Here is a 144179-nt window from a genome sequence, read left to right as displayed (position 1 = left end):
TTTGATTTGAAAGAATATTTAAAAAAATTATAAAGAAAATTATGGCAAATTTTAATATACATATATAAATATTTTTATTTTATTATTTTTATTCTTATTATCTATGTATTTTTAAATGATACATTGTGTTATTTTTATTTTTTATTCATTCTTATTTAATATGTATTTTTTTTAATTGATTTGATTTTAAATATTATATTAAAATATTTTGAATATTTGTATATTATATTTAAATTTAAATTTTGAATATTTTATTTAAAAGAATATAAGAAAAATTCATATAGAAAATTAAGATAAATTTTAGTAATTTATAAAAATTACTATATTTTAATTTTAGAATTTTTATTTTTATTTTGTATGCATTATTTTATTTATTTATTTTTATTTTTACTAATCAATTGTTATTTATTCTTACTCTATATATATATACATATTTTCTAATTAATTTTGTTCAGAATATAACTATTCTAACACGATTTTTTTTTGGAAATTTGAAATTATATTCAAATTTCGAGTCTTTTCTTTTTTTTATCTAATATGATTTGTTAATAAATATTTTAATCTAATTTATATTTGATTTCACTTGAAATATAAATTTTTTAATATATAATTTTTATTAGTTAATATTCTGCAATATTTGTTTTACTTTTGTTAGTGTATTTTTTTTTTTTTTGTTTAAAATTTCTTTTCAAACTAACGACAAAAGAAAAAATGCGATAAGAAAATATGAATTTATTTCAAAATTTATTATAGCGTTTCATTTAATAAGATTGTGAATAAATATTTTAAATCTAACTTATATTTGAATTTAAAATAGTATGTAAGTTTTATTTGATTTATAAATTACTTAATATTATTTGTTTGTTTTTCTTTCCGTTACTATATATATTATTTAGTATGTTGTTTGAACATTGTTCACTACTGAAAGCTAACAATCATATATATGACACAAATTTCTTTCAAATTTATTTTTATTTTTAATTTAAGATTGATTATGAATAATATTTTATCTCTATTATATTTCAGTTTAAATTGTAATATATATTTATGAAATTTTGATTCGTTTATTTATATTTTTATTTGATTTAATTACCGTATGTTTTTTTTATAATTTATTTTTTATATAAATTAATTTTGGCTACCTTCATATAAAATTTTATTATCAAAATAAAATTTATTATTTAAAATATAAAAATTAAATTAATATCAAAATTCCTATATATAATTATCCATGCATAACACGGTAATAGGCACTATATAGCCCACTTTGTATAATATTTTTTTTTTATTTTATTGTTTAACTATTTTATTGGTTTTTTTTACTAGTGATAAAAGTGAGACCATATACTTATTAGATTTAAAAATTAATGTTTATTTAATTAATAATTTAAAAAGATTTGAATTCTTTTAGGGTCAATTATAAAAGTTTTATCAATAAACAATTTCCGTCATCTTAAAAAATTATAGTACTTTTTGTTTGTCAATTTTACAATGTTGAAAAGTTAGACCATTTGAAGCTTAATCCAACAAATTCTTTTGTTGGACTCGGCCCAACTCTTTATATTTAAATTCATCCCCAACTCCAAACTTTTTTATTATTTTGGGTGTTTTTGTTAGGGAATTTGGATTTTGAGTTGGGATTTGAATAGTAAAAATTTTGAATTTGAATTATTGTATGATGTGATATAAATAGGTGTTGATACGATGTTTTGAATGTAAAATTGATTTTTAGTATAATATAAAAAGTAAATAGCTACAGGTCGACTCATGATCCTTCGAATAACATTATGCAGTCAATACAGGTCGACTGATGATCCTTCGAATAACTTCATCGTCAATTTTATTCTCATATGTATTTTCTTAAATACTGCTAAAATAATACTCCTTTTCTCCCAACTTACAGTACTCTTCTTACTATAAGTATTCATTTCTTATTATAGATAAAGTAAATGTATACTGATACTAAAATACATTTAACTTTTACCTAAATTACAAATATAATTATTTTATACTTGAAGTCAAAGAGCAAAAATATCAAAACCTCTTACATATTTCAGTAACTAATAAAATATTATTATTTTTTTATCTATTACAAATTGCTCGCTAATATAAAGGGGAGGGTGTAATTATAATTGAAGAGTAGAAAAAGACTCCTCAAATTTATTTTTTATTTTTGAAAAATAAAAATAGAAATGAAGCGCAAAAATCATATCTCATCATTTTTTATTTTTAAAATTAATAATTAGAATTGAGATACGGACACCCACGCCTCATTTTGATTTTGGAAGAGGATCGTGTGATGTTTATTAAATATTTAATTTTGTAAAATTATAATAAATAATCATTTTACGTTGAGATATAAGGTAAATATTTATTTATATCCAATTTCAATTTTAAATTCAAAATTCAATTATTATTTCATATATACTTCCTCCGTCCCGAGAGATGAGTGTTTTTGTTAAGGACACAGTATGTTAGGTAGCTTAGGTTATTAAGTTATTTATAATAAGTTATGATAATATTTTATTATTTTTTATATGTGGAGTGCTGTTGGTATTTTAAATATTTTTATAATTATATTTTAATAAAATATATTCAATATGGATATCATTTTATTGACCATAAAATTTTATGTAGTACAAATAAATAAAAAAATATATTTATTTATTTATTATTACCACAAATTAGTTTTATAAAAAATGAGGAGTTTTAAGTAGATAAAAATATTTATTAATCGAAGAGAATAAAAATAAAAGGATTTTGAGTAGACGTAGGTGTAAGATGTTAGAAGTTTAATTAAATTGATTTATATCTGTTAAGTATGTTTAAAATTGATAAACTTACCAAAAATAAAAAATGGTCATCTTTTGTTGGACATACCGAAAAGGAAATAGGGAAAATAGTCATCTTTTGTGGACATACTGAAAAGGAAATAGGAAATAGTCATCTCCGTGGAACACGGCATCCTCGTCGCTTTGCCGCGCATCACTTCCAAGCATACAGTGCAGCTCTCTTCCGAATCATTTGCCACCGCAGCCTCTTTCAACGACAACTCAATGGAAAACTCCGCAGCCGGAACCATGTTGCTTCCTCTTCCTGCAGGGAAGACTGCAGAAGCGCCAAATCAAATCCATATCCTCGCCTCCTTCTTCCACGAAATGGTTAAGAGTGACCCTAACAGGGCATTGCATCCAAATGTGGTCGTAATCATTCGAACTCAGAGGCCTCCATCTAAGGGAGGAAATTAAATTATCCACTGCGGATTTGATCACGATCGTGCGTCCCTCAGCATTAATAGGCCACTGCATGAGCTCAGTGTTGGCGATTTCCTGAAATTCTTCGATGAGTTGATCGACAGTGTTCGAGATTTCAGTTCGATCTCTAATGGTCGAGATCCCAATCGGCGGAATGGGCTGCTGGAGAATCCGACCCCTGTGCGTAGGTATGGCGTCAGATTCTTGGTTATTGGCCATCAAAATGTTTTGGTGGATAAAGCACTTGCAAGTGAATATAAAAGTAACGGTGAATTGCGTCGAGGGTATCATACAAAGCCGATAAAAGGCGTTGGAATCTGTTGTTTCGTCGAGGATTACGGATTCATGCTGGAAATTACTTCCCATGAGATTGTCGAGGGTTATTGGAACAAATGTTTTTGAAGTTATGGGATTTTGATAATTTCGGAGATAGTAAAAATTTAGTTATTTGATGGAATAGGGTGAAAACTTTTAAAAGTAAAAGTGTTTATGTAAATAGAGACTTGGGAATGAAAAGATTCGAAAATAAGTGATATATAATGAGTATGTGTAATTGAGTGAATATACGAATCTATATATAAGGATAAATTGGCGGGAAGATAGATAATTAAAACCTACAACAACCTAATTTTATATGATGATTTGGATTTGATTTGTTTTTAAAATTCAGATTTTTTTTTTTTCAAAAAATATATATATTTTTAAAATTATAATAAAAACTATTTACTTTAAAACTCATAAAATCAAATCAGCTGTAGTCGGTTTTAAGTTTCGTACTGCCGCCAATTAATTCTTATAAATATTCCTATATTCACCCAATTACTCATAGCAAACTTATTCTCAGTCTATGCCATCAAATACCTAAATTTCAACTTATCTTCGAAATTTTCAAAATCCCATAACTTCAAAAACCTCTGTTCGAAGAATCTTGACAATCTCATGGCGCAGTTGGTAAATTATTTCGAGCAGGAATCCGTAACCATGAACGAATTAACAAACTCCAACATCCTTTATGGTCGTTTTAGGATGCCCTCGACGCAACTCACCGTTCGTTTTGATTTCGCGTGCATGTGCTTTATCCACCAATCGATTTTGATGGCTAACCAAGAATCCGACGACGTGCCTGTGTACACGGATCGGATTATCGGGCCGCTCATTAAGACGATTAGAATAGAGATCGCTAGAGATAAAATGGAAATCTCCAACACCGGCAATGATCAACTCATCCAAGAACTTGTGCGAATTGTCAACACCGAGCTGACCAGGCATTTGCCTATTAACGCTGAGGGACGAACGCGTGTGATCCAGCCTGCAGTGAATTATTTACTTTCAGTCCTTAGATCGAGGCCTCTGAGTTCGAACGATGACTACGACAAAATTTGGATACACTGCCCTGTTAGGCTCAATTTTAACCATTTCGTGGAAGAAGGGCGCGAGGATTTGGATTTGGCGGCGTTTCTGCGGCGTGCTGAGGATATGGATTTGGCTCTTCTGCAGTCTGCTCAGGAAGCGAAGGCACACATGATTCCGGCTTCCGAGGATTCGATTGAGTCGTCATTGAATGAGGCTGCAGCGGCGGATGATTCAGAAGAGACTTGCACTGTATGCTTGGAAGTGATGCGCGGAAAAGCGACGAGGATGCCGTGCTCGCATTTGTTCCATGGAGATTGCATAAAGAAGTGGCTGAGGACGAGCCACTATTGCCCTCTTTGTCGCTTCGAGTTACCCACGGAAAATTAATCGAGAGATCGTGTTTATTGTTGCTGATCTGATCGACACTGTACCTACGTAATGAAACGAAGCTTCCTTGTTAAAAATTGTGTTTACTTGATGTCCCAACTTTCATCAGCATTATGTTCCTTTTTTTTTTTAATATTACATTACATCTGAAAAATAAAAAAAAGTTATCTCCTCGCGAATGTGTAATTATTATTTTTGCATTTTAATTTCTACTCTAGCAAAATATATCTTCAAGTATCACAATTTTTGTTATTTCAATACATTGAAAGCTAGTGAATTTCATATCTCGCCAAATCCACGTGTTGCTACCATTTCCGAAGCATCTTCCTTCAAAATTTCAAAACTATTTGAATTACCCTCGAAAATTCTGAGACTTACACAAATAGCCGCGAAAAATCAGTCTCAGAATTATTTCCAAGACTATGTCTGAAGCTAATGGGAAATAGGTTTGGAAACGTTCATTTTCCGAAACAATTTTTCGAGGCAAAACATACATTTTTTTGGTAGTGAATGTACAAGATATTTTTACGGAAATTGTGATATGTACTCCCTCCGTCCCTTTGTCCTTGTCCAAATGGGCCCTTTAGAGTTTTGTAGTAAATTAAGAAATAATAGTATTTTATTAGACAGTGGAAGTGTGTGAGAGGGTTTGACATATTTGTCCTTTGACTTTATGTAAAATATAATTGTATGAGTAATTGTATGTTGGTAATTTAGGTAAAAGTTAAAAGGGTATTTTGATATCAATGTATGATTACTTTTACTAAAAATATGAAAATTATACTTTGGAGTGAGACGGATGAAATGATAAAAATTGTACTTTGAGTAGCGGCAGAGTCAGTATATGATATTTTTATCAAAGAGGTGCAAGTCTATGAGACTCGGTCAGAAGACAAGAGTTTAAGTATAATATGTTTTTTTTAATTTCGTCATTGAATTCACTCAAAATTCTATATTTGTATCTGTTTTTAATAAATAAATATATTTACATATATTAAAATTTTATAATTCTTCGTAAAATTAATTTACCTTAATCATAAATAAAGGTTTTTATATTTCTTTCATTTATTTGCATTATAGAAAATATTATTATCTACAAAATAATATTCATATTATATACTATTTTTTTTATTAAAGTATGATGTTTTAAACAATTAAATAGAGTTTTCTTAATCATATATATATATATATAATAAATCAAATATTAATTAAATAAATCACTTTTAACTCAACTTCAAACTAAAAACTCAACATATAACCAAAGTGTGGAGAAAATTATAAAAATATATCCTCAATTATCACTTGTCTTATACTTATGTCATTGGTAAAATATTTTCTTATATTTCAAAATTTTGCGGTTTTTGTACCACGGGCATGCATGAACGGCCCATGCAGGCCGATCGCATGTGGCATATTCTTATTGATAGTTTCAAAATTTTGAATTTCTATTCTATAACATTTGTTTTTCTTTTATTTATTTATTTTATTTTTGCACTTTTTATATTAACTTTATATATATATATATATATATATTTTTACTACAATTAACTATCTCAAATCGATCACAAACACACTAGGCAATTTGAAGACGATGGATATAGAGGGAAGAAAAACCCATCGGAACGGGATCCGCAGCCTTTGTTTGATTATGCAGTCAATACAGGTGGACGACTGATGATCCTTCAAATAACATCATCGTCAATTTTATTCTCATATGTATTTTCTTAAATATTGCTAAAATAATACTCCTTTTCTCCCAACTTACAGTACTCTTCTTACTATAAGTATTCATTTCTTATTATAGATAAAATAAATGTACACTGATACTAAAATACATTCAACTTTTACCTAAATTACAAATATAATTATTTTATATTTGAAGTCAAAGAGCAAAAAATATCAAAACCTCTTACTATTTCAGTAACTAATAATATATTATTATTTTTTATCTATTACAAATTGCTCGCTAATATAGAGGGGAGGGTGTAATTATAATTGAAGAGTAGAAAAAGACTCCTCAAATTTATTTTTTATTTTTGAAAAATAAAAATAGAAATGAAGCACAAAAATCATATCTCATCCTTTTTTATTTTTAAAATTGATAATTAGAATTGAGATACGGACACCCACGCCTCATTGTGATTTTGGAAGAGGATCGTGTGCTGATGTGTAATTTTTATTTCAAAAATACTTTTAAATTTAAGCACTTTAATTTTTCATTCTTAAAAAAAATAATAATAATAATAATAAACAATTGTAGGAGCCAATTTTGGCATTTTTCTTTTTTTTGTTTTTTCTAAAATGACCATAGGCGCATCCATTTTTAATTAAAAGAGAAAATAGAAAATAAGACCACCAATATTTGCACCTTACCATTCAGAGCTTAAATGAAAAAATAATTTTAATATATAAATAAATAATAGCAAAAAAGAATATTTTATTAATATTAATACCATTAATTATCGGGCGACTTATATGCATCCGTGACACTTAGCTACACAACTTTCATGTCAATTCCTCCCTTTTCTCAATAGTGTATATTGTCTATCTATATAACGAACACTTTAAATATGTAATAATCATTGAAAGAAAATTAAGCATTTAAATAATTTTAACTTTAATTTATCATGATTAAATTTTAATAAAAATATAATATTTTTTCTCTCAAAATATTAATTAAAACAACATTGTATTTATATACAACAACTTCCATTCAAATATTATAAAATAATAATAATAATTATTATTATTGTAAAAATATAAAATAATTATATAAATTTTTATTATCTATCGTATTTACATATTTTTATGTTTTTTTCTTCTTATATACATCATCTTATTTTCGTTGAATTGAATATTCTTCGGTGGCCTTTTGTAACAATTAAATAATGAATAAATAAATAAATATGTATGCATATATAATGTTTTACATTAGCTTAGTTCTTACCCTTTGCTTTTTATTCGATTTGATCTTCGAATTTATCTCTCTACTTTTTTTTTCGTTCTCTTTTTTTACATGTGTTTATGAGATATTTATTTGATTTGTTGTATGTGTTGGATGATTCGTGTATAAAATTATATAAACCAATTAGCGAAAGCGAATTCGAATATCTTAGAATATAATAAACCGAAATTCTCTTATTTCAATCAAAAATTCGTACATATTTATAATGCGATATAAATCATTTAAATAATACAAGAATACTACAAATTTCTTAAATAAAATAACTATCATAAATATAATATATATTCTAAATACATTTTAACATGTCTCCCCAAACTCAAGATATGATCGAATAAATTTGAGTTTGTCAGGAGTGACAAAAAAAAAGATATAGTCGAGATCTTCCACAAACGAACTTGAATTTGCCAAGATTGGCCGAAAATGGTGTAGCCGTCCACGGGATTAGAGTCAGAATCAAAACTCAACACCGTTAGAGTTGGAAACATGACTCAATCGTTCACGGAACTAGAGTCGGAAACATGACTCGCTCGCTTACAACAGAGCTAGGGTCGGAAACATGACTCACTCACTCTCAATAGAGTTAAAGCAGAAAACAGGACTCTCAACAGCGTCAGAGTTGAAAGTAGAACTATGTCAGTGGAGATCGAAATAGTAGAGACGGAGACGGCATGAAAATAACAGAATGATCGTAGATAAAAGCAAATACATCAATAAAATATATAAAAATATATATGGGATATAATGGGTTATAGATATACCCAAAGATAATTTGACTATGATACGATGTTAGAATATAATAAATTGAAATTCTCTATTTCAATAATAAAATTCATATATATTTATATTTACAATGACGTGCAAATCATTTAAATAATAAAAGAATTCTACATATCTCCTGAATAAGATAATTATCATAAATATAATACTCCCTCCGTCCTATAACAATGTACCTTAGATGTTAGTCATCTTGAGCAAATAACTTTGATTATACGTTGTGTAAATATGTCAAATAGTATGATAAAAATTGAAGAATATTTTTTAGAGTTTTTAAAAGTAGATGATACAAGTGGGTTAGAACTTTTTAATGAAATAGTAAATACGCTTAAATCTCTTGATCTTGATATTGCTAATATTAGAGGCCAAAGTTATGATAATGGTTCTAATATGAAAGGTAAGCACCAAGGTGTTCAAAAACGATTACTTGATATCAATCATATGGCTTTTTATATGCCATGTGCTTGTCATAGTCTAAATCTTACTCTTTGTGATATGGCAAACTCTTGTGTGAAAGTCATATCATTTTTTGGAGTTATACAACGCATATATATACTATTTTCAAGTTCTACAAAAAGATGGAAATTTTTGCTTAACAATATATCTTGTTTAACGGTAAAATCCTTGTCAAATACTCGATGGAAAAGTAGAATTAAAAGTGTTAAAGCTATTAGATTTCAAACTCCTCAAATTTGATTAGCTTTAATGGATTTATATAATTCATGTAGTGATGCCAAGTCAAAAAGCGAAGCTGAAAGTTTATTAAATGCTCTCGAGTCCTATGAATTTTTACTTGGTATAGTAATTTAGTATGATATTTCATCTGTAATTAATATTGTAAATAAAACATTGTAATCTAAATTAGTTTGTGCTGATACTGCTGTCAAACAAATAGAAGATGTTATAAAATATTTTAAAAATTATAGAAATGTTGGATTTGACTCTAGTTTAGAGAAAGCTAAAGAAGTTGCTTTTAATATGGATGTTGAATGTAAATTTTCAAAAAAAAAAAAACGACATATTTATAGAAAAAAATAGTTTGATGAAAATGAAAATGAAGATGTAATACAATCTGATGAAGAACAATTTAAGATTAATTATTTTCTGGTTATTGTTGATATGGCTATTACATCCTTAAATGAGAGATTTGAACAATTAAGTAAGTATAATAGTATTTTTGGGTTTTTGTTTAATTCTAAAAAGTTTAAATCTTTGAATGATGATTGAACTTAGAAAATGGAGTGTTGTTTTTTTAAATAGTTTATCTCATAATGATTTATGTGATGTTGATTTAGAAAATTTTATTATTGAATTAAAAGTTTTACAAGTTACTTTACCGGATAACTTAAATTCGTCTATTGAAATTCTTGAATATCTTAGAGCTGCTGATTGTTATCCAAATGTTTCGATTGCTTATCGAATTTTATTAACAGTTCCTGTAACAGTAGCATCTGCTGAAAGAAGTTTTTTTAAATTAAAATTAAAAACTTATTTGAGATCATCTATGTCGCAAGAAAGATTGAATGGTTTAGCTATGTTATCTATTAAAAAAGAAATGTTAGAAACCATTGATGTTGATAATATTAGTAATGATTTTGCATCAAAAAATGCTAGGAGAAGTAATTTTATGTAATACTTATGTATTTTTATTTATATTCTGCAGACATACAATTAAAATAGCTCACACAAAATAGCAAACAAAATATGATAGCACGGCGGCGGCAATATGTATGAAGTTGGTGAAATAATCTAAAATATTAATAGTTTTGAGTTGTATTGTTTAATGTTTAATTTGTTTTGCATTAAACATATTTTGTAAAACTGAAATATTGCTATTTTTGATTTTTTAATAATAATTATTTTTTATTTTTAAAAAAAAATATTTGGTAGGTGCCTCATTTTTTAGTTTTGCCCCGGGCCTTTGATATGTTAGGAACGGGCCTGGGTGTGGTGAGAAAATTTGTAATCGTAAGGTGATGAGTTAAAACTCTGACGCCTATTCGTTTAGTACGATTTGTCTTGTCTAAGTCCAGTGCGAGTTCCCATTTATAAAAAAAAAACAAAAACAAAAAGAAAACCAATCTAATATTAAAAAATAAAATTAAAAAAAAATATATATATGCAAAGTCGTACGTATACTTCAAATAAATATATATAAACCTAATATTTAAAGATTAATGGTTTTTATTATAATTTTAAAAATATATATTTTTTGAGAAAAAAATATTTGAATTAAAAAAATATATATCAAATCCAAATCATAATATAAAATTAGGTTGTTGTAGATTTTAATTTTCTATCTTCCCGCCAATTTATCCTTATATATATACATATATATATATTCATATATTCACCCAACTGCGCATACTCATTATATGCATTCATTTATTTTCGAATATTTTCATTCCCAAATCTCTATTTACATAAACAATTTTACTTTTGAAAGTTCTCGCCCTGTTCCATCAAATACGTAAATTTTTACTATCTCTGAAATTATCAAAATCTCATAACTTTAAAAACCTTTTTTCTAATAACCCTAGACAATCTCATGGCGCAATTGGGAAGTAATTTCCAGCAGGAATCCGTAATCATCGACCAAACAACAGATTCCAACGCCTCTTATCGTCTTTCTACGATACCCTCGACGCAATTAACCGTTAGTTTTATATTCACTTGCAAGTGCTTTATCCACCAAAACATTTTCATGGCTAATAACCAAGTATCCGACACCATACCTACGCACAGGGGTCGGATTCTCCAGCAGCCCATTCCGCCAGTTGGGATCTTGACCATTACAGATCGAACTGAAATCTCCAACACTGTCGATGATCTCATCGAAGAATTTCAGGAAATCGCCAACACTGAGCTCATGCAGTGGCCTATTAACGCCGAGGGACGCACGATCGTGATCGAATCCGCAGTGGATAATTTAATTTCAGCTCTTAGATGGAGGCCTCTGGGTTCGAATGATTACGACCACATTTGGATGCAATGCCCTGTTAGGGTCACTCTTAACCATTCCGTGGAAGAAGGACGCGAGGATATGGATTTGGATTTGGCGCTTCTGCAGTCTTCCCTGCAGGAAGAGGAAACACACATGATTCCGGCTGCCGAGGATTCGATTGAGTCGTCACTGAATGATGCTGCAGCGGCGGATGATTCGGAAGAGACTTGCACTATATGCTTGGAAGTGATGCGCGAAAAAGCCACTAGGATGCCGTGCTCGCATTTGTTCCACGGAGATTGCGTAAGGAAGTGGCTGAGGACGAGCCACTATTGCCCTGTTTGTCGCTTCGAGTTACCGACGGAAAATTGATCAAGAGATCGTGTTTATTGTTTGATCGACATTGTACCTATTTAATGAAATGAAGCTTCCTTGTTAAAAATTGTGTTTACTTGATGTCCCAACTTTCATCAGCATTATGTTCCTTTTTTTTATAATATTATATTACATCTGAAAAATTACAAAAAGATATCTCGTACATAATGTTTAAATAATATTTGTATTTTAATTTTTACTTTAGCAAAATATATCTTAAAGTGTCGTAATTTTTGCTATTTCAATACATTGAAAGCTAGTGAATTTCATATCTTGCCAAATCCACGCGTTGCTATCATTTCCAAAGCATCTTTGTTCGGAAATTCCAAAACTATCCGAATTAGTCTCGGAAATTTTGAGACTACACAAATAGCCGTGAAAAATCAGTCTCGGAGCTGTTTCCAAGACTATGTCTAAGGCTAATGGGAAATAGGTTTGGAAATCGTTCATTTTTCGAAGCAATTTTTCGAAGCAAAACATACATTTTTTGGTAATGAATGTACAAAATATTTTTACCGAAATTGTGACATGTACTCTCTCCGTCCTGGTCTAAGTGGCTCTTCGGGGTTTTATGTAGTAGATTAAGAAATAATATTATTTTATTAGGTAGTGGAAGTACGTAAGAAGTTTTGACATTTTTGCCATTTGACTTTACGTAAAAAGTAACTGTACATGTAATGGTATGTTTGTAATTTAGGTAAAAATTAAGGTTATTTTGGTATTGATGTATAATTACTTTTACTAAAATAGGAAATTGATACTTTGGAGTGAGACGGGTTAAAATAGTAAAAATAGTACTTTGAGTTGGGAATGGGGAATATATGATATTTTTCTCATCTTTGAATTCACTCAAAATTCTTTATTTGTATCTCTTTTCAATAAATAAATATATTTACATATATTAAAATTTTATAATTCTTCATAAAATTAATTTACTTTAATTATAAAGAAAGATTTATATTTTTTTCATTTATTTGTATTATAAAAAATATTATTATCTACAAAATAATATTCATATTATATACTATTTTTTTTATTGAAGTATGAATTTTGAAACAATTAAATAGAATTTTTTTAATCATATATATATATAATAATAAATCAAATATTAATTAAATAAATCACTTTTAATTAAAACACGGCCTCTCAATTTGTCCATGTTGAAGTAAGCCTCGAACGACCTAAATTTTCAATATTGTAAAATTGATGAACATAAATACTATACGTTTTTAAGATTACGTAGATTGTATTGTTTGTTGATAATATCTTTTATAATTGACCCCGTCAAAAAATTCATACTGTTTTAAATTATTAAGTATATAAAAATTAAATTTAAACTTTAATGAGTATCCAGACTCACTTTTACAACCAATAAAAAAAAAAAAAAAAACCAATCAAGTATTTAAAAAATTAAATTGTAAAAAATAATACTACTTCTTTTGTCCCACGATGTCGAATTTTCTATTTTTGCATATCCTACATATTATGTAACTTTTATTTTTAAAAAAGTATTTTAAAGTTCAATTAAAGTTTTTTATAATTTATAATTTTAATTTTTATTAGATTAATCAGTTATCCTAATTTTAATTTATAGTTATTTACATTATAATTTATTAATAAATTCTTAATTATTGGCTAATTCTATCATCTCCTAAATCATTTCAGAGTAAATGTGTCTCCATATTAGGGATGGGAGAGTATTATACAAATTAAAGTGGACCCCATACACTTTAATTATATATATATATGAAATAATAATTGAGTTTTGAATTTTAAATTAAAATTGGATATAAATAAATATTTACTAATATTTGAATGTAAATAATTACTATTTATTACTCCCTCCGTCCCACCTACTATGTCCACGTTGCCGTTTCTGTCCGTCCCACATATCATGTCACTTTCTTTTTTTGGAAAATGATTACACACTTTAATATCATTTTAAACTTTTTAATTTTATTTTTTTAAATTTTAATTAAAGTAATTAGTTATCTTAATCTTAATTTATAATTATTTATACTATGGGATAATTATTTTCACTGATACATTCTTAATTATCTACTAATTACACATCTCCTGAAATACCGTGTCTACAATGTAGCAGACGCGGTATGTGCGACAAAGGGAGTATAATTTTAAAAAATTAAATACTTAAGTTAACCTTACTTTTTTTAAAAAAATCTCAATAAAAAAATCTAATCCAAATCATAACATCAAATCAGAGCTTAGTTGGTTTTAAGTTTCGTATTGCCGCGAATGTATTCTTATATATTCATATGTTCACCCAATTAATTACACGTACTCATTCTCATAAGTTAACCTTATTTAACCCGCATTATACGGTATACCCAAGTTTGTTGCGCCCAAGAGATGGCCGGCTTGGGCCTTTGGGCCTGGGCGACCGACGTGTTACAAATTGTATCAAGGTTTAGAGTTAAAATATTAAAAATGTGATGTTTTAGGAGAGAAAATAGTATATTTTTATTTTTAATTTTAAATTTGAAATTGTAGAAGATTAAGTGGATTGTTTCCTAATATTTTTATAATTTCTTAAATATTGAATTGAAATTAGATATAAATAAATATTAACCTAATATTTCAAAGTAAAATAATTTCTATTATAATTTTTAAAAATTGAGTATTTAATCTAATATATATATATTTTTTAAAAAATATCTGAATAAAAAAACAATCAAATCCAAATCAAAAAATAAAATCAGGCTAGGCTATAGTGTAATCTAATTTTCATGTACCAACCAATTTATCCTTATATATATTCACCCAATTACACATACTCATTCTCATTGTGTGCATTCATTTGATTGTCGACTGTATTTACATAAACACTTTTACTTTTAAAAGTTCTGATCTTATCGCATCAAATATCTAAATTTCTACTATTTCCGAAATTTTAAAAAATCTTTATCTACTCGAAACTTGTTCCAAGAATCTTGACAATCTCATGGCGCAATTGGTAAATTATTTCGAGCAGGAATCCGTAATCATGGGCCAAACAACAACCCCCGAGACCGTTTATGGTCGTTTTATTTTGGGCTCGACGCAACTCAACGTTGAATTTTCATTCACTTGCAGGTGCTTTATCGACCAATCAATTTTGATGGCTAACCAAGAATCCGACGCCGAGCCGATGTACACGGGTCGCTTTTTCCAGCAGCCCATCCCGTCGATTGGAATCTCGATCAATAGAAATAAAATTGAAATCTCCAACACTGCCGATCAACTCATCGAAGAATTTCGGCGAACTGCCAACACTGCCTTCATGCATTGGCCTATTAATGCCGAGGGACAAGCGTACGTGATCGAATCTGCAGTGGATCATCTAATTTCAGCCCTTAGATCGAGGCCTCTGAGTTCGAATAATGACTACGACAAAATTTGGATACACTGCCCGGTTACGATCACTCTTAACCATTTCGTGGAACAAGGGCGCGAGGATATGGATTTGGCGCTTCTGCAGTCTGCCCAGGAAGCGGAGGCACACATGGTTCCCGCTGCCGAGTTTTCCATTGAGTCATCGTTGAAAGAGGCTGCGGTGGCAAATGATTCTGAAGAGACTTGCACTATTTGCTTGGAAGTGATCCGTGGCAAAGCGACAAGGATGCCGTGCTCGCATTTGTTCCACGGATGTTGCATACAGAAGTGGCTGGGGACGAGCCATTATTGCCCTGTTTGTCGTTTCAAGTTACCGACGGAAATTTGATCAAGAGATCGTGCTTATTGTTGTTGATCTGATCGACATTGTAGCTATTCAATGAAACGAAGCTTCCTTGTTAAAAACTGCGAGACAAAAGTATAATTGCAATATATTTTATATAAATTTTTTATTTGTATCTCTCTTCAATAAATAAATATATTTACATATATTCAAATTTATAAATTTTTATAAATTAATTTATGTTAATCATAAATAAAAATTTATATTTTTTTATTTATTTGTATTATAGAAAATGTTACTCGCTCCGTTCCATAACAAAGAATCCATTTTTTCATTTTAGTCTCCTATAACAAAATATTTATTTCATTTTTAAAGTAACTGTACTATCTACCTAACATTACAAATACCCTTAAAACTTACAATATATTACATAAATGTCATTACCTTTATATGACACATACTAATAAGGTTTTTTTAGTCATTTGTATTTTATTTCTACTATATTCCAATATAATACTAATATTTCTAAAACTACGTGCAAAAAACAAATAGATATTTACTTACGGGACAGAAGGAGTATTATTTACAAAATAATATTCATATTATATATTTTTTATTTGGATATGTTTTTTAAAACAATTAAATAGAGTTTTTTAATCATTTATATGAAATAATAAATCAAATATTAATTATTTAAATCACTTTTAACTAAAACAAGATCTCTCAATTTCTCCTATTTGATTAAGCCTCGAACGATCTAAATTTTCAACGTTGTAAAATTGACGAACATCAATACTATAAATTTTGAAGATTACATAGATTGTATTGTTTGTTGATAATATCGTTTATAATTGGCCCCCAAAAAAGAATTCAAACAGTTTTAAGTTATTAATTAAATGAAAATTAAATTTAAACTTTAATAAGTATAGGGCCTCACTTTTACAACCAATAAAAAAAACCTATATTTAAAAAATTAAATATAAAAAAAATAACACTTCATTTGTCGGTCTTACCTACTATGTCAATTTCATTTTTTAGAAAAGTATTTTATATTTTAATTAAAATTATTTATAATTTTGATTTTTATTAAACTAATTAATTATTTTAAACTTAATTTATAATTATTTGTATTATATTGTAATTAATTTTACTAATAAATTCTTAATTATTTAATAGTTATACTTCTCTTAAATTATTTTACAGTAAATATGTCACTGACTCACCATATTAGAAAGAGGAGAATATTATACAAATTGGGTCATATACTTTAAATATATATATATATATGAAATAATAATTGAGTTTTGAATTTTAAATTGAAATTGGATATAAATAAATATTTACCTAGTATCTGAAAGTAAAAATAATTATTTATTATAGTTTTTTAAAATAAAATATTTAATTTAACATTTTTTTTTCTTTAAAAAAAAATCTGAATAAAAAAAATCAAATCAACCGTAGTTGGTTTTAAGATTCGGATTGCCGCCAATTTATTATTATATATTCATCCAATTACACGTACTCATTTTCATTCTCTTCGAAGTTTTCAGAATCTCATAACGTCAAAAACTTCTGTTCCAAGAATTCATCTTGACAATCTCATGGCGCAGTTGGGAAATAATTACCAGCAGGAATCCGTAACCATGGACGACATCACAACCGCCGACACCGTTTATAGTCGCTGTGCGATGGCCTCGGCGCAACTCACCGTTACTTTTGAATTCACTTGCAAGTGCTTTATCCACCAAGGGCTTTCGATGGCCGATAACGAAGAATCCGACTGGGATCAGATTATCCGGCAGCACATACCGCCTATTGAAATTTCGATCACTAAAAATCAAATTGAAATCTCCAACACTGGCGATCAACTCATCGAAGATTTTCTGCGAATAGCCGACACTGAGCTCAGGCGCTGGCCTATTAACCCCGAGGGACGAACGTACGTGATCGAATCCGCCGTGCTTTATTTAATTCAAGCCCTTAGATGGAAGCCTCCGAGTTCGAATGACTACAATAAAATTTGGATACACTGCCCTGTTACGGTCAATCTTAACCATTTTGTGGAAGAAGGGCGCGAGGATACGGATTTGGCGCTTCTGCAGCGTTCCGAGGATATGAATTTGGCGCTTCTGCAGTCTGCCCAGGAAGCGGAGGCACACATGGTTCCGGCTGCTGAGGGTTTGATTGAATCGTCGCTGAAAGAGGCTGCGGTGGCAAATGATTCGGAAGAGAGCTGCAGTATATGCTTGGAAGTGATGCGTGGAAAAGCGACCAGGATGCCGTGCTCGCATTTGTTCCACGGAGATTGCGTCAAGAAGTGGCTGAGGATGAGCAATTGTTGCCCTGTTTGTCGTTTCGAGTTAGCGACCGAAAATTGATCGAGAGGTCCTGTTTATTGTCGCTGTGCTGATCGAGAATTGTAGCTATTTACTGAAATGAAGTTTGCTCATTAAAAATTGTGTTTAGTTGCTGTCCCAACTTTCATCGGCATTATGTTCTTCCTTTTTTTCAAAAAAAAATATTAGGGTACATTCGCGAAAATTCAAAAAAAATATCTAGTATATATAAATGTACAAAATATTTTTGGCAAAATTGTAACCTGTATAGAATATATTTAGCAAAATTGTGACATGTACCATATATATTTTGCTAGGGTTTTCATGAAATGCAAGTTATTGCGACTAAATCGGATAGAAATTAATTCACGGCAGTTAATATACTAAAATAACAAAATTGTAACACATACAAAATATATTTTTTTAGGATGACAATTAGAAGACATTTTCTCCTTGGGACAGAAGGAATGTTTCCATTTTGTTCTTCCAACTCCCATAATTTGTGTCATCGAACAATGAAAGTCCTTTGAAATTGGTCAATTCCCTGAAGCGTGGTTAACTTACGGTTATAACAACTTATTTTCAACTAAAATACCAAAGTAATAAATGAGACATATTTTTAGCTCAATTTGGGTATAAACCAACCTACATCTAGGGGGTTTCAATACTCGAGTAGTTCAACTATAATCAATATTGAATATTGTACAAAAACAACCATAAACTCATTCAACCCATTTCTTCTACAATGGATAACTTTGGAACACCTTCACAGGCACTGGTTGTCACAAAGTCGTATTGACAACAGTTACAGAATAAGGCAACCCAAAGTTGATCGTCTTGTCTGGTTGAAACTCCGATAACTCTATCCTCCGGCAAATTTCAGTGTTAAACAAACATTCAAAAAATGAAGATAGCAAGGGACAAGGGTGAAAGCTTTAAGTACATATTTCTCTCTCTAAAATAATCCTCTCAAAGTGTTTTCACAACCAATTCCAGAATTGGCCTTGTGGGGAGTGATACCATTAATTTTCCTTTTGCCAAAAAATGGCATAAGGTGTACTTCAAAAAATCTGGCAACGTGTTGATCACCTTCATTCATCCAAATTGACGGACAGAAATACGATAAATTCTTAATTCGAAAATAATGTAGAAATTCTTAATTCGAAAATAATGTAGAAGACAAAGGAAATGAATCGAAATTAAGAAGCAATCCAAAGAAACACAAAAGAAAAATAGACTAAATTTCCTTTGTAATTCCAAACAAATAAACATGTCCTTGTCCCAAATTAGAATAAATAGCAGCGACAATAAAGTAATCACCATGACGAAAATGATTGATTTGGGTTTGTTACGTTGTAGTTTGAAACTAATTTGGAATAGATATTTATTTTAATTTTTGTTTAAATACTAGTCTCTCCTTCCCGGCTACGGTGTCCTTTTACTGTATACACGTGAATTTAGTAGGGGTATAATTAGTAAATGATTAAGAATGTATTAGTAAAAATAATAATAGTATAATAAAAAAATTAGATTAAGATTAAGATACTAATTAGTCTGGTTAAAATCTAAAAAAATAATAGATTAAAAAAATATTAAAATGAGAATGAAGTGTATATTTTTTTTTAAAAAAAAATTACCAAATAAGTGTAACAGACGAAAATGAAAAGATCTCCTTCTCAAGGAGCACTTCACTCTGGAATGTCCAGCCTCGCTTAGATATGCTCTTCCTTTGTCATGCCCTCAGCATGCTCCTCCCTGAAGAACTGTTCATCCGTCCGCTTCGTTCGTCACCACCGTCAAGATCGGCTATGGCAAACCTTGCTGGCGGTTGGTGAGCACAAAGGGGTACACGCAAAAGGGTCAATGGAGTGACGCTTGGACGTTGCCCAACGTGCAGGAATTAACGTCGGTGCACTCAAGTAGCGTCACGCGAGGGCATTTGCGACTTGGAGTGGGGAAGAGTGTCATGAACTGACATTTTTGCCCAGGTTCTCGGCTATAGTCCGTCCCATGTGTGCGAACCCCAATCCTATACAATTAATCAACGGCATATATCTTGATGCAAGTTCGCGTCCCGTCTTATTTAACCCGCATTATACGGTAATACCCAAGTTTGTTGTTGCGCCCAAGAGATGGCTGGCTTGGGCCTGGGCGACGGACTTGTTACAAATGGTATCAGGGTTTAGGGTTAAAATATTTAAAAAAATATGATGTTTTGGAAGAAAAATTATTATATTTTTATTTTTAATTTTAAATTTGAAATTGTAGAAGATTAAGTAGATTGTTTCCTAATATTTTTATAATTTATTAAAATATTGAATTGAAATTAGATATAAATAAATATTAACCTAATATTTCAAAGTAAAATAATTTCTATTATAATTTTTAAAAATTGAGTATTTAATCTAATATATATATATATTTTAAAAAATATCTGAATAAAAAAACAATCAAATCCAAATCAAAAAATAAAATCAGGCTATAGTGTAATCTAATTTTCATGTACCAACCAATTTATCCTTATATATATTCACCCAATTACACATACTCATTCTCATTGTATGCATTCATTTGATTGTCGACTGTATTTACATAAACACTTTTACTTTTAAAAGTTCTGATCTTATCGCATCAAATATCTAAATTTCTACTATTTCCGAAATTTTAAAAAATCTTTATCTACTCGAAACTTGTTCCAAGAATCTTGACAATCTCATGGCGCAATTGGTAAATTATTTCGAGCAGGAATCCGTAATCATGGGCCAAACAACAACCCCCGAGACCGTTTATGGTCGTTTTATTTTGGGCTCGACGCAACTCAACGTTGAATTTTCATTCACTTGCAGGTGCTTTATCGACCAATCAATTTTGATGGCTAACCAAGAATCCGACGCCGAGCCGATGTACACGGGTCGCTTTTTCCAGCAGCCCATCCCGTCGATTGGAATCTCGATCAATAGAAATAAAATTGAAATCTCCAACACTGCCGATCAACTCATTGAAGAATTTCGGCGAACTGCCAACACTGCCTTCATGCATTGGCCTATTAATGCTGAGGGACAAACGTACGTGATCGAATCTGCAGTGGATCATCTAATTTCAGCCCTTAGATCGAGGCCTCTGAGTTCGAATAATGACTACGACAAAATTTGGATACACTGCCCGGTTACGATCACTCTTAACCATTTCGTGGAAGAAGGGCGCGAGGATATGGATTTGGCGCTTCTGCAGTCTTCCCAGGAAGCGGAGGCACACATGGTTCCCGCTGCCGAGTTTTCCATTGAGTCGTCGTTGAAAGAGGCTGCGGTGGCAAATGATTCTGAAGAGACTTGCACTATTTGCTTGGAAGTGATCCGTGGCAAAGCGACAAGGATGCCGTGCTCGCATTTGTTCCACGGATGTTGCATACAGAAGTGGCTGGGGACGAGCCATTATTGCCCTCTTTGTCGTTTCAAGTTACCGACGGAAATTTGATCGGGAGGTTGTCTTTATTGTTGCTGATCTTGTAGCATGTTAAAAACTGTGTTTAGTTTTCCCAATTTCCGTCGACATTATGTTCTTTTTTTAATAGTACGTAACATTACCAAAAATTGCAAAAAAATATTTGGTACATATCTAATTATCAATTTTGTACTATAATTGTCATTTTAACAAATTAAAATATATTCTAAAGTATCATAATTTTGCTATTTTAATATATTAAATGCAAGTGAATTTCACATCTTGCCAAATCTACACATTGTTGACATTCAATGACACGTGACATAATATTTGATAATATAAAATTTGTATAAGATGTTTTTAGCGAAATTGTAAAATGAATAAAATATATTTTGTTAGGGTTTCCATAAAATGCAAGTCATTACGACTCGGTCAAATAGAAATTTATGAAGCCGTGATGTGGTGAAATAGTGAATTGTGACATACAAAATATATTTTGGTATTGTAATATTTAGAAGACTAATAATTCAGTATACTTCTTTTTCCTTTTTACCATTTTCTCATTCTTGAATTCACAAAATATTATTTATGTATATCTCATTTCAATAAATAAATATAGTTACATACATTCAAATTTTTACTATTTTTTTCATAAAATTAAGTTATATTAATCATAAATAAAGATTTATATATTTTTTTATGTTATATAAATTTTATTTTTTAAAAAATAATATTCATATATTTTTATATTTTATTACAATATAATATGTACATGTTTTAAATTTTTAATCGTATATATTATATTACCTATGTCCCATTAAAAGAACAATATTTGTTTTTTTACGTCATTGTACTTAACGTTGAAAACATCTTTATATTTGCATAATTTACTCCCCAAATGTCATTATAGTTGTATTATAAAAAACTAGGAAAAAAATCATTTTTTGTCTCAATATAACCAAAATTCATCAATTTTGGTCTCAATATAAAAGTTTTATTAATTTTGGTCTCAATATAACCAAAACTTATTATTTTTGGTCCTAATATAAAAATTTTATCAATTTTAGTCCCAATATAACCAAAACTTCCCAATATAATCAAACATTCTCTTTTTTTGTCTCAATATAATCAAACATTATTTTTTTTTGTCCCACACCGTCAACAAACCGACGGAATATGCTGACGTAAAAAGAAATCAAACTTTATATTTATATTTGAAGAAATTGCACAATCTTGCAGCATTTTCCGTCGGTTTGTTGACGGTGGGATAAAAAAAAATAAGTTTTGATTATATTGAGACCAAAAATGATGAGTTTTGGTTATATTGAGACTAAAATTGATAAAAAAAAATTATATTAGGACAAAAAATAATGAGTTTTGGTTATATTGAGATAAAATGATGAGTTTTGGTTATATTGGGATCAAAATTGATAATATTTTATATTGAAATCAAAATTGATGAATTTTAATTATATTGGAATAAAAAATGATTGTTTCCCAAAAAAACTAATAGAGGTATTTTTGCCGATTTTATTTATTTGGACTACGTATTGATATAATAATTAATATTTAAATATTAATATACAAAAAGCCGGTGTATTCTTCTTATGGGACGAAAGTAATATAATAAATCAAATATTAATTAAATAAATTCTTTTCAATTCAATTTTCAACTTAAAACTCAACTTACAACCAAACTATGTCTCGTACCTAATTTTGAAATTTGTTGTATGATCGACGCTCAAAAGGTGCATATATATATATATATATATATATGTGTGTGTGTGTGTGGGCGCGGCTGTATTTTGAACAAATAATTTTCTGAAACCAGACCAACTCCGTATCATACTTATGCTGCAAAATGAATGAAACCTCTTAACCGCAATTCTAAACAAAAAATCTACAAATCAATCGTCAATATAGTCTTAATTGGGTTGGGCACGGTATTTAAGAAATATTGATATTATATATATTGATAATCGGTAAAATGTATGGATAAAAGACTTTTTTGCCCTTGTGGTGTATTAGTGTAAAAAGTAGTGACAATTGTGTAATAAAAATGAAAAAGTATGAGTAATTTTACGTTGGTATGATTATTTATGGAAATAAAACTATTGTTTTGGGATGGACAAAAATGATAAATAAGACTATTATATTGAGACGGAGGGAGTATAAAATATAAAATAAAATAGAAACATCAGGAATGTAAAATTGAATAATATACATAAATTGTGAGACAAATTTTTGAAATTAGATTGAATGAAAATATTCTATTACTCCCTTTTTTGGCATATGAATTTTTTTTTTTACTTTTTTGTAACGTGGACACTTACCGCTACGCTCTGGATAAACCCTGTGCTAAAGTTTTGTATAATATAAATTTTAATTTTAAATAATTATTTAATATGATATATATAAATTTCAATGTGATATTTTAAATATAAAATTAATTTTTAAAATAATACTATTAAAAAAATAAAACAATGAGAATTTTATTTTATTTGGGAAAAAAAGTAAAATATAGTAAAAATATCTTTAAAAAACCTCCAACCAAACCGGTAGTAGATGATTTTCTTTAAAAGTGAAATTTTCTTCTACTAAATTTTTTTACTACTTATCAATTTCAAACAATAATAATAATAAATAAATAAATAAAACACTACAATATGTAGTTCTTTTAATAATTTATAATTTTACAACATTCTCAAAATATGATAACTTAATTAATAGAAGTTTGACAATAAAAAGATTGTATTATTTCAAAAATTTTAAAATCGAGCCCCCATTCTCATAAAATTATGGTTCCACCACTGTCTGGAGACGTCGAGATTTGAACTTATAACCTCACAATCACGATTCCATTCCCAAACTTTTATTCCGCAAAAGGTGTTGCATGGATTGCACAAATTCAACACAATTGTGCAGTCAAGAAGTGCAAAGAAGTGTAGGGTGGCTGCACTGTCAAATTTGTCCCTCCTTTCTGAGTCTTGAACAGACAAAATGCATGATTTGAGTAGTCAAAAAGGTATATGAGTTATCCTACTAAATGAATTGTATTTTTGTGGTCAACTCGGAGATTGATTAAGCAGCCAAGGAATGCAGAGTTGATCGAAGAGAAATTGGTTAGAGTTATTCTAGTAGTAGAAAGTAGGTTTCGTGCTTTCAACTTCATTCAACTCATTCTCTATATTTTGAAGTATAATTAGACGTTTAAAGTCGTTGGAGGAGGCACCGTAGATAGGAGAAATCGGATGATCAGTCGGAGATGTCAATCAACTTGTAGACGGTCTTAATCTCAGCTAGTGGAAACTGCTGGTGTTATTAGAAAGTAGTAACAATCAGTTACCTGTAATATAAGCAAGATGAATACGGTAACTTGGTGATAGGTTGATAGTGAAAATTTTCATTAGTTGGTATCCCGAGATGTAAGTTGATTATAATCAAATTGGATAAACAAATTTGTGTGCTATTTATTACCGGAGCTCGATGTTTCCGGTGTAATCTTCATTCACAACAGTTTGAAATTTATCACATTATTCTTGAATCCTATCCATAGCGTTGCACAATTTTAAGTTTTTGTAGTGTTTTTTTTCTTTCAATTAAGTAATATTAAGAGTGTGAAATATTTTATGAAAACTAAAAAATTGCATTATAATCATAAAGAGAACAGGGGACTACATTTATGCATTATAAAACAGATTCAATAAATTCAAATTTAAACAATCTAATTCTACCAAATATAAAACTAAATATCAAAAATATCTCACGTAAATAAAAACAATAGTTGATTGTCTGTCGTTTTCGAAACGACGAAGACTCTCTCACTGGAACCAGAAAAGACTGAAGTACACTCCACAAAGTCGGAAATAACGGGACTCTAAATAGAATTAGAAATGACGAGAGTCTCAATGTAATCAGACAAATAGCCCTAAAGAAATATGACAGATCGATCGCACGGACAAATACACAGACAGAACTCTCAAGTCTAAACGTAGACGGAAACCAAGAGTCTAAACATAAAAACTAACAACAAAATTTGTTTGTTTGTGGGTTTGGATTTTCGGATTTGGATTTTTGAATAATAAAAAGTTGAATTTAAATAATTGTTTGATTTAATATAAATAGATGTTGATGCTATGTTTTGAATATAAAATAAAAGTTGTAATATAATATAAAAAAAGTAATTGTTTGGTTTGATATTTTTTGAAGAAAAAAAAATGAATAGTAAAAACACGTGGTAAACCCACATAAAAACACAATCTCAAATTTTTCGTAGACCTTCGGGTATATCTAGTTGAATGTACCGGAGAAATGCGGATTGGTACATTGTATCTACTTGAGAAAAAATAAAATAAAATAAAATAACCCCTTATAGCATGTGCACATAAATTATGAAACTTAGAAAATTGCATTATTTTCATAATTAGGGCCTACCCTAAAATAAACATAAACTCAAATTTAAACAATCTAAATCTATCAAATTTAAAACTAAAAACCTATGTTGGGAAAGTGATTTATCTAACAAAATATGTTCGAACACTTTAAAGGGTCAACTCCCTAAGCATGGACGGTTCACAATTATAACAACGTTTTGACAACGAAAGACAATGCAGAATATAAAACAACAATGTGACAAGGTGTTTGTTGACTCGGTTCGATTACCAACAAATCTACATCCGGAGATACCAATCCATGAGGAATTCCACTAACCAGTGTTGACTAAGGACACAAACAACCACAGCTCATTTAACTCTAACGCTTGTCATGGTTAACCCAAGAAAATACCTGATTAGGTTCGCATTGCTACAACTTCGTACTAACAATGACCACACGACAAAGAAGTCCAAAGCTTGATAATTCCCTCTGGTTGGAACTCCATTAATTTCGAACACGTTCGACATCTCCGGTTGATATCAGTGTAGAACACATATTTAAAATATAAAGAGTTGAATTGGATGGGTGGTGAGAGTTTTTCTCAATAATCTCCTTTCTAAAATTTGCACACCAACTCTTACACCCATCTTTTTTCTTTGGTTTTATATATTCTACGCATCCTTGGAAAGAACACACTTTACATTAATTTCCCTTAGCATATAAATGGATGGCACTTTACATTAATTTCCCTTAGCATAGAAATGGATGGAGTGTTTTCCAATGTTTCTGCACGACTCAGACCATCCGCAAATACCAAGTTGACTCTTATAGATATTTAATGGATTAGACACAATGGATAATACAAAGCATACGAATTCAGACTACAATATGATTGCAGAGACAGTCTTACTGCAACCTACGAATGCTGAAAAAGAAAAGGTTGCTGCAGCATGAAGAAAGCCAGTTGAATCATATGCCAAAATAAACTTAGGAAGTGTTTATTCACAATCTATAACCATAGATTTTCTTTTATGTGAAATGATTTTATTACCAAAGAAAACTTGATTTCATGATATTTTAACCCATAAAATTAATCTCTTCCGCTGATTTGTAATATAATCCGACAGCTTGAATTCAATCTAACATAGATAGATTCGGCATCAAACCCTAATTCATATGCATAGATATCAATATAATATTTAAAAATAAGATTATCTTTTAATATAATATAAAAATATATATTTGATTTAATTTTAAAAAAATATATATATATATATAAATAAACAAATCAAATCCAAACATACAAGTAAAAGTAGGCTCTAAATTGTTCTATATTCGAGCCAATTTATCGTGTTATATATATATATATATATGTGATACAATACTCATACTCATTATATAGTCATTCGAATCCTTTCGTTCCATTAGATCCTCATTGTTTGAAAACTCTCAGTTTTCTTTTTCTCTAAAATTCAAGGCCTTAAGCAAACAATTTTGAAAGTTTTGACACTAATCATCAACAACCGCGTCATATCGAATACTAGTTTTAAGTACCTCTATTCAAACGAATTTTGGCAATCTGATGGCGCAATTGGACAATTATTTCGACCAAGTTTCGGTAACAATCGAGGAAACAACAACCTCCAGCATTGTTTATAGTCGTACGAAGGTCTCGACGGAACTCACCGTTTTCTTTGAACTCACGTGTAGGTGCTTTATTGACCTATGGCTTTTGGTGGTGGTCGATGACCAAGAATTAGACACCAGGCCAATGTACATAGGTCAGGTTATCCAGTCCATACCGTCGATCAAAATTTCGATTAGCAAAAATCACTTCGGCCTCAGCCCCGAAGAATTTCTGGAAATTTTTGAAATAAAACTCAAGCATTGGCCTATTAATTTCGAGGGACAAACACTCGTTATAGAATCCGCAGTCGATAATTTAATTTCAGTCTTTAGACGGAAGCCTCCGAATTCAAATGACTACAGAAAAATATGGATATACTGCCCCGTTAGGGTCCATCTTAAACAGACCATGAAAGAAAGGCTCGAGGCGGAGATGGATTTGGTGTTTCTGCAATCTGCCGAGGAAGAGGAGGAAGAGGAGGCACACATGATGTTTTCGGCTGCCAAGTTTTCTATTGAGTCGTCGTTAAATGAGGCTGTGATGACGGATGATTCGAAAGAGATTTGCATTATTTGCTTGGAAGTGATGCGACACGAAGCAACGTGGATGCCGTGCTTGCATTTGTTCCACGGAGATTGCGTAAAGAAGTGGCTGAGGACGAGCCATTGTTGCCCTGTTTGTCGTTTCGAGTTACCGATGGAAAATTGAGAGTTTTCATTGCCCTATTTTATAAAATTTGCTTCGAGTTACGGACGGAAAATTGAGAGTTTTCATTACCCTATTTTATAAAATTTGCGTTATTGTTATTACTATTACGATCATTTATATAACTTTTTTTGTTTCTATAAGAACTCTTGTTTTTTTATAATTTGGATGATTAAATAAATAGTGATCAAATATTTAACTTATATTTAAGACTAAATTTCGATAAGTAAGAAATAGATGAGTTTATTGAAAAAATATTTAGTTCATATCAATAAAATATAAGTTTTTAGGTTTTCATAAATTAGTTTTCATGTGGGCTATTTTTTTTCATGGAGCAAACACTTTATCCAACTTTAAATGGATCTGGAGGTGTCTGATTTAGCGACCCATGTAATTTTACGTTAGAAATTGTGTTAGAGATTGTGTCTGCATTCGAAAATAGGAGCTTTATTGAGAGTGGCGGCAACAATGTCAGATAAGCAATTGTTATGTGCAAAACAGAAGCTCAGTCAAAAGCAACAGCGGCAACGACGACAAAGCAATTGTTATTTGTGTTTTTGTGAGAGTTTTTGCTTGTATTCAAGAATATGAGCTTTGTTGAGAGCGGCGGAAGTAATATCAGACGAATAACTGTTAGGTACAAGAACAGGAGCAATTGTTATATGCGCTTGTGTTCAATTTTTTGTCAAACTATTTTAACGCTTTAACCCACACCCTCTTTAGAGTGAACAACTTGGCAGACCTAAAATTTAAGAAGGGTTCATATTTGAAAATTTTAACCTATTATTATTATATATATTAAATTTAAAATTTTATTTTATATATAATTCATAATTAATTAATTCAATTGTAATTGTAAAATTTAAATGTTAACCAGATATTTTTCAAATCTGTATCTCTTTTTTCTAACCATATCTACCTATTAATATTACTTATTTTTTCATGATGATAAATTCTGTACTCATGAGGCTGTTACTTGCCTTACAGGGTATTAGGTTCAGCTTATCCAGTGCACACAGTTTATCCAATGCGCATTTTTGGGTAGCGGCTGCGGATTCCTACGTCATAAAATAAATAAATAAATAAAATAATTTTCTCTTGTGAGATTTATTATTATATTATGATGATATTATTTTAAAAATATATTTATTATATGTTTATAGGGTCTATAATTTAATTTATACTCAGAGCTTGTAAAAATCCGTACCGGCCCTAAATTACGTTGTACAAATTAATTATACTATATTAATATATTTAGCTTAAAAAATAAGTAGAAGCCAAAATCAGATTCTATTTGATTTTGTATTTGGATCAATCATTATAAAATCATATTAAAAAAAAAAAAAAAAACTGTTTGGATGTATTTAAATTGTTAAAATTACTCAAAATGACATATTGTTAATGTAATTGTATTTTTCTATTAAAAATTTATAATTTATTTTTAAATTTTATTAATTATATTTAAATATTTTAAATTAAAGTATAAAAAAATTATTTATTTGTATTTTGAAAATTTAATTTAAGGATAATATATAAATTAAAAATAAAATTACAATCTAATATTAAATTATTTCTATTTTACAATTTATTTTATAATTTATAAATTATATTTAATAATTTTAGTACAACTAAAAAATGTATACACTCCCATTTAAATTAAGTACCTCAATTATAATTTTAAATTTTACTTCTAAGTATAAATATAAATTAAACATAGTAATTTAATTATATTTTTTAAAATTTTATTAAAATATAATATATAAATTAATTATTTTTATATTACTAGTATTGTATATTATTATTAAAGATAAAATAGTAATTTTAACTGAAAAGTACTTCTGATTTATGTTTATAAAAAAAAAAAAAAAAATTCAGCTTCAAATATATTTATGTTTTTGGACATAAATTAATTCAAACAGATATAAAGTGATTAAGCAGAAGTAAAAGCTCTTACTAAAAACCAATCCAAATGACCTAAATATATTTGTCATTGTATTTCACTTCCTATTCTCAATTTGGAATATTTATAAATATTTTTGTTAAAATCAGAATTTTGATTATTTATTGAATGTATTTTTTTTTTATTCACTTAAATTATTTATAAATAATAGTACAAAACATTTCTAATTAGTCGACAATTCGGTTAACCCATATGTCATTGTTTGAACTTGAATAGTAAAAATTTTGAACTGACTGAAATAATTGTATAATGTGATATAAATCGATATTGATGTGATATTTTAAATTTAAATTTAAAATTAATTTTTAGTATAATATAAATAATAAAGAATATATATTTGATTTGATATTTTTTAGGGAATTTTTTTTTATGAATAATAGAAATTTGAGAAAATTTGATAAAAGAACACACTTTAAGTGTACACGCAGCTCATGACAGAAAATATCGATTTCTCTATTCGTTATCAATAATACGTAATTTGAAATTCTATAAAATGTAAATTTGTATTATATATGTAGTCATATTTCTCTAATTGTATATCCAACCCGGAACTGAAGCTGATATTTTCGCCGCTACATCTTCTCTTGCTTCATAGCCACCGCTAACAAAATATTATGAGGTTAACATTTTGAAAGCTTAGTAGCATATACTATATTGATAATTGTCGTTGATTTTTTCCTTAAATTTTTTTTTCTGATGTCAACTTGTTGTGTCGAATCGGAGAAAATTCATACATATCATCCATATATTGCTACAATTTGCATAAATAAAAATTCCAAATATTACACAAAGCGAGTTTCAACAAGATCACACATATTACACGTACAAACCACCGATCAAATCGATATTCCCTTATTGATTTTAATTAAACAACACACAAGTATAGGAAGGCAACAAACTGAATTTTTTATCGTCTTTATTGAACAATTACTCGGTAGGAAGCCAAATAAGTGATCAAGTGCACGCGTGAGGATTGTCGATGAGGTACACTTCGCAAGTCTTGTAGAGTCCAAACACTTGTTCCTTGAAATCATTTATCTCGTCATCGGTGAGATCATAATCCCCCTTAGTGTGATAATCGCTTTTCATTTTTACTACACACCCTCCATCGTCGGATGCCTCAAACTTGATATCATAAGAGATTTTCTCGACCTTGTCACCAAGCCCATCTCCTTCGTACCATGTATTCTTGCACGTGTAGTTCACGGGATCAATGTGTTCAAACTTGGTCTTCGCATGCTTCATATGAGGACCTATGTAATATCATTGTATCGTCATAATTTAGCAAGTTATTTTCATTAAAAGTATCAAGTGAAAGCTCGATCGCTTCATTATTTGTTTTTTTTTAAAAAAAAAAAAGCGAGGAATGACAATAGAACAAATATGAAAAATTCAACAATTTCAACATGGTATGTAGTTTAATTTACTATGAGTGATAGAACTACGGGTTTTTTCAGCAAGTTGTACAATTGTCGATGAATATTAATAAAAATATAAAATATATGCAAACGTACTCATATAATGTAAATATTATAAACTCTATTTTTTCGCAACAATTCAATTACATAAAATATTATTTTTTATATTATCGACACAACTCTCCATACCTCACACTAAAAAACACTTCAAACTGAAATACTAAACAAACACACTACGACTTTAGTATAATTTAAGAGATTTTCTGATCCCGCCTATTAAACGGGATATACTAATCATAAACATTAATATAACAAGTTTTGACAATTCAAAATAGAGATATATATACTTAAAAATAGATATATAAAATATTTCATCCATCGTAGTCACTTATAGTAAATTATTAATAAGGAGAAGCTAATTAACCACCTGCAAAAATTGTCTTAACTGTATGACCGGAAACGAGTGAACCTCCTTCAACTACTTCAAGACTCTTGATCGCATCGGGGCAAGCCTTGGGGAGGATATCGTGGGCGTCGGTTATTGTAGCCTTGAATAGTCTAGAGGGCGACACCTTTGTCTTAAGCTCGTGGAAAAAAGTCTTGATACCCATACTAGCAAAGGGTTTCGATTTTTCGGACAAGAATGTTTAAGATTTTTAGGTTGTGTTGTGCAAGAATGTGAGAAACTAATCCTCGAATTTATAGCAATGAAGATCACCATTGCCAAAACAATGTACATTACTCGATTTTTAAATAACAAATTTAAGAAAGACTTTCAAGATGTAATAGTTTATCTTTTAGGGTTTTTAATTTTTTTGGTCTTGAGAAGGGTTGATATGTCTTCTTTCGAAGCTATTTTATTTTGATTATTTGGTAAAAGTCAAGTTTCGTATGAGTTAGAATAGATTGGGTAAAAGATCTTTATGTCACATATTTATAAGAATAATCACAATTTGTCCATTTTTAATATGTGAATTCCATATATAATATTAATCCTCTAGATATATCCTTAATTACTTGTGTCCAAAAAGGAGGCTAAGGTTGATTTATTATATTTAAAAAAATATTGCAAGAAAATTGTTATTTAAAAAAATATATATGTGTATATTGTAAGAAAATTGTGGTTGTGTTTCGTAAGAAAAAAAAATACTCCCTCTATTGTCCAAATCTTTTTTTTTTATCATCTAAATTTATTATCGTTTTCTTTTTTAGTAAAAAAAATAATATTTTTCTTAACTCAAATAAGAACAAATTTCTATTCTTACTTATTTTTCTTAAAATTCATGTCCGTAAAATGAACATACGATTTGACAAGGATGGAGTAATGTATTTTTATTAGTAGTACAATATTGAATAGTGAAATTTTGATTTTGAAACCAAAGCAAACAAATATGTTATTTTAAATATTTCATAGTATATAGTAATATTCCTCTAGATAGTATTATTCATTAACTTTAGGGTGTTTGTTCGGGGGTTTGGATTTTGAGTTCAGATTCGAATAGTAAAAATTATGAATTTGAATAGTTGTATGATGTGATATAAATAGGCGTTGATGTGATGTTTTGAATATAAAATTGATTTTTAGTATAATATAAAAAATAAAAAATAGGTGTTTGATTTGATATTTTTGGGGAAAAAAATAGAATGAATAGCGTATTTAAAAAATATATATTGCAAGAAATTTATTGTTTAAAAATAATTTTATATTAATTCCAAATAACGATTTTTAATCATAATTATTTTATAATATTGAAATAAAAGTCGATTTTGAAGAAAATGTGTTAAGTCTAATGATAATTGATTTTGATAATTAAGTAATTACTTTAATTGAGTTTAGGTAATAGTAGAAAAATAATTAAGTGATAATATTAGTTAAATGAGATGGCTGTCTATTACTATATTAAATGATATATTTAAGAGTACCTAACTCCATATTTATTTTAATTTTATTGTATATCATAAATTTATTTATAGCAATTTGTGATGGTGTATTTTAATAATTTAAACCCTTGTATTCAATAGTTATGCTTGGTCGTGGGCTGCTGGTAATAGGGTTTTAATAGATTATAGAATTTGTAGTGGATATTAATTATTCAACTTTAAGGTGTAGGTATTTATAAATAAATTGGGTTAAAGTGATAATTAGTGTCCCCAAATTCACCCCCCCCCCCCAAAAAAATTTGAATCAACACTGGAGTAACGCTGTTACTCCACTCTATTTTTGGAGTGGAGTTTTTGTGATATTTTTTATATTTTTGATATTTTTTTATGTATTGTGTAATTTTAATTTTTTTAGTAGATGATATATAATTTTATATTTTTAAAAGTTGTATGTAATTTTATTTTTTTTGAAAAATAATGTATAATTTTATTTTTTTAAAGTGATATAATTTTATTTTTTAAATTGATATATAATTTTACTGTTTGAAAAGTGATATAATTTTTATTTTTTTAAAAGTGATGTAATTTTATTTTTTAAATTAACGTGTAATTTTACTTTGTAAAAAGTTATGTTTAATTATTATGATCATATTTGTCTTGATAGCATTTAATTATTTATTTAAAATTATTTTATTTGTAATAGTTATTACTTATAAATGTTAATTTTTATATATGTAATTTTTAAATAATTTATAAATTATATGTATATGGATCTAATGTAAAAATAAATTAAAGTTGGGGTGTAATTTATAAATATGAAAAGTTATATAAAATAATATAAAAGAAGAATATATATGGAAAATATAAAAGAAGAATATATATGGAATATATTTTTAGAGTAAAAATTGAAGTTTATGGTTGGAGTAAAATTACAGTAGATCAATTGCAATTTTACTGTAGCAACTAAAAAAATGGAGTTGGGGGTTGAAGATGACCTTCATACTGCATTAATTGGTGCTTCGATTTTGTATTTAATGAATCACTGTAAAAATAATTTTAGATGTAATAAAATTGAAAATCGTTAAAATTATATGTTATTAATATAATTGTATTTTTTATAAAATTTTTATAATTTATTTTTAATTGTAGTAATTATATTTAAAGATTTTAAATTAAATTAAAAAAAATATTCTTTAATTTTGTTATTTATATTCTAAAATTTTAATGTAAGGATAATATATAATTTAAAAATAAAATTACAATTTAATACTATTAAACTAATTGTATTGTACAATTTTTTTTTAAAAAAAACTATAAATTAATAATTTTAATATAATTAAAAAATTTATATACTCCTGTTTAAATTTGTTATCTCAATTATAATTTTAATTCAAATATAATATATCAATTAAAAGTAATAATATAATTATATTTTTTAAGTTTTATTAAAATATAATATATCAATTAATTATTTTTATATTATATTATAGTATAGTATAGTATTTATTATTATTATTATTATTATTAAAGATAAAACAGTAATTTCTTATTCAAAAAGTTGTTTTCAATATGTTTGTAAAAATATTTTTCAATTTCAAAAGTTACTTCTATTTTTGTTATGTACGAAACTTGAAAAACAGTATACGCATTATCTTATGTTTTTATTATTTGGTAATGCATCAAAATTACACATTTGTCACACAATAACATATTCGATCGTATAACTTTCAATATATGTGATTTTCAAATTTACTAATGCATTAAATATCTACTCAACTTTGCAAGGATATGCAAGCTAAGTGTCGTCTTTGTATATATATATATTTTTTATTTTTATTTATTATTACTTTATTGGATTGCACACTCAAGTCTCAAATTGAAAAATTAGAAAAGGAATTCACACTTTATAAATCTCACCTGAACTCAGCATTGGTTGTTGGTGTAGGAAATCCTAGTTAATATTATACTAGTGTTGAGTTGGTATAGTTCTAATATATTTAATTTTTATATTTTATTTATAAATTATATTTTTTTATAAAATATCATATCAAAATACTCTCTCTGTTCCATTGGAATTGAACCCCTTTGATTAGGGATAAGGTATTTAAGGTGAGGATGTTTCATTAGTTAATAATAATTAGTCATGATATTATTATATATTATTTTTTGTATAATTAATAACATTTATAGTTTTAAAATAAATTTAATATATATGATTAAAAAAATTAAAATATATGTTTAAATATTTAAAAATTATATATCAATTAAAAAAATATATACAATATGAATATCATTTTTTTAAGAGAATAAAATCTATAATACAAGTAAATAAAAAATATTTTTGTTTATTTATAATTAACATAAATCAATTTTATAAAAGATGTGTAGTTTTAAATATAGATAAAAATATTTTTTTTTTGAAGAGATAGACAGAAATAAAGGAGTTTTAAGTGATCCTACGTCATTTATGATGTTGTACGTTATGTAGTTAATTAAGTTGATTTATATTTGTTAAATATGTTTTAGTTTAATAATTTTTAAAAAAAATAGAAAAGTTTCGATTGTTACGGGACAAACAAAAATGAAATAGTGTCAATTATGGTGGGACGAAGGGAGTATTATTTAAATACAAATTCAAATTCAAAATTCCAAACAAAGTAAAAAAAACAATACGGCTTTTAATTAAAGTTTGCAAATGATATCAAAGAAGTTAACATTGATTTTGTTTACCTCAATACTCATTAAAAAAGATCATCAACGCAATTTTCTATAATTTGTAAAATGGAAATGCTTTGTATAGAAAACTTAGCTATATATAAAAAAATTAATGATTCTTGTCATCACCACATCACAATCATGTCTTGCAAACTTGTAATAATTGTTCAAATTTTCTTATTTCTACTGGTTTGCGGTAAGTTGCGACAATATTTTTATTTGAATAGTAATTTTTTTTAGTGTACAATATATTGTACGGACTACGTATTGAAGATATTTGAAAAAGAATTACGTACGCCAAGAAAATTGATTTAAAACTAGTTATTTTCTTTGTTCAGATAGAAATATGGTGACGCCGAGAAAACCAGGTCTATGCGAGTCATCAAGCGGGCTCTTTAGGGGTTTATGTTTTGACGACCGGAATTGTGAGTTGATTTGTAACCGGGAAAAGGCCATATTTGGAAGATGCAAATTCTTCGTGTGCAAATGTTATAGAAAGTGTAAGAAAAGTGTGAAAGGAGATGAAAATGGTGGTGGCGGCGGAGATGGTGGAAGTGGTGCAGCTGCCGCCGGAGCTGGTGGCAGTACAGGTGGCATAGATGGTGGAAGTGAAATGCATGATTGGGTATTTGATAATAAGTAGATTATTTGATATTGAAGCATAAATTCTTCCATTGTATAATTATGAAGTTTAATTGGAGTAAATTGTTCAAATAATTGACAATAATTACTGTTTATTCTTTATATTTTGTCTATTTTCATGTGTTCCATCAAAACATATCCCATAAGTATGTATGTTAATTATTTGAAACAATTCTTATTGCAAAAAATCGACATTCATGGCCTAATTGATGTTAGTCTGTCGGTATCGACATTAGAACGAGTTTTTCAGTCTATTCAAGAAAATGTTCGGGTTGGTCTTGCGGAACAATCCAAATTTGGAATTATTGTGACGAACTAATGAGTGCAATAAAAAAAATAAAAAGAAGCGGTAGTAGGATGACAATTGATCGAGTATAGGTCGGGTTCAGCCGAACTCAAGACCCGTCTCGAATAATTCTTGTTGAACTCGAAACCCGAACTGATTCGATTATACCTGGACCCGACCCAAACAATACCCGATGGATTCCAAATTCTTTTATAATTCTTAAAATTTAACTCAAAATTGAACATTATTAACATGGAGCTGATATATATATATATATTAAAATTTATATATTTTATTTAAAAATATTATAATAAAATAATAAGAAAATGAATAAACTAAACTAAAAATATATTTCTAATATAATTTATATCATTATTTTTTTTTCATATATATTATTAATATATTAATAGGCTCATATCCGAGTAGAGTCCATCTTTGAACTCGAGACCTAACCCAATCCCGACGAAGGTATACTATACCTGACTTGGATCCGATACCCAAATAATTGAATTCGATTCCAAAAAAATGAGTCGAATCTAGATCGTATCTCGGATCTATCCAGACCTATTGCCATCCTAGATGGCAGGTAGCCTGAAAAGTGAGCACAAGTGATTATGAGTAATTTTGTTAATTATTTTTATCAAATAAATTTTTACATACCCTTTGAATCTTTGATATCCAAATCCCTTTTTCAAGCCGAATACAAAGCCCATAATTTTCTATTGAGCTGTTGCCCTGACCCAAGCCCAACCCTTTCATTTCTTTCCAGCAATTTTCATGTCGCCAAAACCCTAAACCCTACCATCGATTTTCCTATAAGAACTCCACACAAACAGGGCAGCCATCTCATTCAAGCCCTAATTCGTGAGCGAGGTACGTTTTCAATTTCCATTGCAATTCACGTTTGTAATCGTCATCGCATTTCACGTGTTTGCGCGACGGGGATGGACGGTAGGCTCAGTAGGCTGCCGTCGGCAAGTGTGGAGGATACGGCATAGCTTGCAATTTAAATCCTGGTTTGCTTTGGCTAGGAAATCTTTTTTTATGCTAATTGTTTTCTTATTCGCTGTTTCTCGTATTTCGATCCATTCTTTGCTTTACTCATTAGAAACTTGTTGTTTTACTTGTTCTTAATTGGAGATTAATGATTTGGTTGTGAATTTTATTGGTGTTTCGTTTTTCTGCTTGCGATAGATTGCCGGAAATAGCACTCGACAAAATTGGTATTGGGTGTCTAGGGTTTCTACAGTGAAGTTTAGAACTGCTGTAGAGCTAGAAATACATTTCCCCAAATGTTAAGTTTTCAGATCCAATCGACACAATATGGCTATGTCAAGAGATACAGATGTTTTCAATTTTCTTATTGATACTTTATTTTATCATTAAATTCAATTTTTTTATATGAAAAAACAGCTCAAAATGTGATATTTTTGGAAAAATCATTGATAAATTGTGTTGAGACTTTCAAATGTTAGTTGGGAATATCACATATTGAATCTCAACTTTCGACATTTCGTTGCAGCTCGTAATATATATTCAACCTTATCGCCAGGCTTTAGTCATGTGTCCATCTCGACTAGATAGTGCTGATACAGTTACAAGTCTGGAACATGGAAATGTATCCCTCGTTACAGGTGTGGTTATTTGTATTATGCTTACACCTGCTCCATTAGGATACTAAATCTTTTCAAAACATTGGATTCAATTAATACTGTTTTATTCATCTCCCGAGAATTCCCTTCAATGATTCTTGGAAAATACTAGGCTTTATGTATTTAGGGGATAGGTTACTCCTATTCAGTGTGTTGTATCAACTTTCATCATATGTTGTATTTGTAGTATATTAACATACTCTCTCTGTTTCAACTCAAAGTATAATTTTTATCATCTTCGTCCGTCTCACTTTATAGTATCTTTTTCTTATTTTAGTAAAAGAAATCTTACACTCATATCAAAATACTTTTAATTTTTATTTAAATTCCAAACATACCATTACACATACAATTACTTTAGACATAAATTTAAAAAGCAAAAACGTCAAAATTTTTTACACTCTTTCAATAACTAATAAAATACTATTATTTCTTAATTTACTACAAAGTTTCAAGTGGCTCTTTTGGAGCGGGACGGGGGAGTATATATTATGTTGTCAATTTATACCTTTTGTGTTGTTGATATATATGTTGTGTGTTGTTAGCACAATATCGACAGCCATGATTTAGATGCTGGTTAGGGATGGTCTTGATGCAATGTATCCTATTTGGTTAGGTTACATGAGCAAGATGACATGATAATTCCTTAAACCAGGTACATGAATTGAACAGCCAAATCATTTTATCGAGCGGGATCTCCCATTTTGAATCTCACTTTTCGCAATTTGGCACAGGTTTCCCCTTTGAGAATTTCTTTTTCTAATGATCTTTTATCGGACTTTTTTACCTCCAGGCGTTAGTCATGTATCCATATTCATATAATTGTGCTGATACAGTTACATGTCTGGAACATTGTTTTTGTGATCCCTCGTTACAGGTGTTGCTTTTTCCGTTTCGTGCTTACACCTGCTCCATAAGGATCACACATCTTTAATCTTGGTAGTAAGGTTTTTCCTTTTTTTTTTTTTTCTCATAAAGTTGGATTTTAAATTGTATTTTAAATAAGTTTTGTGTAATTATATACCTTTTCCATCCATGACATTTGTGCTTATTTTGGCTGAATATTGATTTTAATGAATATATGTTTATGTTAGTTGACTTTGATGTAATTAGTGGTATTTTAACAAGTATATGTGAGTTAAATGAGGTTAGAGAAAACTTTTGATAATTGGGTAAATAGTAGTGATATATTTGTAAATAAGTCTGTAATGTTGATGGGTATAGATTGATAAATGTGTAAATAATTATTTGCTATAAATAAAATAAAAGGAAAATTCTGGACAAAAAAAAAAAAAAGAATGAGTGAAGATTTGTTTGAAAGAGATATTTTTTATGGTATAAGAAATTATGTAATTAATACAAATTAACAAGTGTGTTAAATTTTTTGAGAAAATGTATTTTTTTGGGAATTGTGGATTAACACAAATGTTTGTGTAATCTTGAAATCCAGTCCCTAACAGCTTTTTATTGTATACAGGGCAGTTAGGTGCATATTATTACTATTAGGGCTAATTACCATAGTTCCAAGTAGTATATGAATAACTACTTATGACCAAAATTAAATTAATATATATTGTGTGAGTTGTTAGGTCGGTGTTATATATTACTCACTTTGTCCTTCGTTGGATGTTTGAGTCACTTTATACCCAAAAATTTAAGATAAGTATAATTAATTATTCTATAATATAAATAATCATAAATTAAGATTAAAATAATTAATTAGTTTAATTAAAATTAAAAAAAATTAAATTAGAAATTTTAAAATGAAATAAAAGTGTATGATCATTTTTAAAAAATAGAAAAGTGACATGGGATGGGATATAGGATGGACAGATGTGGATATGGTAGGTGGGACGCCCAATCCTTAGCTGGCTTACTGGATCGATCTAATTCCTTTAACTCAAATCTAATTCCATCTTTCCAAACGTTAAGCCCAATCTTAATTAGTTATTTTTGGGAAGTTATTAGATATATAGATATACCGGGTGGGATCTTCGGTCCTTATTTTTTCCAATGTCATCTCCATGCAATAAGAGTAAGACATTTGGTATTTATTGTAATTTTTTTTTATTATTTGCAAAATCAAATATATATTTATAAAATAATCCTTATATTTCAGCTAAACTTAATTTTAATATATATTTGATTTTATCAAATAAAAAAAATTATGGGACTGACGATCCCAAACGTAGTAAGAGCCATTTTCGTCCAAGAGAGTGAAGGGAAGAGAAGCTGGTGAGTGTAGAGTTCGATGGCTGATTCTGATGGATGTCGAGGCTTTGAGTGTTGATCGAACCGACCTCCGATATTGAGGCTTGGTTGACATATGTCATTTGCACCATGAGCCGAAATTCAACTGTCCCTTCGTCAGAGAAAGACTTGTTGAAGGAGAAAGTAGATCGGAGTAAATCGATCTTGTTCGGAGCAATTTTGGTCAAGGAGCAGAAGGACATTGTCCGGAGGAATTCCGGAGAAGACAGCCTGAAGCTGTGGGCCGCCTCTGGCGGAAGATGGCTGTATTGATCTGCGAGTCATCGTCTTATCGAATTGCGGGTTCCTTATGCAGCTCGAAACATGGAAGTCTTTTTTTTTAATAGCGTAGATTCGACAGGCATGTCACACTAGTCAAATATGAAAGACAAATGCTTTTAAAGAGATCTAATTAAAAACAAAAGATACATACTGCAATTCAAGTAGCCATAATTTGTTTGTTTTGTTTTTTATTTGATTTTTTTTTTAAATAAAATATAGTGAATTGAAATAATATTTTATGTTAAATATTAATTTTTTTTTGTAAAGATAAAATATATATTAAAAATTATATTTTAAAAAAAATTATTGAGCAAATAAATTTTATGTTTTTTTATAAATACAATCGTTTTAGATTATATTCAATTTTATATCAAAAAAATTCTTACCTTTCAAAATATAAATCCAAAATTCAATTTTATTTTTTTTTTGGTCTTTTTATATTGATTTGAATCTGATACTCAAAATAATACTTTATGAGGTAGTAGATATATTTTTATTTTGGAACGTCTAATTATAAAATAAATATTTTATTAAATATTTCATTTTTTTCACAAATACCTATATTTTATATCGCATTGTTACTTTTATATCAAAAAAATAAAACAAAAATATCATTATATTACTTTTAACTATCCACTGTAATTAAAATATTACACCATCTGTCTCAAACACTCTGCGCTATTTTTTTTTTCTAAACTCACTGCAACATTTCCAAATTTAGAAATAATTAATAATATTTATATACATATATTAATATACACTTCATTTTATCTGATAGCATCACTCAAATAAAAAAATAAATAATCATTTATCTCTCCAATCACATCATTTAATATCCAAATTATCTCAAATTACCGTACTTAATACTCTCCACCTAAATTCTCATGTCAAACATAAATATTACACAATATTTGAGACGAATAAAGTATTATTTTTTAAATACTGCAATAAAAATAATTATATTGTGGACGGAGGGAGTATTTATTAGATAAAAACACTAACCAATCAAGGGCCTATTATTGAAACCCTAACCCACCTTCGGTCGTTACCAAATCTCGCTAACCCTTAAAAAAGCCAAAAGCCAAGCCCACGCAGAGTCTCCATCCCCTTCCTTCATTTTCCTCCGCACAGAACCCTCCCATTTGATTTGATTTCATTGAAATGGCGGCTGAAGTGGCGAGCGGCGCGGCGCCGGAAGTACAGGCGGAGGCAGAGAAGCAGCCGCACAGACTGGAGCGGAAGTGGACGTTTTGGTACGACAACCAATCGAAACCCAAACAAGGCGCCGCCTGGGGAAGTTCTATCCGCAAAGCCTACACCTTCGACACCGTCGAAGAATTCTGGTGGTGCGTATTAACTATTGTTTAGATCATGGCTTGGTTGGCTCGGCTACGTCTGTTGTTTCAATTTTCTCAGGAGATTCCGTTTCGTGCTAATAGATCTCTTATTCGTGAACGAACACTTTACTTTATTCATTAGAACCTTGTTAGTTTTACTTGTGCTTAATTGGAGATTAATGATTTCGTTGTGAATATTATTGGTGTTTCGATTTTTTATTTTTATTTTTATTTTTTTTATGTTGTTGCAATGGATATTGTGTTATGCTATTTGTGTACGAGGCAATTAAGAGTCCACACACCATAACCTGTTGCAATTCCGATTTTAGACACGAAATTGTTATTGGTGTGTAGGTTTGGAGATTAGATTTAGGGTTGGGAATAGGAAGAAGATTTGAATTGGAAAAGGTGTTTTAATGCTATGTGATATAAGAAATGAAAAAATAGGTGTTCGATATCACTAAAAAAATAGTAAATGTATACCTCGGTAGGGGACGTAGTGAGTATAGAAAGTGAAAAATAAATGTTCGATTCCACAATTTTGAGGGAGAAAATGAAAATGAAGAATAGTGGGAGTCCTGTCAAAAACCCCTCATCCAGATTAGGGTTCCCACAGTAAGTTTAAAAGTGCTATAGGATAGCAAGACGTTTTCCGTACTTTAAAAGTTTTCAGATCATATCAACATAATCGCTTGGTTTGTGTTGAATTATGGCTAAGTTAAGAGATGCAAATGTTTCTCTAGTTAAGAATTAAAGTTATTTGTGCCATCATAAATAACTTTAATTAACGTGAAGAGCCACTTTAGTTTTTGGATTTCTGCATTTCCATCCTTTTACTGTCTACAGCACCACCGACATTTTTAAGAATTCAACACTAGTCAATCTTGAATAGCATTTCCGTTAATGTTAATTAGGCTTCTACATGCTTTGATTATTAGCCGCTTGATGCGCGTGAAGTAACTTTTAATAATTGATGATCGATCAATGTTTCTGGATTGGTTTTCAACATTAGTTGCTGCTTGCTGTTTTTCAATCTTTTACATCCTCCATTAGCCTTAAGGAATGAACTTAGTGGCCGTATGCACTGATATATGGGCTTTCACACAGTATTGAACCTGTCAAGACCATTTTAAATTAACAGAGCGCATCGATATGAAGAAAGTGGAATGTTGTTAGTGGTTTTGGAATTGAATTCTGAACAATGTTGTGAGAGAACCTGTAAGTCGTGGAGAGTTAAAGAGTGTTAGGCGGTGTTTGGTTCAGGGAAATGGCGGCAAGGAAATGGAAATAAATACATTTTCTTTCTTTGTTTGGACCGGAGAAGATAAGATTGATAAATAAATTATTTCTCATTTCTACTTTCAATTCTCTCTTATACGTGAAGAAATAGAAAGAATTGAATTTGTGGGAGTTAAAATACATGCAAAAAGTTATCTTTCAACAGCTTTTCATTCCACACCAAAACCTTCTTCGATTGTTTCTTCCTCCAAGTTTGTTTATCTGTCACCATCTCTGCCACCGCACGGCCCTCTTTGCTATCCTCCTAAGATATTTGCCGTCTGTAGATTTTTATGACAATTTTTAAATTGATCAATATATTTTAATTAATTTATGCATTTTTTTGTGTATTTATGTATATATATATATATTATTTGAGTAAATGATAAATTAATTCTCCATTCCATTTCCTGGTGAATTCTCTAATACTAAATAAAAGAATCGATTCTCATTATCCAACCTAATCTTTTCTTTAATATTCCTTCTTTGTAACTTTATTCTCTGTACGAAATACACCCTTATAACTATACCTAATATTGTAATTTTTGTTGCAGTTTGTGTGATCAGATTTTTGTGCCCAGCAAATTATCCGGAACTGCAGACTTTCACTTATTCAAAGCAGGAGTAGAGCCCAAATGGGAAGACCCTGAGTGCGCAAACGGGGGCAAATGGACTGTTAATTGCAGCAGAAGATCGAATATGGACACCTTGTGGCTCGAAACTGTAATATTACTTAATTTTCTCATAATGCATCATTGTTTCATTTTTTTAAAATTGCTTGCATGGGTTTTCAGTTTAATTTCTCAATTACCTGATTGTTATTTGGCTCCTTACTTTTATTTCCATATCTTTTAGTTAATGGCTATGATCGGCGAGCAGTTTGACGAGGCTGATGAGATCTGTGGAGTAGTTGCCAGTGTGCGCCCAAGACAAGACAAAATCTCGTTGTGGACCAAGACCGCTGCAAATGAAGCAGTTCAGGTAAAATCTTAGTTGTCAGAACTTAGATAATTTATATGGTGAAATAACCTCAGCAGCAGCCAGACAGATGCTAATGTTGTCTCGGCATTTCCTTTTAATCTAGATTGAGTTTGTATTTCCTCTATAGTTTATCATAATTTGAAGTTAGAAGTCTTGATGATGGGGTATTTTGCAAATAATCAATCAATCAATCAATTTCACCTCGAGTTTTTGTAACACACAGATGAGCATTGGGAGGAAGTGGAAGGAGATCCTCGGCATTGATGATAAGATGTTTTACAGTTTCCATGTATGTATATCCTCTGTTATATACATATATATATATATGTATATCATGATCCTACTGCCTTCCCCAATTCATTCTACTCGTCTCATTAATTATTACAGGAGGATTCTAAAAAGGAGAGATCAACAAAAAGTCGGTACAGTGTCTGAAGATTTTAGCCGCATATACTCAAATATGCCGGATCAAGAAGAGGAATACATCTGTGACAACCAGGTTACCTTGTATTTCTAGTTCGATCTCTTATAATTTTCTATCATCACATCTGTGTTTGAATTGATTTCATCGATTTCTTTCGATTTTGGTCACTTGTTCTCGTTTGTTTGTTGTTATATGCCCCCAATATGAATGAATATGATGATCCGATACTTCTTATTGTGTCCCTTTTAAAAGGATTTTGTTATCTGTTAAGCGTTCACATCACACACATACATACATGCTTGCTATACAAATACCAATCCATTATTTTTTTCACTCTATATATATATATATATATATATATATATGTAGGGCATGGTCAGTTGTTTATTGGTAAGTTAGCATGGTGCTAATTTGATCGGATCAGCATATACCATTTAGGTGATCAATATATATTTATAATACAACATATGTTATATTATAACACAACATAGTGTTATCTTATAATACAATATATATTGTATTATTATGTGTAAATATATGTTGGTCATCTGTATGATATATATGTTGATCATGTCAAAGAACTCTATTGATTTGGGAATCTCCAGCCATATATGTAATATATAAACACATATACAATGTATGTATATATACGAGTTTATATACATATCCTATTCTGATTTATTATGGGGTTCTTAAGGTCCTGACAGTTGTCACTGCACTGTTATGTCCATAGTTTATGTACGAGTTTAGAATGTGTATTAGTATTTTAAATTATATTTGAATAAAAAATATGTACAATATGAATATTAAATTAATGACATTTTATGTGATATAACTAAATAAAAAAATAGGAAATTCAAAAATATTTTATTTATTAAAGGGAAAATATAAGGATTTTGAGTAATTTTATATCTAACATATTATAATTTTAATTTATATTTGTTGAATATATTTGAAGCTGATAAATTTATTAAAAATGTATATATGGCAATTATTACGAGACAAATGAAAAACGGGTTAACTGTTGTGGCTAACAGGTGGAGTAAATAAATAAAATTTAGAATAGTAACGAGCTGGACAGGTTGCGGCTGAAATAATGCCATGTCAAGTATTCTCAACTTTTTTTATTATTTTATCTGTTTTGTTAATTAATAAAAAAGTAAGTGGTACGGAAGAAGTAACACTATATCAATATAGTTTTTGAAAAAATTATCTTATCAAACTTTTTTTTTTTTTTTTTCTATAAAATATCACATTAAATAATCAAAATAATTATCCTTACTTACTGAGGCTTTCAACTTTATTTTCCTCGCTCTTTCGACAATAATTTCATATCAAATATACTTTTTATTTAAAATAATACGCCAAATTTATTTTATATTCCAAATATATCCAATTATTTTACAGCAAACATTAAAAAAAAAGTTACAGAAATTATTGTTCTTGAACTTTCTAGTATTCTCAAACTAACTCAAATTTCACATCAAATATAAAAATACATTATTTTTATTATTTAAACAATAAAAACAAACGACTAAATATAAAATCAAATAATTACTTTTTATTTTTATATTATACTAAAAATTTATTTTACATTCAAAACGTAAAATTTTATTTAACAATAAAAATTCAAAAATTCAAATACAATATATACACACGTTTCGGTACAGTAATAGCATGTAAATTGAAACTTTCGGTATACACCGAAATACTAAATTATTTTCTATATTTTTGTATATACCGAAAAATACCATATATATATATATATATATACCAAAAATTTCGAGACGACACGGTATACGTATCTATCATATCAAATAAATACGATATAAAGTATGGTGTATAACACCACCCCTAATTTCATGTATACGCCCCCAGCACAACTTACTCTCGCAGCAAGCCTAAGCCTACTACCTAAAGTCATAGAAATTGTATAAGAGAGACCAGAAGGGCAAGCCCTGTTGGCCTACCCCCATCTAGCTGCAAGACGGGTCATTGCTTTCATAAGAAACCGAACACATTTCTAAATTCCGGTATGCGAATACGATGAAAAACAATCGACAAGATACTGTAGTGTACGCAATATAGTACGGCTCGAGGTGACAAAGTAGCACATATGAATGAAAAGCATGTTATGAAACAGTGATGTTTGAAGTATATATGTGACTTGTAATTACACACTTGATATATATCTAAGAAAGGACATTTACCTTGATATATTGAAGATCTACGATGCTTGTTTCTTTTCGCTCGTTTTGCTCCAAAAAGGAGACAACAAAGAGAAATGACGAGAACCTGTAGTAGCCATATTTTAAACAATAGTAAGATTCGGATATATAGTGAAGGGGATAAAAGAATGTCAAGTTTACACAGAAATGAAGTTTGATTCACTCACTCTTTTGTGAAGCATTTCCTGCAGGAGGGACGTCGTCGTGAGAAATTAGGTTCTTCAGTGTGTGAGCTGAGTTCAAAAAGATTATATAATGTTAGAAAATTGACTAGAATGGCTATTGGCAGTCGACATGGACATTCTAGATTATCGAACAAACATCTTTTTCAGATTGTTTATCTACATACTTTTTCTAGGTATTGAACTATGTAATGGAAGAACAGTAATCCATTTCTTATAAATTATCAAATTCGAACCACGAAACATACAGTGGCATAACATATCCAGAGTTTAAGCTAACTAAAGGATTAAACATAAAATCCATTTTGATTGTAGTCTTACTACAAAAGTCACTAATAGAAACGAGGTAAAAAATATTCTTTTACAAACACAGAAAAGCTAGCCGACCACAATGGATTAAATCCGGGTTTCAGTCACACCCACATAATGTTTTGAAGCTAGATGGTATGAAGAAAACTGGATTGAAATTTAATAATAGCTAATTGAGAACTTGCTATGCGTAGAAAGAGAAAATTGCAAAAAATATCCTTATGTATGCTCCATTATGACTTTTGTCCTGTATTTATCTCGCTGGCAAAATATATTCTACCTGTTTGCAAAAGTCATTATTGTGAACATCACGCAAGGATAGAAATGGCGACATTTACAAACATGTGATATATTTTTTCAACGAGATAAATACAGAACAAAAATAATAATGGGGTATACATGAGAATATTTTTTGCAATTTTCCTTCATAGAAAGAAAATAAAAGGAGGATCATATTATATGGTTTGTAAATAAAAAGAAATTGCATAAAAGTCATAAATATGAAAACCAATTATCCATCTTCCAGCATGAACAAATGAAAGCAGTTTCTGCAAAAATAAGGGGCTGAGCTGACCAATTAATCCTGACAACTAATAATACGAAATGTATTAACACGGGACGACTGAATTAAAATCTAATCTTCATAATTGAAGGTAATTCAGTCACCAAGTCAGCTTATCATTCAAATTGGAAAAGCCATATTCATGCATAAACCGACCCCATAAGTAGTTATATGATAATGCTAAGTGTTACGTTAGAGAAATAGTCGTCACCTTGACTTGTTGAAGCCATCTTTTTTGCACTTTCACTGTCAACACCGGTGCCATCCGAGTCAAAACTGTGATCCATTGATGATGAAGTGTGACTCTTCTTTCCAAACTTCAATAGGCGTCTCAAACCTTTGGGCGAATCCTTTACACAAGCCTTCTCCGATTCCACTTGATATTTGTCCATTTTGGGGGGTTTTAAATCAGTAACATGTGTTCTGACATTATCTTCAGCTCGTAATGGCACTTCTGAACGTACCAATGGTGCTTTTCCATAATCCGACTGATGAGTGCAAGGGTCTTCCAGAGAGGAAACCCGAGCATGAGGAGCCTGGTAAGATTTTCCATCACCAGTCGTGTTAGCGAAGCTTGGAACCTGATGCACAATGTGCTTCATCAGAGACCTAGAATAGTGTTAGCAGAATAAACAGCACATGTACAACAACAATCAACTGGAGAAATTAAACTAGTAAGCCAATGAATGCAACCGATAATAATGTACCACCTGTACGAAAAGATTGAGGTCACGTGCAACCCACAAACTAAAATCCAGTATCATGTATAATTTAGGCCATCTTGTTTTAAAATGGCACATTAGAGGTGCATAAAACATACAATAAAAGAGATGTAAACTTACTTCATAGAATGTGTATCAAATAAGGTCAGGAGTTGAAGATAGAAATTCAAACCAACTTCCAATCTATGCTATGGGCACCAGGAATGTCAGATTAATGATCCTACCTCACTACGAACTGACTGCTTTTGGACTTCAAAAGTTACGGGCTGTTTATCCAGTGTTGGAGGAGAAGGTGCGCGAGCTGACTCGGATACCATGCTTGTTTTTTCTCCTTTTCCACGACTATAATGTTGTTGATTCAGTAACCCTGTCTTTGCTTCTGATGGATGCAAAGTTGGAAGAGAAGGCTTCTCAGTCTCAAGCACCAAAACACTTTTATCAACTATTGGGTTGTCTTCGGCATCAATTCGATGAGCTCTACTGGTATTGCTTACATTTGGTTCACCATGTTTTGGAAGCACTGATGACTTTGTTCCATTTGCCTTCTGTGTGTCATCCAGTGATTTGTTATTACCTGTAGTTTCTTGTGGCTTTGTCGTCTTGATCTTCAATTCTGGAAGAGTTGCAGCTTTACGTCTATCAAGGTCAATGATAGCAGACACTTTGTTCTTTCCAGGCCCATGAAACAATTTCCTCTTCAATACTCCATCAGCACTCTGGGATTTCGTTGTAGTAACAGGAGAACTTGTCATTGTTTTGGGTTCTGATAACCTTCTGATCCGAGATATGGATGCCTTAGAATTAGAAACACTAGTCTTTTCTCTTTTTGTCTCAGACAATGTCGAAGAGGACCTGGTCAATCTATTCCCAGCTGAGTGGCTACCCTCACCTAATTTACCAGTTTTGGTAACTTTACTAGGTTCACTTGATCCAAGTGAAGTTCTAACTTTGGATCTCTGCAAGGGAGATGATGAACCGGGCACAGAATCGCTGAACTTCGATACTCGATTAGTTGCAGGCGAAATCTTGGGCAGCTGTTGCTTTGTCTGAGGAGATGGTGTGGATGACTTTACAGAGATAGAACCTCCTCTAGCTGCAATCCTCTTTTGCCTTGCCTGCTTTAAAGCCTCTAGCCGCTTTACTTCTGCTTGTTCCTGTAAAGAAGCAATCGAATATATAAATCTAATAAGATGTATGCTAGAGGAAAAATTGATGAGAATCCAAAATGCCAGTTGGCAGTTAGTCTTGATCTGCAAATGAATTATATCTTACCTGAACATGTTTATTTTTTCTATTTCATAATCTATTCGCAATCAATCACCTCTAGTGACACGAAAACTCATGCCAAGAATTATGATCTACAATGTTTGTTATTGAGAAAGCAATCGGTTTGGCAAGCTCACACTGGAGTTGAACAAGGATATCATATATTGTACCTTCTCTTTCTTCAATTTCTGCAGCTCAGCTTTATAGGATCTTAGGCTTTCAGCACGGGCCCTTGCATCTTCTGTAGCACTCATCATTGATGAACTGTTCTTCCTCACAGGACCTCCAGTTCTTTGCTTATTTACAGAATCTGAGGTAATCTTTGACCTTCGCTCCTTATCTAATCTCCTCACGCCACTGACCTTCACATCAGCAACAGCTCTTTTGCCTTTCTCCTGAGACCCTTGGGCATAGACTTGCATTTTATAGTCCAGAGCAAGGTCATACCCAAATGAACTCTTATCAGTTCTTCGTTCAGGCATCAGACTTAAATCATTAGGCTCATAATTAACTTTGTTCTTATTTCCTCCTGATTCTAACTTCTGATATTTAGATGGAATCTCAGAATCTATATCAATACCCGCTCCATCAGCTCCTTCATCAATCGACATCGACCTAAATGGCACAACCAAACTTTCATCAGCCATTCCACGAGAATAGTCTCTGTCTATCTTATTAGCACCCTCAAAACAGTTCACAGCCAGTGATTGTGATGAATTTCTCAAATCAGCCTGCTTATGTTGATTGCCAATCATAAAGTCTTCATGTGTTGTCCTGGATAAAATCTTCCTCCCGCCGGTTTCTGAAAATTGAATATCCATTTGGTCATTTTTTTCTCTCAGGTCATTAGCCACACTATAAGATAGAAGCTCATCACGTGACCCCTTGAGCCGAGAACCACCACGTCCACTGATTCTGTGAATATCTCTCATCTTACCATCTTGAATTTCACTAAAATCTCGCACACCATGAGCCAATGGATCATCACCTGCAACATGCTTCTTTAACTTACCATCCTTGTCCAAAGCATTAGTTCTTCTGTCAGTATGAGCATCTTCATCACCTCCCCTTAATAAACAATCTTGAAATGCCTGCCATTGTTTATTATCTCCATCTATTCCAAACATGGCTGTCTCGTCGTTGTTTGAACTCAACTTCTCCTTGGACTTTGGATAAGTTACTCCTTGTTTGAAGGGTCTCTTCTTATTCTTATTTTGATGGCTCACTTCTTGACGGTCACCCTCGGAGGACTCATTTTCAGTATCTTCATCCAAATGTGAACCTGAATTTGTTTCACTATCAGAGTTATTCTCTTTAGCAATGTAATTAATGTTTCGTATGACAACCATGCCCGATTGCTTTCTGTTTGAACTTCCAGCATTTTTTCGTGATTTTCGACTGTGTGAAACTTCTGCATTGAATGATGTATCATCTAAAGATCTTGTTCCATTAGTCTCCAATGTCTCTGTCCCAGGATTACCGCCCACAGCATCATCAGATTGTCTGATCTGGCTTGATTGGGGACCAAAATTTGACAGAGACTGCTCCATAGGTTGGTGTGGTGGCTGAAACACAAGACCATTACCTGTATAAGGTGGATAGTATGGCATGCCTTGCACAGGATATGCTTGAAATACTGGTTGAGCACCAGGCGGTGCATGTATAGGCCACTGTGGAAATAAAAAGTGCGGAAATTGCCCTTGAATATATTCCTGCTGGCCATTTGGAGCCATGCGATCTGCTGGAACCAAAAGAAAATAAGACAGACATTCTACTGATATAAAGTAGAAATATTATTTTAGGACACAACAGCATGTGATTCTAGCACACATATATCAAGCATTGTAGAAGTTTGTAACTTGTAAAGTATCACCTTGTAAAAGCTGTGTAACAAGGTGACAGACATTATTATCCTAGTAGCATAATTTATATGGTAGGAGGTTATTCAGTTAGGATGCTCTACTTTCAAACCTGATTTCCCTCTGAAGCAACAGTTAGTTGAAAGATTAACAACAGCTGCTGAATTGTAGGCTGGTTTGTTAGCTTTTCAAATGATTTCTTGTTATTTGAATTGACATTTTTTTTCACAACATTATGATTCCCCTTATGCATAGAAACAATCGTTGAAACAGGAGTGTTATCCAATGGCACTCTAGATCATGATACTTCACCCAATAAATAACTTCATGGTCTAGGAAACAAACAGACTATTCACCGTAGTTCTACGATTCTATTTAGAAATCAATTGTTCCTAGGTGACTCTCTAAAACTGAATATAAGTAAATAAAATTCATCCATCTAGAAAGAGGTGGGAGGGGGGGGGGGGGGTGTGGTATATGTTTTCAATTAGTGGCCCACATACAGAGGCAAAGGGTCCTAGTTTTCTAGAGCTTCCGGGATGATTTGAGTAGATTCAAGTCGTCAATATTGAAAGTGAAAAGGAAGTCCATCCCTGATTAAGAGAAAGCATCCTTGCACACATATAACAAAAGCACTTTATCACACACTAAAGATTGTCCAATAATGTATCGACGAAATCATACACATATAGAAAGGTTTTTCTTGTTGAATTCAAAGCTTTAGAGGAATATCTTTGGTTGAAAGGAATTTTATTGAAGACCATAGAAAAGGACTAGAACTCACCAGCATTACTTGTTGAACCTGATTTCCCATTATCCGCTGCTGCTGGCTCATTGTCCGGGTGGTCATGATTGTTGGGTGTGCTAGAGAGAATAATGCCAGATGCATTAATTGAAGCAAAGTCTGGTTGAGTGCCCACTGATTCTGATGCCTCAATATCAAGCCATTGTCCTGTTTCATGCTTCTTCTTCCAGATATCTTGGAACCTTGTGCATGCTTCCCTGTAGACATGCACATAACCTGTTACCTGTCATGTTTATTTTTCTTTTTCTTATAATTTGTGTATTTGGTGAAAAGGGTGGAAAGAGCTCACATTAAACGCATTGCTCCAAAGCACTCGGAAAATGATATAAGGGGTGCTATGTCATCAATGTCAAAACCTGCTGCCACTGCACGTGCAAAAGCCATTCCTTGCTCTTTTTGTAGCGCTGTCCTGCGGTTCTCGAGGACTTTCAAAAGCTGAACTCTGTTTCACCATGAACGAAATGCAAACAAGTTAAGCTTCATGAATTTATTTTCTTCACTTCAGTTATCACCAATTCACCATAACAAGTAATATATGAGCCATGTAGCTTCACTTTCATTATCAAATGCATGATCTTAATGAGAATCCAAAGAAGTTATACAACCATACAAAGACCTGTGTTTTGTATAAACTCAAGTATTATATTCAGCGTTGAAACATTACTATATAATGGGAACACAGATCTTTGCTGTTTAGTACAAAAACAAAATTTTAGTTTGCCATGATAACAAGCTAATCAATCTGAAAATAAATAATGAACAGAAACGCCAGTAAAAGAAACTCAAAGAGAATGAAAGGTTCAGGTAGAAATAAAAATGACTATGGGTATACAAAAAGGATAAATATACTGTACAAGCATAAGGAATAGTATCAACAACAGGCAAAAAAGAAAAAAAAAAAAAAACATAAAGCAACAATAGTAGCTAACAATCAAAGTGGAATATCATATTGGAACACTTTGAAATCCCATCATTAGAATCCATTCCTGCAGAGTATACCCTTTACTAATTCTGCTCTAAATTATATACAAACCTTCAGAAATAAAACTAAACTTTTTCTCAAGAAACTAAATGTTTGAGACACAGAACTGCCTTGCATACTTTGAATTTCCCTCCTCCAAGGATGATCCACTGGCTTCAGGCGGTGGTGCCCCAGGCTGCTAAGACAAATAAGCCTATGAAATATGCAGTCACATGAATCAGAAGAATGAGCATGACAATTGTATAATCACCGTGTATAGAACAATTGCCTTCTCTTCATCAGCATTGGGCACAGATTTTTCACCTGTCCATAGATCTAGGATTAAGTTACTACCGTATGATTTACTATAGAAGTCATTAAGAGTAAGATTACATGATAATTCCACGGAAATTATCTATTCTGCACTATGTAATACAGATAACTCATCACAGAGTTACTCACTTCCACCCTATCTTAATATTTATAACAATGTATGGGGAGTGGGGACAATAATTATAAGAAAAGAGAGGAACCCTACTAAAAGATGAAACCCAATTGACATCATAATTAAGGTATATCACCAGGAATTTTTAAAGGTACAGAATTTACCATCAATAACTCTCAAGAAAAAGATATTTTAAAATCTATCAATTAAATTATTATATACCTTCATACACGCCCAAAGATTTTTGTTTGTGGCTATCCACCTGCAAATAGAAAAGATTAAAAAAAAAAAATGCAGATAATCAAAGACCAGCCCAAGCAGAAATTATCCTGTGTTTTTATACCACAATGCTTTGCCCAATTTCATTGCTGCTCTGTATGGCAATTGCCTTCCCAATTTGTAAGATCTCAGTTTCTATTGTGTAGACACGCTCCAAGATTTCTGGAGTGCTCACAAAACGAACAAACCTGTTAAGTAGCACATTTTAGTGCCTTCTCATAATTAAGCTTTGGCAGAGAAACATACAACCCAGAAGCCAAAGCACAATTTTTACATCTCTCACAAGGATTCTGCAAATAAATGCCCTCAGCCAAATGAATGAGCTAATAGTCCGTTATGTCAAAAAAAGAAAAAAAGTATTTGACAATGATATATCTTGAAACATAGTGGTCAAATAGGTGTACAGGCATACAGATTTATAATGGGTTTGTTTTTATCTTAAAATTAAAGTTTATACATGCTCTTTGGATGAAATTAGTATGCTCTAAGGAAGAAGGTCTGCAGTCATTTTATGTAATGGTTAGGTGATGTTTCTGTTCCGGATCAATAGATAAAAAGCACGAAAGATAGCTATGTTAATATATAAGGATAGCAATTCTGCAAGATTTTGATCAGGAAATCAAAAGATTCGGCGCCCAATGTTGTTTTTTCTAAAGCTAATAATATATCCCCAAAGTTGATTTCATCACTTACAATTAAAAAGAACATACAACCTTAAGATTACTCACAACAGGGATAAAACATGCACAATTAAATAACCAAAAAGCACAAACAACAGAAGAGGATTGTCTCACAACAGGGGAATGTACCATAATATTAAGATTATATAAGATTCGGACCTACTTACGCAAATATCAACAATGTTACCATAATGTACTGCATCCAAACCTTTCTAGAGTGGCCTTTGTGAACCATGATGTATCACCGGTAGATGCTGGCTCTAGAACAATTGAATAACCGCCTTTAGCAATCTGATCCTGAGCAGTCTTTAGGTGTGCAAGAAATGGATTTAACAACCCCGATGCAATTTTCTCTCTCTTATTGTTGGCAATGATAATCAAATCACACCTGATATTCAAAATGTAATGCAAATGTCAGCACGAAAGATCAACAAGGAAAGAAATTATACATCAATAAATGCATAAGAAGATCCTGTTTCTTAATGTTTATGAAACCCTACAACAACCTCTCTATGATCGGTTCTCTGCTTTCAGTCTAAAGGATCGTAAACTCTTAGAGATACTAAAAAACAAAGACCAAAAGATGAATCTAAGATTTCTTTACACCCAATGAAGGTTTCAACTCCCATCAAAATTCTTCAAATTTCAAATTCTTCCGTTACATCATTACATCACGAACCATATTCGCAATAATCCAAAAGTTATCAGCAGTTCTCGATAGATACCTTGAAAAAGACATAAATCATCATTAAAAACTTTACACGTAAAAAACTTAAACGAAAGCAACACAGGCTAAAGTTTACAAACACGAAAGAGTTGAACCAATTGAAACAGCTAATCAGCTCATCTTCACCAACAAAACACTCAGATCAACCAGCAAGACTCTAAATAACGGCACAGATTCCAAAGAAATACGCGTCTCAATAATGTAAGCGCACCTCGTTCGAGTTGGAGTGAGCTGAAACACCACCGAACTAAGCCAAGTACTCGACCTCATTGCATCAATTCACACCACTGCTTCAGATCTCGCGGGGAAACTAGAACCTGCAAAGAAATAGCTCATAAAAAACGCTAATCTGCTTTTTCTAAGGCATAAATCTCCTTTCCGAATGAGTAACTTGAAGTTAAAAAAAAAAAAATGGAATGCTTCAGATGAATAGAGGAAGTGCGCACCCACTTTCCGATTAACAAAGTCGCCTGCATTTACACCATGTGTGCAAAAGCTGTAAGCACATCCGCAGGGAGTGAGGAAAGCTGTCTGTGAGAGAGAAATCTGCCAGAGAAAGGAGTGTGTGTGAGAGACAAGGGAGAGAGATTTGACAGAGAAATGAGTGTGTGAGAGAGAGAAATGAGTGTGTGAGTACGTGAGAGAGAATGAGGCAGGTATGAGAGAAAGTTTAAAGAGAGTTCCGTTTCAAGGTGCCGGCCCGGCCCGGCCCGGCCCCCACCGAGTAAACTCAGATAATTATTACTCTTTATTTCAAAAGAAAAAAAACAAGTATGGGTGTGTTTAGTCGTCTATTCCTCCGATAACATCAAGGACGTGTTTGTTTAGGTTTGTATTTTAAGTTAGAAATTTGAATAATAAAAAATTTTAATTAAAATAATTATGTGATGGGATATAAATTATAAATAAGTATTGATTTAATATTTTAAATATAAAATTATTAATATAATATAAATTTATATATATTTTTTGATATTTTGGAGTATATTTTTTTTTTTTTTTGTAAATACTAAGAACTTTGAAAAAAATTCAAAAAAATTCAACTTAATCAAACACCTATTTATATTTATTACATTATATTAAAATTATTTGATTAGGAACAAGTTATATATACATATATGTAAAACTAAAAATTTGGTATCGATTAGGATAACGAAAAAAAAAAAAAAAAAGTAGTACTTCATCAGTCCGTCTCCTCCTTAAGAGTCACATTTATTTTGTGTTTCATTGTATTAACATTAAAAATATTTTTATATTTGTATAATATTTTTTATAATTTTTTTTAAATTTGTACTATATTTTGATATAATAATTAATATTCAAATATTAACACACAAAAATAAATAAAACCCTTAGAGTGAGGTGAATATAATAATTTTTTTACTAAAAAACGATTGAATTTAGATGAAAAATAAGTAAAAATAAATTTAAATGATAAATAGTAATATTGTAATATAAAAATGTATATATTATAAAATTTTATTTAAAGTTGATAATTTATGATGGAACAAAAACTGAAATAAATTGATTACTATTTGTTAATAGGAGTAATAAATTATGAATTTATAGAATTGTTTATATGATTGTTTGGTTTGAAATGTAATGTTAGATTTAATAAATTATGATAATTTTTATTAAAGGTGTATTTATTGGTGGAGTTTTATGTTACTTTTAATTATCCTTATAATTAATAATTATATTTTTAAAAAATATTCTATCAAAAATAAATATATTATTTTAAAATAATTGAAATACTACTTTCATCCCCAGAAAAAAAATAGTATTTGCTTTTTTGTATTTAGATTTTTAATTAGTAGTATTATATTGATTTATAGTAGAAATAACAAAATTAACCCTATTATATTGTGTAATGAAAAACAATGACATTTGTGTAATATATTGGAAATGGTAAGAATATTAATTCTATTAAGTAAGTAGTACAATTATTAAATTAAAAAATAATATTTTTTTAAATGGACAAAAATAAAAAAGAAAAATGTACTCCCTCCGTCCCGGAACAAGGGTGGTTGTTGCTTTTTGCACGTAGATTTTTTAATATTAGTATTATAATGGATTGTAATGAAAAGGACAAAAATACCCCTACTAGTATTGTGTAATATAAAAGTAATGACATTTGTGTAATATAGTATAAGTTGGAAGGATATTTATTATGTTAGGAATTACTAAATTAGGAAATGATAACTTTATTTAGGACAAACAAAAATAAAAAATGACAATTTTTCAATAAAACAGAAGAAATATTATTATTATGGGACAGAAAAAATACAATATTTTTATTATAGATTAAATGTATAAAGACAAAAAAAAAAAAAAAAAAAAACGTTATTAAAACATACAAACAAACACACTTACGGCCCCCCACTAAATAAAGATATCGGGAAAGTGGGGGCGGGCTGCCGCGGGAAATAATGATTATGACAATATCAGTATCAGTATGTGACAAATAGGAACAAGATTTTCGTACCGACATAATAATACATTAGGGATGTCCGCTCTATATTTATTCAATTGTTGACTTAGGATTCTTTTCACTTGTAATTATTTTTATACTTACTCCGTTCCAAATCTACGATTTTATTTAGATTAGGCACGTAATTTAAAAAATATTAATATTATATTAATAATTGATAAAAAATATGAGTAAAATATTTTTTTGTTCCGGTGAATATATTAGTATAAAAAGTAGTGATATTTGTGTAATAATAATGAGGTGATATGAGTATTTATGGAAATAAAACTATTTTTTTAAACGGACAAAAATAGTAAACAAGACTGTTACATTGGGACGGGACGGAAAGAATATTTTGTTACTATATAATTTCTTCTCATTAAGTAAATATTCTAGCCATTTATTAGTAAGTTTTTTTTTATTTAATTTTTCATACAAATTAAAATAATTTAGTATTATATAAAGATATAATATAATAGAGTAGTATATCGTCTATTTTATCTTTAATATTAAAATAAAAGTAATGTAAATATCAATTTACTTTATATATATATTAGTATTATATTGATATATAGTATAAATAAAATAAAAATGACTAAAATATCTTTATTAGTATTGTATGATATAAATATAATAATATTTGTGTAATATATTTAAGTTGTAAAGATATTTATAATCTTAAATACATACTACCGTTGTTAAAAAATAAACTTGATACTTTATTATGAAATAGATTAAAATAAAAAAAAATAATTTGTTAATTGACTAATGAAATAGTATTTAATTTAAAACTTACATAGAAATAAAAATCAAATAAATTCTATTTTTGTCTCATTGTCTATAATATAATTATATACTCCCTTCGTTTATCTTTAATATTTATATTTATTTTTTGCACTCAAATTAAAAAGTATTCCTTCCGTCCGTCTCTAAGGATTACATTTACCTTTTGTGTAATTGTATTAAATATTAAAAATATCTTTATATTTGTATAATTTTTTGTACAAATATTCTTCTGGAAATATTTTTGCAATTTTTTCATAACTTGTATTACATTTTGATATAATAATTAATATTCGAATATAAAAAAAAATCAGAAACCTGGAACCCAACCCTCAAGCGACGGATATCTCATCGCTTGATTTACAAAAGTTTAACTTTATTTTAGTAGTAACTGATAGATATAATAATAGTTGATAAATATAATAATTGAAAGACCAAATTATCCCTGCTTTTATATACAAGTGTATAATAAGATGATAAATACAAAAAATTCAATAAAAAAAGTAGAAAATTAATTATTCTCTATTTGTGTATATATAATATATATAATAGTATATTTTAAAAATACACCAATAATAATAATAATAATAATAAGTTTGTCATAAAGTATATATATGTAGAACCTTCCAATCTACAAAGAGAAAAAAATGACAAAAATATTTTTTTATATAGAATGAAAATAATCTGAAATGAATGATATATATATATATATATTTTGCACAAATTCAATTTTATCATATATGTGAGAGAATCGAATGGGGATAATAAAAAATAATTTTTTTTCTCAATTTTCAATTTTCAAAATTAAATAAATAAGAGTATTGGAAATTTTGACCTTTGATAGGTTAATCCAATTCGTCTCCCCATAATCATAATAAAGTTAACTCACTCTGTAATTTAGTAAGTCCACCTTAACGTTACAAGGTCATTTTTTTATGGGGCGAGAGCAAAACTCACTTTATTTTTAAGGTAAAGAAGGCGCATACAAAAAGGGCGGATCTGCCGATAGTCCTATTCATTTACGAAATTTGTTTCGTCTTTTTTGTTCTTGACGGGGAAGAGATAGAATTATATTGTTTGCAAAATTTGAGGGAAATGACTGAAAAATAATTTTTCTCTAATTTTTTGTATTTTGAAACATTAAATTTTTTGGTAACAAATAAGAAATTTATATATATATATATATATATAACCATCCTCATGATTATACCATATCCTTAAGATCATTCATATATATATATATATATTATAATATATTGATTAAAAATTAAGTGTTTGATCTTCATTGTTTAAGATGATATATATATATATATATTTTTCATATAGTGTGACAAAAAAGAATCATAAAAGGAACATATCCTATATATATATATATATATATTTAAAAAAAAAAAAAAAGGAATTTGTATATAATGTTCCATCCAAGATAAAAGTATAATTTTGTCTTATTTAATCATTTGCCACAAATATATCCTTTTTTCAATTATAAAAAAAAATTATACAAAACTCCAAGTACACAATTTTGCCTAAAATATCTTAAACCAAAATTTAGAAGGACACGTTATAAGACTCCCTTTTAAATAATAATAATAATAATAATTCTATCAATACAATTTATTTATATGAAATAAAAGTTTTAGGGTTTGTTTGTTCAGTGTTCTAATTTGATATATATATATATATATATTATGGAGAATACAAAGCTTTACTTTTACCAAAAAAACAAAAATTCAAAAAAAAAAAAAAAAAAAGAAATTAATAATCCCTGAAATAGCTCATGTTCTTCCATTTAAATATATGGAGGAGAAGCTCAAAGCTCTCAAATTTACAACCTTTTAATTAATTTTATTTTTCCCTCTCTCTATTCTTAGCATTCATCAAATTAATATTCACTTCTCCATTTCCGCCCACCTCGCCTGCACGCCTTCCTTCTCCAATTTCTCCTAATTCCAAATCACCGCCGGTGGAATGTTCACCGCCGCCGCGCCTCCGCCGGACGTCTGACCGACCGCCTGCCCGCCTCCCAAACACCGCCTCCCAATGGCGCCTCCCCATTCGCGCCATTCCAGCATGGACAGCCTCAGCTTCACCTCGCCGGAGGAGACCACAATTCCGCCGGGATCCATGGCGGAGGATCTCTCATCCCCGTTCTGCAAAATCGACGGCCTCGATCGCAACGATTTCCGAGAGGCGGCTTACGAGGTGTTCTTCACGGCCTGCCGGTCGTCGCCGGGGTTCGGTGGCCGGAACGCTATTCCGTACTACAAATCCTCCGGCGACGGAGGCGGGGACGGAATGGCGCCGGAGCCTGAATCTCCGGCGGCCGGCGGCGCTGTGATTAGCAGGATAAAGAGGGAATTAGGGCTGAAAATGCTGAACCGGCCGAGACGGAGCAGCTCGATCGGATCTTCGTCTTCGTCGCCGGCGTCGATGGCGTCGCCGGGATCGAGTCCGACGGTGGGTTTCACGGTGCCGGCGCCGAGGGGGAGGGTGAGGCGGCCGATGACGTCAGCAGAGATAATGAAAGAGCAGATGAGAATTACGGATCAGAGCGACAATCGGCTGCGGAAAACGCTCATGAGAACCCTCGTTGGCCAAGTACGTACCTCACAATTTCATTTCTATCAAACCCTAAATTAAATTAAATTAAATTAATTACTTTCATTTTTTAAATTGGAAAATCTTTCTCATTATTTAGGCAAAAATGACCACTTTGTTTGTTTTATGTTTTTGGTTTAAAGAGATTTTAATTAAAAAATAAAATAAAATAAAATTGTGGACATAATATAAAAATAATGAATATATGTCATATTAATTTTTTTAAAAAATGTATTAGAAAATTTTTAGAAACCAAACAAACCCGTAGTATATTCAAAAATTACTTTTGTTTTACATCACATTAAATATATATTTTTTATTATTCAATATTTTGTAAGAGAGTCGTAATAAAGAAATCCATATTAGACCAAAACATAATCGGAAAAAAATATAAAACAAATTCTTAGTAAGTAACATATAAGGAGCTTAGCCAAGAAATTCGATACAAAATATTATATATAGTACATAAAAACAATCAATTTGTTGAATTACTACTTGAAAAAAAAATATATATATATATATATATTATCGATGAATAGTAACAAAATCTTTAGAAATATGTACGTAAATAAGAGCCCTAAGATTTCGAATTTTTACAATAAATTCATTGAACATTTAATTTCTTCGACAATATATACATATAAACACACAGATGGGACGGCGCGCCGAGACAATAATCCTCCCATTAGAGCTTTTACGGCATCTAAAGCCATCGGAGTTCAGCAACGGCCACGACTACCACATATGGCAACAACGACAACTAAAAATCCTCGAGGCCGGTCTCCTCCATCACCCCGCGATCCCACTAGAAAAATCGAACACATTCGCCACCAACCTACGAGACATCATAGATTCCTCCGAAGCCAAGACAATCGACACGGGAAGGAATTCGGACACAATGAGAGCCCTATGCAATTGTGTGCTCGCCTTAGCTTGGCGAAGCCCAAACCCTTCCCCGGATAACAATGAAATATGCCATTGGGCCGATGGATACCCTTTAAACGTGCATATCTACACGGCCCTCCTCCGATCACTTTTTGATCTAACGGACGAGACATCGCTCCTCGACGAGGTTGACGAGCTTCTTGAGCTTACAAAAAAGACATGGTCCGTATTGGGGATCGATAGATCCATACATAACCTATGTTTCGCTTGGGTTATTTTCGAGCAATATGTAATGACCGGACAAGTGGAGCCGGACCTCCTAGGCGCTTGTCTAATTATGTTTAAAGAAGTGGAGGCCGATGCGAGAAGGGTCCGTGGTAAGGAGGAAATGGCTTATCTGAAAATGCTGCAATGCATTTTGCCAGGAATGGCGAAGTGGTGCAGGAAGAAGCTTCTAGATTATCACGAGAATTTTCGTGGCGATTTGGTTAGGGTTATGGAGGCTATTCTTCCTTTGCTTTGCTCGTGCACGAAGATATTGGAGGAGAATGTCTCGAGCCATGGACACAAAGTTGAAGGCGACGGGGAGTTTCATGGCAATAAGATCGACTATTGTATTCGATCTTCGATGAAGAATGCCTTTGTTAGGGTAAGTATATATGTGAATCTATTTCATATAGGTCTACCAAAAAAAAATTCAAATTAGGTGATACTATGAGATTAAAATTTTAATTAGCTTTTTCGAGCGATAATTTCAATAATTAAAGAGTTTAAATAAGACTTTTGTAGTTTGTTTGATTGTGATTTAAAATAGAATATTGATTTAAATTTTTATTTAAATAGTACTTTGATGTGATAGTTTGTGATAAAAAAATATACTTTTATTAAAAAGAATGAAAGTTATTAATATTGATTTAGATTTAAAATGGTAAAATGTAAAAATGTAAAAATTTTATAAAGCTTAAACTTTTTATGTCTCATTTGATTTGAAGTTATATTTACATAGTTTTTTTCTTTTTTCTTTTTTTTTTTATTTTATTTTAAGTGAAATAGTTATATTAAATAAAAAAATAAATATGAAATGTGATATTTATAAATTAAAAATACTATAAATAAATAAATAAACGCCGAGGTGGAAACGCATGGTCGGATTTGGCCTTGTTCAATATATACTACATTTTATTTTATCACTAAACACAAAACAAAACACACAACCTTTTAAGTTGTGTTTACTTTGGTGATATTTTTATATATTTTAATTTAAATTTTGGTGTAAAAATACATGTACTTTTATAAAAAATAATTATAAAGTAATTTTTTTTTTTTTTTTCGAAATTCAAAATAAATAGAACAATTATACCTCCAACTTCTAACATGTCAAAAAGTGTTCAACAACTTGAACTATAATCCTTTAACAAAGAGTCTATTTGTCTCTGTTCACCGATTTCATTTTTAAAATCTCTACATAATGCCTTAACAATTTCTAAAATCATGCAATGCTAACTACTCTATTACATTACAAGATGGTAGAGGATCGAACGCGAGCCAGCGTAGGAAATAGCGAAGCGCAAGAACCGAGCAAGAAGCTCATTAAATGGGCTAAAAAAACCGAAGAACTAGCCGCTAAAGAGAAGGAAAATTTCAGTCCACTTCTCAAGAAATGGAATCCTACAGCGACCGGAGTTGCCTCCGTGGCTCTCCACACGTGCTACGGATGTTTGTTAAAGCAATACCTCGCGGGGAAATCGAGCCCCTTGCACGAAACTCTCTTGGTATTGCAAAGAGCCGGGAAGCTCGAACAAGCCCTCATGCAAATGGTGGTCGAGGACTCGGTTGAATGCGAGGATGGAGGAAAATCGATCGTGAGGCAAATGATTCCTTATGAAGTTGATACTGTGATCGAAAGGTTACTCAAACAATGGATTCAAGAGAGATTACAGATGGGGAAGGAACATGTTCTTCGAGCGAAGCAAACAGAAGTAAGATTTTGTTCTTTTGTGATTTTAAATTATTTTTTTTTTTTTACATTTAATCTTTTTTTTTTTCATACTTTTCTCTTTTAAAAAATAGGTAAAATTATTTATAACTCACTTATGATTTGAAAAGTCTGCATTATTCACCTCTATGATTTAAAAATTTCATAATATTTTCTCGTATTTTAGAAAATATTGTATAAAATTTTTAAAAAAATTGTGAAAAAACTCTTTTGTATTTTCAAAATTATTATACAAAAAACTCTATACATGATTCTGCGCAATATTTTCTAAAGTACGAGAGGTTTCATGCGGTTTTTTATTCATAGTGGGGAATTGAATGAAATTTTCAAACTAAAAAAATATCATATAAATATATTTTTCATATAAAACATTACATCAACCAATTAGGTCCATTATGTAAACATCAAAACCAAAAACATAAATTAAGTAATAACAATAAGAAGAATAAGAATATACCTGTATTTGGATGCAGGTTTGCAATTGAGAACAATAAATATTCGAATTGAAATAATTGTTTAATGAAATATAAATAAATATTAGCATAATCTTTTGAATAATTCATGTTTATTTTGTTACATCAAAAGATTCGTCGCCCCGCCAGTGAAATTTTGTTGTGAAACTTTTCATTTGGTAAATGATATTTGCATAATTTGTGTCGTAATTTGTTTAAATGTATAAAATATCATGTGTAAATTATATTCATAATTCGTTCCTGTTTTAGTCGAAATGAGGCATAGAATCACTGTATTCGCGATAGAATACCGGGTGTTTTGAGCTATTTATGCTAACACAAAATGAATAATGTAATAAAATTTACATATCTTATCTTGTTGTATATAATTTACTCATATGAGTCTATTGTGTTTCAGTCTTGGAATCCGACATCCAAAACTCAGCCATACGCTCAGTCTGCGAAAGATCTAATCGGCTTTGCAAAGGAGACGATGGAAAAGTTCTTGGAAATCCCGATAAACTTACCGGAGAACATATTCTATGATCTTGTTGACGGCATCGACAACGTTTTTTCGGATTACATTAGTTTTGTGGCATCATGTGGTAAGAATTACTTCAACATTTAATCTTCTAGTTACTAATGTGATTTATTGCTTTGAATAAATCGAGTCATTTGAAATGTGAATAAATTCTATAAGCTTTTCAAAATTCCGATTGTGTTCTTTAAGTGTATATGATTTTTTTTGTTGTTAGTTATTTTTTTTTTAATTTTTTTTTATAGATATTTTGTATGAAAAAATATTTTTTTATTGATAACTATATATATTGGGGATGATAAAATTAGAACAAACATGGTCTTCTTTCTTGATTAGATTTTGAACTTGAGGTTTTATTATGGGTGCGTCGGGTTTGTTTGATTTTGATTTGAGTTTGAATTTAAATGATATATTTATATGTGATAGTTTTATGAAAATAAATAATATATTTTTATTGAGAATAGTATAAACTTATTGATAGTTTGTAATCAAACACACCCTTTAATTTGATTTGTGTTATATTTTGATTTTCGATTTTTCGTTTAAATAATAGTTAGTTAGATACTATTATAATTATAGAGAATAGTGATGGTTACATTGTAAAGAAATTGAAAAGAAAAAAAACAAAATAAAAACTCAAATGAAATATATAATCATGTTTTAGATTTATTATTATTTTTTTTAATGTTATTGAAATAAATAGTTGATGAATATGATGTTTTCACGTTGCATATAATATTATTTGGAGAAATTGAGAGATTGAACAGTAAAACTCGAAAAATAAAAAAAAGTTAAAAAGAACCAATTCTCAACTTTTTACTGGTAAGTTTTCTTATAGAACAATCTTTCTTCTTCCTCTTCTTGTAGGAGCTAAACAAAGTTATCTCCCGACGCTTCCGCCGCTAACGCGATGCTGCCATGACTCAAAGCTTTTTAAACTGTGGAAGAAAACGGCATGCGGCGTGGGGTTAGAAGACCCATTCCGGTGTCTATCGAATGACGGCAAAAATCCAAATCTGTGGACGAGCCGCGGAACTCAACGCCTTTACATCCGAATCAACACATTGTCCTACCTCGACGCGCAGCTTCACTCACTCGAGAAATCGCTAACCTCGGCCTCCTCCTCTAAGGTCACTCAATCGAAAAATCACTTGGGAAGCTCTCGAAGACCATCCGAAATCCCTTATTTCGATCAAACTTACTCGGCGACTCAAGTAGCCTCTCATCACGTGTGCGAAGTCGCCGCTTATCGCCTAATTTTCTTGGACTCCTACGTCGTCTTCTACGGAAGCCTTTACGTTAGGAACGTCGCGAAAGCGCGCATCACGCTAGCGTTGCGAATTCTCGAGCAAAATATTACGCTTTTACGCACGATCGTCGCTCAACAAGTCCAAGCGCTCGCGTTGAAGGAAGTGATGAGGGCTTCGTTCGAGGCGTTTCTACGCGTGCTTCTAGCCGGGGGAAATTCTAGGGTTTTCTCGCAATTGGATCATCCGATGATCGAGGAGGATCTCGAGAGCTTGAAGCGCGTATTCTACGCACACGGCGAGTGCATGTTGCCGAAAGATATGGTCGACAAAGAAGCAGAGGCGGCGAATGGAGTGGTCGCGGTAATGAAGGAATCCACCGAGCAATTAGTCGAGAATTTTAAGAGCGCCGCGACCGAAGCTTGCGGGATCGGCGTTGTGAGCTCGAAGCCGAGGATTACTATGCCCCCGACGACGGGGAAATGGAATAGGTCGGATCCGAATACAATCTTGAGGGTGCTTTGCAATCGGAACGATCGCATCGCGAATCGATTTCTCAAGAAGACGTTCCATTTGCCTAAGAGGAGATATGCGAACAAGATGAGTTGAACTTGAAGAAATGGTTTGATGATATTTGTTCGAAGAGAAAAAGTGTCCAAGTTGTTTTTGTAGATCTTCAAGCTTATGGCTAACACCATTGCTGTGCTTTTTGTATGTATAATGTACCTGTGTATTTATGTCTTTTGTATATATATTTTGATGCTTATAATATATATCATGCCATGGCAAAAACAAAAGTGTGAAGATTTTCGTAGTTTTTTTTTTTTTTTAAATAATGTGAGAATTCGGAATTATTAAAAAAAGAATTTTCCTCCTTAAATAGATATTGGGGAATCGAGTGTGTGTTTTTTTTGGGGTTTGGATTTTGAGTTGAAATTTGAATAGTAAAAATTTTGAATTTGAATAGTTGTATGATGGGATATAAACAGGTGTTGATGTGATGTTTTGAATGTGAAATTAATTTTTAGTATAATATAAAAAATGAAAAATAGGTGTTTGACTTGATGTTTTTGGGGGAAAAAAATTGAATGAATAGTATGAATCCAGTACAATCCCCAAACAAACACACCCTTGCCAAAACTCAACGGAGGTCTTGTTTGTTGTATAGAAATTGGGGTGCGCTCGTCTAATCAATTTTTTTACTGATATGATTATTATCTTAAAAAATATTTTCTCCTTCTCAACTATCATGTCTTTTTACAATAGACACGAAAATTTAAAAGAGTATAATTAGTAAATAATTAAAAATATATTAATAAAATTAATTTTAAATTATAATAACTAGTTAATCTATTTAAATTTTAAAAAAGATATATATAAATAAAAAATTTAAATTGATATTAAAGTGTATAATTCTTTTTAAAAATAAAAAGTGACAGAATAAGTGGAACATACAGAGGTGAACACGGGAAGTGAGACGGAGGAGTATAATATATATAATATACATAATATATATTATATTATATCTACTTATAAAATATCAACAATTTAATACAAATATTATTTATTATATTAGGGACACAATTTACATATCTAATACTTCTTTCATCCATTCAAAAAAAATTATTTTTCTATTTTAATTTTATCAAACAAATTTTTTGTTTTCTTTTTAATAAAGTTATATCCCACAAAATTATAAAAATACTCATATTTTATTATCACATTATTACTTTTAAATAAAAATAAATAAACACAAAATTATCTTTATAATATCCAAGACATTATTAGCTTATATTACAAAATAGAGTGCACTAATTTATCTATTTATATTTGATTAGAACATTACCCTTTATCCCAAGACAATATTAGCTTAATTGCATTCTACGAGGGAAAATATTAAAATAGATATATTTATTTATTGCGGACAGAGTTAGTATTACATAAGCACCAAATAACAAAGACATAAAAGCAACACAATAGTCTTATTTACTTCTACAAATATCATATATTCTTAAAGGTCTCGAATCCGCGCGATTCACTGTATTTTTAATCGGTAAGTAGGAATGGCAATAAGATGCTCGGCTTTTGCCAAGACCAAACCAAAGTGTTCGGACATGTCCATCTCGCTCGGCTTCGCGCCATCCGGAAGCTTCCAATCAAAGCAATGAACAAGTTGCGCCAAAACTAATTTATAAACCGTAAGCCCCAATTGCAATCCGGGACACCCTCTTCGCCCCGACCCAAATGGTATGAGTTCAAAATCGCGGCCCCTAAGGTCGATATTGCTTCCAATGAACCTCTCGGGGGAAAATTTCTCGGGATTTGACCAAACATTCGGGTCCCTACCTATAGCCCATATGTTCACTAGGACTCGAGTTCCTTTTGGTACGTGGAAACCGTCGAGGATGCAATCCTCGATGGATTCGTGAGGGATTAATAATGGCCCGACGGGATGGAGCCTTTGAGATTCTTTTACTATACAATCCAAATATTTGAGCTTGTCGAGATGCGACTCTTCGACAAAATTGTCGGGCCCGACGACGGATTCCAATTCATTTTGAAGTTTCTTCATGACCTGTGGATGCCTTATGAGTTCTACCATTGCCCATTCTATTGCTGCTGCTGAAGTATCCATTCCAGCAATCAATAAATCCTGCAAAATATTACTGGTTTGTTTATTTTGTATTTTTGGATGAATATATTTTTCTATGTTAGGGACGAGAAGTTGTGTTGATAATATAAAAAATGATATTTTATGTTGAATTGTTAATTTTTTGTGAGTCGATAAAATATAATATATTGTGCATTTTATTTACAAGTGTGTATATTGAATTTTTAAATAATACTTATAGTAGATTGTATCACCTAGAAACACAGGGTGTGTTTGTTTGAGGGTTTGAATTTTGAGTTGGGATTTAAATAGTAAAAATTTTGAATTTGAATAGTTGTATGATGTGATATAAATAAGTGTTGATGTGATGTTTTGAATGTAAAATTGATTTTTAGTATAATATAAAAAATGAAAAATAGGTGTTTGATTTGATATTTTTGGGAGGAAAAAATTGAATGAATAGTGTAAATCCAATCCAATCCCCCAAACAAACACACCCTAAGTAAACAAAGTCACGTCTGGTATGTTAGGCTCTATTGCATAGATATTTTTTTAAACTTGAAACTCAGCATAAATCCCCTTACTTTAAAATTGTATGGCATCCTTGTATTTTAAAAAACGTTCAATGAAATTTCTTTATATATATATAACATTTTTTATGAGAAAATAATTTTTCATCTATTTATATATTTATTTTTGACATGGTAGGAATTTCATACAATTTTTTTTTTTTAAATATAAGGGGACGCAATGCAATTTTTTTTTAAAGTATAGGCAGATTTACGTTTTATGTACAATTTTGCCAAACATATATATATACATATATATATATATCAAATACAATTTTATTTTATTTTTTTGTTATTTTAAGAATTCTTTAAAACTAGCTAGTATTTTATAAAATAAAATAAAATAATATATTTTTCTTGAATTTCATGATAAAAAAAAAACCTCCAAAAAATATAATAATATTAATAATAAAAGGAATTACCAACAAGACAGCTTTAACATGGCGTCGATCAAATTCGAAGGTAGCTTCACCCGACTCCATAATTCCCATCATCGTACCAACAAAATCCTCTCCACTTCCATTCTCCTTAACCTTAACATTCCCGACATGGTCGTCTATAATTTTCTCAAAAAAAGCATCGAATGTCTCCCCCAACCTCTTCATCTTACCTATTACATTTTGCAAAATTTCATAATTACATATTAATACACTATAAGAAATTATCAATTTTGTAACGAGATTTTTTCGTTCCTAAATTCACTTTTTTCGTTACTAATGATATTAGAGATGGAATTAGAGATGAAATTAGGTTAGCTATGTGAACTTTAGGAACGAAATTCCGTTACAAATATACTATTTTTTTTTGTAGTGATAGTGAAATTAAATAGAGGTAAACTGTTTTTTTGTTAAATCCCGAAACTAAACTTTTTTATCATTTTAATCTCGCAATTGAATGTTATCTTAAAATAGTTTGGTAATTGAAGACTATCTTAAACACTACAAAAACATATCAATTTTGTAACGAGATTTTTTTAGTTCTTAAATCCATTTTTCCGTTACTAATGATATTAGAGATGAAATTAGGGATGAAATTACGTTAGTTACGTAAACTTTAAGAACGGAATTCCATTACAAATATACTATTTTTTTACTGAAAATAGTCTCGCAATTGAAGGTTATCTTAAAATAGTCCCATAAGTGAAAAATTTTCGCACATTTAGTCATTGATATCTATGTGGCACCTGCGTGGCAAGTTGGCGGACACATGTTAACTAAGTCAACACTACGTGACGGACATGTAGATATTTTTTTATTTTAAAATATAAAAAAATAAAATTTACAAATATAAAAAATAAATTATCCACGTAAAAGACCCACGTGCATCAGCCCGTCACGTGACGCAGACACCTCCGGTCAATTATTATTTTCCTCTGAAAAGAGTCAAAAGACTATTCCACTTATATTATATTTCTAATTTATTTTAAATAAGTATCCAAATTTCATATAACTTTTATTTATTTAAATATTAAATCAAAATATACTTATACAATATTCATCATTTTAAAACAATATTATTGACAAGCATTTGATGATTTTTATATTTTAATATAAAATAAAATTTGTACTTGCATTTTATTTTATTTTTCTAATATTTGTATTTGATATAATATTAATATATTCTATCCTATATAATATTAAAATAATGTAGTAATAATTAAAACTAATGTAATATTATGTACTCCTCGCGCAAAATTTAAAAATTACCAGTTCCGTCTCAATATAATAGTCTTGTTTATCATTTTTGTTCGTCCCAAAACAATAGTCTCATTTCCATAAATAACTATATCATTATAAAACTACCGTTATTTTTTCATTATTATTACACAATTGTCATTACTTTTTACACTAATACACTCACAAGGGCAAAAAAATATTTTATCCATACTTTTTATCCACTACTAATATAATATCAAATATTCCTTAAATCTCAAACATAACCCAGACTATAATTCTAGGACGAAGGAAAGAAGTAGTATTTTAATTATAATGAGTAATTAAAAATAGTATAAAAATAATTATATGATGATAAAATATGAGTATTTGTAAAAAAAAAATACGATATTTAATGAAATAAAAATATATATTTTTTTAACTGGACAGATAGAGTATATATACTATAAGAAGAAAAAAAAATCAATACTAATCCCAATACAATAAAAATTTATCGATTTTAGTTTCAATTAAGAAACTCATTCATTTTAATCTCATTATATACAATTTTGATCAAACCGTTCCAAAACCAATGGGAATGGTCTGGCATAGCAGCTTATTAGGACAAAACACGGCCGTATATGCACATTAAACTTCGAATCGAATCCAAAATCCCTTCAATATATCTGCAATTCTGAAAACACTCCGGCGGGTTATAACTTGAGGCCGCGATGAAACTCCGGCAAAATTGCCGCCGATCCGCAGTCGGCCAGCCGCGACTCGAACTCCAAATCAAGCATTGTCGACGGCTTCAATTTGAGGTGCAGCCGCGGCGAGTCACAGCTGAAGTGAAGATAATGCATCCCCTTAAAAAAGGCCAACGCAATTCTAAGCCGAGCCTCCCAATTAAGCGCCGCCCGCCGGTCAGCCCCGCCCCCAACCGCCGGACACCGTCTTCGAGGCTGCCGGCGGCGGAGCTCATCAAATTTCTATGCCTAACCCGCTTGATCGTCTTCAATTTCTATAGTATTCTCTACCCCGCCGCTCTGGCGGCGGAGGCCGTGTTTTGGCATATACGGTCGTGTTTTGTCCAAATAAGCTGCTTTGTCAAATCTGTTACGTCTACATCACTCATTTCCGTTGATTTTTTAATGATGAGATCAAAATTGATCAACATTGTATATAATAGGATTAAAGTTAAGAAATTTTTTTATGTTAAAATAAAAATTGATTTTTTTTTTCTTATATTGTAATATGAATAGTTATATGAAAATAATACTCCTTTCGTAATACAAAAATATACCAATTTGATTAGAACGAATTTTAAGAAAAATAAATAAAAATATATTTTTTTTTTAGGGTAAAGAAAAAAAAATGATGTTTTTTTTTACTAGAAATGAAACAATAATATAGATGGCATCCAAAAAATAAAATGAGAGTAAATTTAGATGACGAGGGAATACTCACTATGTCTCTTAATTATTTATATTTTTCTATTTTGGTGTGTTTCAAAATCAAATATTTATTTTCTTTTTTTTTTAGTAATATTAATACCTGTCTATTGTTAAAATTACCATTGAACTTATACTATATTACAAATATACCATTACAATAAATTTTTACATTGAGGACATTTTAATTTTTTACCTTTATTTCTACTATACTCAATATAATGCTAATATTCCTAAAATTTTGTGCAAAAAACAATTAGATTGATAGGTATAAGACATATGACGTATAAAATCTAAAATAAATTAAAAATATTAAATATACAAAATAAAATAAAATTTCAATCCAAAATATGATATTTATATATACTTTTTCGTTCGAGTCATAAGTAACTATTTTTTCATTTTCATCTGTCCAATTCAAATGCATCCATTTTTTTGTTAGTAAAAATACATTTTACTTTAATAAAAAAAATACTCCTACAATACACAATATTATAAATAATATAATTAAAAAGTAAATGAGATTAAAGGTAAAAGTTATCTTTTTTTATCTTTCTTTTGTACTATAACATATAAAATACTGAAATACTTAAAATTTAAGTAAAAAATTCAAATAAATACATATGACTCTTACAAAAAAATATATATATTTCTTCAAATTTGGAGGTTTCTATAGAGCCCTCCAAATTTGAAACATAAATGGAGCCTTGAGCTTGTCCACTCCATATTTGGATAATTTTTCTAAATATGGAGTAGACTGAGTTGTCATAAATAGACATGATAGATAGATTCAAAATATTACCGTTCAATCCTTGTAGATTCAAACTTCCGATGTATGGAAAATAATCCGCCAAATTGAACTTCGCCCCGATTGCGATAACCTCCATGATCACACTCTTAAACCCCTTTTCATCCAAATCGTCATCGGAAAATTTTCGGCCAAATATTATCAAACAGTTCATGTCCCGACTCACATTCAAAATCGTTGCGCTCAAATTCACCACAGCCGCCTTTTTGATTCAAATCCACCATTAGCGCAACCTCGGTTTTTCGCATCTCCTAAAAACAAGATATCAAATTTTGATTTCGGAATCGATTTTGGGCAATTAAATTTACAGAAATTTGATAGAAACATTTGGAATTTTGATGTTAAAGAAGTCGTAGAAATTGTTAAAAAATATTTGAAAATTTAAAATGAAATTTTGCGGGTTTGTTTCTTTTGTAATTTTTTCATACAATTTATCCACAAAAAAAAAGTAACATACTACAAACTCGTTATTTTTATATTATCTACATATATCAAAGTTCAGTCTTTGGTTCATATTTCATCGACCAATCCTTCCTAATTCACATCTTTGTTGAAAGAACTTCTTTTGTAATTTCTTAGATAAGGATTTCGAAAATATCGGGTCCCCACCTACGCAAGCAAATTGTTAATAAAACTCTAAAATGACAATTCTCTATAACTCATATAAAAAAATTCATTCATACCAAAACACAAACAAACACACCCACCCGTAATATTTATTTTTGAAATTATTTAATAGTATTTTGAAATTATTTAATAGTATTTTAAAGTAAAAGTAACTTATATGTAATTATATATGAAAATAAGTAAATTATTATTTGATTAAAGAAGAGTATTAATTCACTAGTATATAGAAATTATATATATATATATATATATTTAACCACAATATTTAAAACTACGGATGTAAAAAGAATTTTTTAAAATTAAATAAATAAAATTCATGAAAATTTACTTCAAGTTTGAAATTTTTGCTTTTTTTTTTAAATAAAGATTTTAATTCATAGTGAAATTTCGATAGAAATTCTAAAAAAAGATTTTATTTATTCAGTTCAGGTTTGGAATTTTGAATTTTGCTTTAAATAGTAAAATTTTAAATTTAAATAATTATTTAATATAATATAAATAAGTATTTGATGTTATACTTTGAATATAAAATTAATTTTTAATATTATAATGTTCTAATTTACCATATCAATTTTATTATTTTTATTCTTTCTACACACTAATATTATAATAAAAATAATTACACATTAATATTAAAATACTTTCAAATTTTACATAAATTATAAATATTTAAGCATACAATTAATTTACTTATATATAAATTATATAAAAATATAAAAAAAAATAATTTTTTTCCTTTAATTATAAAATAATATTACATTTTAATTTATTATAAAAGCAAAAAAATACTTTAGAAGAAAATGAAAAGGGTATAATATTAAAAATAAAGTAAAATAAAATAGAATTTTGATTCAATTTTTTTTATAAAAAAATTTAATAAATAGTAAAAATCCTTCGAAATTATTCAAACAAAACATACAAAATACCGTGATTTCTGTCCAAATTTATTTATTTTGTGAGATTATTAAAAATAATTTGTTTTTATCTAAAATATAGGGAAATATAAAAAAAAATATAAAAATAATTAGCATGTTTAATATATATATATATATTATTTTTTAATTTTTTTCTAGGAAAAACCCAGAAAGAGCAAAGCTGTACCCTACCTGAAATTGATTAATTTTGGCGGCGCTGAGGAGACGCAGAGTGCAGAGCTTCCGCATGTCCCGCCAGTACGGTCCGTACGGTGCAAATACGAGGTTTCTCTGCCCGTACGCGATCCTCGCGGCGGCGTCCTGCGGCGGCCGGCTGGCGAATACGAGGTCGTGAGTTTTCAGGACGAGCTCGGCGGCGCGTGGCGACGAAACGACGAGAACCGGTCTAAACCCGAACCGGAGTCCCATTAGCGGTCCGTGCTTGCCGGCCAGCCGGGCGAGGTCACGGTGAGGGTTTTTTCCGATGAGGTAGAAGTGTCCGATGATCGGAACGGCGACGGGGCCCGGAGGGAATCTTTTGTCGGAATCTTTTTCGAGGAGTTTAAGGAGGAGATTTGCGGCCGCAATGGCTGTAATGGCGGCGATCAAAATCCACACCATTTTTCTTTGTTTTTTTTTAGGGGTTTGGGATTCTAATGAATGGGTTAGAGGATAATGGGTAGAGATATATATGTTTTTATTGGGTTTTCCGCGAGTGTATATATATATACGTACATATGTATGTATGTATCTATACGTGTAGCAGCGGAGTCAGAATTATTTTGTTGAGGGGCCTAAAAATTTTGTTGAAATTAACGTATTTAATCCATATAAAGATACTAATTTGATAAGAATTAATCGAATTTAAACTGATAAACATAAACGATAGACATCTATATGGGTAAACTTTTTTTTAGTCCCGACTTTTTTATTATTTTAATCCTGTAAGTGAAGCCTGTCGCAAACTAGTCCCATAAGTAAAAAAAATTCGTTGTTTTAGTGTCCGCCAGGTGTCCCGCCAGGTCAGCGACACCTGGCGGACACGTGGATTTTTATTTTTTTCATTTTTTAAAAGATTTTTTAATTGGACCAAATTAAAAAAATAAAAAAATACAAATAAAATTTAAAATAAATTAAAAATAAGTTTCAAAAAAAATTTAAAAAATGAAAAAAAAAATAAAAAAATCTACGTGTCCGCCAGGTCAGCGACACCTGGCGAACGCGTCACCTCCGGCGAGCCACGCGGGCATCTCCGGCGCCGGAGGACTAAATCAGCGAAAATTTTTCACTTATAGGATTAATTTGCGACAGGCTCCACTTACGGGACTAAAATGATAAAGGGGTCCAATTACGAAAATAAAAAAACAGTTTACCCTAATATAATTGATAGGCTAGGGATCCCCCGAATCCCTGTGTGGCTCCATATGTGTACATACACATGCATATTTATAAATATCTTTGCATTATTGATGTAGCGAAAAGTACGAAACTTTTTGTTTGGCATTCAATATGATAATTAATTTTTTGAAAAAATGGTCCTATAGACTTTGGAATTTACTTTTTATTTTTTAAATATATATATATATCATTTTCATTTCACATCAAATGTTTATATTTTTTATTTTTATTTAAAAATAATTATATATTTTAATTATATTTTAAATTTTATAAATTATTATTTTTTAATTTTAATTAAATTATTTAATTATCTTACTATATTTTATCTAATTTTTGTATCTGCCGTAATGTATATATTTTTATGAGAACTGAAAAAGTATTATTTCATCTTACAAAAATATTATATTGAAAATGCTCAAACTGCCGTTGTCGTCCCCTGTCGCCGCCGACAACTGCCACAGTTCAAGGGCCGCTGCTGCAGTTGGAGGCTCAAACACGGCCGTGTATATTATACTCTTTCTGTCTGACTCTAAGGTCGTATTTATCTTTTGCGTCCCCACGTCATTTTCATTTTTTGGAAAATAATTATACACTTTAATTTGATTTTAAACTTTTTAATTTTTTTAAAAAATTTTAATTAAACTAATTAGTTATTTTAATTTTAATTTATAATTATTTATATTATAGGATAATTATTTTCATTAATACATTCTTAATTATCTATTAATTATACTTATCCATGTCTTTGTATAATTTTTTGTACAAATATTCTTCTATTAGTATTATAAAACACTAATGCAAGTAATTTTGCAATTTTTTTCTTAATTTATATTACGTTTTGATATAATAATTAATATTAAAAAATCAATACGCAAAAAGTAAATAAAACTCTTAAAATCGATGTGAATGATATTTTTTTTACCTATAGTAAAATATAAATAATTAAATAAAATAATTTTAACACTTATGCAGAATGGGTAAAAATTAATTATATTAATTTATATCATTAAACTATATAATTTATACTATAATTAAGTTTTAGCAATCAAGATGTGCTGAATTTAAAAAATCAGCACAAATCCTTGTTAGTTACAAGTTGAAGTTTACTAATTCAAAATCAAATACCTTTTGCGGATGTCAATATTAATATATATATATATATATTGTCGGCTAAACTTACATACATTCTATTTATATTAAAATATCTTGTTACATTATAATTTTATTACTGATATTTTAACAAATAATAATTTTGTCAATATTATTCTTTAATTTACCCTCAATTTTTTTTTTTTTTTATCAAACTTATTAATAAATTTTATATAATACATTTAGTTAACTTTTTAACTATCCCACTTCAATAGTATAATAGTATCATTATTTATTAATTGTGTTCTATCAAAATTATATAATTTTTTTTATCATTTTTATTTGTTTCACTCATAAATATATTTTTTCTATTTTACAAAAAAAAAAAAAAAATTATACATTAATATTAAAATATTTTTTTTAAAATTTGTATTTAAATTATAAACATGTTATTACACATATAATTACTTTATAAAAATGTAAAACTTTCTTACTCACTGATCAATAAAATAATATTATTTTTTAATTTATTACAAAGACTTCAAAATGCTCATTTCATTTCAATTAGTACGAGAGAGTATAATATATGAATTACAGGGTGGCCAAATTAACATAAATTAAGACAAAATTGCCCTTACTAAAACCTAATGGTATGTAATACTCCAGTTATTAATAATTATTAAACTGAAAAATGTATACCTTTAATTGGACAAACAAAAATAAAAATGTATCAACCTTAAATGTGAATGAAAATAATATATTTTTTTTGGGGTTCAAAGGTTCTTGCCCCCAAGTAATATATATTTTTAGTAAATTTATTTATTTTATACATACCTAATAAATAAATATTAATTTAATAAATATTTTTATTTATATTCAAAACTTATCATTTTTTAAAAAAATAGTTTTAAGTTAATTAATAAAATTATATAAAATTTTATAATTTATAAAATAATATTCATATTGTATTTACTTTATTGGGATATAATAAAATATTAAAAATACCTACAGCATTAATTATATAAAAGATATTAAAATAATATCATACTTTAAATTATTTAAAATACAATGTCTCTAGCCAAAAAGACCATCTTAACCTGAGTACTTTCCTCTATATATATATATATATATTCTCATTTCCAATACAATATTTTTGTTTATTATTTTTATTCGTCTCAAAATAATAGTTTTATTTCCATAAATAATTATATCACTGTAAAACTACCTCTACTTTTTCATTTTTATTACACAATTGTCGCTATTTTTTACACTAATACACTCACAAGCGAAAAAAGTCTTTTTATTTATAATTTTTACCAAATACCAATATAATATCAATATTTCTTAAATTTCGTGTCAAACTCATCTAAAACTATATTTTTGAAAGGGATGGAAGAGTAGGGTTTAGGCTAGGTTTGGCAGGAAATTTTGTTAGTCAAAATCATAAAAAAGTCCACACATTTTGGGTATTCTTAATTATTTGGATTTGTATTAAATGTTTGTTTGAAGGTATAAAATGTTAGATAATAAATCTTTGGGGTGTGTTTAGTTTTGATTTAAAAACGAATGTTTAATTTTAATTTTTATTTAAATAATATTTTAATGTGATTTTTATGATATCAAATAGTATATATTATCAAATTTTGATATATGTTTTAAAAAAAGGAAAAAAAACAAATAATTCTTTTTTGTGTATGTTTGGTATTAAATGACCCGTTCTTATTTGGTGGAGTATTAAATTATGGTTTGTTTAATATTGTTTATTTATTTATAATTTATCTAGAATTTTAAAAAATATTAGACGATTTCAATTTTGTCAATTTAGTTCAGATTTTATAATTCAGATATAATAATTTTTACGAAATTTGTAAAAATTACGAAACATCAGAAGAAATAAAATATCATGTTACAAATCAAACACATTGATTATTACTAAAAACATCAGAAAAAATAAAATAAATTATATAGATAAAGAATGAAAATGAAACATAACCAAACACATCCCGGTTCTTTCTTGTCTTGTCATTTTTTTTATTTTCTTTTCGAAGAAATACACAACCGCTGCTCGCAGAGTACACTTTGGGTAACTTTTCGATCGAATTTAATATCCTGTAAATTAGACTCGATCAAATTTAATACTCTGCAAACTAAGTTCGACAAAATAAATCACCCTAAGCGCACCATATATAGCAAATAGATCTGGTGGAGTAAAACCTCGCACCATCGTGTCATCCCTTGTGGTACTTATGTCTTATCATTTATTGTACAACCAATTCCTTGTCTATGCCCATGTGAGTGCGGGACATTAATGAGGTAGGTAACCCTTCAATTAGGGTACTGATATAAAATTTATCAATACAATATTAATTGCTCCAATTAATAGAGAAAATAATATTATAAATAATATATAAAAATACAATATATTATTAATACGTGCGGTTAATTTTATTATATAAATTATAAATTTATATAAGTATGTTATTTAATATTTTTTTCGTCTCAACTCAAAATATTTTTCTTATCATGTTCATTAGTCATACTAAAAGTATTTCTTTTCTATTTTATCAAAATATCCTTAATTTTTATTTAAAAAATAAAATAGGACCATAATTGTTAGACGTTACAAACAAAAAATTAGGATATTAGCTTGTGAATGAAAAGAATATTATTTCTTAATCTACTGTAAAATTTCAAATAGATACATTCATCTGGAATGGGGTATATGTTACTGTCCTATCAGCATAGTGTTGATTAAATAAAATCAACACGGTAACTGCTATCGAGCGAATCCCATATCCATCCCAAAATTTCGAATTGAGAATGGCTTACGAGTTTATCCATACGACAACTAGTATAAATGTTTTTGTTGTTGTTGTTATTATTATTATTATTATTTGTTATTTTAATTCGTGCAATCGGCATTTAAAACTCCAATAGAAACACGAAATCAAATTGACAGAACGGTTAAAAATACACAATATAGGATAGAAAATCCACACAAGGAGTTAACAAGATGAATGCCTGATCGATTCACCGGAAACTAGCTAAATCAATGTCTTTTGTTTGTAAAAGGGTTGAAAAAAACTCATGAAATTCATATTCTAATACTTACAAACCGAATTTTCAATTTTGATCGATTTTCGATTTATAAAAATTGAAATTGAAATTGAACTAAATTTTTTCAAAATCAAATAAATTAAGTCTACATTCACGGGTAAAAATCGGAGAGATTTTAGTATACTGAAATTTTCATACGCTACTGCTAGGAACCATAACTATCTATTTATAAGCGCTCCAAAATACCCTAAATCCTAAGTCCATTTGTTATTAATTAGGATGGACCCAAAAGAAACCTGCCAACTCTTTTCGCTTTGGTTTCAGATTGGATAGACAGCTAAATTCAAGTCACGTTTCAATATATATTTTACATATACAATCAAATACAATATATATTATTTATTAATATATAAATTTTTATTATTTTTAAAAATTCAATTTTTTCGGTTAACCAAAATTAAAAATTAAAATCCATAACCAAACTGAAACCGAAGTTTATAAATTTGATTTTAGACCAAACCAAACCAATTACTGAACAGTCTCAATTGAAATATTTTCTTTTTGATTTTTTTGGATTTACACCAACCAATGCTGACCCCTACATTGGTAGGTAGTGGGTGCGATCATCCGAATTTCAACTACGGAAAAAAACAACCTATAGAATCAACAATACCGATTTCAAGTACATACACATCCATAAGTCAATAACCCATCCTTCAAACACAGCCCAAGACCCATTTTTTGTGTAAATTTCTTTATTTATTTTTGTTGTATATATAATACTCCTTTTTCTTCAAAAAATATACATTTTATCATTTTTATTAGTTCAAATATAAAATATATATTTCTTCTATCTCAATTTAATGTATATTTTTTACTATTTTTATATATTCCACTAAAAAATACTCCTTCAATCCATAAAATTAGTCTATTTGATAATCCCAAAACGGAATAAAAAAAATTTTAATTTTATTATAAAACATCTGCAGATGTGCTTTCGTAGCTCAGTTGGTTAGAGCACCCGTTTAGTAAGCGGGAGGTCTTGAGTTCGACTCTCAACGAAAGCAAATTTATCCAAGATATTATTATTTTTACTTGTCCTTCCAACGGTCTTAATATTTTCATACAACTATGCATATTTTACTGTTTAAACCAATCAAACTATCTCACAAAATATCCAACAAGAACTTCAATTCCAATGCATCCCTTTACATTAGGAATATTAAAATAAAAATAAAATCTTATAATTTTCATATATTCCATTCATTTTTATTTATTTTTTTTTAAATTTTAGAAAACATAATCATACATCAATACATTTAACTTTACTATCTTTTACCCCATTCCGCTTATAAATAAAATATTATTATTTTTTAATTTACTACACAATTTCAAATAAAAATAGAATATTTAATGAAATAATAATAATATATTAATTAGTCTAATGACATTTTTGCGAGTATTTGTGAAAAAAAATATATATATTTAAAAAATAATTACTTTGTAATTGGAAGTCCTACGATGAATTATTTAAAACATAAATAAATAAATAAATATTACAGCATTTCCCAAATTCCAAAATTAAATAAGCTTCTTATACCAAATACCAAACAAAACAATAATAACAATTATAATTACGAAGAATAACATATTTCTAAATGCAAGAACAAAATATGATGCTGATGGCTATATGGTCTTCTCCAAAATAACACTTTTTAACACAACTCACAGACTCATATCATCAATAAACCTCACCAATTAACTTAAATTATTTCTAAAAATTTCTCCAAGACACTTCTGCTGACCTTAAATTCCTGTTGAAAGGAAAGCTTTTCCTTTTCGATTCTGTTTCTTCGAAGCAGATGAAAATCTACTCGGCGGCAGCGTCGTCGCGCACACTCTCGCTCGTCAGCCACACCTTTTTCTGTACGATCAGCACGACCTCGTCTCCATCCTCGCCGCCCTCTGCGCCTGGCTCTGCCGTCGCCACTGCTTCCCAGTGGAGCGCGCCGAGATACTTCTTCACAAAGTCGATGATCGGCTGCCTGTCGCGGAAAATGGCGAAGCCTGTTGGCCTCAGGATGCGGTCCATTTCCAGCAGAAGGTCCTCGCCGCTGCAACCTTTCTTTTCTATGTCCGAGAAAATGCTCCCGGCATGGAGCAGGTCGTAGGTTCGAGGGTATGTGGAGAAGGATTCGCACCTGAGGGAAATCGAACCGATTAGAAGGTCGCAGTTTTAAATCATACTCGCAAAGTATACATATTTATATTTTAAATTGTTCAATTACAAAGCACTTTTTTTTCTATAAATACTCTGTATTTTACCATCACATCGTTACTTTTACACCAAAAGGTAAAAGTATAATTGTTTTTACACTACTTTTAACTATCTACTACAATTAAAATACTATTACCTCCGTCCGGCTATTAAGGGCTACATTTACTTTTTTACGTGTTGATCTTTGAATATTAATTATTATATCAAAACGTAGTACAAATTAAAGCAAAATAAACAAAAATATTTCTATTAGTGTCTTATAATACTAATATAAAAATATTTTTAATGTAAAAGTACAATGACACAAAAGATAAATACAACCCTTAGAGACGGACATAGACGGTATTATTTATTAAACTCGGCTAAAAGTAAATATATACTTTTAAAATGGCCGGAGGGAGTATTTGTTAGGATAAATTCCAGAATATTTAGAAATGATCCAGCCATCACTAATAACTCAAATTGCTATTCAGCTCACACAATTCCCAATAAAAATATATTACTATCTCCGTCCGGCTCTAAGAGTCTTGTTTACTTTTTGCGTGTTGATCTTTAAATATTAATTATTATATAAAAACGTAGTACAAATTAAGGAAAAATGACAAAAATACTTCTATTAGTGTCTTATAATACTATTATAATGACATTTTTGCAAAAAAATTTAAAAATATAAGAAAAATTTTAATGTTAAGTACAATGACGCAAAAGGTAAATAGAACCATTGGAACCGTACGGATGGAGTATTATTTTTTCTCATAAAACCTCGCATCAAGTGGTCTAACTTGATATTTAGCTCCAATCTTAATCATTCTAGGCGACTCAAACTCCTCGGCTAAATTCCATATCAGTGTACCAATTTAGAACTACTAATAGACCGATTTTTTAAAGCTTTGTTTGTTTGCTTATCTAAATATGATCTAGCATACGACGTCAATGAGCTAAAAATAAAATCAGCAAAGGTACTTATTTGTTACCAGTTATGAATTGAGCCGATCAAGCCTCTGTCGAAGACAATCTTGAGGGTGTTGGGTCCGTCTTCGGGTACAACATTCATTACCCAAACATCTTTGTCTTTCAAGGCAGCAGCAAATGATCCCAAATTCGCCTTCATATCCATCAAATTTCTTACGGTGTCAGAAGAGATCTTCGGACTCAAGAGGTTCCAATAATGATCCACTCTCCGCCTCCACAGATCCTGTTAATTAAGCATAAAGTTAAATATTGACCCATTTTGGCAAGGTATTGAAATTATTGGCAAGCATAGATCTGCAGCCAACACCACAAGGACAAAATCGCACATAATTAAAGAAACAACATATATTTTGATTACCGTGTCTTTCTCAAACATTTCGCTTGAATAACCAAAATCAGCAAGGCGTGGAGGAGGAGAGGTCAATCGAGCAGGCCAGGGCGCCAGTCCACTGCCGCGGGCTTTGTGATCGTCTGGTGATGAGAAGTAGTAAAAAATATAACCAATAAATCCAAAGCATATATTTGAACTTTTTAAATCTCAGAAAAGTTTAGAAAATGACATATCCAAATCATGTGAGCTCATCAAGCGTAAATCTTGGCGCAGTACGGAAATCAGTGACTTACGATCAGAATAAGGCGAGATGCAGGCTTCCATTTTTACGCCCCAAACAGCATCAGGATCATCGTCTGACCTGCAGAGTGGCGGCTGAGTACCAGGTGCTCTTTCCAAATAACAATCGTTAGTTAAAGGCTTTTGCCAAATGACAGTTTGGTTCTTTTTCGCAGCTATTCTCCAACACATACGTTCCACGAGGGCACTCATTTCTTTCCAGATTCTAAGATCTTCTTCATCCTGAGCGTAAGCTTCCGGGGATGAGTAAGCGAAATAGCCGCCAGGTCTGAGAAGTCTATCCAGTTCAAGAAGAAGGATTCCATCCCTCTGAAGCCAGTCGATTCGGCAACGGGAACAGTGTGCAAATTCAAAAGACCTGCTCGGATAAGGAAGCCTCTTTGTCCCAAGAACGCCAAGATATGCAGGGATTCCTCTCTCCAAAGCGAATTGGATTTGGTTTTGGTGCACGTCGTTTGGCGCTAGTGACATGGCAATGATATCAGATGAAAGAAGGTATCCACCAAAACTTGCAACACCGCAGCCGACGTCGAAAACCGTGCGCAACCTTCCTTCGTCGTTGAGGTTACTGTTGGAAAAGTTGAGCATCTGCCATCAGAAAACCAAACAAGAATCCGAGTAAGGGAGACTTCTTTTGGATCAGTTTTGAATTAAAAATGCTAAAACACATTCAAAACAAGAATATAAATTTCATTATTTCAAAATAAATATTAAAAAACAAATATAAATCAACAAGTTGAGATATATATTCGATAGTTACACTATTCAAATCCCAATTGATTTTTATTCATTCTTGCAAACCTACAACAAAATCTCACCAAAAATCTTTCATACATTCATATCATCATATCAAATTAATTTCAGACCAACAAAATGAAAAACACATTTCACACTCAAAACACTTCAAAAATTACATCAATGGTGGATATATGGGGACTTACATTTGCAATGTGTGCAATGTATTTATCAGCTCCATAATGGAAATGGGTTCCTCCTCCGGGGAAATTAATTTTATCTCCTTTAACAACCATCCAATTCTGGTCGGACTTTTCATGTGCTAGGTGAGTGTGTGGAATATTAGCTTTCCAAACTTCATCTCTACTTTGTGGCCATTTGATCGGGATCTGTAATTCAAAAGAAAAGGATGTAAAAACACAAAATCTAATAAATTGTTAGCCGTATTCTGCAGCCGTCAAAACACCAATTGCATAACCAAAAGAAAAGAGGTCTCCCTCCACCTTGTATCCATGAGGAGGAGGAATCAAACAATTAAACCGCCTTTCGGGCATTGGGCAGTGTCTTTCATAGTGCTCCATCACAGATAGATCTAACTTCAATCTCAATTGGTAAATAAGATTTCTGTCAAGACAAGGGATCAACTCTGAATGGCGATCGTCACATACCTTAGAAACAAAAGGAATGGTTACAAAATGTCATAAAAGAAAACAATGGCATGAAAGCACATCAATACGTCGGCATTCTTCTTACAAAATACTTACAGGGAAGCTCTTGGGATAGATTCCTTCCTCACCATCATCTAGCCCAAACTTGACTGACGAATCATCTTGCTTGTCGGAATCTTCATCTCCTCCCAAATAAGAAGAACCTAGCTTTCTCAAAGAGCGGCTACCGTACTCCAGAGCAGACTCGCCAGCATTATTAGAACCAAAGTAGAAATACAGAAATACGACAAACACAATCCCAAGACAAACAGAGGCCAACAACCGCTTCTTCTGCCGCCCGTCTGGTCGTCCCCTCGTCATTTAAATAGATTCAGTGAAGTTGAAACACCTCCTTCTCCTACCACCACAATTTTTCACCTTAAAGATTAAGAACGTCAGCTTATAATAGAGATCAAACAATCTTTTAAATAAGCATAATATAGATGAAAGTATAGAGTCAAGCAACGTATAAAATCAAACAAACCATACATAAGGATACTTCTAGAAGTAAATCAGGTTGCATAATCCAGTTATGAAATTGTAAAAAAAATTGCAAGAAAATCACTAGTAAATTCTGCTAAAAGTAACACGTGCCGTGAAAGGAAAAAAATCCTTCCCATGAATCTATGCTTTCAGATAAGTTAATCGCAAAGGCGGTATTTCTAATAAAGGTATATCCATACTCAAATGGGAAAACAGATAATCACAAAACACAGTTCACAAAATCAAAATGTAGCGAAAAACAAATGTCATATCCCATTAACTACCCTTATGCATTGATGCAATTTGATTTTGGAGTTTTCGGTCATTGTCTTTCATTTCGATGAAATAAATATATGTCAAAAATTCCTATTAGCAAAAGATGAAGTCACATTATGACACTCATTCTTTCCACAAATATTCGTAATAATTGAACAACTACTACTACTACTATTCTTAAATATGATCTCATTTATTGTGTCATTCACGACGAACAATCAAGTTATGACATAAAGCTAAAGAACAAGAACAAACCATGTCAGCAACTACATTTTGCTCCAATTTCTTTCGGAAAACTAAAGATACGATTATTAAAGCAATCGAAAGGCACCTATTCAAGCCTAATTTGAGTAAATCCAATCAAGTTATAACAAAAAGCTAAAGAACAAGAACAAAGAATATCAGCAACTATATGCTCCATTTACTTTCGACAAACTAAGCTACGATGATCAAAGCAATTGAAAGGCACCTGTTCATACCTAATTTGAGTAAATCAGTACAAATCAGCCATAGAACAAAATAGGTTGGATTCTAAATCCAATTTCAAGTTTTCAACCTCACACTACAAACGTTTTCTCACATGTAAACATCCGATTTACAGTCAAAATTCAAATCAGCAATCAGATCCCCTTCCACAAATCGATTCAATTTGCACCTCCACAGATACAGATCTGCAAACCCGAAACCATCCAAAACGCTCACACCCATGAAAATTTTAATTAAATTCAATCAACATACACACACTACTGCCGATTCAATCCGGCAAAACAAACCTAAAAAAAAAAAAAAAAAAAGAAGAAGAGCACAAATCTAACACAAGCAAGCAATGCAGTGAAAGGGCAGGAAGAGGCTTACTGAATCGGGAACAGGGCAGATCTGATCCGAAGCTATCAATCTATCGCCGCATCAAAAATGAAGAATGCAATGTGAAAGAAAGAAAGCAGGAGAGTATTCGAGATCTGAGGGGTGGGGTGGGGGGAGTGAGGATAGAGCTGCTTACATGAACATGGAATTAATTGATTGGAATGGATCGTCGTCGGTTAGATCTCGTCTCTGGAATTTTTATATGCTCATTTTACTGCGTGTGTGTCAGTGCGGACGCCATTTTTTTTTTTAATCTATTTTTGGAGGTAGAAAGAAAGTTGCCCTTATATATATTTTCACCATTTCTCATCTTCAGGTTTTATTTTATTTTCAGGAAAAAAAAAAATGTTGAATAATGCTTAAAGAACAAATTTGAATTTTCTTCGCATAATAAGTGAAATTTGAATTGAAACAATTAAAATTTTATTATTCATTATTCTTTTATCACCAAATTTATGCATTTTTTTTTTGCCTACATAAAATATTCACTTTTTAGTCAATAGTAAATTTTATATCCTCTTTAATTTATATCTTTAAATAATATTTTTAATTAAAACATAAATCCGATCTTTTTAAACCAAACCCAAAATAAAAAGGAAATTTAGTCAAAAACATACTGACAATAATAGGCGCAGATTTTCACATTATAAAAAATAAAATAAAAATTTGTAACCTACATTTTAAAATTTCGAAATCTTTTTAAAATAACACTACTAAAATATTTGTAAATTTGAAACATACATTTTAAAATTTCGAAATCTTTTCAAAATAACACTATTAAAATATTTGTATTGATTCAATATTTTGAAAGAATAGATAACTATTTGATGTAATTTATTATTATTATTATTAAATAATATCAAAATTTTAAAAAATATGCATATAAATAAAGTCATAAGACAAGAAGTTTTATTTTATTTACTTCTTGCATTTAATTTTGATAATTGCATATGATACATGACTCATTCGTCGGCAAGAAACATATATGATTCTATTATTATTATTATTATTATTATTATTATTATTATTATTTATACATGTTGTGATAATAATATTTCATAAAATGACAATAAATTGTTGGCAATTCACACGTGTGGGACTGCTGGGCTCGGCCCAACAATAATAGTACACTCGTCCACACCCAATCTATCTATTTGTATTTGGTGTCATTGTTTTTAACATTAAAAATATCATTATATTTGTATAATTTTTGGTACAAATTTTATTTCATTAGTATTATAAGACATCAATAGAAGTATTTTTATCGTTTTTTTTAATTTGTAGTATATTTTAATATAATAATTAATATTTAAATATTACCATGAAAAAAGTAAATAGATAAATTTGAGTTATGTGTAGTTGAAGTTATGGATAGATTGGAGTTATTGTTTAAATATAAATAATTAAAAAATATGTTTACAAGTTATGTGTAGTTGGAGACTTGGAGTCTTTATTATTGAGTAATGATCTTTATTCAACAATATTTAATACAAAATTTTATTTTTTTATATCATTGTACAATTATTTATATCTCGTATAAAATACATTAAATTGAAACATTAAAAAAAAAAAAAAAAAAAACCTATATATTTTTTTTTATCCAAATAATTATGTTATTTTGAGTGAGCACAAAAAAATTACATAATATTTTAATATAAAAATAAGGTAAATAAAAATTTAAATGATGATATAATAAAAATTACTAAAACTTTGACAAAAAATGTAATAAAATGAGTAGAAAAATTTGTGAAAATTAATTATTATTTATTAAAATAAGAATGACAAAATCATAAGCTAAAAAATATTTATTATAAATAAATCGTGCATATATTTTTTTTAGGTGGAGAAACTAGTCTTCCAATGAACAACTCACAAATTGTTCTAAGGAAAATCACATTAAACTCTTTTCGCAAAAAAATTATAAACTTAAATATCTAGTTTTTATTTTTATAAATTATGTTAAAAATTAATTTTATATTCAAAACATCAGATCATATGACTATTTCAATTCAAAATTTTTACTATTCAAAACAAAATCCAAACTTTCAAACGAACACACTCAACTCAAAAAGGATAGAATGAAACACAACAAATACAATCCAAAAAGTGAATCAATACAACCATATCGAATTGAAGCCTTGTATACCATAAATAAACAAAAACATCATCGACCAAGTAGCCATAGCGTAACAAGTAACCATCAAAAGACTAAAAATGGTAGAACAAAGTAATAAAGTATGAGTGTGAGAAAAAATAAAATGTAGAGTGAAGATATCGTTCAAATACCAAAGGAGCAAAGAAAGCGTGAAAAATATGAAGTGGTTGTTGAATATATCCCACATCAGAGAAAAAAAAAAAAAACTATTTCTTAAAATAGTATTCGATATTGTTTTTTCATCACGAATTAAATGTAAATTGAAATTCAAATCTCTTCTTAATTATTCGAATAATCACGTGAGAACAATGTACTAAATGAGAGAATATATGACATAAAAGAGAAGTCGGAGGCAAAGTGCTTATGTGTGAATTAAGTCTATAGAGAAAATTTTTGGTGCGCAACTTCCTTCGTCCCAAAACTATATTTTTAATTGAATTTGGCACGAGATTTAAGGAATATTGATATTATATTGGTTGTTGGTAAAAAGTATGGATAAAAGACTTTTTTGCCATGAGTGTATTAGTGTAAAAAACAGTGATAATTGTGTAATAAAAATGAAAGAGTATACTAGTTTTATGGTGATATTGTTATTTATGTAAATAAGACTATTATTTTTGGACGAACAAAAATGATAAATAAAACTATTGTATTGGGACGAAGGGAGTATATTTTTATATAGATTAAAAAAAAAAAAAAAACCATTATAATTTATTTGTTTGTTTTTAAATCTCAAAAGTGAATTATGCCATAACCTTCCAGTTCAAATTATAACTTGAACTTATGCATGTTAAACAAATAAATTCAAGTATTTATTACATATATTCCTTCCGTCTACTCCAAAGTGTGTAGAAAATTTTAATATTTTTGTTTTTTTATTTTATGTAAAAATAATTATATATATAACTATATATTTGTAATTTAAAGAATATTTTGATATTAATATATAACTACTTTTATTAAAACAGAAGAAATACTTCGGAATGAAGCGGAGAAAAAGGGTAAAAAAGATGTTCTAAGTTAAAACGAGAGAACACTTTTTTGAAAAAATTATTATTTCAAAAGTAAAAAATTAGTTTTAATTTGATATTTTATGATAAAAAAATATACTCCCTCCGTCCCACAAAAATAAGTATTCATTTGCTTTTTACACATAGTTCTAAAAATATTAATATTATATTGAAATATAATAAAAATAAAATAAAAATGACTAAAATAATCTTATTAATATATGTGATATAAAAATAATGACATTTGTATAATATATTGTAAACTGTAAGAATATTTGTAATGTTATATAGATAGTACAGATATTAAAAAAAAAAAATACTTTATTATGAACGAAGAGAGTATATATTTGATTTAAAATTTTTTCAGAAATAAATATTCAGTGTTCACACCTATTAATATAATATATATTATATTTATTAAAAAAAAATATTTAATATAAAATATTATTTTTTATATTATCAACACAATTCTTAAAAAAGCCGCGTATCAAATTTATCAATAAACTAAGCTAAAAGTCCTCACCAGAGAAACAAAAACACACATGCACCCCAAAAAAAACATCCAAATTTAACAGCCATCAACTGCTTAAACACTTTCATCATCCACACAACAATGGCTGCCAAAACCTTAAAACAAACAAATCATCACAACAAATACCTCCATTGCGCAGTCCAGTCCTTCGAAACCAGTAAAATCCTCGAACCGGAGTAGTCGAACGCCGGCGACCGTCGCAGCTCACCGTTGTCGTCCCCTCCGATAACTTCCTTCACAATGCTCGACTGGTCGAAAGACGGCGACAATCTGTTCCCATTCACGGCGTCGAAAACGAACAATCCCCGCGCGCACACGCCCATCACGAGGCTCGAATTTCCCCACACTTGCGCCAACGACAACTCAGCTCGACGAGCATCGTTCGATTCTTCCTGTAAAATGTACGTCGCAAACGGCCCCGGTTTCCGCAGCGAGAAGTGTTGGATTTCCACCGAGTAATGCTTCTTCCCGGCCGAGATTAAATTGGAGCACCCGACGTAGATCGAGTCGCCGTGCGAGTACGCCGAGTGCGCGAAGAATCCAACTTTCGGTATCTTGAGGCCGATTCCGGAAGGGTGTCGAAAATCTAGAACGTTTATCGAGTCCTCCGTGCAAAACACCCCGTCGTTTCCTTCCGCGTCTTGCGAACTAACTCTGCAAAGACAAAAAAAATCAATGTTCTTCAAAACATTTTTATCGGCACATTATTATAGCCGTAAAACAAACGAACAATTTACGAGCTTGGCTCGATTCGGCTCGTTTAAGCTTGCTAAAAGCTCGTTTGTTAAACTAAACAAACCAAACACGAACATAAATTTTGGCTCGTTATGTTCACAAACGAGTTCGAGCTTGTTCGCTAACGTTAGACAATATTTTTTAAAAAAAATTAAATTAATAATTTTATATTTAATAAGTATATATATCTTTATAAATATTATATTTTCATTCAATTTTATTTAAATTTATTAATAAAATAAAATTTCTCTTAATAAGCTGAGTCGAGCCGAGCTCGAGTTCTTAACCAGCGGAGTTCAAACATGACAACCTCGGGTCTGTTCGAGCTCGCTTACAGCTCTATGCATTATATAGTCTGCGCCATCTTCCTTAGAATTTAGAAACAGCAGTAGAATTTCATCGAAGACTATGTGCAATACGACGAAAGTCTCTTGCAGTTTCTAAATCATGAAGAAGTATGATACAGGCTTTTCAAACTACAGATGGATTAAAAGCAATTTTGCCGTAAAAAACATGATTTTCACAATCAATATGATCTCGACATCGATTTCAAGTTTAAATTCGCGGATAATAAATTCGCATATATTATCCGCGCTCGAGCTGCATTTATGCGACAAATTCGACGCAAACCATATGAAAATAAAAAAATGAACTCAAGATCTTTGCAAAATCGAATAAAATGCGCTTAAGATTACCTTTGCCGGACTCCTCCCCCGATTTCAGCATCAGTGTTGTTTACGCTAATCGCAGAAATTTTGCGACCAACGGAAGGAACCGAAAGCAGCGCCTCCGAGCTAAGCGAACTAACGTCCCACAGAGAAACGCCGTCCGATTCTGCGACCACGACTTTCCCCCGATTTCGCCAATGCAAAGGAGTCGCGTAATCCATCGCCCGAACGGGTTTCTGCAGCTCCCACTTCATTACATTCTCCCCGTCGCGAATGTCGTAGAGTTGCACCGTCCTCTGTCCGCAAGCAGCCGATGTAATAAGATGGCCGCAAGGCGTAAACCACATCTGTCTGTTTTCACGCACAGCTTCATTTTCGAAATGAAAAGCTCGAACTTCTTTCGAATAAAAATCCCACGAGCAAAACCCCGATCCGAATGAATCTCCAGCTGAAGCTGCGACGACGTAGCGCGACGAGCATCCATCGGCGCTCGGCGCGCGAATTATCCAACAATCGTTCGAAACGTTCGACTGCGAAATCAGAGGCTTGTACTCGGCCTTCACCTGAAAACGAACGAAACAATTAGCACATCGATAAAATTGATCGTTTTTCTACGTTATAAACGCATCGCGTACCTCGCAATTCGCTATGTCGTAGAAAGAACAAGAACCGTCGTCGTGCGCAAGAATCACCGACTCTCCTTCGAACACGAACCATCCGCCCGTCGACAGCTTGCATCCGATACTCGTCAGCTTATTCTTGCGACAATCTTCGACGCCATCCTCGAACATCATCCCGGGAACGTCTTGTTCTTCGCATAATTCGTCGAACTTCTCGTTTTTATCGATGGATACATTTAGAGACATTTCTTGAATCGACGATTCTTCTCCCCTATTCAAAGAAGCCAAAAACTCCGACGCGATCGCATTTCCGTCATCGACAGCCTCGGAAGTTCCGACATTTTGGGCCTTCGACAATGTTCGATCTCGAATCAATTTATGGTGCGGAAAAAGCCGCGCCTCTAATTCGTCGACGTTTAATCCTTTCACCGAACTTCGAACATTCGAAGCCTCGATCCCTTTGCTATCTTGGATACTTACATTTCCCATAGCCTTTTCGATCCCCGAAATCTTTTCCTGAATGTCGGAAAGGATCATTTTCGAAGTATCTGAATTGTTCATATCCAACATCTCTTTTGTACGTTTGATATCAGAAGCTATCCTCTTCACTTTACCTTCCAGAAAGGCTAATTTCTCATGAAGCTTGCTTGGATTCTTGTTGTCCATTTTCGAACCTTCTAGAACACTGCTACCTCTGTTGATCGGCCTCGTCTCCCTCGAATTCAACCTCTGTCGGACTGATTTCACCTTCGATTCGACTGAATCGAACTCTGAAGAAGCTTTTTCACTAGAAATTGAATTCAAAACCCTAAAAATTGATTTCTCCCTAAATTCCCCCAAAATCGGTCCATTTCTAACGAAATCTTTCGCTAATTTCTTAGGATTATCGGATTTCTCGATGAATTTCTCGTTAGGAACTTTCCGGGCGACGCTGCTGACTTTCCGGTGGGGTGGAGCGAGAGAAATTTTGGTGGAATTTTTACGCAGATCGGAAAAGATACGAGTGAATTCAGAGGGGCTAGAGCTCCTACCTCGCGGAACAGATGAAGTAGATCGCCGGGAAGGAGGCTCCTCCGGCGCCGCCGCGGCGGCGGACTTGTCGAGGCGAGGAATTGGGCGGAGGTTGGGCTTCTGAGTGGTCTCCCGAAGGCGGCTTGTGGAGCGAGACCTGATGTTCTCCTTGCCTAGCACCGGAGATATCTTTCCGGCCGGCGCGGCGGCGATTTTGCCCCCTCCGCCGCCGCGCTCCTTGAGGCGCCGCACCGACGACATTGAGAAATTGGAGAGGTTGAGATGAGAGATCTGGTGATTTGTTGGGGTGTGTGATTTTAATAATAAAGGGAATTTGGAAAAGGCGGGATAATTTGGATTTTGAAATTTGGATTTATTTTGATTTTATTAATTAATTAAGGAAGGTATATGGAAATAGTACTCGTAGTAAATGGAATGCAGAAATCATGCTCCAAATTTCTTCAACTCATAAAAACATATTTTCAGTATTAACGTTTGAAAAAACTACTATTACTTTAAATATATATATATATATATATTTTTATCACTAAATATTTAATTAAATAGTTCAAAATTTTGAAGTCTATATCTAATTTGTAGTGATTGAAAAAGGTTTCTTTGGTATCAAAATATAGTAGTAACATTTAAAATTGTTACTCTAATTTTTAAATATTAGATGTGATTCGTCTAATATAGACTACTAGATTCCATTGAAATTTACTAAGGGTGCGTTTGTTTGGAAGTTTGGAGAAAGGTGTGTTTATTTGAAAGTTTGGAGTTTTAAATAGTAAAAATTTTAAATTATAATAATTGTACAATGTGATATAACCGATTGTTATGTAATGTTTTGAAGACGAACACACCCAAAGAATGCATTAAAAAAATAGGGACAAGATATTTTCACATTATATATATAAAAGCTGTGAATTATGTACTAATTCGGCTATACATAACCAACAAATATTTACACATAGTACAATATATACTATATGTTGAATTATACTGTATTAAAAATATGTTGATATATATATATAAATATACGTTACTTGTATAATATATATTTATCCGATCAAAATAGCACCATGCTGATTTGACCGGATAAACAATTAATTCGTGACCGTATATATAACATCACATCGCATCCAAATATGGTTTAACCCCAAAACACCACGAATCAAAATACTTAGAAATACAAAAATAGCACACATTCAATTCATACATATAAATGAAAGGATCCAAGATCAATGTGATAATCTTCCATACAAATCTCCCAACCTTCACATTTGATTATAGATAATAGCTTCACTCCACAGCAACAAACTGTACATACATACCGCCTTCGAATCGCCGGAAAATCAAACGGAATATATCCGAATCACCTGGTCGATGTTGGCGCGGCAGACCGGACAGCCCCATTTCTTACCTTTCACTTCGGTCAGGCAAGACATGCACCCGGCGAGGTGGCCACAGGGCACACAAGCGCCCTCCAGAGGAGCGTCGAGGCATATCGTACAGCACAAAGTCGCAGCGTCATCTTTCTTTCCGTTACCTTCGTCAGGAACGGCATCCAGAGAGGAAGAAGGAATGTCGATGGGGCTTGCGTCGATAGACGGATATTCAATCGGTCCGTCAGCAGGAGGGGCAGATGGAATAGCAGGAGAAGGATTCTCAGGAGCTGCCGGGACAGTGGATGTAACCGAACAAGATTCCTCCATCTGGCATTTGCTCTTGCTCGATGTCCCCACATCGTAATTTTCTTGATTTGTCGCGGGATTTTGAGAATTCCCGGCACTTGTGGATGCATCCGCTCCTGATCCGACGTAGGTGTTGGTGTGAGGTAGTGTTTCGTGTGTAGACGCGAGGGATGCGTTAATTGCCATGGTGAGTTCGGCATCTTCAGGATTCGACGGATCTGCTGGGGCGGTAGGGGCTTGAGGAAACGTCGGATGGATCACCTGGTTTAGAAATTTATTTTCGAGTTAGAACGGGGACAAACAGCATAAATAGGACCGAAGAAAGCGGCGCAAATAATTTGAAGTATGATATACCTGAGGAATTCCTTTACAAGCATTGCAAAACCTCTGCAGTTGGTGTTTTTCGCTTTCGTGAGTAGGCGTAAGTTTGATAAGTGTATCTGCAATACCACATGGATTAGTGTCGATCGAACAAACTCATGGAAATTTAATTTATCGAATGTAGTATGAGTGAATTCAGCTAATATCGACAGCGAAAAAGCATGCGAGATTAAAACTAAGCATACGATTTCACATGTAAACGGCATACACAAAACCGATAAATGCGTCGCAGTTGAAACTAAAAATTGCACACCTTGACTACACATATGCATATTCCGTTCGTTTAGTTGAAAACATAGGCAAACAGCATTCTCCATGATACTAATCAAACCAATCTTAGGAAAAGTTGCCGACTTCGAATTATATACTTTCTCCGTTTTCTATCTCTTTAAATGTGAAAAAACCATTTTATGCGTCTTCGTTTTAATCTCAATGATTATCAGATCTAAGGAACATTCATCAAACATGAATCCACTGTAATGCAGTTATGTTTCGACCATTTACATATGATATTCCGATGTCTAGCGTCTCCGGTGGTATAAAGTGCTAACAGTATATTATGAACCTGAAATTAAAATACGTACTTCGGGAAAAATCAGATATCACTGCTGCGGGGTCTGGCAGATTAAAGTTAGGCTCTGTTAGGTTTGCTTTCCATAATGGAATAACCGTGCGCGGTTGGGGATCCTGCAAAGAAGTAAAATTGAGCGAGACGAGAAATATGATACAAATAAGATACAAAGAATCTTTAGTTTTGATGGCATATGCAGCTTATACAGGGCCACTTCAAAACTTACGGAAAGCATCCGAAACATATAAGGAAACCATAATACAATGTAACGAAGAACTAAAGAATAATTAAACTTAGTAGATGGATAAGTTATAAATCATTTTATATTTAATCGCGGCAAAGAGTTGAAGATCGAGATAAGTAGGTACCTGTGCACCAGCATAAACAGCAAGCTCCAACTTTAAGGGCTTTCTAATATTACGGGAGCCACAAGGCAAGATAACGACCCAACTGCATAAATGAATCATAATAAGGTCCCTGTGATGTGTAACTGAACTAAGAAGCGAAAAATGCAAATGCAAATGATAGGATTGACATCACAAATTGGAGAGATTCAACAAGTCACTTGGCTCCGTTACTTAATGAAATTAAATCTTATGTAACATGAAATGAGAAATAAGAAATTTGTGCTACGGGCCAATCAAACACTTAAAAAACGAGTACGGCGCTCACACTCTTCTTGAAAGCAACTGAGGTGCAAGAAGTTCCAGAAAGCCAGGTCCATAGAGTTCTCGAAGCCAACCGGAGAATAAGCACAAATGTTCCTGGCGAACGCCACAAAAAAACAATCAGTTGTGGTGAATTATAACATGAAAACAAAACCAATCAACGATGATGACCGGGCAAAAGGTTTACCTCAATTGCTCGGACAACATTGCAGTATCCTTTTGCTCTGGCGACATCAAGTGCAGTTTGACAATCATCGTTCATTATTAATGCATTAGCTGAAATTTTCCCATAAACGGGCCAATTAGAGGTTAATAAATATAATCACAGAGGACTTTGTCATCTCACGATGAATCGCATCGATGAATGCATACACACCTCCATGTGAAAGCAGCAACTTCACAGTCTTTTCAAGACCCCTTTTCGCTGCATGATGTAAAGGCGTTCCAGCATGGCGACCTCCAAATTGAAAAAAATGAGAAATTAGTAAACAATTACAGAGACATCAAGCGAAAGATAGATTAGAAGGATGCCATGACCAACGCTTAGAGATCTCATTCCATGAATATATTAGAAAGGTTGAAAATAAAGAAAAATAAAAGATCGATACCGCTACAATAACTAGCCTATCGACAGGTAAATAATTAATTAAACAAACAATAATTTGCACACAAACAGAATAACAACCACTATTGTAGTAAAACTAACTCAATATACCATAACAACAATATTACATAAGTTTGGCCTTTCTTTCGATTGATTGAAGCTACGATCACAATGAATGAAAGTAATAACGCCTGGTTAGCTAGATAATAACAGATATTGAAAAAAGACTTTCTACCTGGACGGTAGGCATTGACATTTGCGCCCAATTCGATCAAAGTGTTTGCAACATTGTAAAGCACGGGATTCATGCAAGCTGCAATTAATGCAGTCTTGCCTTCCCTATCAATCCACTGAACACCGAAACAATTTCAGAAGCGACATAAACAGCAGAAATATAGTTGACACGAACTACCAAAGGCTCCAAATAATTCATTATCGAATGCTACCAAAATGCATAAACTTCTATAGAAAATGCAGATTGCTGTTGAATTAGTATGATTGGGATTTACTCGAAATCAACAGGATATTGTGTCGAGCTAAATACAAATTAGAAAATATCAAATCTGAAAGCTAAACCTACCCTTATGGACATATTTCAAACGAAAATATATGATCAATAGTCGAATCCTTAATCCCAAAAACCACTACATTAACTTTGGTTTCCTGATCACTTTTAGAATAAGAAACAAAATCAATCTGGATTTTAGACACTATATTGATCAGAACTCTTGAGTTCACCATTAGATTATCGAATTATAACTTTTGAAAAGTATTCCCGATCCATTCGATTATCCAGTTTGTTTGTTTGTTTGATTTCCTAACACTGTAATCCAAAATTCCCAAACACAGATAAACACCATTACAATATCGCACTTTGCAAACACAATCCAACAGAGCTACTTTGAACATAACCATTTCTAAATACGAGAATCCGTGCTAATCTATCAATTATAGTTTCAGATCGTTTGAGCATTTCATCTCCGTAATAAATTGAACTATGTATGTATATGAGCAAATTGAAGGCGAATCGAATACCTCGAGACCGGCTCCTTGGCTTCGAAGAGCTTTGATGCCTTCAACATTTCCATAACTGACCTGCTGATACAACAATTCATCCTTAGATTGTTGCTGCCCCATTATTCAGGAAAGGGGGATTTCTGCTACAAACCCCCCAATTTCTGTTCAAAATCGAAAAGCTCCAACAAAATAAATTGAGGGGAAACAGACGAGGGGTTCTCAGAATTATCCAGGAAGGGATGATTCAATCTACCGCGTCAATGAAAGACCAATGAATGGTCTGTTGATTGGAGATTATCCCAGATGAAGATTGAGGAAGAACTCGTTTTCTTAACAAGGAAGAGTTTACATTCAGCCGATAGTTTCAAAATATTAAATATTAATTAATTACTAATTAATTAATAAAAGGGACAGTTGTGTTTTTTTTTTTTTTTTGGGTATTTTTAGATTATTTTATTTTATTTTTATGTATCTAATTGAAAAAGCGATGAAAATATTATCTTTGAAAATTTGTCCCTTACCAAGTATTTTCAATAATACATAGGGTTTGTTTGATTGTGTTTGGGTGTGTTTTTCTATGTCGGTATGATGTGAAACAATAAAAAATTTGAATTTTGTAACAATTATGTCTTATTAAAAAATAATTAAAAAAAAATCAGTATGTTTTTTTTTAATTTATATATTATAAAAATTACAATATAGTCTCACCGTCCTACATAATTTGTCCCTATTTTCTATTTTCGTTCGTCCCCCATAACTTGTCATTTATATTTTTAGAAATATAATTATGCACTTTAATCGCATTTTAAATTTTAAATTTTATAATTTTCTTAACTTTAATTAAACTATTTACTTATCTTAATTTTAATCTATAATTATTTTTACTAAATAATAATTATTTTTACTAATACACTTTTTAATTACTTACTAATTATATTTTACCTAAATTCTCGTATCTATAGTAATACACTCATATTACATGGGACGGAGGGAGTAGTATATTCATACACAAATATATAAACAAAATAACATAAAATTTACTTATGATTTTTGCTAATTATCTGAAACACGTGTCTACTTAAAAGTCGAATGTCTTCGTACTTTAAGAAATACTACATCTGTTCGATTTTAGGGGTTTTATTTACTTTTTGTATATTAATTTTTCAATATTAATACTCCCTCCATTCCATAACAAAATATTCATTTTTTCATTTTAGTCCGTTCTATGAAAAAATATCCATTGTTTTTTTAGTAATTATACTATTTATCTAACATTACAAATACTTTTACAACTTTCAATATATTACACAAATGTCATTAATTTTATATCACACAATACCAATAAGGTTATTTTAGTTATTTCTACTTTATTCTTACTATATTCTAATATAATACTAATATTTCTAAAACTCCGTGCAAAAAACAAATAAATACATAGTTATGGGACGAAAAGAGTAATATCAAAATATAATACAAATTAAGAAAAAATTGCAAAAATATTTCTATTAATATTTTATAATGCTAATAGAAGGACATTTGTAGAAATAAAAAATAAAAAAATTATATAAATATAAAAATATTTTTTATTTTAAATAGAATGACACAAAAGATAAATGTGACTCGTGGAGACGAACGACTTACCTAATTTATACTCACCTCTAAAATAAAATGTTGTTAGACCGTGTTAAGTTTGGATATAAATTTCCCATTATGCCCTCCAATCTTGTAACCTATTGTGTAAGTTTTTTTTTTTCTTGTCTAAAATTAATAAATCCATTTTCCATCATCCAAACCCGCATCGTACCAAAAAAATTATACCCAGTGATGAAGTCCGCATCGCATGACTGGTCTGAAAAATTCGGGTTCGTCTAGATATGGATTTTTGGAGGTTTTTGAAAATTTGAAAGTTTAAAAATAGTAAAAAATTAATATTTAATTTGATGTTTTGTGAGAAAAAAAATATATTTGATGTGATATTTTTTAAAAAATAAATAGTATCAATCGTGGGGTGAAATATGAATTAGGGACCCTTAAATATACGAGAAATCATATTATGTATTTGAAATTATATGAATTTGAACCCAAAACTTCAAAAGTAATACATGTTACACTTGACCATCAAACTATATTCTCTATTAATACAACAACATCAAATAATATTTATATATAAATATTGTATATATAACATAAATATATAATGAGTCCATACTTAAATTGGGCTCTGAGCGGACGCCTCTCTCGTCCGGGCCCAGGGCGGGGGGCATGACTTTACCGAAGTTATTCCACTGATGTTATACCTTTTAAGTTAATTTGACTAAAATAATGTCAAATTTTCAATTGACACTGATGTCCGATGTATTATTGCTAATTTTATGTTGTCATGCTAATTTCATCCAAACCAAACCATATACTCATAGATTTGAATAAGTTTACTGATTTTAAATACAATTGAGTTTTTTTCTGAAGTATTTGTGACTTAGTTTTTACTATAATATACTTATTTAAATAATATTGTAGTCTATAGGTGTAGTCTTCCGCCAATGGATAGAAGTACACATGTGATTTTATACTTGTAGGTGCATGGTTACATTGAGTCCGAGAGTCTTATCATGTATTATTAGGGTCGAAGAAGACATGTTGAAAGGTTTCCAGTAATATGTTGTCTTTCGTCGAATGTCAGTGTGTTTGTTTGGTGAGCTTGAAATAAAAGAATTTCAAAGAGTATGAAATGAGGGAAAAAGTGATGGTTGTTTGTATTAACGTCCCTATTTAGAGCACAATCAATGGAGGTCGATGACTTGAATATTAACTTTTGCGGAAAAAAAAAAAAAAAAAAAGTACTTGCATATATAGTAAAAAAATCAATATATTTAATTTGTATGTGTCTATTAACAAGTTGGATAGTATGTTGAATTTCGCCATTCAACATTGCTGAAATGAATTTGAGTCATTAATAGCTTAATTACTTAAATTAATTTTATTTAATTAAGATAATTAAATGATTAAGATTAATTCAGCCTTATATTGAATTAATTAACACATCAATACTGTAAATGAGTAGAGTTTGTGTGAAATTTATTGTACATTGTTTATGCATAATAATACAATGGAATATCCTGAATTGGTGCCCCAAACATGGGCCAGTTGAGGGCCGAATTGGGTAAACAAATATTTGTGTGTTGTTTGTTATTATTATTATTTTTTATTATTATTTTTTTTTTTACATATAGATCATTCTATAATATGTTCATCGTTTAAATAACAAGTAGAAGATGGTATCTTAACATAACAAATTTAAGAATTCACATTTTATTCCATTACACATATCATTAGTGTTAGAATTGGATTTTGAAATGTAAAATGCATCATTGTAGGACCGACAATATATTTGAGATCAGTTATAATATGTATTAGTATATGTTGTATCGACATGTACTACAACATTTATTATGTCTTTATATTATATTAACACACTCATTTTACTATGGGGTGTTTGGCAAATAGCTTTTTGAAGAACTTTTAGCTTATTGAACAACTTTTAACTGTTTGACCAGTCAAAAAGCTAATTTAAGTGTTTGGTAAATTAGCTTTTTGGAATAGCTTTTCGAACCCAAAAAACTAATTTCTGAAAAGCTAACTTACCCAGCGTTAAATAACTTTTTCTGTAAAAAATTTTTTATTCCTTATATGCCCTTAAAAATTTATTATACATTTTACACAAATAAATATATTTTGATTATTTATTAATTATATTAGAATATTTTATTATATTATAGTTTTACTTTTATAAATTTAAAATAATTAATTTTTATATAAAAATTATTTTAATTATAAAATATATAAATTTATTAAAATCAACATAAAATAAAAAAAATATAAATATTAATAATTTATTTATTTTATTAAAATTACATTATATAAATTTTATACTAAAAATAAATTAAATTTATTGAAAATTATAAATATAATGAACTAATCCATAACTAACATAATAAATATATATACGAAAAATTTATTATTTTATATTTTACATCATTTCCAATAAAAAAAATATTTATATATTTTCAAATATATTATTTTTTAAATCTAACTGTAATAAAAATAAATAATTTTATAACACTTTTACAATTTTCAATAACTAATAACAAAAATTTTAAACATTCTAAACTCAAAAGAACATAATTGAATATATATTAGAAACAAGAATAAAATAGAAATATCCTCAATTGTCATTTTACGTATAAAGAGCTAATATCAAACAGTTATTTTACCAAACATGTTAATACAAACAGTTAATCGAATCAGTTAGTCAAACCAGCTAATTGAATCAGCTAACAGCTATCAGCTAATTGTCACGCCCCATATATATATATATATCGTATATAATTTTTGCCTATATAAGTTCTTAATACAATATTAATTAATCTCAATTAACATTGTAAACATCACCCATAAAACAAACCGCAAAGACATAAACATACCGCAAAGATATAATATAGTACAGTTGAAAATTAGAAGTATATAATGATGAATTAATTATAGCATTTTTTTAATTAAAAAAAAAAAGAGTTTTATTTTGCATTTTTATTTCATTTCTTTTTTTTTTTCCTTTTATATATATTTAAAAATTAATATTTATTTTTCATACAAAACATTCCACGACAACTAATTTCACGTTAAAAATATTACAACGAACAATATACAACTAAAATACATATAATCACAACTTCTTCAAACAAACCACAACTTTGACGACAGATTCTTAACATAGGTAGAAATAGAGAAGTAGGAAATAAGTTAATCGAACTTTATATATGAAATTCGATCACCGTTTATTTTATTATTTTGGTAATGTAGAAATCTGCAAGCACTACTCTTCGCTCGTTAAGGCTTGTGCGTGTTGTTCGATCAAAGATTGTTGTAGCGAATGTAGTCTTTGACATTGGGATACCTTGCCGGGGCCATAAGATTAACCAAAAATATTTGATCTACCACCAATTTGAAGAAGTGAAACCCTCTCTCTGGTTGGGTTGGCCATCCTGCATCGATCCGAAAATAATCGAAATTTTATTTATAGATGTTTTAAATTTAATTTGAATACCAACTTTATTCATCCAATTTTTATTTTTTTTTCTTTTTAAAAATATGTTTTTAATACAATATACTCTCTCCGTCCCACATATCATGTTCATGTTGCCGTTTCTGTCCGTCCACATACTATGTCACTTTCTTTTTTGGGAAGATGATTATACACTTTAATCTCATTTTAAACTTTTTAATTTTTTTTTTAAAATTTTAATTAAACTAATTAGTTATCTTAATCTTAATTTATAATTATTTATATTATAGAATAATTATTTTCACTAATATATCCTTAATTATCTACTAATTACACCCCTCCTAAAATACTGTATCTACATTGTAGCAGATACGGTACGTGGGATGGATAGAATATATTTTATTATCTGTGCCTTCAATGAAAATGTGTAAAAATGTGACTGAAATGTCCAAAAAAGTACAATTAATAAATAATGGTATAGTTATAATTTTAGGGTGTGATTGGTTGATGGTTTGAATTTTAAATAATAAAAATTTAAATTTAAATTATTGTATAATATAATATAAATATTTGAATCGATGCGGTATTTAAAATATAAAATTATTTTTAATATAATATAAAAAATAAATCTTTAATTTAGTTTGATATTTTGAAAAATAAAATAAAATAAAAACACGACGGTATATTTTTTACTTTCACAGGTGATGAAAATAAAATATACTCCATCCATCTCATAAATATAGTCTTAATTAATTTGGGCACGGAATTTAAGGAATATTGGTTGTGGGTAAAAAGTACGGATAAAAGACTTTTTTTCTCTTGTCAGTGTATTAGTGTAAAAAATAGTGACAATTGTGTATAAAAATGAAAAAGTAGAGGTAGTTTTATGGTGATATGGTTATTTATAGAAATAAGACTATTGTTTTAAGATGAATAAAAATGATAAACAAGACTATTACATTGAGACGGATGGTGTATTTAATTTACCTGCCAACTGAGGGTGATCTCTGAACAAAGCATCTTGAGCAAACACACCTTCCCTTGAATTTGGAGCCAATATTCTCAACTGATTAAATAAACAAAATTATGTACAAATGAGATGCTAATAATCATTTTGAACTTATTTCATTTCAATTATATGCTTATTATAATTTTTTATAAAATATCTCATTTAACTATTATTTTTTTTTCAATAATAATAATAACAATATTAAAAAAGTGCATATCTGTTAAATTTTTTTACAAATTATATTCTATCCGTCATAAAAAAAAATATAAATTCATTTATTTTTAACACGAATTTTAATATGAAATATATTTTTTTATTATTTGTACTTTATGTAAAAAAAAGATACAAATTAGAAGAAATAATAGTTTTTAATTAAAAAAACAAATTTACTTCCTTCGTCCCAATCGAAATGAGTCCTTTTAAGTTTTGTTATAGATTAACAAATAATAGTATTTTATTAGTTATTGAATGTACGTAAGAGGTTTTGATATTTTTTACCTTTCACTTTATGTATAAGGTAATTGTATATTATGTTTGTAATTTAAGTAAAAGTTAAAATATATTTTGATATTAGTGTATGATTTTTTAAAAATAAATAAAAAAATAAATATTTTTTAGTGAGACAGAAGAAAATAGTAAAAATAATACTTTGAATTTAGACTAATGAAATCTATTTTATTATAAAAAAAAAGCCTATTTTCTTTACACCATAAGGAAAAATATAATAATAATATGTAAATAAGAAAAGTTCAAATTTTTTTCGAATTAAAAAAATATTAAAACATTCGAAACACATGTAAGTACAAAAATACCCTTCCCGAGAGCGTAATCTTCGCGCAAACGGGCCATTGAGGTTCGTTAGTTTCGGTACAAAAGCCGAGTGGATACTCAGAGAGGGTTAAGGATGCACGGGGGCGGCGGAGGGCGTAAGCGCCGGTGGGGTCGAGGAGGGTGGTCAAGTAGAAATACGGAATGCCTTTGCCGCCATCACTGAAAGACATCACGTTACCAAAGGGTAGCCCCAGCGGATCGAGGGTGGCTAATACTCCGTATGAGCTTTGGTTCACTAGCCACCGCGAGAATAGAATTGCGTCCTCCGGCGCCGGCCGCGGCGACGGGCTGCCGGCGCCGCCCACACGGCGGGGCTCCGCCATCAAGAACAAGAAGACCACTAGGGAAAGTAGTGTTGTTGTTGATCTATGTTGGAACATGTTTAATTAGTTGCTTTGGATTGTATTGTGCAATCATATATATATATATATATATATATAGTAGAATGCACTATAATCTTGGTGCATGGGAATACTTTTAGGTTTTATTATTGTTATTATTATTATTATTAAATTGTTTAAAATAATTCTTTTTAGATATAATTTTTTTTATTTTTTTATGACGTGAAAATTCGCAGTTGCTTCTCGAAAGTGCGCACTGTATAAACTCCCGGTCGAACTTAATACCGTGCAAATGTCTAGATATAATTTTTTATTTATTTGATTTGTGATTTGAAATGAGTACAAATTTGATTATTTTATATAAACAATATTTGATATAGTAATATTTTTATTAAGAATCATATGGGATGAATAGTGATGAATATAAATTTGAAATGAGTACAAATTTGAGTATTATATATATATATATATGTACTTACACTATAAGGGTGTGTTTAATTGTGGTTTTGAGAGTTTGAAGTTTAAATTTTGAATTGTAAAATTTTATATTGAAATAATTATTTGAAGACTTCAACATGATTTATCTTTTTTTTTTTCATCTCTCGATCTATCATCGTTTTCTTTAATGCTTTTATTGTGTTTCTTTTCATTCTTTCATGGTCGTTTTCTTCTTCACTTCCTTGTCATATAATTTCTTGCCTCTTAGACCAACTTCATCGAACCATTGTCATCTTCGAAACTCTAATGTATATGTTATTGAAAAAGAATTATTGAGTACTATTACAATAAATATTTTAAGCGTGTTACAATATTATTTTTTATTTTGTTTTGTTTTATCATATGTTACATTAATTGTACAGTATATCAAGACTTGAGGTCGACGCCACAAATGAAAGATGAAGTTAAACCATAGGGGATATTTTGACAAAGCATTGTATTGGATGTAATGTTGAGATTCTCCTATCTTATAAGGGGTGAAGGGCTACTTCACTTACAACTAATTAGTTTTAAGTTGGAATTCCAGATCCCCGTCTTAATATGGTATCAAAGTCATGGTACTTGTATTGGGTTTAGATCCTGTATGAATTTTCGAGATTATCATCTCAAGGATGAGTGTTAAGTATCCCACATTAGATGTAATGTTATGATTCCCCTACCTTATAAGAGATGAATGACTACTCCACTTACAACTAATTGATTTTAAGTTGGAATCCGTCTTAACACAATTAAAATGATGTTTTGATTTTTGCATGCAAATTGTGTAAGACAATCTAGTAGAGTGAAAAAAAAAATTGGTCTATTTGTAGCGAGAGAAAATATTTGTTTCTTTTTCTTTTTATACTCGTCGTGTTTAAGAAGATTTTGAGCATAAATGACAAATTGAAGCTCATTTGAAAAAAAAAAAAAAAAAAGAAGAGAATTTGATTTTTTCAAATCTGAAAGGAAGATCAACATATGAACAAATTTGCTATCAGTTAGACAAGTAGTCTGTTAGTGTTTTAACTGCAATTTAATCTCTAATTTCTTATAGGCGGATATCTAAAAAGGATGGTTGGAGATGATTGGAATTCATTCTATACCTTGCGTGACTTTATTGTACATCTTTGAAATCCTTCAAGTATAGATTGTTATATCGAATTGGGTTATCAAATCTTGACCAGCCATTGTGTTATTTAATTTCTATTCGAACTTGGCCATCGATGGGCAAATGTCATTCGCAAACAAACATTATAACAATGAAACAATCTACATATTTTTCAGGGCGACAATTTTTCAACGCATAGTATGAAAATATCATAACTCACAATTATTTAATTTTTATTTACGTTAAATATCGTATCATTAATAAATATAATCAATTATCTTGAGATAAAAGAGAGTATTATTTATTAAATAAAATATTGCATTTAAGTTATTATTTAAATAAAAATAAAAATAAAAGGCAAGTCCTAAGATACAAGCATTTTATTGAGTGGGTGGAAGTAATGGGAGACATTAGAGATAGGAAACACAACACAACACAAGTAGTGGTTACGCTTCCTTCTATTGCTAATTAATGTATAGTCGGAGTCGACCGCAGTATTGTTTGACCAATTACCTTTAGTTTTAGATGGCTGGTTTGATTTTGGTTTTTTTTAGATAAACGCGATTTATATGGCTGGTTTGATTTTGTTTTTTTTAGATAAACGCGATTTATTGGGTGTGTTTGTCTGGGGGTTTCGATTTTGAGTTTAAATTTGAATAGTAAAAATTTTGAATTTGAATAGTTGTATGATGTGATATAAATAGGCCTTGATGTGATGTTTTGAATGTAAAATTGATTTTTAGTATAATATAAAAAATAAAAAAATAGGTATTTTATTTAATTTTTTTGGAATGAAAAATAGGATGAACAGTGTATTTATAATCCAATCCCCCAAAACAAACACACCCTTAAAGAACGAGGAACTCTTCTATAATATAAAAATAATCAGTATAGTCCGTAAGGGATGACTTGGTTGTGTAGGGGTTGGACTTGTGACCATGAGTCTATGGCAGATATTATTTTAAACTTTTATTAAAAATTCTCAAAATACAACAATTTTTTTTAAGAAAATAAAATTTTCGACCCATACACCATGTAAATGTTGTTTGGCGGATACATGTCTTCCAGGACTGTTGTTCTGACTTTTTTTGCGCAAAAAGACCAAATGTAAAAAAAAAAAAAAAAAATAATAATAATAAAAAAAAATAAAAAAAAATCTAATTATAAAACTATTTTAATATAAATTATAATGACGTGATTAAAATAATAAAATAATAGTTACTAAATTTAAAAGAAAAAAAATTACTTTAAAATTTTAAATATTATATATTTAAAAAAGAAAATTGAGATTTTGAAGACCCAAGTTCTACCAAATTAAACTGTACAATAATAATGTACATGAAAAAATAATTAAAATAAATTGGAGAATATGAGACAGAAAACAAGTAAGATGCTTTCTATTCTCATTTATTGGTTGGATACTTAGCTTTTTCAATAAAATTACACTATTTTTTTAATAAAATATTATATTAAAATATTATTTAAATTAATTTTTTATTTCAAATTAATTTTAAATCAATTTTAAATCAAAAAAACACAATTGAGGTTGGGCAACTTTCTTTTATAAGTATTAAAAGGTGTTCTTTTTATCAAAAAAAAAATATTAATTAATATATTATATGTATATTAATTATTTTTATATACATATATAATTTTTTATAACTCACTTGAAAGAATTTTTTCAAATAATTTTACAAAACAAACACACTCAAAATGTTTCAATTTTAGATAATAAAATAAAATAATAGACTAGAATATATTTTGAAAATTTAAAATTTGAATAATAAAATTTAAATTTAATACTTATTTTAATGTAATAAAAATAAGGATTAAGATAATAATTTAAAATAAATTATTTTTTTTTAAATATAAAAAATAATCTTTAAAAAATCCAAAGATTGTACACATTTATTTTATATTATACACATTACTTTCATCATTACTTTCCAAATAGTATTATTTTTATGGAATGATGAAAGTATAAGAAATGGTATAGATAATACAAAAATAATGATGAATGTTGTATATTAATTTTTTTTTGAAAAATATATAGAAATTTTTGTGCAAAAGAAAAAATTAAAACAAATTGTCAAAAATAATCTTTGGACTTAAAAATATTTATATTTTTGCATCGTTCAAATTTATTGTTATTTTTATTTGGTTAGCAACTTTTTTAAAAATAATTTATAATTTTTTTGTCATTTAAATTTATATACATTATTTTTAGATTATCATAAATAAAAAATATATATTTTATAAAAAATAAAATAATTGTAGGCACTAAAAATATATGTCTAAATTAAATTAAATATCATTTATTTTGGAAGAAAATAAAATTGCAATAAAATAAATATATGATATTTAATTATGCACGTGTGTTAATTTTTATACAATAAATATCAATCATTAATGCGAAAATCTGCTTAAAATGGAAGATATCGTATAAATATTACGTGCATAAATAGAGTCATAATAAATTTAACAGCAAAATAAATTAATCTTGTCAATAAATGAAGTATATAAATTAATATCTTCCGAAAAAAAGGCAATGATATAAAGATCTTGGCGAGAAAGGAAGATGCACAATCAAATCCGTCAAGAATAGAAAACGACATCTGAGAAAATGAAAGATTGTAAAATCTTCTTGTTAGTCGATTAGGACGCACCACGTGGCCCCATTAAAAAAGGAAGCCAAGGCCACCCCTCCCCTATAAATAGGAGTCATGGTTAGTTCATTTGACACACTGAAGTTACATCAAGAATTCAAGCAAAATGGTAAGTTTCTAAACTCTCTATGTATTGTTCTTCATATTCTTTGTGTCTTTCGAAGTGTTCTTCGTCGAAAGTCACTAATTTGGACAAATGAAGTTAACGTTCATCGTCGTATGTCCAAGCCGGAGGAAGGATCAAAGCTCTCAAAGCCGTTGAAGAATTCGTCAAAGCCAAGGGAAGATCTCTAAAGTTTCTCTCAAAGCTTCAAAATGTTCATCGCGTTCTTCTACAAAGCATCAACTAGGCCATCTTCGATTCAAAAGTCAAAGGGATACGACGCCAAAAGTGTTATGGAGCACCAAATCCATCTCTTTAAGGATCATAACTCCAAAAGCCGTTGAAAAATCCATCAAAGCCAAGGAAGAATATCCAAAGTTTATCCCAAAGCTTCAAGGTGTTCATCGCGTTCTTCACCAAAGCATCAACCAGGCTCTCTTTGATCCTAAAGTCAAAGGGACACGGCGCCAAAAGTGTTATGGAGCACCAAATCTACCTCCTCAAAGATTCAAGCCGCGGATCGTCCAAAAAGACATTAAATCTAAAGTCGACGATCGAATCGTCCACATGGAGATCGAAGCTCACCAAAAGGCGAAAAGACAAACCAAAGATCAAAACCGCGGATTATCCAAAGAGGACATCAAATCCAAAGCCGACGATCGAATCGCCCACACGGAGACCGAAGCTTTCCAAAAAGCGAAAAAGGCAAACCAAAGATCAAAACCGCGGATTGTCCAAAGAGGACATCAAATCCAAAGCCGCCGACGATCGAATCGCCCTCACGGAGACCGAAGCTCTCCAAAAAGCTGAAAAGGCAAACCAAATATCAAAGTCTCGAATCATCCAAAGAGGACATCAAATCCAAAGCCGACGATCGAATTGCCCACACGGAGACCGAAACTCTCCAAAAGGCGGAAAAGGCAAACCAAAGATCAAAGTCGTGGATCATCCAAAGAGGACATCAAATCCAAAGCCGACGATCGAATCGCCCACACGGGCCGGAAAAGGCAAACCAAAGATTAAAGCCGCAAATCATCCAAAGAACACACCAAATCCAAAGCAGATGATCAAATCGCCAACACGGAGACCAAAGTCCTCCAAAAGCGAAAAAGACAAAGCAAAGATCAAAGCCTCGGATCGTCTAAATAAGACATCAAATCCAAAGTCGATGATCATATCGCCTACAAGGAGACCAAAGCTCTCCAAAAAGCGGCAAATTCAAACCAAAGATCAAAGCCTTGGATTGTCCAAAGAGGACATCAAATCCAAAGTCGATGATCAAATGGTCTGCACGGAGACCTCAGGCAAAATCAAATCGAAAACCAAATCTCTTCGGATTAAAAAAACCATCGAAAATCAAGTTGGAAAACAAATCGATCCAGAAGGAGAATCAAATGATCCATTTAGAAAATATGACCCACTTAAATCCAAATCAAATATAATTTGTATAAATTTTTTGTATTTATTATAAATAACATAATTTTTTTTCCACAATAATAATTTTCTATTTTTATTAAAGTTCGTACTCAAATATTTCTTTATGCATTTGAACGACAAGAAATAATATTTAACATTCATAATTTTACACCATAAAATACACTATTTTTATAAAACATAACATAAAAATTACTATTCAATTAAAATAATAAAAAAAATCATTAAAGTTTTTCCAATTTTCAACTTCTAACTCTTTTTTTTTCTAAAATATTTTTTTAAATAAAAATTTATTATTATAATTATTATTACCTATTTGTAAATGCGGATAAAAAAGGGCTTAAAAGCACTATTGATAATGGTGATTTATTATTGCCTTTAGTTATTGGAGCATAATACATAATTCTACACCAGTTGCGCATTTCAAATATGTTTGCGCATATTTTTGTCGTTTATGACGACGACCTGGTCAACTAATGGTCAACTGATCGAAAACCCATTTGAAAAAAATTCTAAAAGTTAAATATAAGTGTTACAATTTTTAGGAGAAAATAACAAGATTGCATTATTGACCATCGAAGTCTAAAAAAATTAAAATAGTAAAATCGAGTGAAAAGTTACGAGTAAACTCATCCAATATAATTTCTAAAAAATATTGTTTACTATTTCTAAAAAATTTCTAAAAACTTTTATACAAATGTTGTTGTATATGGATTGATAATCACACCAAATAGTGGGAATCTATACCTATAGTTGCTCAAGTTTGTAGTAAAAATATTGATTGTTGTATATATTGTCCACAATTCAATTCTACTGCCACTTCAAAATAGTTTAATCTTAATTCAAACCATAATATAAAATCAATTGTTGTGAAATAAAAGTGCAAAGAATACCCTGTTTGTTTGATTGTATTTCCATATGTTTGAAATAGTACAAATAATAATAATAATAAACTAAAATAAATATTTGGTTTAATATTTAAATTAATCATATATAATATTAAATAAAATATAAGGAAGTAAAATATATATTATTATTATTGAAAATGAGGATCTAAAATATTTATCTACATTTTCCTTAGTATATAACCTACATTTCCCATGTCTTCAAAGTATCCTCTACAGTTACCTTCTCAAAAGTTATCGCTATACCAATCATCGAGAATTCTAATATTCTGCCATCGAGAATAATACCATTCAAAATGGTCGTATAATTGGACATACTTCAAATTTGAGAACTTTTATTCGACAGAAAAAAAAAAAAAAAAAAAAATCAATCCAAGCAAAAAATACTATTCACCACATTGTACCCATAAAAATATTCCGATCAAGTTTCAAAAGCATTGCTTATAATCGGGTAAAGTTTCAATGAAAAATGGTGTAGAATTGCCGCAAAAAAATCATCTTAATTCGAAAAAATATCATGTAAAGTAAATTCTAATCAATGGCGGGATCTTTGTACCTCTTGAAAGTATTATCTATATCTGTAAGGACTTCAGCTGCCAAAGGTCTCTCAGTCATCAAAAATGCGTCCAAGTCTTGTTTTAGTTGGTCCATCGATGTCGCACCAATTATTGAACTGGTAATAAATGGCTGGTCGCGCGCAAATGCAAGAGCTAGTTCGACTAGGGTTAGCCCGTGCTTCTTTGCTACATCAAGATATACTGCTGTTGCTTCCTGGAAGTTGAAGTTGCAAAATTTATTGAAATTTTTCAAAGAGGAAAAAGTGCATGGAAACAGAAAACATGGAGTTTTTTTAGGATAATTTGTACACCCAATGCTTTAAATGTAAACAGATAAATAAGGAATTAGGATCATACATATAGTTCTTCTAAATTATGGGTAAATAACAAATTTAAAAATTCAAATTTAAAAATATAAACATAAAATTTTTTTTTCTATCTATTTCTTTACTTTGCAACTCAAAAGTTTTTTTCTATTATTTCTAATTTAGAATCTCCCAAAATTTTTGCAACTTTTCTTTATTTACACAATTATTTCTATCTTATCTCTTTAAGAATAATTCATAAAAACATACTCAACAAAGAAAATAAAAAATAAAAAAAATAATTAAAATTAGAGTAATAATTTTTTTAATCACTAGAGTCCTTTATCATTTTAGTCTGCAACTAGATCCTGACGCAAATTAATTTTACAATTTTAGTCGTCCGGAGCTGGAGATGCCTATGTGTGGCACTCATGTGGCTGGCCGGAGGACATGTATCCGTCAAGTAAGCTAGCGGACACGTAGATTTTTGTTTTCAAATTTTTTGTAAATTTTTTATTTTTTGAAAAAGACAAAATAAATAAATTAGATTTTTTTAAGAAAAAATAATTCATGTATCCGCCGGGTGTTGCTGACTTGGCAGACACGTGTCCTCCGGTGAGTCACGCGGGTATCACGTAGGAATCTCCGGCGCCGGAGGATTAAAAATTCAAAAATTCTCCACTTAGGGGACTAATTTGCAACAAACTCCAATTACAGGACTAGACGAGTTACGGACTAAAAAAATAATTTATCCTTAAAACTATATATATACCACTTAAAAACACTAGAAAAATAATAGGATCACAAAGCATTATTTTTTTCCTACGAAACATAACATCCAACAATTATTTCACAAAAAAAAAAATCAAAACACACACCAAAAGAAAGTATTTAAAAGCACTCCTAAATTCTCAAAGAACGCCTCACCGCTATTTGCTAAATTCCAAAGAGCTCCCTTTGTGAAGACATTCAATTGTACTATTTAATCAAGATTTTTTATTTTTTTTTTGATGTATTCTTTGTGCAGTGATGTTACTAAACCTAGATATTATATCATTACCCATAAAAAAAAAACATTTAATCAATGATGATCACCTTGGAGAAGTAGAGCATCAAAAATAATATGTTTGTGCAAATGCATGAATGAGATACCATGTTTAATGACTGACTAGTGATGCATACCTTAGACAGGGACTTGTTGTATCTTTCCATATAGCCCGGGAACAGGCTAAACCTCCCTTTCTTTGCAGCTTCTGAATTAGGGTCGAGATATTTCCCGGACAAAGCTCCGCCCGCAAGTGGCGAATAAGCAAGTAAGCCAACGTTGCAGTTCTTCGGGTGGCAAACTTCAACAAGGTCAACTGGACACCATAAATTCAAACAAATGAGCCTAAAACAATTCAAATGATAGAATTACATCAGTTAGTTGCATCTCGGAAGCACAATGTGAGAAATGGAAATTCAAATTTCTAGATTTTGGAATGCATTCGTAGCGTTTGAATATCTCAGCAAAATACAAATCAGGTGTCAAAACTCTTCCTGGCATTCCACCTTTTATCGTTCACTTCTTTACTTTATAAAGCTTGTAAACAGTCATGGGGTGTAATATGCATTTTTGGTTACAAAAACATTACAATGAACGGGGAAAAACCAGCTATCTACGATTTGTTTTGGGTTAAAAACTACCGATATAATTTACCCTTGTCCTTAAAGTGTAATAACAATGGTCAACTACGCGCAAGGAGTTCATACAACAGTAGATCCGCAACATGATTATATGGTCCATAAGAATGATTCTGACAATCCTATAATAGTATCACCATTCTTTTCGAAATGCAGATATGTATTGATTTTCTATTTGCTTTATAGCTCTTTCTTTCATTCTTTCATTAAACAAGCTCGAATAGAAATTTGAATGATCATAAAAGACAGCTAAAAGACACGAGCGGGATAGAGAAAGTAATATGCTGTAAAGGTTAATCTGCCCTTGATCAGATAGGAAGATAACTTACGTTCGAACTTGCACCTAAGCAGCAGACTATAGTAGTTCTGGATGCTGATTATTTTTGGTAGGCCTTCACTTTTGGCAGCATTAACAAATTCCATTACTCCGTATGAGGTTTCATTGGAAACACCAATGTATCTAACCTGTACAAAACTAGTTCATCATTAATAAACTTGCCAATATGGACTAAAGGGTAATGGAAAATGACACACACACACACAAATATATCGATAAATTTCAACCACAGGGCAGTTATGCTCTTACAATCATCTACCAATGTATATCCACTTATTCAAACACAAACAAGGATTTCATAGAATATCAAAGCAATTGTGACACCCAGGCTCGCAAACTGTGCAAAGCCGGACGTGTTAAGATTGTAGACTAGCCCCACAAATCAACACGAGTCCTTCCGGAAAGACTTCTAAGGGGTCACCCATCCTCAAATTAACTCTAGAATTCTTTCAATAGAATTCCCGAAAATGAACCGCACATTATTGAAATGAGTAGTTTATTCAATCCATTTAATTATTATTTAATCTCGAATAGCCTAACACCAGCTCATCCACACATGGGAGTTGGCCAAGTAACGGCACAACTCCGGAGTATTACAACAATGCATAGGGAAAAGTAAATAATAATAATAATATTAAAAATAGAAAATAAAAACTATAACAATTTAGGCAAAGTTGCAATTAGAAACCCCTCTGAAATGCCAATTCTATTTTTAGTATAAAGAAAGTAATCCCACCACAAGTTCAGGTTGGTTGCAATGATGGATTAGTTTAATTAATTTAGTGGCATGAACAGCAAATTTCCACAATTTATGTTGGCTTGAAATAATAGGATTATTTTATTTTATTTTATTTTATTTTTGGCATTTCATCTATACAAATTTGAAGTTGTCAATCTGGACAGAAAAATGTTGTGTGAAACACAATCCATTGAACGGTCATGTATGCCGCATGCAACGTTAAACTATAATCTGAATAGCTAGAAAATTGTACTAAGATCACAAAAAGCTGGTCAATCATTGTATTTCACTTTGTCATGGGACTAATATAGAAATTAACACTTCTTGTGGGAGTAATATTAGAAGTTTGCCAATGCACCTTAACATTACATTGACAACATTGGCAACTGTTGATTGAGAGCTAAGATATGATTATTAAGCATTTAACAAACTTTGTGATTTACCAGATTCAAGACACTATTGATTATTGACTAAGTTAAGAGGTCAGAAACAAAAAAATAAACCTTATTTGATCAAAATCTAGTTAACCTTGATTGCTGCGCAATTGCAAATGCCAAAAAGCATTTCAGGAACAATTATAGTGTATACATACCTTCCCTTGATCAATGAGCTCCTGAAATGCCCTCAGCTGCTCAACAAATGGCACACTTGGCCTCCATCTTGAAGAATCATACAAATATTCTCCAAACAATGGAACGTAACGATCTGGCCTGAAACAAATTAATATGTATTATACAAGGATATGTTAAAGATACAAACTTCCATGAGTGTATTCCAGCAAAGCCTCAGCTAGATAAGAAACAACTTTATAATATATTGACTCTGGATATATCATTAGTTGAAACGTAGCTTCCAGCTAAAGCAAAACTCGAAGTTCAAAGCACCTGACAACTACAAACTGAAGCTAGTTCCAAATGTAAAAGGATTTCAGATCAAGGAAAAGTCTTCACTATGTGGGTGAGTTAGTTTTCTGTTGTTTTATCCAGTGCACTTAATGTTCATATTATTAAACGTTAACAGAACATCATACGTTGTGGATCATGATACTGCAGCAATAACTAGGTGAACAAGAAGCACCTTGAACACAAAGCAACTAACCATTGTAATTAGCATAGGCCCAAATATAAAATGATATGTAATATTGCTTCAATGGAGAAAAGGCACAAATTATGACCATATTCCTCCAATGTAAGATGAGCAAATTTTAGAAATAGACAAATATATCTAGCAACTAAAGGCATAAAGCTCATTCAGAAGAAGTAGAGGGAACAGACAGGTCATAGGTGCTCCAACTTATTTTAGGATTGAAAAGACAACAAGACGAAAGAATTATTGAGGGACAATCAAGAGAAGTTCCATTCACTTGAATGTGAACAAGTTGGCAACAGATCACACAAGAAAAGAAAAGAAGAATAAGAAATGTGAAGAGAAACTATGAAGTTACCAATGTATTTGGAGCAAGTCAATGTAATCCGTATTAAGCCGTTTAAGACTTTTCTCCACACTTTCCTTGATATTAGCAGAATCAACTCGCGCAACACTTGAATTCTCACGAATATATGATATTCGCTCACTGTAACCACAAAGTTTTGTGGCCAGAATGACCTAATCAAGATAAATGCCATACTTAGCAACTAAGCATAATTGCACAAATCTTAATAGATATTTGAAATATGAAGTATTACTCGAGAATGTTCGAATACGTTTAAAAAATGGGATAAATATCATAAAAACTTTACTGCAAGTCAAAACCTTAACAAGAGTTTAAACCACGAAAAGCTGAAGAAATCTAGGATCAACTTATCTAGAATTAACTGGAATTCACTAGTTCATGTTAACAGATAATCAGAAGGATTTAGGCTGTTGTATAGCACACAGTTGAGGACTCCTCTGAAGAAATTTAGATCATCAAATCATGGTAACAATCATTTCTAGAAAATTTCAAAACTCGAATCAAAGAAAGGGGAGATAACAGAAAACATAACAAAGATATCATCCTGGTAAGACTATCAGAATTCTGAAGAGAAGTTCTAGCATTGGTAAAGCATTTAAACACCTTATCTCGAGGCTGTGACTTCAACCAGCTTGCAATATACCGATCTGTCCTTCCTTGAGTCTCTTTTTTCACAGGAACAGGATACTTGAACATCAACAAAATAAGAAGGTAAGTTAATAATCAACCTTATTTTCAAGAAATTAATAGAAAAGGAGAGATTATTAGTCTAGAACATGAAACACTGCGTGCAATTGATATGCATTCTATTAAAATCTTATAGGAATTAGACTCACAGCTCAAATCCTAGACTTACAGATGAAGACAATGGATCCACTAGCAACTAACCCAACCAAATTTTAACCATTCTAACGCGAAAATGTCTCTACTCTTGAATGCTCTAGGCTATGTTTAACATGCTCGTGCAGATCTTACAGGCAAAGTATTAAACATCCTAAATAAGGTTGAAATCTAATTATGCTTGCTATAGTACTAATGTACATCTCATCACAAATGCTTTTAGCCTTTTACTATATTATAATTTGATATATGGTAGAGTTTCTTTTGAAATCCAGTTCTAGTCCACGAGTCCACACAATCCAAAAACATTCAAAATATGTTTATTGTGCTGCTCCAAAAACGTCACAAATGGAACTGTGAATCATAACTTATCTTGAGATCTCAATCCAAATCCATTTTGACAATTTTCAAGGACCAATGGTATCCGTTAGTAAAACCTTCCGTACTTTCAGGTAAGATTAGTTAGTAATTGCAATGTTACAAAACGACCATATCAGAGAGTAAAAAAGTGTTCGAAGCGTAAGTGAGAATTTACCAAAAATCTCCACATAGGCACAAAATGTGCAAAATATATCATAATTCATATCATTTTATCAATCACAAAGAGAAGTGGTATTTACCATTTCTGCAGTATCTAAAATATTAATGCCACGCTCAAATGCGTAACAAAGCTGCTCGTGAGCCTCCTTCTCCGTATTCTGCTCCCCAAATGTCATCTGCAAAAAAATGCATAAACACACAGCTGTATAAGCAATTTTACCTCAATCCAGTTCCATAAATCACCGAGACATCGTTATAAGAAAAAATAAGCATGAATCACAAACAATTTCGACGAATTCAAGTCAAAACAAGGAAGGCGCGTACAGTTCCCAGCGTGATTTCGCTAATGACGAGGTCGGAATCGCCAAGTTTTCTGTACTCCAGCTGATTTTCTCGGCGTTTTTGGCAGAGTACAACAAAAGAGGTGTTGTTCCTCCTCCATTTTTGTAGCGGCGGGGGATTCCTCCGGCGAAGAGCTGTGTGGAGTGTGGAGCGACTAGCAGAATTGAGGCGCGTTGAGGTTCCAGTGGTGGAGGGGAGTGGAGAAGCGCAGAAGGATGATGCCATGGCCATGGATTGTGTACGGAAGCAATGGATAAATGGAGGGAGCGGAGCATATAAAGTGGCGGGCAGCGGATCGCGTGCACCTGTCCTCTCTGCGCTTTGTTATCGCGGAACTGCCGTCTGTTTGTTTGTTTGTTTTTTTTTTTTCTTTTTTTATTAATTAGTACCCTCTATTGAAATCGATATGATTTTATATATATATATATATATATTTTATCCAGGTTAACATTTAATATAAAATATTATTTTTTATGTCTTATATTTATATATATTAATTTATTTTTTTTAATTTTAAAAATATTAGTATTATATTATGATAAAATAGAAATAAAGATAAAAAGATTAAGGGTGTATTTGTTTGGGAATTGGATTAGATTTCTGCTATTCATTCTATTTTTTTTTTCAAAAATATCATATCAAACACCTATTTTTCATTTTTTATATTATACTAAAAATCAATTTTACATTCAAAATATTACATCAACACCTATTTATATCACATCATACAACTATTCAAATTCAAAATTTTTACTATTCAAATCTAACTCAAAATCCAAACCCCAAACAAACACACCCTAAATTAATCTTATTAATATTATATGATATAAAGATAATGATATTTGTGTAATACTCCATCCGTCCCGCACAGATGACCCCATTTACTTTTTGGTACGTCTCATAACTTCTTTCTATTTTTGGCAAATTTATCAATCTTAAATATACTTTATAAATATAAATTAATTTAATTAAACTTCTAACATCTTACACTTAGAACCCACTCAAAACTTTTTTTATTTCTTATGTCTCCTCAATTAACAAATATTCTTATCTACCTTTAAAACTCCTCATTTTTTATAAAATTAATTTATGATAATAATAAATAAATAAATATGATATCCATATTGCATATATTTTATTGAGATATAATTGTAAAAATATTTAAAATACCAACAACACTACACGGATAAAAAGTAATAATATATTATATTAACTTATTATTAATAATTTATACTACCTAAAATACCGTGTCCCTAACAAAATGCTACATCTTCCGCGGAACGGATAGAGTATATTCTAAATTAGAAGGGTATTTGTAACGAAGAAATTAATACTTTGTTACGTGACAGACCAAAATGAAAAAAAATAATAATAGATTGTTAAGGGACAGATGAAGTATTTTTTATATTACAAATACAATTTACAATACCTCACATAAAAAAAATAAAATAAAATAAAATAATATTATTTTTATTAATCAGTGGAATAGTGTAAGTTGGGGTGTGTAAGACTATTATGACATCTTTTAGCTTTGATTTCACGTAAAAGGTAAAGTAAATGGAATAATTATATGTATGCAATTTAAATAAAAATTAAAAATATTTTGTTATCGTTGTATAATTACGTTTCTAAAAAAAATAGATACTTTGAAATAGGACGGACGAAAAACGATAAAAAAAATATTTTAAAATGAGGCGGGAAAAGGAATATAGTCGCTTTGTTCTTCCAACAAAATTTTGAATTGTGATTCCGCGTCATTGTATTAACATTGAATATATTCTTTTATTTCTATAATTTTTTATATAAATGTCATTATATTCGTACTATAAGACATCAATTGGAGTATTTTTGTCAATTTTCCTTTGATTTGTACTACGTTTTGATATAATAATTAATATTAAAAAATCAAAACGCAAAAAGTAAATTTGACTCTTAGAATCGGACGAAAGTAATAATAACAATACAATTTTATTTTTTTTTACAAAAGTCAAAACAAAATTCAAATATTCATTACAAAAATTCAAAAAAATCAAATATTCAATTTAAAATAATACTCCCCCTGTCCCATAAAAATGATATAATTTTCTATGTTTGTTAATCCAAGAACAAAGGTATCACTTCTTAATTTAGTAATTGTATTACCTACCTAACATAATAAATACCTTTATAACTTACAATATATTACACAAATGACATCATTTTTATAACACACCATACTAATAAGGACAGTTTCGTCTTTTTTACTACAAACTAATACTTCCTCCGTCCCATAACAAAGTATTCATTTTTCCATTTTAGTCCGTCTCATAACAAAGTATCAATTTCCTTTTTTAGTAACTGTACTATCTACCTAAAATTACAAATACCCTTACAACTTACAATATATTACACAAATGTCATTATTTTATATCACACATACTAATAAGGTTATTTTAGTCATTTCTGCTTTATTCCTACTATATCATAATATAATACTAATATTTCTAAAACTACGTGAAAAAAGCAAATGGATATTTAATTCCGGGACGGATGGAGTATAATATTAATATTACAAAATTTACATGCAAAAAAACAAACGATGATCTCGTTGCAAAATCGATGGAATATATTTTATAATTTCCCGTACCCCACACAAAAATCAATTCATTTAAAAACGTTACTAGACCGTTGTAAAAGAAAAATAAAAATAAAAATTATTAATCAGTCTTAGAAAGTGAAAAATTGAAAGAATAAAAAAATCTAAATAAATCCCGCATCCAAGCAAACGTGGGTTGGGCTTGGGCTTAGGCTTGGGCCGAATATTCATATGTTTTAAATTTATTACAAGCTTTTTTCAGTGAACTTTTATAAATTGTTTGTAAATTTTTTTAGACGCTATTTTTTAAATAAAAGTATTTTAAATAAAAAGTAAAATAAAATAATTAAAAATATTTTAATTAAAAAAAAGACTCCCTCTGTCCAGCTAATTTGTCCCCTTTAATTTAGACACGAACCTTTAGATATTATATAATTAGTAAATAATTTAAAAGTATATTAGTAAATAATTATAATTTAATTAAAATAATTATAAATTAGATTACAATGACTAAATAGTTTAATAAAAAAAATATAAATTATAAATTTTAAAATATAATTAAAATGTATAAAATAGACAAATTAAATGAGATGTGAGAGTAACAAACAAAAACTAATATTAATAAATGATAAAATATTTAGATTATCTTTACTCATTGCAGCAACTATAGTAAAAATACAATTAATTTACAATAATTTTATTATAACAATTTTATATTATTTTATATAATTTTTTATATTTATAAATTACACTATAATATTAATTTATTATTATATTATCATCGAAATATATATAGTTTATATTTTATTTAAAAATTACATATATAAAAATTAGCATTTATATTACATATATAAAATAATTATTTTTAAAATAAAAAAGGTCATATAATTTTTTACAAAGTAAAATTACACAGTTATTTTTTAAAAATAAAATTATATGTCACTTTTAAAAAATAAAATTATATACATTTTTCAAATATCACTTTTAAAAATATAAATTATATATCATTTTCTATAAAAATAAAATTACACCATCCCCCAACTTATGTGTAGGTTGGCGAAGCCCTTATTTAATTTTATTTTTGAAATAATACTGTGCATTATTTTATTTTTGGAATTGGTCATTTTTTTATAGTTTTTTTTTTTTGTATTATATAATTTATTTATTTTTTTAAATAATGTGATTTTAGTGTTTAGAAAAACAAAATATTCTTTCTGTCCTAAACATATCGCGCACTATTTGAGTTCAGCACGAGAATTTAGATTAATAGTATTAAGTAGAATAATTTGAGATAATTTGGAGATTAAATAATGTCATTAGAAAGATAAATGCATATTTTTTTTTATTTGAGCGATATGATGGAATAAAATGAAGTGTATGTTATATATATATAATTAATTATTTATAAATTCGAAAATATTGCAGTAAATTTGGGATAAAAATAAAATAAAATATTGCAGGGTGTTTGGAATAGAGGGAATATTATTTTATTTTTTTTTTATTTTTTTTTGGAAAGGGATGTGTAATTCTAATCTTTTGAAAATAATTATTTTGTATATTTCTAATAAACAATTATATATAATATTTATATGTGTATGGTAATATATGTTATAAAATTAAAATAAAAAACAATAATATACTCCCTCCGTCCCAAAAGTATAGTCCTATTGTATTGGACACGAGATTTAAGAATATTGATATTATATTGGTAGTTGGTAAAAAGTAAAGATAAATAATTTTTTTGCCCTTGTGAGTATATTAGTGTAAAAAGCAGTGGCAATTGTGTAATAATAATGAAAAAATATAGATAGTTTTATGGTGATATGGTTATTTATAGAATGAGACTATTGTTTTGAGACGGACAAAAATGGTAAATAAGACTATTGTATTTGAACAAATTCAGTATATTATAATATGAATTATATATATTTGGGTGATAATGTAATAAAAAATTAAAATTAATTGTAATTTATAAATATAAAAATTTATATAAAATAAATTTCAGAACAAAGAATCTGATGGTATGGAAGTAAACGGGTGCCTGCAGACGGAGATGACCATATATATGAAGTATTATTTACTTGTGTCTGTTTGGTTTGTATTATAATTTTAAAGTAATAAAAAAAAAATAAATTACTATAAAATATTATTTTTATATTATGACAAATTTTTATATCTAAATTTTATTATTTTTCAAAAAAAAAAAACTAAACAAACACATTAACTTTAATTTTATATTCAAACTATTATGAATTATAATATAAAAAAATACTTTAAACTAAAAATACTGAACAAATATATTTTAAATTTTATATTGAATACTATCACGGTTTTTAATATAAAAAAATATTTTAAACAAATACTAAACAAACATATATGAACACATATTTATATCAAATTAAATAAGTAACTATTCAAATTCAAAACCCAAACTAAAAAAACAAACACACCCAATGGTTGAATATAATATTTGCAAGAAAATAAATATATTTTTATTAGCAACTACAAAATTATATGATAATTTATTTTTTTTTTAAATACAAAAGGAATAGAACCCAAATTCAAAAATTATTTCACCTAAAAATATCAATTAAAAAAAATACCAATTAAAGAAACCAATAAGTTTGTTTGGTTGTGGATTTAGAAATTAAGTTTGGAATGATAAATAGTACTATAATTTTTCATTTGAATAATTAATAATATTATATAAATATTTTTGATATTATGTTTTTTAACATAAAATTAAGCTTTAATCTAATAAAAAATTTTAAAATTTTTTTGTTTATATTTTTAGAAAACAATGTATAAACCCAATCTATTATATTATTTGACATTAATATAAATTACTCCCTCCGTCCCATGTAATATGAGTGTATTACGGTAGACACTGGAATTTAGGTAAAGTATAATTAGTAAGTAATTAAGAAGTGTATTAGTAAAAATAATTATACATTAAGATTAAGATAAGCAAATAATTTAATTAAAATTAAGAAAATTATAAAATTTAAAATAAAAAATGCAATTAAAATGCATAATTATATTTCCAAAAATAAAAAGAACAATTTATGTAGGACGGACAAAAATAAAAAATAGGGACAAATTATGTGGGACGGAGGGAGTATATTATATTATATTGATCATTTACGTGTTATGGACTATTATATTATTATGAACATTGTGCTGCCAATGCAATAACATGATTATTATATTGTGATCGACAAAAATCATACATATTTTTTTAAAAATATAAATATATTATACATATTTGTTATTTTTATATTATTACAATACTTTTTTATATTTTTGTATATTATTAAAAAAATTATAAATTGTTATCTCAAAGTAATTAAAAATAACATTAGTGTTGTTTTTTTCTGGTCCATAGAGAAAGAGAAATCCAAATTTTCTTTTCCATCTCATACCAATCTAGAAGGTGAGGAATATATATTTACAACTCTTTTAGTCCTTTAATTAGGTATTCAAATATTTTTTTTTATATAATTTTATATATATTAGTATTATATTGTTATAGGGGTGAGCATTCGGATTTTCGATTTGGATTTTGCAATTCGAATCGATCCAAAAATTCGAAATTTTTGAAAAAACCAATCTGAACCGAACCGAAATAATCGAAATCCGAAAATTCGTAATCCGAACTAAAAAATTCGAACCAAACTGAAAAATTCGAAATTATAAATATTTTTTTTAAAAAAATTTAAAATTTAAAATTCCTTTATATTTTATTATTATTTTATAATATTAAATATATATATAATATATATAAAAATTAAATATATTAAAATATAATTAATAAATTTGAGTTATTTATATTAAAATATAATATTTTCTAATAAAATATTAAATATATATAATAAAAAAATATATTAAAATATTATATTTCGGATTAGTTCGAATTTTAAGTATACCGATCCGATCCGATCCGAAAATCCAAAATTTATTAAAAATTCAATCTGATCCAATCCGAAAATCCGAAAAGTTCCGAACCAAATTTTAAATTTCGGTTTGAATTTTCGGATTGCGGATATTTTGTTCACCCCTATATTGTTATGTAGCAAAAATAAAGTTAAAAAAAATTAAAATATTTTTATTAGTATTGTATGATATAGAAGTAATCATATTTGTGTAATGTATTATAAATTGTAAGAATATTTTTAATGTTATATATATAGTACAGTTATTAAAAAAAATAAAATGAATAATTTATTATGAGATAAACAAAAATATAAAATAAATAATTTGTTAATGGACGGAAGGAGTACTATTTTTTCACATATATAGTATATACTACTCTGTCCCATAATTAGGTGCACCATATGTCTTTTGTGTCATTGTATTTAATATTGAAAATATTATTATATTTGTATAATTTACTCCACAAACGTTATTGTATTTGTATTATAAGAAACTAATAAAGATATTTTTATCATTTTCTTTTGATTTGGACCACGTATTTATATAATAATTAATATTCAAATATCAAAATACAAAAAATTAATAATACTCTTATTATGAAACAAATGTAATAGTATTATTTTTAGCCAAACACGTTTAAATTTAAAATATTATGAATTTTACTATTTTTAGCCAAACTAGTTTAAATTTAAAATATTATGAATTTTATTATTTTTAGCGAAGCACGTTTAAATTTAAAATATTATTATAAATTCATAGACAATATTAGATACATCATCCTCTGACTAAAATAAATGTGGATAGGATATTAAATTCAGTCATTTTCCAACACCTATCTCCTTTATATAGGGATAGTATAGTATTTATTTTATTCAAAAAAATTATTTAAAGTATTTTACGTTTTTTTTATAAAATTTATGTAATTTATATCTTTATTTAGAATCAAATATCAGTTTTGGACAAGAGGATGTTTCGTGCAAATTTTATATTAACACAAGAGAATTTCACACAATATATAAAATATAAAGGATGTTATATAATTTACCCTTGAATTAATTTATACTTTCTTTGTCCTACTTACTATGTTTATTTTTCCACTTTTGTCAATCCTACTTATTATATACTTTAATCTCCTTTTAAATTTTTTATTTTATAATTTTTTAATTCTAATTATACTAATTAGTTATCTTAATCTTAATCTATAATTATTTTTACTAAATAATAATATTTTTACTAATACACTTCTTAATTATTTACTAATTATACTTTACCTAAATTCTCGTAATAAGTCCAAAAATACCTGGGACGGAGGGAGTACTATTTACCAAATTTATTGTTTTTTTTTTAAATATTAAATCAAATATTACTATTTTTTTTGTCCGTTTCATATAATTTGTCTTTTTTTCTCTATTCGAAATATGGTTATACATTGTAATGATATTTCAAATTTTATAATTTATAATTTTTTTAATATTAATTAAATTATTTAATTATCTTAATCTATAGTTATTTTTATTATATAATAATTATTTTTAATTATTAATTAATTATATTTTATCTAAATTTTCGTATTTATCGACAATTTATTTGGAACAACAGAAGTATTTTGTTATTTAGGAAATTAATCTATTCTTTTTTTAAAAAAAATAAAAAATTATAGTCCCCACATAAATAAAAAAATATATATCTTATATTCAATTATTATTACAAAATTATCATCACTTACTATATTTCATATTCATTCATTTATTATGGTACATACATATCAAGCACTATTCTCCATATATTATCATTATTAAAATTTATGTATAATTAATTTATAATAAATAATTTTATTTATTCATAATTTTTTTATTTATCATATTAATTTTTTTTTTATGATTTTTAAATAAAAAAGATGTAGTACCTCTTCTATATTTTTCACTTATTTCATTTTTATATTAAAACGATATAATTAATTCGGACAAATGGAATAATATTCTAAAATTAGCATATAAAAATTAATTGGATACACACATCCTAAACTAATGGATTATTTCTACTTGATATATTATATTATATAAAAAATATATATTTTTAAAATTATTTATAAAACATTTGTTTATATAATACTCCCTCTATTTCAATACAACAGTCCTGTTTATCATTTTTGTTCGTTCCAAAACAATAGTCTCATTTTCATAAATAATCATATCACTATAAAACTACAATTACTTTTTCATTATTATTATACAATTGTCACTACTTTTTACGCTAATACACTTACAAAGACAAAAAAAAAAAATCTTTTACCTGTACGTTTTACCCACTATACTCTGGATTGGAGGGAGTATCATAATTTTTGTATCAATGTATCTATTTTATTAATTTAGTAGGTACCAAAATCAACCTATCATTTTCCTTATACAATAAATTGTGTGGGGTACCCAATAATTTGGGGTTGAAAATTACTCATAGGGCAGTGTTTTGAATATCTTTTAGTTTATTCAATTTTTAGCTCTTTTAACCAATCAAAAAGTTAATTTAAAGAATTAGTAAATTAATTTTTTTTGAGTTTATCTATTCAACGTTTTGAAAGAGCTTTTTCATTTTAATTTTGTTATTATTTATTTACTCTTAAAACTTAATTATTTATTTTATACACATAAATATATTTTTATAACAGTATTTATTAATTATTTTTAATATATTTAATTTATTAAATTATATTTTTATTTTTGTAAATTTAAAATAATTACTATTATTAATTATTACATATAAATTATTTTATTTGTAAAATATATAAAATTTTAAAATTAAATCAAATATAAAAAGTAAAGGTTATTAATTTATTTATATATATTAAAACAATAATTAACATAATAAAAATATATATACGAAAGATTTATTATTTTCTATTTTCCATAATTTTAATAAAAAAATATTATTTTTTAGTAAAAATAATTTTCTCAAATCTAAATAATAAAAATAAAAATAAATATTTTATAATATTTTTTTATAATTTATAATAATTAATAACAAATATTCTCATAAATTTCAAACCAAAATGAACAAAATCAAATATTTTAAAAAATAACATATCAATGTCTTTAATAGTCATTTTATGTATAAACAGCTAATGTCAACTAGTTGTTTTACCAAACACTTTAATACAAACCGCTAATTGAATCAGCTAGTCAAACCAGTTAATTGAATCAACTAACAATTAACAACTAATTGAATCATCTAACAAATAAAAGCTATCAGCTAATTGCCAAACGCAACATTGCTCATTGTAGTTGAAAATTCAATTTCAGTATTTAGAATGTTGATGTTATTTGAATACAATTAAATAATAATATAATACTAATTATTTAAAAGTAGCATGTGTTTGTTTTGGGGTTTGGATTTTGAGTTGGGATTTAAATAGTAAAAATTTTGAATTTGAATAATTGTATGATGTGATATAAATAGGTGTTGATGTGATATTTTGAATGTAAAATTGATTTTTAGTATAATATAAAAAATAAAAAATAGATGTTTGATTTGATATTTTTTGGGGAAAAAATTGAATGAATAATGTAAATCTAATCCAATCTCCCAAACAAATATATTCAATATAGAGATTATTTTTATGGCGGGGTCATGTTTGTTTGATTTGTATTTTATGTAATACTGATTATTTTTATGGCGGGTTCAATCCAATATATATATATATATATATTTTATTTATTTTTTCATTCAACTTATAAGCTCAACAAAGCTATATATAACAACATATATATATAATTACATATAAAGTCTCTTTACTCAGCGTTTTTAATGAATTAATTTTTTTTTGTATAATATAAATAATTATATTAGTAATATAAAAAATAATATTTATTTGTTAAAAATTAACTTTTTATGAGTAGACAATGTATATATTATATTAATATGCATATATTTATATTTTTTAAAAATTTATGATAAATTGTTTCATTAAAAAATGATAAATGAACAAATTAAATTAATTCATATACATATATATACTAGAACACGCTCTTGCGCGGTATACCGCGCGACTATTCTATAATGTAATGTAGTGAAACATTATTTATTTGAAATATAAACTGTAAAACAAAAATGCAATCGAATTATTTGCGCTCAGGTCGGTTGGTCTTCGATCGGCTGGTCTGGTCAGGTAGGTTGGTTAGCTGTCGGATAGGCAGGTCGGAAGGTCCTCAGTCGGTTGGTATGGTCGGTTGGTTAGCGGTGAGATAGACAGGTCGGAAGATCCTCGGTCGGTTGGTCTGGTCGGATGGTTAGCGGTCGGACAGACAGGTCTGATGGTCAGCAGGTCGGACAGACAGGTCTGATGGTCTGCGGTCAGATAAAGTAGGTCGGCTGGTCTGCGGTCGGATAGGCAAGTCAGCTGGTCCGCAGGCGGATAGACTGAGATAAGAAGGATGACCCTGCATCGAGTTTTGAAATGTCAAAAATAGCAAGGATATCTTTGACAATTGTTACGCACAAAAAATAATAATAATAATAATAAAAATAAGGATAGCAGGATTTTAAAGGAAGTTAGACACGAAGTTGGGTGGAAATGGAGAAAAATTTGCGCTCAGGTCGGTTGGTCGGATGGTCAGGTGGGTTGCTTAGCGGTCGGATAGGCAGGTCGGAAGGTCTTCGGTCGGTTGGTCTAGTCGGTTGGTTAGCAGTCGGATAGGCAGGTCGGAAGGTCCTCAGTCGTTTGGTATGGTCGGTTGGTCCTTGGTCGGATGGTTAGCGGTCGGACAGACAGGTCTGATGGTCTGCGGTTGGATAAAGTAGGTCGGCTGGTCTGCGGTCGGATAGGCAAGTCAGCTGGTCCGCAGGTGGATAGAGTGAGATAAGAAGGGTGACCCTGCATCTCTTTATAAGTTTTGAAATGTCAAAAATAGCAAGGATATTTTAACTCTGATAATTGTTACACACAAAAAATAATAATAATAATAAAAACAAGGATACCAGGATCTTAAAGGAAGTTAGACACGAAGTCGGTTGGAAAAGGAGAAAAATTTGTGCTTAGGTCGGTTGGTCAGGTCGGTTGGTCGGATGGTCAGGTGGGTTGGTTAGCGGTTGGATAGGCAGGTCGGAAGGTCCTCGGTCGGTTGGTCTGGTCGGTTGGTTAGCGGTGGGATAGGCAGGTCGGAAGGTCCTCGGTCGGATTGTTAACGGTCGGACAAACAGGTCTGATGATCTGCGGTCGGATAAAGTAGGTCGGCTGGTCTGCGGTCGGATAAAGTAGGTCGGCTAGTCTGCGGTCAGATAGGCAAGTCAGCTGGTCCGCAGACGGATAGATTGAGATAAGAAGGGTGACCCTGCATCTCTTTATGAGTTTTGAAATGTCAAAAATAGCAAGGATATTTTAACTCTGATAATTGTTACGCACAAATAATAATAATAATAATAATAAGGATAGTAGGATCTTAAAGGAAATTAGACATGAAGTCGGGTGAAAAAGGAGAAAAATTTGTGCTTAAGTCGGTTGGTCAGGTGGGTTGGTCGGATGGTCAGGTGGGTTGGTTAGCGGTTGGATAAGCAGGTCGGAAGGTCCTCGGTCGAATGATCAGGTCGGTTGGTTAGCGGTGGGATAGGCAGGTCAGAAGGTCCTTGGTCAGTTGGTCCTCGGTCGGATGGTTAGCGGTTGGACAGACAGGTCTCATGGTCTGCGGTCGGATAAAGTAGGTCGGCTGGTCTGCGATCGGATAGGCAAGTCAGCTGGTCCGCAGGCGGATAGACTGAGATAAGAAGGGTGACCTGTATCTCTTTATGAGTTTTGAAATGTCAAAAATAGCAAGGATATTTCAACTTTGATAATTGTTACGCACAAAAAATAATAATAATAAAAATAAAAATAAGGATAGCAGGATCTTAAAGGAAGTTAGACACGAAGTCGGGTGGAAAAGAAGAAAAATTTGCGCTCAGGTCGGAAGGTCCTCGGTCGGTTGGTCCTCGGTCGGATGATCAGGTCGGTTGGTTAGCGGTTGGATAGGCAGGTCGGAAGGTCCTCGGTCGGTTGGTATGGTCGGCTGGTCCTCGGTAGGATGGTTAGCGGTCGGACAGACAGGTCTAATGGTGGTCTGCAGTCGGATAGGCAAGTCAGGCGGGTAGACTGAGATAAGAAGGGTGACCCTGCATCTCTTTATGAGTTTTGAAATGTCAAAAATAGCAATGATATTTCAACTTTGATAATTGTTACGCACTAATAATAATAATAATAATAATAACAAGGATAGCAGGATCTTAAAGGAAGTTAGACACGAAGTCGGGTGGAAAATGAGAAAAATTTGCGCTCAGGTCTGTTGGTCGGATGGTCAGGTAGGTTGGTTAGCGGTCGGATAGGCAGGTTGGAAGGTCCTCGGTCGGTTGGTCCTCGGTCAGATGATCAGGTCGGTTGGTTAGCGGTCGGATAGGCAAGTCGGAAGGTCCTCGGTCGGTTGATCTGGTCGGTTGGTCCTCGGTCGGATGGTTAGCGTTCGGACAGACAGGTCTGATGGTCAGAAGGTCGGACAGACATTTCTGATGGTCTACAGTCGGATAAAGTAGGTCGGCTGGTCTGCGGTCGCATAAGCAAGTCAGCTGGTTCGCAGGCGGATAGACAGGTCGCTTGGTGGGTGCGGCCAATGAGTCTTTTGGTCTACCGATTGGTCTCTGGATTGGTTGGGTGGGCTATTTGAGTTCTGGAACTGGTGGAGGCGTTTGGCGAGGCGGTTGATGTAACCGACCAGACGACGTTCCAAAACGTTTTGTCTTGGGCGGTTGACGGCGGTTGCTGACGACGGTTCCAAAACGTCTTTTCAAGCCAGTACAAATGTAGGTTAAGGGCTAAATTGTCATTTTTAAAATGAGGGGCAAGATAGACTTTTCAAGTGACAGATCCGTACAAACTCGTATTTATATGATATAATATAAACCATCATGTCAATCTATATTATTATTTTTTTAAAAAGAAAAAACAATCAATATTGTTTCTGGATTTTGAAATTAAATTTGAGGTTTTGAATTGTAAAATTGAGTTGTTTATATTTATAAATAAGGGGTGATCTGATGTATAAAATTAATATTTAATACAATATAACAAATAATTTTTTTATTTAATATTTTTTTAAAAAAAATTTAGTGAATACTAAAGTTCATATTGAAAATTCACAAACAAATAAAACTTAAAGTCTAAATTAGTTTTATGTAATACTATCTCCGTCCATTTTTTAAATTTTATATATTTATTTTCGTTTGTTTTCATTCAAAATATATTCTTTTACTTTTTAATAATTATCAATCATAATCCCTCCGTCCCAGATATCATGTCCATGTTGTCGTTTTTGTCCGTTCCACATACCATATCACTTTTTTTTTTTTTTTAAAATGATTACACACTTTAATCTCATTTTAAATTTTAATTTTTTTTTTAAATTTTAATTAAACTAATTAGTTATTTTAATCTTAATTTATAATTATTTATATTATAGGATAATTATTTTCACTAATACATTCTTAATTATTTACTAATTACACCCCTCCTAAAATACTATGTCTACAGTGTAGCAGACACGGTATTTGAGGCGGGAGGAGTACTAGTTATATTACTCTTATTTTGACTTTTATTTACTATCATACTAATCTTTTTAGTAAAGGTATAAATATCTTTATGTAATTATTTCATTCTGTCTCAATTTAAAAAAAATATATTTTTTTTATTATTTTCGTTTGTCCTATTTTAAAATATATATATTTTTTATTTTAATAAAAGTAGTCATATACTAATATTAAAATACTCTTAATTTTTACCTAAATTACAAGTATACTATTACACATACAATTAATTTATGCATAAAGTCAAACGATACATAAAAAATATCGTATCACTTCTACTGACCAATAAAATATTACTCCCTCCGTCAATCTCTAATGTTTATATTTATTTTTTGTGTTAAATTTTGAATATTAATTATTATATCAAAATGTAGTACAAATCAAAGAAAAAAATAAAAATATTTATATTAATATCTTATAAATATATGTATAATATATTATAAAAATATTAAAATATTTTTAATGTTAATTATAACAACGTAAAAAATCAATATAAATTTTTATAGCTAAACAAATAAAATATTAGTTTTTAATCTATTACAAAATTAAATAAAAACAAAAAAGTAAATGCTACTAATTATTACTATTAAACTATTAATATATACTCCCTCTCTCCCAATACAATAATTTTATTTACCATTTTTTCTATCCCAAAACAATAGTTTTATTTTTATAAATAAACTATATCAACATAAAACTACCAATATTTTTTCATTTTTATTACATAATTGCCACTACTCTTTACACTAATACACTCACAAGAGCAAAAAAGTCTTTTATCTATACTAGATTTCAAATAGAAAAAGGCGTGGGAGGACGTTGCGGATTTTTTACCAACTATTAATATAATATTAATATTTTTTAAATCCCGTGCCCAACCCAATTAAGACTATATTTATGGGAACGAGGGAGTATATATTTTTTATTTACATGCTAAAAGTAAATCCCCACCTTAAAGAGTACCGGAGGGATTAATATTTCATTAAATTGTCATATAATCTATATAATTAAATTTATAGGTTTTGCCATATTAGAATTTGCTTTATTTTTAATGCACATTTTCCAATAAAATATTTTTACATAAAATAATATACTCCTTTCGTTCTACTTTAAATTTTGGTTACGGTAAACATGAAAATTTAAGATAAGTATAACTATTAGATAATTAAAAATGTATTAGTGAAAATAATTAACTCATAATATAAATTATTATAAATTAATTTAATTAAAACTTAAATTAGAAAAAATTAATTATAGATTAGTTTAATTAAAACTAAAAAAATTTAAATTAAAAACTTTAAAATAAGATTAAGATGCGTAATTATTTTAAAAAACAGAAAGTGACATGAGATGTAGAACGGTGGAACGGAAGGGAGTATTATTTAACTAATTTATTAAAAAAAGAAAAAAGACAGCAATAACAGAAATTAAACAAAAAAAAAAAAAAAAAAAAACTCTTAGGGTGTGTTTGTTTGGGAAATTGGATTTAGAATATATTATTTATCCTATTTTTTCTCTCCAAAAAAACGTCAAATCAAACTCTTATTTTCTATTTTTTATGTATTATACTAAAAATCAATTTTACTTTCAAAAGATCAAATCAACACCTATTTATATCACATTATACAACTATTTAAATTCAAAATTTTTACTATTTTTATCCCAACTCAAAATCCAAATCCCCAAACAAACACACCCTTAAATGATTTTTAAAAATTATGGTTTGTGTTTGTTTGGATCGATTTGGTTTGTGGTAGATATTGAATAACATGTTTGATATGCATATATGTATATATATATATATACTTTTAAAAAATTTGATAAACACTAATTTTAAATATTTATAAAAGACATTATATTCTTTTCTAATGAGTTTTCTATTTGATTTTTCATACAAATTAAAATAAAATAATATTTCATAAATATACAGCGTAATAAAATAATATACTCTCTCCGTCCCATATTTATATATTGATTTATTTTTTGCACGGAGTTTTAGAAATATTAGTATTATATTGAGATAAAGTAAAAATAAAGATAAAAAGACTAAATTACCCATGTTAGTATTGTATGATATAAAGGTAATAACATTTGTGTAATATATTGTAAATAGAAAGTGTATTCGTAATATTAAGTAGATGGTACAATTACTAAAAAAAATAAATAAATACTTTGTTATGGTACAGACCAAAATGAAAAAATAGATAAATTGTTAAGGGACGGAGAGAGTAATATTTATTTTATCTTTAAAAGATAATGTTAAAAAAAAAGTAAAAATTAAAAATATTTTTCCTTGTATCATATGCTGAAATACATATCTAATTCAGCATGTACATAATTAATCTTCATTCTTAATTAAACAAAGGTAATTAAGTCAATTTAAGCATTTTTTTTTTTTTAAATCTGAAAATCATTTTGTATTTAATTAAAAATTACTTTTATTTCCTCTATTTTTATTTATTTTTTTTTTAAAAAGAAAATTTCACTAAATTTTAACTCTACTTTAATTTATTCTATTTCTTCGATCTGCCGGTGAAATGATGGGGAATAACCTTCTAAAAAATATTTATTTAATTTTTATTTATTTATATATTAGCTTCAAAATATTACTCCATCGGTTCCAATTTTTTTTTTTTTTTCAAACTCACTGCAATATTTTTAAATTTAGTAATAATTAATTATAATTTTTTTATATATAAATATACACTTTACTTTTATCTCATCGTATCATTCAAATAAAAAAAATAAAATATACGTTAATCTCTCAAATCATATCATCTAATTTTCAAATTATTTCAAATTACACTACTTAATACTGCCTACCTAAATTCCTGTGCTGAACTCATATGTTGCACGGTGTTTGAGACGGAGAAAATAGTTAGGGTGTGTTTGTTTGAAGGATTTTGGTGGATTTCCACTGTTCATCCAATTTTTCCCCCTCAAAAACATCAAATCAAATACCTATTTTTTTTTTATATTATACTAAAAATCAATTTTACATTCAAAATATCACATCAAACCTTATTTATATCACATCATACAACTATTTAAATTCAAAATTTTTACTATTCAAATCCCAACTCAAAATCCAAACCCCCAAACATAAGCACCCTTAATTTTATCTTTAAAAATATCGAACAGACCCACCGAAGTGACCCAACAAAACCTCCCCACCCCACCCCGTGTAAGCCCCCCCACCCCACCCTCCCCCGCCCAACCAACCCCCGTGTTTCAATTTCTAACCACAATTCTCATCATCCAATTTACATCCATTCTTCCTTCTATTAATAATTGAAAATGATCCGATAAAAAAAATAATAATAATTGAAAATGAAATAAATAAAATATTGATTATATAAAAAAATAAAATATAAAAGTTTCCATCATATATGGAGACGGTTGGAGTTGCTCTAGATAAATGAAAAGTTTTGATAGAAACATACCTAAATGACAAAATGAGAAATAAAATTTAGATAAAGGGAGTATCAAATATAAAATACTCTCATTGTTTCATTTTAAATGGATATAAATTAAAAAATAATAATATTTTATTAGTTAATAAAAATAAATAATTTTTGACATTTTTGTATTTTGAATTTATGAATAAATTAATTGTATATATAATAATATCTTATTATTTTAAATAAAAATTAAAAATATTTTGATATTAATATATAATTATTTTTATTAAAATAAAAAAAATATTTTTAATGAAACGACCAAAAATAATAAAAAAAATATTTCATCCGTCCAATAAGAAGAATTTTATTTTTCACAATATTAATAGGAAATTTTCGTCTTTTTCACTGTAATCTAATATAATATTCCCTCTGTCCCATATACTGTGTCTGCTACACGTAGACACGGTATTTTAGGAATGTATTAGTAGAAAATTAAGAATGTATGAGTGAAAATAATTATCTTATAATATAAATAATTATAAATTAAAATTAAGATAACTAATTAGTTTAATTAAAATTAAAAAAAATTTAAAAATTTAAAATGAGATTAAAGTGTGTAATCATTTTTTAAAATGATATGATATGTGAGACGAATAGAAACGGCAACATGGATATTATACCTGGGACGGAGGGAGTATATTAAAAATTTACGTCAAAAAAAAGCGTGCAACTGACCACTAAAAACGTGAAACCAAAAACCCGCTTTTCCTCTATATATATAAAAAACGCAGCAAACAAAAAAACACGCTTCTTCAACCTCACATCCATACCTCACCAATGGCGGCAAACTCCCTCCCTCTCAACGACCGCCATGTCAGGAACCTCCGATTGCTTACAAATCGGCTCCATTTCTTCATCCATGGCGCCGCGCTCCTCTTCCTATTCCACTACCGTCTCATTTCCCTCGCCGGAATATTCCAATTCCTAACCCTAATTGCAGAGGCGATCCTCGCTTTCCTCTGGCTCCTTAATCAGCCGTCGAAATGGACCCCCGTCGTCCGTACGGCTTTCCCCGACCGACTTCCCGGCGACCGGAGGCTTCCGGCGGTGGACGTTTTCGTCTGCACGGCGGATCCGGGGAAGGAGCCGAGCTTGGAAGTGATGAATACGGTGGTTTCTGCCATGGCGCTCGACTACCCGCCGGAGAAGCTCCACGTGTACATTTCCGACGACGGGGGGAGTAGCGTGACTCTACGCACCGCCAGAGAGGCGTGGGAGTTCGCGAGGTGTTGGGTGCCGTTCTGCCGGAAGTACGCGGTGGAGAATAGGTGTCCGGAGGCTTATTTCATGGAGGAACACGAAGAGTGCCATGGCCGCCGTGGGAAGGCTGAGGGCACGGACTTCGCACGTGAGGAGAAAGAAGTTCAGGTAATTTAATTAGAAATGGAAATTTATTTTTATTTTATCAATTTTTATACTCCCTACATCTTATTTACCTTTTCGGTATAAAGTTTAATTTTAAAAGGCTAAAATGCTTTCGATTTATTTTATTTTTTATTTTTAAAGGTATTTAGAAAGTACGTAAGAGTAATAATTAGGGATAATTTTAAAAAATAGGAATAATATTATTATAAAGTGAGGACTATATTTATTAAATAAAAAATATGATAATTATTTTGGAATGAACGAAAATAGGAAAATAAGACAAGATAATTTAAAAAAATAGGAATAATATTGTCATAAAGTGAGGACTATATTTACTAAATAAAAAATATGATAATTATTTTGGAATGAACGAAAATACAAAAATAAGACAACTTTTTAAGATGGAGAGAATATTCAAATATCAACACCATACCTTTAGAACTGACCTGACCGGAGATAATACTTAATAGTCACAAATAGAAATATATTTCTTCTATTATAGTACTCCCTTCGTCCCAAACACTCTACAACCAATATTTTTTTTTTTTTTTTATGTTCCAAACACTCTGTAACATTTTTAAAATAAGAAATAATTAATTATACTTAATCTACCCCCACATTTTATCTCCTCACATCATCCAAATAAAAAAATAAAATATATATTTTTATCTCCATCACATCACCTAATTTTAAAATTATCATATTTAATACTACTCACCTAAAAATTTTGTGTCAAAAAGTAAATGTTGCATCTTGTTTGTTTGGGACGGAGGGAGCACTGTACATTTATCATTTTCATTGGTCAAAATATAAAATATAAATATATTTATTTATTTTAGACTTGTGAAAAAATATAGGTGTGTTTGTTTTGTGTTTTTGTTTGAAGAAAATTTTTTTATGTGAAAGTAAAAATATTGTATAGATCATATAAAACAAATTGATACTTACTTCCGATATTGAGAAATTATTTTTTTTTTGTAAAAAAAAAACAAACTCTATCTACATAAGGACGAACAAGACAGTTATATTTTTATTATCAGTTATTTTTTTTTTTATCATAAAATATTAAATTTAATAATTAAATATAAAGATATGTTGGTTGTATTTTTAAATATAAATCAATAGCATTTATTCAATTTGGACAAAAGTTTGTTATTATTCTCTTCGCCGTGGAAATTAATGTTTAAACGACCGACAAAATATTAAGTGTGTTAGGTTTGTATTTTAAAAACAAATCAATACTATTCATTTTATATGTTTTTTTTTTTTTTTTATAAAATCTATTTTTGTCAGCCTTAGAGTCATATTTATATTTTGCATGTTAATATTTGAATATTAATTATTATATCAATAGTATAAATTAAAAAAAAATGACAAAAATATTTTTATTAGTATTTTATGATCAGTTCCGTTTCTGACTTTTTTTTAAGGCTCGGGCAAAACTAAAATATTGAGCCCTTAAATAAAATTAATATAATAATAAAAATAATTTTTATACATTTTTAAAATGTAAATGTAATAATAAAATTAATTTCTTCATATATTAAAGATTAAAATATAAATATAAAATTAATGTGACATAAAATTAAATTTTAGTATAATATAAAAATAAAAGAATATTTAATTTAATATTATTTAATTTTCTTTTTATAAATAATCAAAATTTTTAAAAGAAAATTTTCGAACAAAAGTAATATACGATTTATTTTAAAAATATTTTTCAAAAAATAATATAATAATATAAAATTTAAATATATAAACATGAAAATACATAAAATATTACTTTATATCATATTTTCATAATTTTAGATGATTCATAACAAAAGTATATAAAATTATTTAATTAAATAAACACAATAAAACATACAAATAAATAATTTAAAAAAATTATATTAAATTAATTTATATAAAAATAAGTATAAAATAAATTTTTTTTATTTAAAATTTTATTTTATATATTCAGAAAAAGATTAATAATAATAGTATATGTATTTATATATTAATAATACTAATAGAATATATTAGTACAAAAATTTATAAAAGTATAAAAATATTTTTAATTTTAAGTATAATAATAAAAACTATAAATGTAACCTTATGTCACTTTTTTTAAATTTATAAAGAAAGTTACATAATAATGATGGATGACCGTATTATTTATGAGATAGATCAAAATAAATAAATAAATAAATTATTAAGGAATGAAAAAAATATTATATTAATATTTATTATTTCTTGTTATAAAAGCTCGCTGATTCGTATATTTATATAATATATATATATATATATATTGTAAATAGAGAAACTTGTGGCCACTGACGGAAGTGATGCAGAATTGTTGATCTCATGTGCGTTGTCCTGATGCAGATAAGGTATGAGGAGTTCAGGTCCCGGGTGTTGGAGATTGTTGGGGAGACCAGTCTTCCTCCGGGGCCCAGCAAAGATCACTCGCCTCTAATTGAGGTATCGAAAAATCAAAATCTATTTAGGGTGTGTTTGTTTGCGTCTTTTGATTTCGAGTTGAGATTTGAATAGTAAAAATTTTGAATTTGAATATTGCATAAGTAGGTATAATGTGATATTTTGAATGTAAAATTAATTTTTAATATAATATAATAAATTTAAAATAAGTATCTGATTTGATATTTTTGAGAAAAAAAAAATTGTAATGAATTAGTTGAAATCCTGATAAATCCACCAAATATTTGCTCGGGAGTTTGGATTTTTGTTGATATGATATTTTGAATGTAAAATTAATTTTTAGTATAACACAAAAAGCAACATGTAGGTATTTGATCCGATTTTTATTTTTTTTAAAAAAATTTAATGAATAGTAAAAATTGGATTTGTGTTTTGTTTTTATTTTAAATTTAAAAATACTACTCCCTCCGTCCCATTGGAAGGGTGACATTTGCTTTTTGTACGTATATTTTTGAATATTAGTATTATATTGGACTGTAGTAAAAAAGACAAAAATACCCCTATTAATATGGTGTAATATAAAAGTAATGACATTTGTGTAATATAATGTAAGTTGAAAGAGTATTTATTATGTTAAGTAGGTAGTACAATTATTAAATTAAGAAATGGTAACTTTGTTTTGGGACAGACGAAAATAGAAAATGGTAATTTTTCAATGGGACGGAGTGGTATTATTATTTATTTTTATACAATTTTCAATAATAATACACTATTTTTCTCATAAAAAAACCACATTATAATACTATTTAAATCAAAAAATTGAAATTACCATTCTATTTCTAATAAATTTCAAACTACAACCAAATTAACTTTAAATCTGTCAAATATTTACTCTATCAACCCGGAAAATATATTTATTTTTTTTTGTACAAAATTTTAAAAATACACTACTCCCTCCGTCCCAAAACTATAGTCTGAGTTGTGTTTGACACGATATTTAAGGAATATTGATATTATATTTGCAGTGGGTAAAAAGTACGGGTAAAAGATTTTTTTGCCTTTGTGAGTGTATTAGTGTAAAAAGTAGTGACAATTGTGTAATAATAATGAAAAAATAAGGGTAATTTTATAATAATATGATTATTTATAAAAATGAGACTATTGTTTTAGAACAGATAAAAATGGTAGACAAGATTATTGTATTGAGACGGATGGAGTATATTTTAATATTAGTTGGTGGGTACTTTTTATAAGTAAAAACATTTTATTATCTTTATTTTTAACTTAGATATAATAATATTGAAGTAAACAAGTACTATAAGGGTGTGTTTGTTCGGGGATTGGATTTTGAGTTGGGATTTGAATAGTAAAAAATTTGAATTTGAATAGTTGTATGATGTGATATAAACAGGTGTTGATGTGATGTTTTGAATGTAAAATTTATTTTTAGTATAATATAAAAAATAAAAAATAGGTGTTTGATTTGATGTTTTTAGGAGGAAAATTTTGGATGAATAGTAAAATTTTGATAAAATTCAACAACCGAACACACCCTAAGTTGTCGTGTTTATTAAAAAAATGAAATGCATATCTTGTGGTTAGATAGATGACAATGACAAATGTATCTTTTGGTAAAAATGAGTATTTCTTTTAATTAATTGGACAAATTGTTTAAAAAATTAATTTTTATTTGGTTGTTTATTTATTCTATTATTCATATTTGTGTTTGTTTTGAAGGATTTTTTTTTTAAATTTTTTATTAATTATGTGAAGTACAAAGAAATATGTAGATAATAATGTAAAAATAATGAGTGTATAGTAGATTAATTTTTTGGAGAAATATGTTAAAAATTTTTACAAAACAAACAAACAAACCCGTGTTTTTGGTTTTTTTTTTTAAATTTTATTTTTTGATATTTTTAAAGTAAAAAATAATTATTCTATACAAATTAGAACATTTTGACTTTTTGTAATCAGTATTTGAATTTTTATAATTG

The 144179-nt window shown here is 29.6% G+C and overlaps 12 protein-coding genes, 1 long non-coding RNA gene, 1 other non-coding gene and 1 pseudogene across 23 annotated transcripts in view; 7 read left to right on the top strand and 8 right to left on the bottom strand.

Annotated features, from left to right (window-relative positions):
* The first annotated feature begins 11281 nt into the window (after positions 1–11281).
* Positions 11282–12049, top strand: LOC127250192 (uncharacterized). The gene has a single exon (XM_051273352.1). The coding sequence runs from the start codon at positions 11282–11284 to the stop codon at positions 12047–12049; it is 768 nt and encodes a 255-aa protein (XP_051129309.1).
* An 8772-nt stretch (positions 12050–20821) lies between these two features.
* On the top strand, positions 20822–21538 carry LOC127250191 (probable E3 ubiquitin-protein ligase RHY1A). Its single transcript, XM_051273351.1, has one exon. The coding sequence runs from the start codon at positions 20822–20824 to the stop codon at positions 21536–21538; it is 717 nt and encodes a 238-aa protein (XP_051129308.1).
* A 9377-nt stretch (positions 21539–30915) lies between these two features.
* On the bottom strand, positions 30916–32283 carry LOC127250585 (pathogenesis-related protein STH-2-like). Its single transcript, XM_051273942.1, has 2 exons — positions 32017–32283; positions 30916–31424 (listed from the first exon to the last, which is right to left on the bottom strand). The coding sequence occupies exons 1-2, from the start codon at positions 32198–32200 to the stop codon at positions 31126–31128; spliced, it is 483 nt and encodes a 160-aa protein (XP_051129899.1). The 5' UTR covers positions 32201–32283; the 3' UTR covers positions 30916–31125.
* A 5563-nt stretch (positions 32284–37846) lies between these two features.
* On the top strand, positions 37847–40092 carry LOC127250697 (uncharacterized). 3 transcript variants are annotated; one of them, XR_007838762.1, is made up of 3 exons: positions 37847–37986; positions 38636–38747; positions 39421–40092. It is a non-coding gene; the product is annotated as an uncharacterized LOC127250697 (long non-coding RNA). The 3 variants fall into 3 exon arrangements; XR_007838761.1 differs by having other exon boundaries at positions 37874–38129; XR_007838760.1 differs by having other exon boundaries at positions 37855–38747.
* Positions 40093–42356: 2264 nt separating this feature from the next.
* On the top strand, positions 42357–45599 carry LOC127250692 (eukaryotic translation initiation factor). The gene is made up of 5 exons (XM_051274095.1): positions 42357–42643; positions 44467–44635; positions 44768–44893; positions 45117–45182; positions 45281–45599. Exons 1-5 carry the CDS (start codon positions 42459–42461, stop codon positions 45326–45328), a joined length of 594 nt encoding a protein of 197 aa, XP_051130052.1. The 5' UTR covers positions 42357–42458; the 3' UTR covers positions 45329–45599.
* Positions 45600–47312: 1713 nt separating this feature from the next.
* On the bottom strand, positions 47313–56981 carry LOC127250321 (COP1-interacting protein 7). Of its 7 annotated transcripts, none has more exons than XM_051273528.1 (14): positions 56789–56981; positions 56554–56659; positions 55824–56003; positions 55000–55123; positions 54879–54918; positions 54483–54547; positions 54352–54407; positions 53540–53692; positions 53230–53447; positions 50757–52327; positions 49545–50474; positions 48810–49179; positions 47713–47778; positions 47313–47612 (listed from the first exon to the last, which is right to left on the bottom strand). In XM_051273528.1, the coding sequence occupies exons 2-14, from the start codon at positions 56610–56612 to the stop codon at positions 47545–47547; spliced, it is 3900 nt and encodes a 1299-aa protein (XP_051129485.1). In that variant the 5' UTR covers positions 56613–56659; positions 56789–56981; the 3' UTR covers positions 47313–47544. The 7 variants fall into 7 exon arrangements, 6 of the variants coding, with proteins under 6 accessions (XP_051129485.1, XP_051129489.1, XP_051129487.1 ...); XM_051273532.1 differs by having other exon boundaries at positions 48810–49134; XM_051273530.1 differs by having other exon boundaries at positions 50757–52324.
* A 4738-nt stretch (positions 56982–61719) lies between these two features.
* LOC127250190 (protein unc-13 homolog) lies at positions 61720–67920 on the top strand. The gene is made up of 5 exons (XM_051273350.1): positions 61720–62193; positions 62846–63727; positions 64602–65057; positions 65945–66131; positions 66932–67920. The coding sequence occupies exons 1-5, from the start codon at positions 61720–61722 to the stop codon at positions 67918–67920; spliced, it is 2988 nt and encodes a 995-aa protein (XP_051129307.1).
* Positions 67921–69227: 1307 nt separating this feature from the next.
* Positions 69228–76705, bottom strand: LOC127250216 (cytochrome P450 71AU50-like; annotated as a pseudogene).
* A 5775-nt stretch (positions 76706–82480) lies between these two features.
* On the top strand, positions 82481–82554 carry TRNAT-AGU (transfer RNA threonine (anticodon AGU)). Its single transcript has one exon. It is a non-coding gene; the product is annotated as a tRNA-Thr (tRNA).
* A 462-nt stretch (positions 82555–83016) lies between these two features.
* On the bottom strand, positions 83017–88613 carry LOC127250229 (probable methyltransferase PMT3). Of its 2 annotated transcripts, none has more exons than XM_051273390.1 (8): positions 88425–88613; positions 86868–87188; positions 86607–86771; positions 86310–86492; positions 85362–85956; positions 85096–85208; positions 84740–84960; positions 83017–83688 (listed from the first exon to the last, which is right to left on the bottom strand). In XM_051273390.1, the coding sequence occupies exons 2-8, from the start codon at positions 87129–87131 to the stop codon at positions 83358–83360; spliced, it is 1872 nt and encodes a 623-aa protein (XP_051129347.1). In that variant the 5' UTR covers positions 87132–87188; positions 88425–88613; the 3' UTR covers positions 83017–83357. The 2 variants fall into 2 exon arrangements, with proteins under 2 accessions (XP_051129347.1, XP_051129349.1); XM_051273392.1 differs by having other exon boundaries at positions 86868–87168.
* Positions 88614–92067: 3454 nt separating this feature from the next.
* On the bottom strand, positions 92068–95450 carry LOC127250228 (KIN14B-interacting protein At4g14310). The gene is made up of 3 exons (XM_051273389.1): positions 94169–95450; positions 93561–94096; positions 92068–92784 (listed from the first exon to the last, which is right to left on the bottom strand). Exons 1-3 carry the CDS (start codon positions 95423–95425, stop codon positions 92244–92246), a joined length of 2334 nt encoding a protein of 777 aa, XP_051129346.1. The 5' UTR covers positions 95426–95450; the 3' UTR covers positions 92068–92243.
* An 866-nt stretch (positions 95451–96316) lies between these two features.
* LOC127250230 (putative E3 ubiquitin-protein ligase XBAT35) lies at positions 96317–100450 on the bottom strand. Its single transcript, XM_051273393.1, has 9 exons — positions 100118–100450; positions 99318–99432; positions 98855–98935; positions 98666–98754; positions 98483–98574; positions 98179–98260; positions 97824–97926; positions 97213–97298; positions 96317–97119 (listed from the first exon to the last, which is right to left on the bottom strand). The coding sequence occupies exons 1-9, from the start codon at positions 100217–100219 to the stop codon at positions 96520–96522; spliced, it is 1350 nt and encodes a 449-aa protein (XP_051129350.1). The 5' UTR covers positions 100220–100450; the 3' UTR covers positions 96317–96519.
* A 4349-nt stretch (positions 100451–104799) lies between these two features.
* LOC127250505 (uncharacterized) lies at positions 104800–107393 on the bottom strand. The gene is made up of 3 exons (XM_051273823.1): positions 106980–107393; positions 106146–106224; positions 104800–105138 (listed from the first exon to the last, which is right to left on the bottom strand). Exons 1-3 carry the CDS (start codon positions 107376–107378, stop codon positions 105008–105010), a joined length of 609 nt encoding a protein of 202 aa, XP_051129780.1. The 5' UTR covers positions 107379–107393; the 3' UTR covers positions 104800–105007.
* A 7006-nt stretch (positions 107394–114399) lies between these two features.
* LOC127250460 (uncharacterized) lies at positions 114400–121163 on the bottom strand. The gene is made up of 8 exons (XM_051273763.1): positions 120811–121163; positions 120567–120662; positions 119710–119793; positions 119098–119258; positions 118246–118363; positions 116907–117042; positions 116077–116255; positions 114400–114803 (listed from the first exon to the last, which is right to left on the bottom strand). The coding sequence occupies exons 1-8, from the start codon at positions 121057–121059 to the stop codon at positions 114564–114566; spliced, it is 1263 nt and encodes a 420-aa protein (XP_051129720.1). The 5' UTR covers positions 121060–121163; the 3' UTR covers positions 114400–114563.
* A 17970-nt stretch (positions 121164–139133) lies between these two features.
* Positions 139134–144179, top strand: part of LOC127250377 (cellulose synthase-like protein G2) — an 8810-nt gene continuing 3764 nt past the window's right edge. Inside the window, exons 1-2 of the mRNA XM_051273638.1 lie at positions 139134–139764; positions 142129–142224. Coding sequence (XP_051129595.1) covers positions 139174–139764; positions 142129–142224 — 687 coding nt within the window. The 5' untranslated portion in view covers positions 139134–139173. The remainder of the gene's footprint in view (positions 139765–142128; positions 142225–144179) is intronic.

Source organism: Andrographis paniculata, unplaced genomic scaffold (genome assembly GCF_009805555.1).
Source record: "Andrographis paniculata isolate CXL003 unplaced genomic scaffold, ASM980555v1 Contig37END, whole genome shotgun sequence".
In the NCBI taxonomy this organism is placed as follows: domain Eukaryota; kingdom Viridiplantae; phylum Streptophyta; class Magnoliopsida; order Lamiales; family Acanthaceae; genus Andrographis; species Andrographis paniculata.
The sequence above is the reverse complement of the archived record's forward strand: the minus strand, read 5'-3'. Positions and strand labels throughout refer to the sequence as shown.

Coding starts and splice junctions, on each gene's coding strand:
- LOC127250192 (XM_051273352.1), top strand. CDS start 11,282: ATGGCGCAATTGGGAAGTAATTTCCAGCAGGAATCCGTAATCATCGAC.
- LOC127250191 (XM_051273351.1), top strand. CDS start 20,822: ATGGGCCAAACAACAACCCCCGAGACCGTTTATGGTCGTTTTATTTTG.
- LOC127250585 (XM_051273942.1), bottom strand. CDS start 32,200: ATGGGTATCAAGACTTTTTTCCACGAGCTTAAGACAAAGGTGTCGCCC. Junction 31,425..32,016: donor AGTTAAGACAATTTTTGCAG/GTGGTTAATTAG, acceptor GATATTACATAG/GTCCTCATATGAAGCATGCG.
- LOC127250692 (XM_051274095.1), top strand. CDS start 42,459: ATGGCGGCTGAAGTGGCGAGCGGCGCGGCGCCGGAAGTACAGGCGGAG. Junction 42,644..44,466: donor ACCGTCGAAGAATTCTGGTG/GTGCGTATTAAC, acceptor TTTTTGTTGCAG/TTTGTGTGATCAGATTTTTG. Junction 44,894..45,116: donor CTGCAAATGAAGCAGTTCAG/GTAAAATCTTAG, acceptor TGTAACACACAG/ATGAGCATTGGGAGGAAGTG.
- LOC127250321 (XM_051273528.1), bottom strand. CDS start 56,612: ATGAGGTCGAGTACTTGGCTTAGTTCGGTGGTGTTTCAGCTCACTCCA. Junction 56,004..56,553: donor CTCACTCCAACTCGAACGAG/GTGCGCTTACAT, acceptor TTTGAATATCAG/GTGTGATTTGATTATCATTG. Junction 52,328..53,229: donor AGGTTCAACAAGTAATGCTG/GTGAGTTCTAGT, acceptor TTTTGGTTCCAG/CAGATCGCATGGCTCCAAAT.
- LOC127250190 (XM_051273350.1), top strand. CDS start 61,720: ATGGCGGAGGATCTCTCATCCCCGTTCTGCAAAATCGACGGCCTCGAT. Junction 65,058..65,944: donor TTCGAGCGAAGCAAACAGAA/GTAAGATTTTGT, acceptor ATTGTGTTTCAG/TCTTGGAATCCGACATCCAA. Junction 66,132..66,931: donor TAGTTTTGTGGCATCATGTG/GTAAGAATTACT, acceptor CTCTTCTTGTAG/GAGCTAAACAAAGTTATCTC.
- LOC127250229 (XM_051273390.1), bottom strand. CDS start 87,131: ATGACGAGGGGACGACCAGACGGGCGGCAGAAGAAGCGGTTGTTGGCC. Junction 85,209..85,361: donor CATCTCGCCTTATTCTGATC/GTAAGTCACTGA, acceptor TCTCATCACCAG/ACGATCACAAAGCCCGCGGC. Junction 84,961..85,095: donor AAATGTTTGAGAAAGACACG/GTAATCAAAATA, acceptor CTTAATTAACAG/GATCTGTGGAGGCGGAGAGT.
- LOC127250228 (XM_051273389.1), bottom strand. CDS start 95,425: ATGTCGTCGGTGCGGCGCCTCAAGGAGCGCGGCGGCGGAGGGGGCAAA. Junction 94,097..94,168: donor ACGACATAGCGAATTGCGAG/GTACGCGATGCG, acceptor GTTCGTTTTCAG/GTGAAGGCCGAGTACAAGCC. Junction 92,785..93,560: donor GGGGGAGGAGTCCGGCAAAG/GTAATCTTAAGC, acceptor TTGTCTTTGCAG/AGTTAGTTCGCAAGACGCGG.
- LOC127250230 (XM_051273393.1), bottom strand. CDS start 100,219: ATGGGGCAGCAACAATCTAAGGATGAATTGTTGTATCAGCAGGTCAGT. Junction 98,936..99,317: donor TGTCAATGCCTACCGTCCAG/GTAGAAAGTCTT, acceptor TTCAATTTGGAG/GTCGCCATGCTGGAACGCCT. Junction 98,755..98,854: donor GTTGCTGCTTTCACATGGAG/GTGTGTATGCAT, acceptor GGAAAATTTCAG/CTAATGCATTAATAATGAAC.
- LOC127250505 (XM_051273823.1), bottom strand. CDS start 107,378: ATGTTCCAACATAGATCAACAACAACACTACTTTCCCTAGTGGTCTTC. Junction 106,225..106,979: donor AGATTACGCTCTCGGGAAGG/GTATTTTTGTAC, acceptor TTATTTAATCAG/TTGAGAATATTGGCTCCAAA. Junction 105,139..106,145: donor AGATCACCCTCAGTTGGCAG/GTAAATTAAATA, acceptor GGATCGATGCAG/GATGGCCAACCCAACCAGAG.
- LOC127250460 (XM_051273763.1), bottom strand. CDS start 121,059: ATGGCCATGGCATCATCCTTCTGCGCTTCTCCACTCCCCTCCACCACT. Junction 117,043..118,245: donor AGCTCATTGATCAAGGGAAG/GTATGTATACAC, acceptor AGTTTTGTACAG/GTTAGATACATTGGTGTTTC. Junction 114,804..116,076: donor ACAACAAGTCCCTGTCTAAG/GTATGCATCACT, acceptor TTCAACTTCCAG/GAAGCAACAGCAGTATATCT.